The sequence below is a fragment of the Eschrichtius robustus genome, chromosome 3, assembly GCF_028021215.1.
Source record: "Eschrichtius robustus isolate mEscRob2 chromosome 3, mEscRob2.pri, whole genome shotgun sequence".
Classification (NCBI taxonomy): Eukaryota; Metazoa; Chordata; class Mammalia; order Artiodactyla; family Eschrichtiidae; genus Eschrichtius; species Eschrichtius robustus.
This window is the reverse complement of record NC_090826.1, coordinates 105,366,908-105,511,086: the sequence shown is the minus strand read 5'-3', so window position 1 is coordinate 105,511,086 and position 144,179 is coordinate 105,366,908. Positions and strand designations below refer to the sequence as shown.

At 43.4% G+C, this 144,179-nt stretch overlaps 1 protein-coding gene across 1 annotated transcript; it reads left to right on the top strand.

Moving 5' to 3' along the window:
• Positions 1 to 25,696: 25,696 nt before the first annotated feature.
• Positions 25,697 to 130,126, top strand: TBX15 (T-box transcription factor 15). The gene is made up of 8 exons (XM_068540592.1): positions 25,697 to 26,402; positions 82,511 to 82,724; positions 87,738 to 87,839; positions 89,400 to 89,571; positions 90,647 to 90,814; positions 99,713 to 99,777; positions 113,513 to 113,610; positions 127,610 to 130,126. Exons 1-8 carry the CDS (start codon positions 26,198 to 26,200, stop codon positions 128,392 to 128,394), a joined length of 1,809 nt encoding a protein of 602 aa, XP_068396693.1. The 5' UTR covers positions 25,697 to 26,197; the 3' UTR covers positions 128,395 to 130,126.
• The last annotated feature ends 14,053 nt before the right edge of the window (positions 130,127 to 144,179 follow it).

Here is a 144,179-nt window from a genome sequence, read left to right as displayed (position 1 = left end):
CCACTCCTCTAGGTGGTCACAAAGCACCGAGCTGATCTCCCTGTGCTATGTGGCTGCTTCCCACTAGCTATCTGTTTTACATTTGGTAGTGTATATATGTCAACGCTACTCTCTCACTTCGTCCCAGCTTACCCTCCCCCAACCCTGACCCATGTCCTCAAGTCCATTCTCTACGTCTGCGTCTTTATTCCTGTCCTGCCCCTAGGTTCTTCAGAACCTTTTTTCTTAAATATATATTCCATATATATGTGTTAGCATACGGTATTTGTTTTTCTCTTTCTGACTTACTTCACTCTGTATGACAAACTCTAGGTCCATCCACCTCACTACAAATAACTCAATTTCATTTCTTTTTATGGCTGAGTAATATTCCATTGTATATCTATGCTACATCTTCTTTATCCATTCATCTGTCGATGGACACTTAGGTTGCTTCCATGTCCTGGCTACTGTAAATAGAGCTGCAATGAACATTGTGGTATATGACTCTTTTTGAATTATGGTTTTCTCAGTGTATATGCCCAGTAGTGGGATTGCTGGGTTGTATGGTAGTTCTATTTTTAGTTTTTTAAGGAACCTCCATACTGTTCTCCATAGTGGCTCTATCAATTTACATTCCCACCAACAGTGCAAGAGGGTTCCCTTTTCTCCACACCCTCACCAGCGTTTATTGTTTATAGATTTTTTGATGATGGCCATTCTGACTGGTGTGAGGTGATACCTCATTGTAGTTTTGATTTGCATTTCTCTAATGATTAGTGATGTTGAGCATCCTTTCATGTGTTTGTTGGCAATCTGTGTATCTTCCTTGGAGAAATGTCTATTTAGGTCTTCTGCCCATTTTTGGATTGGGTTGTTTGTTTTTTGATATTGAGCTGCTTGTAAATTTTGGAGATTAATCCTTTGTCAGTTGCTTCATTTGCAAATATTTTCTCCCATTCTGAGGGTTGTCTTTTCATCTTGTTTATGTTTTCCTTTGCTGTGCAAAAGCTTTTAAGTTTCATTAGGTCTCATTTGTTTATTTTTGTTTTTAGTTCCATTTCTCTAGGAGCTGGGTCAAAAAGGATCTTGCTGTGATTTATGTCATAGAGTGTTCTGCCTATGTTTTCCTCTAAGAGTTTTATAGTGTCTGGCCTTACATTTAGGCCTTTAATCCATTTTGAGTTTATTTTTGTGTATGGTGTTAGGGAGTGTTCTAATTTCATTCCTTTACAGGTAGCTGTTCAGTTTTCCCAGCACCACTTATTGAAGAGGCTATCTTTTCTCCATTGTATATTCTTGCCTCCTTTATCAAAAATAAGGTGACTGTATGTGTGTGGGTTTATCTCTGGGCTTTCTATCCTGTTCCATTGATCTATATTTCTGTTTTTGTGCCAGTACCATACTGTCTTGATTACTGTAGCATAGTCTGAAGTTCGGGAGCCCAATTCCTCCAGCTCTGTTTTTCTTTCTCAAGATTGCTTTGGCTATTTGGGGTCTTTTGTGTTTCCATACAAATTGTGAAATTTTTTGTTCTAGTTCTGTGAAAAATGCCATTGGTAGTTTGATAGGGATTGCATTGAATCTGTAGATTGCTTTGGTTAGTATAGTCATTTTCACAATGTTGATTCTTCCAATCCAAGAACATGGTATATCTCTCCATCTGTTTGTATCATCTTGAATTTATTCATCAGTGTCTTAGAGTTTACTGCATACAGGTCTTTTGTCTCCTTAGGTAGGTTTATTCCTAGATATTTTTTTCCTTTTGTTGCAGTGGTAAATGGGAGTGTGTCCTTAATTTCTCTTTCAGATTTTTCATCATTAGTGTATAGGAATGCAAGAGATTTCTGTGCATTAATTTTGTATCCTGCTACTTTACCAAATTCATTGATTAGCTCTAGTAGTTTTCTGGTAGCATCTTGAGGATTCTCTATGTATAGTATCATGTCATCTGCAAACAGTGACAGCTTTACTTCTTTTCCAATTTGGATTCCTTTTATTTCTTTTTCTTCTCTGATTGCTGTGGCTAAAACTTCCAAAACTATGTTGAATAATAGCGGTGAGAGTGGGCAACCTTGTCTTGTTCCTGATCTTAGAGGAAATGATTTCAGTTTTTCACCATTGAGAACGATGTTGGCTGTGGGTTTGTCATATATGGCCTTTATTATGTTAAGTTCCCTGTATGCCTACTTTCTGGAGGGTTTTTATCATAAATGGGTATTGAATTTTGTTGAAAGCTTTTTCTGCATCTATTGAGATGATCATATGGTTTTTCTCCTTCAATTTGTTAATATGGTTTATCACATTGATTGATTTGCATATATTGAAGAATCCTTGCATTCCTGGGATAAACCCCGCTTGATCATGGTGTATGATCCTTTTAATGTGCTGTTGGATTCTGTTTGCTAGTATTCTGTTGAGGATCTTTGCATCTATGTTCATCAGTGATATTGGCCTGTAGTTCTCTTTCTTTATGACATCTTTGTCTGGTTTTGATATCAGGGTGATGGTGGCCTTGTAGAATGAGTTTGGGAGTGTTCCTCCCTCTGCTATATTTTGGAAGAGTTTGAGAAGGATAGGTGTTAGCTCTTCTCTAAATGTTTGATAGAATTCGCCTGTGAAGCCGTCTGGTCCTGGGCTTTTGTTTGTTGGAAGATTTTTAATCACAGTCTCAATTTCAGTGCTTGTGATTGGTCTGTTTATATTTTCTATTTCTTCCTGGTTCAGTCTCAGAAGGTTGTGCTTTTCTAAGAATTTGTCCATTTCTTCCAGGTTGTCCATTTTATTGGCATATAGTTGCTTGTAGTAATCTCTCATGATCCTTTGTATTTCTGCAGTGTCAGTTGTTACTTCTCCTTTTTCATTTCTAATTCTATTGATTTGAGTCTTCTCCCTTTTTTTCTTGATAAGTCTGGCTAATGGTTTATCAATTTTGTTTATCTTCTCAAAGAACCAGCTTTTGGTTTTATTGATCTTTGCTATTGTTTCCTTCATTCCTCTTTCATTTATTTCTGATCTGATCTTTATGATTTCTTTCCTTCTGCTAATTTTGGGGGTTTTTTGTTCTTCTTTCTCTAATTGCTTTAGGTGTAAGGTTAGGTTGTTTATTTGAGATGTTTCTTGTTTCTTGAGGTAGGATTGTATTGCTATAAACTTCCCTCTTAGAACTGCTTTTGCTGCAGCCCATAGGTTTTGGTTCATCGTGTTTTCATTGTCATTTGTTTCTAGGTATTTTTTGATTTCCTCTTTGATTTCTGCAGTGATCTCTTGGTTATTTAGTAGTGTGTTGTTTAGCCTCCATGTGTTTGTATTTTTTACAGATTTTTTTTCGTGTAATTGATATCCAGTCTCATAGCGTTGTGGTTGGAAAAGATACTTGATATGATTTTGATTTTCTTAAATTTACCACGGCTTGATTTGTGACCCAAGATATGATCTATCCTGGAGAATGTTCCATGAGCACTTGAGAAGAAAGTGTATTCTGTTGTTTTTGTATGGAAAGTCCTATAAATATCAATTAAGTCCATCTTGTTTAAGTATCATTTAAAGCTTGTGTTTCCTTATTTATTTTCATTTTGGATGATCTGTCCATTGGTGAAAGTGGGGTGTTAAAGTCCCCTACTATGACTCTGTTACTGTCGATTTCCCCTTTTATGGCTGTTAGCATGTGTCTTATGTACTGAGGTGCTCCTGTGTTGGGTGCATAAATATTTATAATTGTTATATCTGCTTCTTGGGTTGATCCCTTGATCATTATGTAGTGTCCTTTGTCTCTTGTAATAGTCTTTATTTTAAAGTCTATTTTGTCTGATATGAGAATTGCTACTCCAGCTTTCTTTTCATTTCCATTTGCAAGGAATTATCTTTTTCCACCCCCTCACTTTCAGGCTGTATGTGTCCCTAGGTCTGAAGTGGGTCTCTTGTAGATAGCATATATATGGGTCTTGTTTTTGTGTCCATTCAGTCAGTCTATGTCTTTTGGTTGGAGCATTTAATACATTTACATTTAAGGTAGTTATCAATATGTATGTTCCTATTATCATTTTCTTAATTGTTTTGGGTTTGTTATTGTAGGTCTTTTCCTTCTCCTGTGTTTCCTGCCTAGAGAAGTTCCTTTAGCATTTGTTGTAAAGCTGGTTTGGTGGTGCTGAATTCTCTTAGCTTTTGTTTCTCTGTAAAGGTTTAGATTTCTCCTTTGAATCTGAATGAGATCCTTGCTCGGTAGAGTAACCTTGGTTGTAGGTCTTTCCCTTTCATCACTTTAAATATGTCCTGCCACTCCCTTCTGGCTTGCAGAGTTTCCACTGAAAGATCAGCTGTTAACCTTATGGGGATTCCCTTGTATGTTATTTGTCATTTTTCCCTTGTTGCTTTTAATATTTTCTCTTTGTATTTAATTTCTGATAGTTTAATTAATATGTGTCTTGGTGTGTTTCTCCTTGGATTTATCCTGTATGGGACTCTCTGAGCTTCCTGGACTTGATTGACTATTTCCTTTCCCATATGAGGGAAGTTTTCAACTATAATCTCTTCAAATATTTTCTCATTCCCTTTCTTTTTCTCTTTCTTCTGGGACCCCTATAATTTGAATGTTGGTGCATTTAATACTGTCCCAGAGGTCTCTGAGACTGTCCTCAATTGTTTACATTTTTTCTTTATTCTGCTCTGTGGTAGTTATTTCCACTATTTTATCTTCCAGGTCACTTATCCATTCTTCTTCTGCCTCAGTTATTCTGCTATTGATTCCTTCTAGAGAATTTTTGATTTCATTGATTGTGTCGTTCATCATTGTTTGTTTGCTCTTTAGTTCTTCTAGGTCCTTGTTAAATGTTTCTTGTATTTTCTCCATTCTATTTCCAAGATTTTGGATCATCTTTACTAACATTACTCTGAACTCTTTTTCAGGTAGACTGCCTATTTCCTCTTCATTTGTTTGTTGTGGTGGGTTTTTACCTTGCTCCTTCATCTGCTGTGTGTTTCTCTGTCTTCTCATTTTGCTTAATTTACTGTGTTTAGGGTCTCCTTTTCACAGGCTGAAGGTTTGTAGTTCCTGTTGTTTTTGGTGTCTGCCCCCAGTGGGTAAGTTTGGTTCAGTGGGTTGTGTAGGCTTCCTGGTGGAGGGGACTGGTGCCTGTGTTCTGGTGGATGAGGCTGGATCTTGTCGTTCTGGTGGGCAGGATCGCGTCCGGTGGTGTGTTTTGGGGTGTCTGTGACCTTATTATGATTTTAGGAAGCCTCTCTGCTAATGGGTGGGGTTGTGTTCCTGTCTTGCTAGTTGTTTGGCATGGGGTGTCCAGCACTGTAGCTTGCTGGTCGTTGAGTGGAGCTGGGTCTTAGCATTGAGATGGAGATCTCTGGGAGAGCTTTTGCCATTTGATATTACATGGAGCCAGGAGGTCTCTGGTGGACCAAGTCCTGAACTCGGCTCTCCCACTGAGGTGACTTTTCAATCCTACTATAAAAGTACTGAAAGTATTTTGGTAGAGTGAAGTACAAAAAAACCCAAGTTTGTGATGTAAAGGAATAAATGAAATCGGAATTCTCTTCTGCTCCTAGAAATATGAGGACTCTCCGCCTGTTCTGGGGGTTCCTGTTCTTTTGGAAGCCCTCAGCTGGTCTTTAGCAGCAATGATGACATAAAGGAAAATTACATTCTGATGCAGAATTCAGCCCCTTCATCTTTCTCCTGTCTCTACAGCATGAAGCTAGGGGCCCATAGAGGATCTAATATCAAAAGGAAGAGGGTAATACCACTACATGGAGAAAAAAAATAATTACCAAATTTCCTGAATAGTACACAGCTTTTAAAAAAAGAAGAAGCTGAGCGCTTTGATAGCTTGGCCCTTGGTCTGCCCGTGAATGCCTTAAGGATTATATCATCAGACTGACTCCAGCAGCCCGTGCTATTGTTTCAGAAGGAGGAAACAGCGAAGAAGGGGTGGGGGGAAGAAAAGGGGATGGCTGGGAGCAGGGCTGCACCTTGGGGAGGGGAGAGTTCGATTTTGAAAGTGCAGTTATCAGATGTTAATGGTAGTGAGGCTAGAAAGACAAATTGAACAATTTCTCAGCGTCTGTGGGAAAGAGGTTTCTCGAGGCCATTTCTCCTTTTCTTGGGGGATTAACGTAAACGTTTGGATTCAATAACTTTTCTACCACAGATGACATTAGCTCAGCAGAGAGAGAAAGCGACCTGAAGTTGCCCAGAAATGCTGTTGCTGAAAACCATCACCTGGTGGCAGTCTTGTGACTTAAATTTCCTCTGCCTCACTCTAGTACGGATTTTACTAATTTTTCCCCTCGACGTGCTCAGATTCTTTATCCGAGGTTGAGGAGTGAGAAAAAAAGGGCAATGAGGGAGACAGCTTAGGAACTGAGCATTCCACCCTCCTCAGACAGGAGGTAATTCCACGAGAATGTGCAGAAGAGTCACAACAGTTTTCCTTTGGTTCCTTGAAATGGAAAGGCCTCAGAAGCTGAGGACACGGCGGGGCGGGGGCGCAGACAGCGGGTCCTGGGATGCTAACGACCTCAGCGCGGACGGACGGCGAGGGCGAAAGACCCGGGATTCGGGGCATTTCCCGAGACCCCCCCACCCCAGAGCCTGCACCTGCGCCCCTGCCCCGCCTCGCCGGACTATCCCCTCGGGTTCCGAGACCCCCGGCTCCCGCCCACAACTGCGCGGGGACTCGTTAGCAAAGGGAGGAGCGGGGCGCGGACTCTGCGAGGTGCTCGCGGACTCCAACCGTGGAAACACCGGCTCCGGCCCCCAGGCCTGTCCTGAATTTGAGCTGCGGCCATAGAAGTCAGAAGTTACCGTTCACAAGCGAGTGCGCTCCTGGGTTCGCTCCGGTGGCGTTTCTCGGCCCGAACTGGCCATCCGCAGCCGGCCCCCCGGGACGCAGAGCCGGCCCAGGTCGCCCGCCTCCCGCCAGGGCCGGGCCGGGGGCCGCAGGCGGCGGGGCGAGATCCAGGCTCACCGGCCGCACCCTTCGCAGTCGGGGCACAAAACTGCAACCTTCGTGCTGTGCGCTACGCAAGGGGGTTAATGTCTTAGCATCAAGAGCCCCTAAGACCTTCCTGCGCCAGAGGGTAAAGCCCGTGAAAGGGAAGCGGAGCGCGGCCTCCCGCGGGCCGCGGGCCAGCGCCTGGGCCTGGGGGGCTTGTCCCTCTGTGTGCAGGGGCTGGGGCGGCCCGAGAGTCGGCTGAGCACGAGCGCAGTCGGCCGTGCGGGCCGCGAGAGTGTGAAATAAAAGCCCAGGGCAACGAGCCCGAAACAAAGCCAGACTCCCGCTCCACAAAACCGCGGCGGGGATTCGGGGTTTATGAGCGAGGACTTCCTCCAGGCTTTACCTCCTTCCCCCGCGGGCCCACCGTGCAGTAGAAGGGGGCACGTTTCCTGAGGGACAAAATGTCAGGCCGGGAACTCGGAGCAAATGGGCTCCGGGAGCGCTGGGGCCTCGGCTTTCACCACGAGCCCGCTCCGAGGCCCCCTCCGGCCCAGGCCCCATGCCGGGCCTCGCGGCGCCAACTGGCCGGTCGGGGCCCCCCCCCCGCCGGCTCCATGGAATTCACCGCGTGGGCCCATTTCTCTGGAAGTTGTGCCCTGCGGGGCAGACCCTTGTTGGGAAAGAGGGAGAGGCAGTCTCTTTTCAAAATCGGGGGTGGGGGTGGGGTGAAAGCTCCAAACGGCATTTTTTTTTTCTCCTGATGAAGACGGAGAAGAGGGCAATGCCTGGTTAAGGTAGATTAGGAGCTGCAGCCCTCCCCATCTCTAGCTCCTAGAAATAAGGCGGGGGTGCCTTTTTGCCCCCTCGCGAACTGCCGTACACGCCCTCGCTGCCCGCTCGCTTGGGGGGGGGGGAGGGGATCGGTGCGCGGCGGGGCTGGGTGGGGGGCGCTAGGAAACCTCCCGAGGGGTCACAGGGCGCCGGGGAGCCCGGATCCAAGTTCCTCGAGGTCCCTGCGCGTGTGAAACCCGGGGTAGCGTCCGGTACAAGTGGCCCGCGGGACCGAGAGGCTCAGTGGGATGCAGAGCAGGCTTCCTAGAGGGTCCTGGTCGGGAGCTCGGTGCGGCCGCTCCCCCTCCCCTTTTTCCTTTTTTTTTTCCCCCGAGCTCCGCGCTGCGGCTTCCCTCCTGGAACAAAGGCAGGCGCAGCAGCCTGGCCTGCGTCTGAATATCGCAGATACGCCGGAGTCGAGGAAGCCTCCACTCTCCCCCGCGACGGGGAGAAAGCGCAGAGCAGCTAAGGGCACCGCCCGCTTCCTGCGCCGAGCGGCCGGGGCTGGACTCTTCCCGCCTGGCTCCGGCGCCGGTGGAAGTCCGGGCCCGCAGGCAGCCTCGCTGCCTCTCCCAACCGGCCCGCACCACTGCCCCTGAACCCGGGCCGGGGAGGGAAGCTCGTGGCCAGGACTCCTTCTGGGTGGTAGCCGCCCGGCTCGGTCATTTAGCGATCCGACGTCGCAGGGGTGTGCGCGTGTCTCACCTGTACAGGTGCAGTGGAAGTGATTGTGCGCGTTTAATTCCGAGTCTACATTTCCAAAATCTAGATGGCAAAATAAGAGCGATGTTCAGAAAAGGAAAAGCCGTTTATTTCACTTGTTTAGGGTGAAAGTGAAAATGTTTTCAGCTTGATGGGGCTGGATGTTTTTCTCCGTTGTCTACTTCACTAGACATAGGTAAGGCCAATGGACATTTAGGGAGGTCGTGTGCAGTTTACACTGTCCTCCGAATCCGTAAAAGGAAAAGCTCGGTTCACAGTACCTTCACCTCCCTACCTTCGCTTTGGGGGAATTGTACCCGCCTCGGCCGTTGGTGCGGCGTATGCTTGAACGCAGCAGCATGTGGACTAGTTCCCGTGGCGTACGGTTCCCACCCCCGCCTTTGACCCCAGTCCCTCCAGCAGCATTATTTTCTACTGCGGCTTGTGGCCAGCTTTTCTATTTTGGGTTCATCTTACCTTCCTCTCCACCCCTTTGTCACACTCTTCCCCAGTGGGACCCCCACCCCCGAAAAAAGGCACTTGTAGACAGAATCCGTACACTGGTATCTCTCTGCTTGGCTTGGATCATAGAATTCAAAGTCACAGCCTAGGAATATGCTTGTACGTGCAAATACCTACGCCAAGGCTGCTGAGCCTCATTCACCAGCTCCGTTAGATATGCTCAGAGGGTCTGAGCATTGATACCAAGGAGTGTAAATCTGATTTTTACCGACTATGCCATGAAGTCACGAGCCACTGGCCCATTTATTGCTGCCCTTTCAGGATAGTGTTTGCTGGGCTGGTCACACACCGATAAAGCAGATAAGGTGATAAGAACTTATGGAAAAGATTGTTAAAAAGCTAAGTGATATTTTGAGCCTACTTGTAGAGTTTCTGAATTTGGGAAGTAGGGAAAACTGAAGGCACTCTTCTCCCATTTTGCTTTTTTTGTAGGTATGATTATACGCTGTGTAAATGAATTTGTATAGTAATGTGTGTATTTGTGTATACATGTGTTTGGGTGTGTGAGCGTGCTATTGAAGTGTGCACCTGTGGAAATTACCCTAAATCAGTCTCTCCTTCTTTTCAATGGCATATGCATTGAGAAGAATTTCTTTGGTTGCAGGGTTTGTGATTCCCAAGCCCCTTAGACCGCTCCTCGCTCCTCGAGGGAGAACAGGCTTTAGGAATGGAAAGCATTATTTAAAAGGTGTTTAGCATACTCTGCTTCTCAGCATTTCCCCCCAAGGTAGTAGGACTGGAAGTTGGAGCTCCCCCGCTTCCACAGCTGCACAGGAGGGAAAGTGTGAACTCCGAGGGTGCCAGCAGACTGGTTACCACCTCTGGCATTGACCCAAAGTGTGTGTGTCCTGGAGTCTGAGCCCCATCACTCTGATTGTTGAGCTGAAACTCTCACAAACCTTCTGTGAAGCCAGATCAGAGTTTGCTGGATGAATTTGTACTCAGACACACACGCATTTTTACAAAGGAGAGCATAGTAAAATGCCCTGCACACTGTAGACATTCAGTGATATTTTTGCTGAGTGAATGAATGAACTCGTGAATAATTATTCTTTTCAAGTTAAGGTTTTGCTTTTTTTTTAACTAAATGAGCTTGTATATGTGTATGTAGTACATATGTGACAAAGAATTGTGTCACATATCCCAGAATGTAGGATAACTTTTTTTGGTATTTGCCTCTTTTCCCTTCCAGTTCTCCTGAGCAGTCCCCTTCCCCGTGTCCCTGCCTGAGGCGCAGGTCTCTGCAACCAGTTGGTAAACTTATCCGACCCCCACCAAAGCCTGTCAGTCAACCAGTAAAATCAAATGCATTACTTTGGTCACATCCTTACTTCCCTTACAGGTCACACTCATGTTTCTATAAAGGTTCTTTGACTGATTTCACCCCGCACACACCCACATTCCTTTATACCCTCTCTAGGTGGTATACTGCTTGGGTTTCACAGGCCTGCAGACAGACCGGTCGTCCCTGTTAACCCACCCAGGCTCAGTCAGCATTTTCACAGACTGGCTGAAGTTCTCAGGAAAGCTTGGGGTCTTCATTTGGGAGAGGATTGTCAGTTCCAGTAAGGGTAGAAAAAAGCCACTGTTCCCAATCTGGCTGGGGCTAGTCTAATGTTCTGGGTTTGTTTTACAAAAACATGTATTTCATCACAATGGTGTGTGACTCCAGCTATTACAAACCTGGTACCTCGGAGAAGAGAGTCCAGTGGGTCACACCCTTGCCCTCTGGTAGACCCCGAGTCCTCATCCCTCTGAGGGAGTCAGAGGATCCTCTTCTGTGCCCCAGCCAGCCTGCTACCACCTAGAGGGTGTGGATACCCTCTTCTTCCCACTGCCCCCAGACCTCTTCAGAGGGATAGCAGGCTGGAAGGAGCAGCCAACCAGTGCCCTAGTCACCACAGGGGAGGCAAGGAGCTAATTTCTGACCCCGCTGAGCAGAAATAGTCTGCCCCAGCCTGAAAGACCCAGGAAAACAAGGACAAAGACTCTTCCCATTCCCTTTCCCCTTCCTCATCTCCCACCTCTCTCCTCATACTCCCCCTAGCCTTTGGGAGTCCAGGAGGTCCTTGAAGGGAGCTGTTTCTAAAGGCTTTGCCCCCAGGGCAGCTGCCTGCTTCTTCAGGAAGGAGTGGGGGACAGGGGCAGGAAAGGAGTAATTTTAAAGCTCCTCTAAAGCTGAACTGCCAGAGAAACTGTGGCAGCTCTTTGGGACAACCTGGAATGTTTCAGACCCACTCCCAGCCCCTCAGGAGCGACAGTATCCCTTCTTTAAATGAGATGACAGCAATCAGGGCTCAGCGGAGTGGAGGAAGAGGGGCGCTATAGAAGTGGAGGGGAGTCTAACTTGTTTCTATCCTGAACAGCTAGAAAAATGTCAGACTGAGGTTGCATCTGGAGCAGCTCTGTGGTGAATAGGTTCCAGGAACAGGCCTGACCCAGAGCACTGTTCTCCCAGTGAGGCCTTGGATTTGGGGCAGGACACTTGTGATCTCCCCTTTCCTCACGTGTCTGCCCCACCCACATCAGAGACTAAGGCCCAAGGGGAGTTTGCTATTTGCTAGCACTTTACAGTTTATAAAGAATGAGAGTGGTGACAACCCAAAGGCTAGTCAGGGACCTCTGCAGCCTGCTGCCTGCCGCCTTCGTGAAGTTCTCCAGGGGCTGCTTTCTGAACCGCCTTTAAAAATCGAAACCCAACCCCAACTCAACAGTGTTGAATCAGCTGCTCACTCTACCTGACCTGCCCCCATGTGATCTACAGCCGTGATCGCTAACGGTCACCTAGGGACAAATTAAGGAATTGAAAATGCTGAGCTTGAGAAGCCAAATTCCTTACACTATCTGGGGTCGTTAATCACCCAGCAGAAACCAGCCCCGGCAAGCAGGAAAAGTAGCTAGAGGGACAGAAAGACAGTGTGGGTCTGGGCGCTGGTGTTCAGGGGGCTCAGGTGGCGGGATTCAAACGTAGACGTGCACGCGTGTCGGATGTGCTGGGAATGGGCGCCCCAGTTGACGCGTCTCGGGAAAACCGTAACGCTCTTTTAGGCTGCCCCAATCATCCTAATTTTACAAATGGGAAATGTGGACTTGGTAATCTAGAGACTTGTGCAAGGTTATGTCACGATTCATCGGCCCAATGAGCCGGGTCTGCGCCCACACGCGGCTGTTTCCTGAGAGAAGGCTGACGATGTTTTCCCCGGTGTGGTGAGAAGAGTAGAAGATTTGCGTTTGGAGAGTCCCTCTTAGGAATCCACCTCCAAAGGTGGGGTGGGGTTAAGGGTAGTGCACGCTGAGGGAAGGCGTGTGCCAGGAAAAGTGGGACTCGAGACTGGAAGAGATAGGAGAGCATGTGTTCTGATGGTGGAGAGTGTAACTTCTCTGCAGGAAAGGAAGGGGAAGCTTCACCACCCGCCACCCTCCGGGGTGGGAGTGGTTACAAGTTCAATATCTGGAAAGCCTGGCGCTCGAAATCGGCTATTGGGCACCGTGTCTTGCAAGCAACAAGTGCCCTGGCTCTCCCAGAAGCCCGGCGCTGCCTGACTCTGGCCCCTTGCCCACCCGGAGCCCAGGAGGCCAAGCCTGGACGCCCCGTTCTCCCGGGGCCTCGACGCCAGGTGTTCAGCTCCCCGACTGCAGCGTGGGGAAGCACTGAGGTGCTGCGGGCTTCCCTCCTCGCGGGGCCCGGGGTGGTGGAGGGCTCGTGTCACACAGCCCAGCAGGCAGGCTCCGGGCACTGGGCTCCTCCAGGGCCAGCCCAGGCCCGCTCTCCTCCTTAACCTCTCAGTTATCCACTCTCCTGTGTGGCCCCATAATTATAGGGACAATGTGTTTAGTAAAGCTCTTCAAACAATGGAAAGTTCCGAGGTTTCCTGGGCGTTGTGTTCCGGAGGCGGGGCCGGGGCCCGCTGACGGCGGTTTCCCCAGCCCTGTCCCCCCCCCTTCTCTGCCCCCCTTAGACACGGGGCAGCAGAAAGAGGCGGCCAGCCTACTCCTGCCCTTCGGCCGGACGAGCCACGGCTGCCGCGCCACCACCTCTGCACCTGCCTGGCTGAGGTGAGATGCCCGGCGCGAGGTCAGGGCGGTGCGCACAGGCCCGCGCAGAGCTGCTCAAGTCGCCGGGGGCGATGACTTCGAGTGACGGGCGGGAGAAGGGAGTGCAAGGCGGGTGGAATCACCCCCAAGGGAGCGAGAAGAACAAGAATTTTTATGTGACCTGGTAACGGGTCCTAACTTTGCCACTCAGGAGCCTAGAAAAAGTCAACGAAGTTTTAGGGACCTTGGTTTTCTCAGCGAGAAATGAGAATAACACCGTGTTGCCCACCCACCCGGGGCGGGGGGGATGACGGTTCTCTTTTCTGAGATGCGGTCCCTCGGGCGGCTGGGGAGACACGGAACCCAGAGCTGGAGAGAGCAGGCGCGCTCTCGGCTGTTTGAACCCTTCCTGCCCTGGCACGAAAATCTGAAATTTAAAACATCAGAAATGGCCGTGCAGGAACAACTGAAGTCAAGTGCAATCGAGGTGATATTGCACTCTTGGTCTTTCCAGGAAAGGAGAGACTTTGGCGGTTTGGGAGAAGCCGAGTCTCCCGGCCTGCCCCCAGGGCGCGCCCCAAAGGGCGCAGGGAGCCCCGTGAGCACGTGGCTGTGCCCCTACGCTTCTTGCTTGGGAACCAGGTCCCGCAGACGCGAGAGAATAAACCCTCTGCCGCTTGGCTGCACAATAACCGTGCAGCAAAAGCGGAGAGACGGTCGGCCCCTCCCCGGGACTCAGCCCAACCCGGATTCAGCTTCCTCGGCCGCCCAAACTCCCAAGCCCTGGGGACCCGCGGTGCACCCCGCGCGCCTTGCGGCGCGGGCACCCGGGCCACACTTCCGAGCCGTCCGCGTAGCGGGCGCCAGCCCCACGCTTCGCTTAGGGAAAGCGTTTGAGGGCCCGAGGGAGCTCCAGTCGAATCGACCAGGCCTGCGTAGTCTCCCAGTTGGTCTGTCACAAAGAAACAAATCCACAGTCAAGATCCTCGCTACTCTCTGCCCGGAGAGCCTGGGATTGACCCGGGTACCCCGAATAATCCGAATCCTATCCTAGTTCACGCCAGTCCTTCCGGCAGAGCAGAGGCGACCTGCAGCCAGAGCGCAGAGGAGGTAGCTACTTGAGTAGGGACAAGGCGATTTGGTGGTGTCTCCGCGGTTTACTCGGATATTTGGTGACCCGACGTCCTGTCGGTGATTAGCCACCCTCGCCCTCCCGCTCATCACACCCCCTCGTGCTGTTCGGAGTCAGTGTCTTGGCAGGAGCCTCAGGGCTCTGATTCTAGCGCGGGCGTGGAGATGGTCAAGGAGGGGTTTCTCCGCGTGCCCAGGACCAGCTTACCCGATACCCCGCTGGGCACCCCTCAAAGTTGAAGGGGCAGAGAATTTCAAGTACACTGGTCAAAATTCACTGTTGAGAACACTTTGAAGTTGGGTATCTGTGACTGCGCCACTCTCCCTCCCCTAACTCCCCGCTCGGCCAGATGCACCAGAAAGCGGTGCTTTGATCTTGCAAAGCAGCAATTTATATTTCTTTAAATTTTTTTTCTGTTAAAAGATGATTGGACCCGGGAGAAAATAATGTAATTCCGCGGGCGCAGGGCTGAGGAGAGTCTTTCTGGGCCGGGCCAGGGCTGGGCCCGAGGCGCCAGGCACACATCTGTTCGCTCGGCTTTGCAGCGCATTCCTCTCCGCCAGAGTTTCTTCTTCCCCTCCTCGGCGGACCGGTCCCTGTGACTCACCCCAGGCGGGCAGCTGGGCTTTATTTGTCTTCGACCTAGAGATGCTGAGAGAGAAGCTGCGTGTGGGGGGGGGGGAGGTGCTGTCGGAAAAGCTAAGACGGAGGCTCCACTTAGGTGACTTGAATTGGGAGGGAGGGGAGGAGGAGCTCAGAGAAAAAAAAGCACCTCCTGCCTTCCAGGGGAGAAGTCGGTGCCCGCTGCCCTCCACCCTCTTCCCTGCCAGGAAAGGAGTGGGGGCAGCTGCAGACTCAGTGGGTGGAGGGCCAATACCGATCCATTCCCATAGGTCTTTCCCGCCATGGGGATTTACTGAAATAAAACCGACACGCTACCTTTCCCGGCATTTTGCCTAATAACTTCAAACTGGATTAAGATTTGGGAGAATATTCAACTACTGAAAGCGCCAATCAAACGCCGCAGCGGGCTTCCCACCAACTCCCCCCATCCTCACACGCAGCTGGAGAGCCCTCCCTCCTCTGGGCAGACCTGGCCAAACTCCCGAAGCTCTAGTGTCTGCCTGGGGTCTCTGATTGCATGGGGTCCTCAGCCCTTTCTCCCCATAACTGCGCTCTCTGTACTCTACCTGAAATCTCTTCTCTTCCCTCTCTCTGGTCCCAGGAGACTCTCTATCCAGTACTTGAGGAAGAGGTGTGTGTGTGTTTTTTTTGGGGGGGGGGGTCACCCTGCCCTTCAATCTGCAAGCTGGTCCTGCTAGCTTCCCTCTCTCTGGTCCAGGTTCGCTGCAGGAGTCTGGTTTAAGAACCCTTACCTGTGGGCTTCAAAACCTAGGCCACCAGGGCTCTGCAGTGCATGGTGTGCTTGCTGGAAAGACTGATTTTCCAGGCCCCTTCCCTAATTCTCTGCCCCAACTCACCCCAAATCCTACCTTGTGAAGATGGGTCAGGGTGCAGGACCCTGATTTTATGCCCAGACCACTATTGGGGCTAGGTTTTCAGAAGCTGAAGCAGTCCTAGCCTCTTTCTTTCCGTTTTTTCTTTCCCTTTGCTTTCTTTTTCCTTTTCTTGCCTTTTGTTATTTTTCCTTTCCTTTCTCTTTTTCTTAAGTTTTATCTTTTCCTTCTATCCTTCCTTTCCCTCTCATGTTTCTCTGGCTTTTACTTTATCCAGCCTCTCTGTCTTAAAAGCCCCAGTCCATGTTTTTCAGGCTCTAAGGAGGCCAACAGCCCACTGGGACTGCTACACCCAGATAGAGCCTGCAGGGGGTTGGCATGAGAAACTGGGAGCACGACAGAAGCTAACCATCTGGAGGGCTCAGGAGAGGGGCCTGCTGGGTCCTCCTTGTACACACCTTTCCTCTCACTTGCTTGACCAACACTCCCACTCACCCACCTTTCTGCCCACAGTCTTCCCCACAAGATACATGGGAGCTCAGCTTCCAGTTATCATGTAAAAGTTCAGGGAAAATAGATGGAAAGACGGCTAGGAGTTTTCCCAGGCAGGTAGGAGAGTGGCCAGGCCAGCTTGTTGGGTGGAAAAATGCTTCTGTGGCATCGAGGGAAACTCCCTGCTGGGTGGGACATGGGTAAAGATTACTGGTGAGGGCAGGAGGGAGGTTAAGGAACAGTGAGAGCTCAAGCCTCGTGTCATACGCACACCAAGGAAACCAGCAGAACACTCCATTGCCTGCACAGGAGTTTTAAAGCAGTGTTTGCTCAGAGCAAGTTCGCCAGCGAGACTGGATTTGCCATCAGGGGGAGAGTAAAAAAAATAGCCCAAGAAGAGAGGCCGCCAACATTCCACCGAGAAACTGAAATCGGGAAAAGGGGAGAAGGAGGAGGGAAGGTCTTCTTGCGTTTCACCCACTTCCCTCTCTCTGGGTCCCGCAGGAAATGGCCGGCTGGGTCTTCCTAGGGACTGTCTTCCCCCACAGCTCCCTTAGCACCTGCAGCCCCAGTTCCCCAGGCCAGCCTTATGCTGGGAGTGGGAGGGAGGACCTAGGCCTGCAGCCTGAACGAGGGGAGGTGGCTGAAGCCACAGGCACTGAAAAATATGACCCAACTCAGTTAGAGCCGCCTGGGAGCTCAAAGGTCACAAGGGACTTCCGGGGCACCACTGCTGATGTGAGGACTCATGGGGAGTTGGTGTCTCCTGCCCAGCACGGGCAGCCCTCCTTGGGCACCGAAGACCTCTGCTTTACTCCCCTGTCTCGCCAAATTAAGCCAAAAGCTTTCTCTCCCAAACTGAGGTTTTTCTTGGGAACTCTGGAGTTCTGGCCCCAAGAGCCTAGGAGGTTTCCCTCTCTGTCCCCGCTTCCCTGACAAATCTGATTTCTGAGTCCTCAGTTATTCTGAGGAATAAATGACTGATACCAATCAGCGCTCAAGCCACAAGACCTGTTCCTTATCTGCATTTCATCTGGATCTGAGCCTTAGAAATAACGACTACAATATACGGAGGACCTCGATCACCTCGGAGTTGAGCCCTGTGAATGTGTGTATGGCAGACGGCAGGACAGAGGGAAATTCAGTTTGGAGACATTTGAGGGACCACCATAGGGAGCAGAATTTCTCTAGTGACCATGGAGTTATGGAGATGGCTCCCACGCTGTATTAACACACCCTGTGCTCACCCAGTCTGAGGGCACAGCCCGTCTGCATGGCACTGGCTACCGTCCACGATGGATGGCGTGGACAGGTTCCACTGGAGAAAGACAGACGCTTGGAACTGAGTTGGGGGCTCCAAGATTGCCTCCTAATCGCTCAGTTACCAGCCCAGAAGTGGGTGGAGGATCGGCAGTCTAGAGACTACTTGGGCGGGCGGGCGGGCGGGAGGAGGGCGGCAGCGCAGGCAGGAAACCATTAAGGAGTAGGTGGTTGGGGGCTTGTACCAAAAAAGGGTTGGAGCCAGGAAAACCAACACTTTAGTAAAGCAGCCCAGACTGATTTGGGAGGCGCCGGGAGAGCTGGCCCGGGGCTGGCAAGTCTGCCCCGGCAAAGGCCGGCTTGAGGCTGGTACCGCGGAGCCACCGGAGCCTAACCTGAGTTTGGCAGCTTGACCTTAGTTGACTGAGCCCTGCTAGGGGTGACAGCTTTCCTGTTCTGCTCAGCACCAGGCGCGCCTCCTGCCCTTTTATCTCCTTGCTGGAAAGGATGCTACTCTCTAGTCAGGAAGGCCTCCTATTTGTATTTTAAATGAGACTATATATATATTTTTTGACCAGTAGAAGACAATTCCATCAAAGTCCCTTTCTTGAACCTACCCCCACCCCCGAGTCGCAGGAAGAGGGAACCTAGGTGCACAAGTTGTATTTATGTGTGTTTGCACCTAGAAAGGCTTGGGGGTATAGGGATTAAGAATTCTAGCTCTAGAGTTAGATTACCTGCACTAAAAGCTGTGAAACCCCTGCCAAGTTGCATAACCCCTCCATACCTCAGTTTTCTGATCTGTAAAATGGGACTGATAACACTATTCTTGGTTCATAGAGCTTGAAATGGGTAGAATGAGTTAGTGCATGTAAAACACTTAGCACAGGGCCTGGCACAGAGTGAAAGGGTCAATAAATATTAGCTCTTCATAAGCGGTGCAGACCAGAAAGAGAGGACATACAGAATGAGACATGGTGGCAAGAGAGGAAGGCTACAACACTTCTTATTTTTTCTCTCTGCTTTTCCTGGGAGCAGGGGCCTATGGATGGTATTGCCTTCTGCTGTTTTATTGAGCTGGGTCAAAAGTTCTCTTTTCCAGTGATGGCAGCCAAGGAGAGCAATACTGGGAGCAGGTGTCAGTGGTGCAGTTCCAGCCCACCTTAGTGCCTCTGGCCTTTGTCCCTTAGAAACCTCAAACCTCCTGCGCCCCTGGTGCTGCAGACACCATTGAGAATTAGGAGAATGTGGATTCATGGATTGTTCTGTCCTGGGAATGCTTTCATTTACCTGAATTTGTTGACTGTCCTATGAGGTCCTTGGAAAGCATGTGAGGTTAAGTGAATATTTTTCCTCATTAGGGGTAGACAACTTTCCTCACCCCTGGCTCTCTGCAGTAGGCGGCTGTGGGACAGAATACAATGCCTCCTGCAGTTGTTTGAATGCAGCCAGCAGTGGGACTGCCCCCGCCCCGCCCCACCTCTTCCCCAGCGGCAGGCCCTGGAACTCTGGCCATGTCTGGCTCTCTACAGAAACCCAAAGTGTGTCTTTGTTCCCAAAGACCTTTCGAGTTATTTAAAAAAGTATATAGTTTGTTTAGTTATAAAACAATATACATAATTGGTTTTATAGTATAAGTATGTATTATATGGTTTTGTATTATATATAATATGATGCATATAATATATACCATATGTATAATATGGCATATAATATATGCATGTCAAATGGGTTTTTAAAATATATAAAAAACAATTTTGAAGGCTCATTTGTCCAAACAATAGGGTTTTCCTCATTGGTAATCTCCCTACCCCTGCAAGTTTTGGGGTCACCAGGGACTCAATGCATATAACCTAGGAGTTCCAGATTCTCTTCTACCCCCTGTGGTTTGGTTTTGTCCAAGAAGGGTCAATGAGGTGGCCTATGAATTATGGACCAAAACTAAGGAAAAGCCTCTCATGATCTAGCTAATGCCTTTCACCAGCTCCTCCTTCTGCACTCTGAGGACAGAGGCAAGCACCCCTCTGGACACCCCAGCTACCCCGACCTCCATACACCCGAGAATCTAATTCCCCAGCCCCTCCTCGTAGCTTCGCAGTCAGATAACTGTTTTCCATTCTTCCTTGTATGATGGACAATTCGTTCTCCCCTTGTGGAGAGGGAGAAATTGATCTGTAAGGAGGCTGAAAAATCTACTTTTCTGCATTTTTGGGTGATGGCTCAGGGCCCCCCAGCTGGCTCACGAAGTTCTATCGAGGACATTTTGCTCCTGGGTGGCCGATTTTTATTAGTAAAACGTGAAATCCAAACAATTCTGGCAAAAAAAGCCATCACATCAAGCCCCTAATGCCTCAAATCGTTTGCTTTTAGCTGCTGGTCCTCATGGGCGGCCCCATTTCGGTGTTCTAGGCGCCCCTCTCCCCTGCTTCACTATTGACAGCCTCAGCTCCCCCCCACCCAGGAATCCCAGGTAACCTCTCTAGATTCCAGGGTCCCTGCCGGCAGTGATAGACTGTAGGGCTTAGCACTTCTCCCCTCTTTGCCCCCACAAGCTTTAGATAATCCTCCCTCTCAGTGGAAAGACCAAAGAGAACGCTTAACCTTGCTTAGTCAAGCACCTGCAAACTCAGCAGGAAGGGGGAGATGGAGTCACGGTCAGGGGGCAGACCTGGAAGACCTGGGAGACGGCAGGTCGGAAAGAACCCTGAAGAATGCTCTGCCTAGGAAGCATCTGGCTTCCCGGGTTTGGGGAGACTGGCTGGAGGCCGGCTGGCTGAAAGGTGTAAGGGACTGCGCACAATTAAAACCAAACAGGACAAAACCCTATTGCTCCTGCTTGGTCCCACTGCTTCTTGCTGCCCAGTCTCTCAGTCCCTGCTGGGGCTCCTGCGCTTTGGAGAGTGCCCTGGTCTCACCCAGGCATTCCGTGGCTCTCTCAGGGGTTGACACTGGGTACTCCTCATTTTTCCAACTTCTTTCCTTGCCTGAGAGACCTTGACCACGAAGGTATCTCTGGGCAGATGAAAAAGAGGGGGTCGGGGAACAGCCACCTGAATTAAACTTCAGGAGGCAAGGGAGAGCCCCAGGGAGCTGTGGAGTCGGGAACTGCTATGGGGAGAACTGCCCAAGGGCCAAAGGGCTTGTAGATTTTTGCAGCCTTTGGGGTCAGTTTCGTGTGTGGGTAAGACGTTTCCCCGTATGCCCGTGTGTGACCTGCGTACCCAAGCACGTGTTGTTCCTACATGCATGTTTGATTCTAGAAAGGCATGTGGCTACACACGTGTCACTGTACACCGTGTGTACGGGCATGTGCGTGCTGCCAGACAGCTGTAACCATGGCTTTGTGTTGTCACGCAACATAATGCATGAACCTTGTATTTACTAGCTTCCTATAAAAGTATGAAGCAGTTACTGATGTGCCTGCATTTATTTCGGGGTGCAAGAAATTTCGCTGGCCTCAAAATCCGCTTTGGTTTGGGTTACCTAGGGTGGCCAAACAACCCTGAGCTCCTGAGGGTGCAGATCGTCACCCTCGAGGCCAAACCAAGCAAGGCGAAGGATAGAGGCTGGAGGGCCTTCCAGGAAGCCCCCTTCCCTGGAGCCCCAGGCCCGCCTTCAGTAGGGCCTCGGTACCGAGGCTGGCTCATCCCTCGCGCTCAGGGGGCTCAGCGCAGGCTCGAGGTTTCGCTTCTTGCGAAGTCTGTCAGGGCCGAAGCCGGCGCTCGGCGCGGCGGGCGCACACCGAAGGCCGAGGGCCGGCTGCGGCTCGCACGGGACGCCCCGGGGAGACAGGAGCCGGGCCTGGGGGAACAAGATTTCCTCGCCTCCTGGGCGCGGCTGCTCGGCCCCGCCGCACAAGGACCCCTTTGTGGAGGGGCCCGGCTCCGGCGCGGACAGAAGGCGGCGAACAATAGCGCAATGTTGCCGCCCGCCGGGCCAGGCTCTCCCGGCTACACCACGGCCGCCGAAGGCGAGGAAACCGGGTGGCGCTTTTTTTATAGTCGCCAATATAAAATCGGGGTTTTCTCCCCTTACGCTCACCCCCTACCTCAAGGCCGATATAAAGCAGATAAATTTATGAAGGGCGAGCTAAGAGAATAATTACAGGGTGAAGGCCGTTAAATTTTATTTCCAGTCCCAAAGGCAAAACCTGCGATTTTATTGCAAACATCTGGAAGGACCGAGAGGTGGGCACGCTGCTGGTTGAAAATAAAAACAAAAGATTTTATTTCGCGCAAACAAAAAAACATCATGAAAGACCCTTTCGCCCCCACGGACTTTTATGTTTTAAAAGTGAGAGGGGTTGGTTGAGTAGTCAAAGACGCACGACGGACCCACAGCTCCCAGCAACTTGGACGGAGCCGAACGACTGGAGATGCGGCCCACAGGAGTGGGCCCGCGCTGGTTCGCGAGACCGGCACTGGGCAGGCCTTTCCAGAAACCAATTCTCAGCCCACGCTCACGCGAGGGCTCCAGGCCAGTTGTGCCACGCCATAACTGGGCGCCAATTTAGGAAAAGAAGTGAAAAGTGGGTCCATTGGCCTCACATTCCCGGAAGATTCTATCACAGCAATAACAAAACCTCAGGTGTGTCCAGTCTCCCACCGATTATCTTGCCTGCTTTGCTTAGTTGTAAAGTATTTAGGACCCCTTCACTCTGCGGACAGGGAAAGTGAGGCTCGGGGCCATTCATCGATTTGCCTGAGCTCCCATAGTTTAGAGCTGAATGGGACCTGGTCGCTAGGCTCCACCTGCCTTGGAGTCCTGATGATTTCCTCGCACCCCACCGCCGCCTTATAATGTGTCATACCCGCCTAGAGAGGCCGAATTCATTGTAATTTTCCCACCTCTATAGGGTGTCCTCCTAGGCGTGTAAGGGCAGCCTAACACGTCCTGCTGGCCACCTGTTTTTTTTAATTTTGTTTTCAGTTACTTACTCAAAACTGCAAAGTCACAGCATGTGGTGGATCACCTTGGTATTGAGGCATTAGCAGTGGTGGTATTTAGGGGTATTTAGTGTGGAGAAACAAAAGGAAAGGACAGGTATGTGGAGGATGCAGGGCTCCATTTCTAGGATTCGTGTCCCTATCCTGCAGAACTCTGATGTTCCTTTGGAAAATCAAATTATCTGGACACAGTCAGTTTTAGGTGAGCAGTCACTATGCTGCCCTTCTCTTCTTGGCTTTCCTCTGGTCAGGGCTAGGCCTGGACATCCACTTCCCATATATGAGGGGGTTAGTGAGTTCCCCTTCCCCTCCCCCACCCCTCTGACATCTCAGGTGCTTAACAACCTTTTCATCCTTTTGGGGGCCCTGCAGGGTGTAGAGTAGGGTTTCCAGCTTGGTCCTTGTCAGTCATCTTCAAGCCTGAAATAGACCTGAACTGGACTCACCACCTGTAGATTCCACCCAAGACCCAAGGGTGGAGACTGCGGCAGGGAAACCTGGGGATTGCCTCAGGAACTGGCCACAGACATTGGAGACCCCACTCTCATTCCTGAAGGTTAAAGGAGAGAGAAACTGTGGTAATGAGAGGAAATTTTGAAAGCCCCTTGATGTAATGAGTAGAAGGAAAATGCATATCGTACTCCCAGGTAATCACATTTAATCCCCCTAACCCTCTTTTTCTTCTTCTCTCCAGTTGCATAAAATTATGTACCTAAGTCATGGACGTTAAACCATCTTGATGAATCTTTCTCCAGACCTTCTTGCCTGTCAGCACAAGGTCACACACCGAAAAACTTAAATTGATCCCTATAGTCACAGAAAGAAAATTTCCCTGCCCCTCCATTTACCTAGAGGAAAACTCCTATTTTCATGACTATTCTAAACCAGTCTGGCTTCGTTATCATCTGATTTGTTTTAATGGCCTAACCCACAATTCTAGGATATATGTGTATGTGAGATGGGGATGGGAGCAACCTATGTGCAACCTGAAGGAAGGGTGTAGGAGCTCCTCTGAGAACTCTGTGCAGAGCATATGTTTTGTGGTGGGGTGCAGATGCAGGATGTTGAAGGCACTGCTCAGGATGTTGAAGGCACTGCTCATTTTTCTACGTACGACTCATGGACACATGTACAGACACTTACATCAGGCAGGCCTTCAGGACCTGCATCTAGGTGGTGGGTAACCAAAATGTCTTCTTTCTGAGAAACTTTCATGACCTCAGGGAGGGTGTGTGGCCTATGGTGCATTTACTTCTCAAACCCAACAAGGTCTGTGAGAGAAAGGAAGGCAAGAAGCTACCAGAGGGAGATGGGACATACAGGCGCTGGGGGAGGAGGGAAATGCTGGGAAAGAATAGAGGCCTGCCCCATTGTTACCCCATCGGGCCTGGTCCTGGCAGGCTCCGGCCAAGGGTGGTAACATCAGAATTGGGAGCCAAAAGAGAGGTCTGAGCCAGGGACGAAGGTAACTGCGTGTTCCTGACCTGCCTTGTCTCCAGCTGAAGCCTTTGCTGAAGCCTGGCAGTGGGGAATGCGCCGTCACTTTCAGCAAGGTCGCCTGAAAGCAACCCTGAGTGGTGACTGAGGTGGAAGACCCTGCACCTTGCCACCCAGACTTTTGCCCGGCGGCACGGTGGGAGAGGCTGAAGGGCTCAGTGCCCGATCCCAGGGTTCTTGGAGTGCTGCTGGGGGACCCCCAAGCCTGAGACTCAGGCTCCTGGAATGCCTGGGAGGCCAAGCCTAGCTGAATCATACTCATCCGGCAGCTTTTCATTATTCTTTCTGCATTTGCTGCGTGGATAGCTTCCTCTCCTCCAGGCTGGAGGCCCATTTGAGGGGGCTCCAAAACTGGTCTTTTTTGCTCTCCTCCAAAGAGGCCCAAGGTACATTCAGGACACTCTGCGGTTGTCTCCAGCACCAGAGCACATCCAACCGTAATAGCAAGAACTATAGTAGATTTCCCGGCCCCTCGGTGGTCAGGAGGGGAATGTGGCCTTTCAGAGGTTCAACAGGCCCTCCCTTCTCACCCCAAGGTGGAAAGACCAATGAGTGTTCGTTCTTGGGGGGTCTGTGACACACCGTGTGCTCCTCTGCCCTAGGCTTTCGGGTTTAGACCCTGCTCGGAGCCTGGGTGTCGGCAAGACTTGTCTGCAGGGGCCTGTCGGTCTGTCGTTGGCATCTGGGAGTTGGCTCTTTCCTGCCTCTTTGCGCTGGGATAGAAGCGTCTGGACCAGGGCGTTGGGGCGATAGGGCTGTGGCTCGGCCGTCGTCCGCGAAATCCGAGACTTTTTTTTCCAGCTTGGCAGGATCAACTTCTTGGCCCCTGTGAACTTGCTCTGTGCTGGGCTGCGCTCAGGGTCTCCAGCGGCCCGAAACCAGTAGCGGGTGTGGGGAATCAGAATGTCCAGAAGTGTTGGGTTTAAGTTCCTTAGAAATCCCTGACGACCACACTGTCCTGAAAGATTTTTTTTTTTTAAAGGGTGGAGGGAGGATCAGTGGGGCGGGGAGAGCCGGGCTCCCGAGGTGATCGGATTTAAAGGGAATTTTGAAAAAGCTCCTTCTCCACTGTCAAAGTTCCTGGCTGCCCTCTCCCAGCCCCTCTCGGCGGGTTCTCCAGAGCAAGCGCCCCAAGCAGGCGAAGCCGGGCTTAGCATCCACGCCGAACAGCAGGAGAGCATTTGCTGCGTGCGGGCCCAGTCGGGATCCGCCTGAGGAGCGCGCGGTAAGCCGGGTGTCCCACCGCAGCCCTCTGGCTTTGAGGGCGCCTAGTCTCCTTCTCTACCAGGTAGAGCTAGAAGGAGGAAGCGATTTTTATATTTTCAATTACAAGACCTCGGATAGTAACGAGGCTTTCTTGTTGTTTCTTTCGTTTTGCCTTAACCAGAGTCGCTTAGAAATCGTTCAACAGGAAAATAAGAACCTGTGTAGCGAAATCCCGGCGGAACTAGCAGATCTAAAAGCATCTGGGGGGCAAGCGCGAGATCGTCAGAATCTTTTTCTGGCGTATTTGGACAGGTTGACCTTTTGTCAGAGCCTCCCAATTCCAAATCCGTAATTTAAATGACTCTGCGCTTGCAGCGTCTATGAGACCTAGCAGATTTGGGAGGAAAAGGTATGGATGTGGGACTTGCAGGAGTTTGTAACGGCACAGATCAGACCTCGACTTTCAGCTCCCCTCCCTCCCCCGCCCCCGCCCCACGAGGAACCGTGGGGGACTGGGAAGCGAGGAGTTAAAGTCGGCCCAGGAGCATCTCCGGGACGATCCGCGCGGAGCCTTGGCCCGAGCCTCAGTCTCTCCCCTCCTCTCATTGGCCGGCGCTCTCAGGGTTTCTCCTGTTCCCTCTTCGCCATTGGTCGGGGGCTTTTTTTTCCCCTCAGTCTTTCTCTTCCTCCCCCCTCCCTCTCCCTCGCCCCTCGGACAGGAGCGCACCGCCTGCCCCCAGCTCCTCGAGAAGGGAGGAATTTAGGAAAAAAAAGTTTCCCAGAAGTTTGGATCAGAGGAAGGACGGGAAGACCACGGGAGGAAGAGGGAGAGGGAGGAGAGAAAGGGAGAGGGAGGAGGGAGAGAGAATTAAAAAAAGATGAAGTCCAGTCTGCACAGCCTGTGAGTGCCTGCCCGGGTGGGTGGGAAGCAGGACTCGGGCGCTCATGCAGCGAGCGGGTAGCGCTCGGGGCGCTCGTTCCTAGGGGCTGGGGCAGCCAGGGACGTCGGTCCGAGCCGGCGGCGGAGGGCGCAGGGGGAGGGTGCCGAGGACCCGCAAAGCCGCCGCCTCAGTCTCGGCCGCCTCGCCGCCGCCTCTCCCGGGCCCGGCCCGGCGGGCGCTCGGAGCGTGAGGGCTCGGGCTACTCCCTCTGTAGCGGGGGCGAGCGGGGGCCGGGGTGCGGGCGGCTAAGATGAGTGAAAGGAGAAGATCTGCAGTCGCCCTGAGCTCGCGAGCACATGCCTTCTCCGTTGAAGCCTTGATCGGCTCAAATAAAAAGCGGAAGCTGCGAGACTGGGAGGAGAAGGGGCTGGACCTGTCCATGGAGGCGCTGAGCCCGGCGGGCCCACTCGGAGACACGGAGGACGCGGCCGCGCACGGCCTGGATCCTCACCCGGGTGAGTGCGTAGGGCCAGAACACGGGAGGCGGGCGGAGAAGGGGCGCCGGGCGGCCAGCGGGCGGGGAGAGTGGCGAGGAGGAAGGCCCTGGCGGTGACGACGTCTTGCTCCAACCCGGGTTTCTTTTTCTTTGCGCAAATGCCTTGAGCCTTCCCCAAATTCGCCGGAACCAATTTGGGGGAACTGGCCTGAGCCTTGCAGTTTCGTCGCCAGCCTCAAGCCAGGAGGCCTTCTTGCTCGCATCCCCTTCTCTTTCTGGGAGCAGAGTGCAGTGTTCACGGTGCCCGCAGCTGCGGGGGCTGCAGGCCCCTGGGGTTAAGAGGGGCGCCGATGCAAGGCAACGGCGGGAGCGGAGAGGAGCTGGGACTCGCTTCTGAGAGGTCCGAGGACTGGCACGGAGTTCTCCGTCCGACACCCATGTGGGACTTGCCCAGTTTGTCCCATTTAGCCTTCAACCTCGGTCCTTTCCCTTTCCCCACCAACTTTTCTGGGACTCAAGTTGTGTTTCTCCTAATGCCCGTGACGAGGGAGCATAATTATATTTCTACTAAGTTGGCATTTGTGGAAAGAGGAATGGATTTTAGCCCGCTTACCCTGCGCCCTGGGCCACCCTTCAGGGCCCACATCTCTGCGTATTTGTGGGGATCAGTGCAGCAACGTGTCTTGGATCTGTGCGCATTCTATGCACGTTATATACACACAACACGTAAAACAGCGGGCGGATGTCTACATCAGTACTTTAACAGAACCCTAGGAAGGGGGGGAAACAACGTTTTGTATTAAGTGCCAAGATTTCAACTGTGCAAAACACAGGGGGAACAGCTGTTGTCGGAAGAATTTTGCCCGCGCGCGCGCGCGCGCGAGCGCGCGAGCGCGCACACACTCAACGCTCGCAGCGGCTTGGTTTAGCGCTTCAGAAACTTTCCAGCCAGGATTTCTAAAACTTTTCTGGAGGTGCTCCTGCCGACCAGCTAGGGCTGGGGAGTAGATTTGGGTCAGAGCGCCGGCAAGTCGGAAGGGGAGGGCTGCCCGCAAAGGGATGGGGCTGGCCACAGGCCCAGGAGCTTGGGGACCCAGCTTGGGGCCCAGGAGCTTGGGGGCTGGAAAGCTGGCCGACCCAAGGAGAGACAGCTGTCGCTTACATTTTCTCTTTCGGCAGTGACAGTTCAATTTCCATGCTCCTGAGGCTAATAATAACGCGATTAGCGGGTGACCTGCAGAGACAGAGTTTTATGAATTCTCCGTGTTCTTGCGGCCGGTTACGGTATTTGGGTTTCGTGCTGGGGAATTATTTTTATTAGTCGATGAAAAGAAAATTAAAAGGAGATTTATTTCGTCTTCTCAAGCCTTTCCCTGTATTTGGATGCGGGTGCCTGTCCACGCGGACCCCTGTGTGGGCAATCCAGAAAGGAACGCATGGCTAATGTGTGTTTCTCATCTGTGGCCAGACCCTATTTCCTCACCGTACTTATTTGTTGTCAGAATCTCGTTTGGGCCTTCACACAGTTTAGTGGAAGTTTTCTCAGGCCTTATGACAACTCATGATTGGGGATGTAGTTTATTTTATTTTCCTGATGGTGGAAAAGGCAGAAGTTATTTAACTGAGTATGGCAGACGCCCTGTCCTGTCCACGGGTACTTTTCTCTGGGAGGGGTGTACAGGTCGTAGGGAGCCCTTGTAGGGTCTTGTGTTCAAAAGGACCAACATGTGGGATCATAATGAGACTCAACTGGCAGTTTTCTTTCCGCCGTCCTTCTCAGAAAATAATGGGGAGAAAAAAATGAGGATTTGAGACAAGGAGAGACCAGTCCAGGGATGTGACCACGAGAGCCTGGTGTCCAGAATGCTGTTTCCTGGCTCCCGCGGGATGGGGGTAGGGGGTGAGGACCTAACATAGAACTTTACATAATAGAGAGGTCAGTTGACCAGTTCTCATTACCTTTGTCACTTTTTTTTTTTAAAGGAAAAGATGGGCGTTTGGGTTAGAGAAAACGAAATATGTTTGTGGGGCAAAGGTCTGGTAGGAGGAAGAAGCCGGAAGTCAAAAGCACTCGCGGGCCCTCTGCGGAGCCAGGCTGCGTGCAGCTGGGCCGGTCCCGTCGTGTGCCGAGGGGATCTCCAAGTTGGAGTTCCCGTAGTGGCCAAGACTTTCTTTTGAACAGGACGAACAGGATGTAGGATGAAAAAATATCTTTCAGAAAAAGCGTGCTCTGATGTGGAGACTTGGCAGTCAGGAGAGTGGAGCAGGCAGAGCTTTGGGCTTTGAGCGGGGTAGTAGAAGGCACGCCAGGGCTTGGAGTTCCCTACAGGCCTTTCTTTTTGTCTTTAATTCAGCGCCCTAACAAATACAAAGGCAGAGCCACATTTAATGGTGTGTGTATGGTGGTGGAGGCGGGAAAGGGGGCGCGGGCGACTCCATTATGCCCAGGGCCGAGTCTCTAGCCGGCTGGGCCTCGCAATTATCGTTAAACTTTCTTCTCCCGATTAGGAGAAGAGGGGGCTGGACCCACTGCGTGACTCGCCGGCCCTAGGCCGAAAAGAAGTCAGGAACAGAAAAAAACCCACAGCGACAAAAAGAATATTGCCAAGGGTCTGGGGAAGGATTAAACAAACATGCACACATACACAGGCCACCTGCCTTAGAGCAGACTATTTATCGTTCTCACCATACCCTCCCTGACTGGTACCATCGTTTTCAGCCCTCCCTCATAATTCCGGGATCCTCAGACAACCGAAGCGTCCGATTTTAATGCTTAAGTTTTTTTCAAAGACGTGGCTTTTTGCTTTTTCACAGCCCGTTTTTCTTTCGACGTCCGGACAGAGCTGGCTTTAGTTGGCGCCGAGCGCCCGCAGCCTGGGGCACCAACCTGCATAAGCGGGGAGACCAGCCCGGCCTGCTCGCTGTAGGCCCTCACACATCAGAGGACACACAGTATGTATTTCAAAGATTTCCACCGAGCCTGGTGGTCCCAAAAAACCCTGAGGCCCTCAGGGCCTTGGAGAAGGGCCTGTGAGGTACCCTCATTTTTACACCCAGGCCAGCGCTCCAGTCTTTTGGAGAAGCCGCCAGCACTCAGCCTCTGCGGGCTGGGGACGGTCTCAAAACCGGTCTCTGAAAAGTCTGGCTCTCGGGTCGGCTTGCCCCCGCCTCTCACACAGCAGCAACGGAGGAAACTTTCGAGCCAGGATCGCCGGGAACAGCTGCTCCGGCTGCGGCCTTGGAAGTATATTTCAGGCACGCGGCGGCGCCATCTGCGCTCGGACCGCAGCCCCGGCTCCACCCGGCTTCCCCAGCTCGGGTTTTGGTCTTTCCCGCCCAAACCCACAGCCGAGTGCGGCCGAGGCCCGATCCCCCGCGGAGAAAAATAATTTAAACCTTCTGCGATGGGATTTCCCCCTCCGGAGCCCGCGGGCCTGAGCTTCGCAGCCAAGGCGCTCGGCGGCCTAAGGAGGTGGCGACGCACGCGGGTGGGCACACAAAGCAGGCACACACAATAACGCGAGGGAGATCCGCACTCCGCGCACACGTGCACACAAGTGAGGCGCTCGCCTTCTCCCAGGCACCCGGCTGCGCAACCCCTAGTGAAATGAGACAAGAAAATTCCTCGCAGTGCCCCAGGCACTTGCTTCCTTCGAGTTAGCGAGACAAACTGGTCACGGGAATTAATCTGCCGGTTTGCGGCTTGTTTGCTCAGAGTAGAACTCCAAGATTTTGATCCTGACATCACCCCTCTACCCACTCCCAACCTCCTAATACGGGAACATTAGGGTCACAACGGAAGAAGTGACTCTTTACTGATGTTTAAGTAATGGAGAAAAGGCGATGAGTTTGAAGCCAGTGGGGAGAACGTACTTGTGCGAGGCAAGCACCAGCCAGGGCGCAGGCCGGGGCTTGGACGGCAGTGTATGGGTATGCGGCGCTCTGGGTAAGACGCCAAGGGTCTTTCTCGGGTAGAACTCCGGTTCCTCGGCGGTGCGTGCGTCCCGGCACCGGCGCAGGCCTCGAAGTGCCGGGTCTGCGCCCTGCGAACAAGCTAAGTGTAGGACCTGATGAACGTGCCCAAAGCTCCCGGCTGCCAGGTCAAAACGGCCTTCCGCGGTGGCTGCCTCTTTGGTCAGTGACCTTGTGCCACGATTCTGAAAGGGAGTGAAGGGGTAGGCAAGATCTGAATTCGTTGTAGGCCGGTTAAGGATGGTGGTTTGCTGGGGCATGACTGCCAAATGCCTTTTTCGCGCTCTGCTCGGACAGTGGCTAAATGAGTGCCTTCTGGATGTACAGGGCTGGGAGAGCGCGCCACAATGACCTCCGCGCGGTGGGGAGGGTTATGGAGACGTTCTGCGTAAAGCTCCGGTCCTGGAGTGGTGGCACGATAGAAGGCACTCGGAAAAAGGAGATAATTCCAACCCATGCTGTCCCATAGATGGAGCAAACTGATCGAGGGCAGTGGGGAGGACAGGGAATGCGGAAAACCCTGGTGCCCAGAGTTTGGACTGTGTTGGAAGAAATGGAGTGGGCTGTGGTTTGCACCTCCGCAGGTCACCCCCATACCCCGCCTCCACCTCCTCCGGGGGGTTCAGAAACCCACGTGAAGAGTGTGGAAGGCGCGCGCGCGCGGGTGGGACGGGTTGCCCTCGTTTCTTCGCTACTCGGTGCAGGGCAGCCCCTGTGCCCGGCTGGCTTCACAGCCACCTCTACCCCTCGGAGACCGTTCCGAAGAGCACAAGCCTAACGGGCGGCGAAGGCTTTCCTGGACAGATCAGCTTCCAGCCTCCGTGCGCAGTGATTCTGAATTCGCGTCTTCTACGCCCCACCCAACGCTCTTTCTTATTGAACGCTTTATTTGGATTCAGAGCTAGCCACTTCAGGTTTCCTGATTTTATAGGTAAAACTTCCAGAAAGAAAAGTTCACGAGGTGACGTTCATGCAGGGGGAAGGGGGAATTAAATTTCTTACGGTGGGGTTCGGATTGAAATTATATTCACGCATACCCGCTGCCGTTTTCCTGTGCACCTCCACCCCATTCCTTCAAATGGTATCATGAACATCTTTTAATTATTAAAGAAAATTTGTTTAACATATTTAGTTAATATACCCGGCACGTGAGGAGTAAGTGAAGAATGGTATGAAATGCCTAACCTGGGAGCCAAAACTAAAATGATAGGGTATTGGTGGTTTGTGTTCCCCCGTTTATTTGTATAATTTCCTTGTGTGGACGAGAGTTTAATGGAAGCAAGTCCCTCATCATTAATCCTTCATATTGGGCCACAAAGAGGGAGGGACAAATACATTTTGGCTCAGAAGACTGAACTATTTTGTTCGTCTAAGCCTCTCCAAGGGCATTGCTAGTATTAAGGAGTGAAATATTCCAGGTCTGTGACAGTCCTTTTCTCTATTGCCAAAATTATAATATTAATGAGAGCACTTTTTTTTTTGAGATTCTTATTATGGACTCTAGAAGAAGTTTATTTCTCACACCTGGGAGAAAAATGATTACTTCTTAAATCTGGGAGTTTCTTCTCTAGGTGACTGTAGATTAAAAAAAAAAAAAAAAAAAAAAAGCCAGGCTAAACTGTGCAAACTCCACAGGGATAAAGAGCAGATTGGCATTTCACTTTCCTTTTTGGAAATGCAGAGATCTGTCCAATGATTATTCTGGGGGTGTAGCTGGTTATTGCTTTCTTACTCCCAAAAGATAAAATAGTTAAGCATGGGGAGAATATTTAAGTGGTTTTCTAGTTCTAACCTTTTGGGATATTTTTCCACAGCGAAACGTAGGGAGCTGGTGGAACGTGGAATCTTTCCCCCTTCTTTCTCTCGTCCATATGGTTTATTTTTGCTTTGCCTTTTCTGGTTTCTAGTGAGCTTTGAATTTTATATGTGCATGACTGAGATACTCAGGGGTCTGTACTGGGAACAGCAATTAGCAAATTTTGAAATTAGGGTCTGTTTACACTTCTTTGGGCAAGGATAATTATTAGTTAATTTAAGTGAGGCCCTCACTCAAAGTGTCAGGGTGGAAAATGAGACTCAGTAGGGAGGACCGGGGGTGAAATGGGAAGAGGTGGGGAATTAAAGCAACTGGTGACGACAAATCAACATTTATTCCCTGCCATTAATGGCTTCACTTTGAGGCAGGGCAGGACGTTTTTTGCTGACTACAAACTGATGATGAGCTTTTGATACCGGAGGTGAAAATAGTCCTTGAAATCACTACTTTTTATTCTGTACTTTTTTTATCAGCCAATGTCTAGTTCTGCCCTTTATACATAAGTATATACAGGATATTTTAAAAGTATTTACACAAGTGTATGTGTTTTATGCACACATTTATGTGTGAACTTTAAGTTTTGAATGGGACATAGATAAAATTGCAGAGAAAAGAAACTGCTTTTGTGTGTGTGTGTGTGTGTGTGTGTGGAGCCAGTTTAACAAATTGGGAACACCTAATATCTAGGGGTGAGAAATTTTGTCATCTCTAAGTATCCTTTGACAATTCAAGAGTATCCCCAGACCTGGAACTTCTAGATATTGGTGTTTTTATTTAATTCTCAAATTAATTGATGATTTTGACTAAAGCCTAAGAGAAAACAGCAGAAAATGAGACTGTGCCGATGCAATTTAAAAGAACGAGGAGAGTGGAAATTTTTCTAAATTTGGCTTTTAATTTTGTGAATAATGCCATCTTCATTTTGGATGGACAGAAGCTGCCTTGTATTCTGAAGAGTAACTTCATGTTCTTCCACGCAGAGGAGCTAACGGAACCACTAAGAGGAATCTGGATAATAATAATGGTTAATAGAAATAGTGAGAGAAACAGTGTGATTTGGGGGAAATAATTTAAGAATATAGGAAATATATTCAACATCTTGTCCCTGTTTGTCCTCTTATATTTTCTACAATATAGTTGCTGAGGTTCAAATTAGCTGTTTCCAAATTGCCACACACTTTAGAGGATTACAGCAACAACAAAACACCAGCCCTTGATTGTGGATTGCAGAACTAATCTCCTAATACAGCCTTCGTTTAGAAACCAAAATGCTACAGATAACAGTAGAGTTCCCTTTACAAGGATCACTGGAGGTCATTACACACCTAGACGGATCCTTAGAGTTTCAACGCCTAGTTCTCAACCCGGTGAACAGAAATTCTGACCCCGAACACCCCCTGCCTTTCCTTTACTGTCCCACAGCCCAGAACGTGCTGTCAAAGCCCCAGACAAGGGCCCGGAGTGCAGTTCGCCCCCCTGTATTTCCCCTCCCTCCTCACTTCCCCTCACCCCGACCTGGTCCCCTCCTCCAACCTCCTACACACACGTTGGTAGCACATTTTTTCACCCCCTCAAAAAAATTTCAGATGACGTTTCACCGAGGAAGGCATTGGGATTGCATCTCTTTTCGTGAAACCATCCCTGGGAAACCAGGGCCGCTCGGGTGACCTTCACGAGTCGGCCAATTGGGCCGCGGCTGCGGCTGCCCGCTCTCCGCCCCTCGCTCGGGTCTCGGCGGCCTCGCGGGGCGGGAGCGGCGGCCGGGCCTCGGGGAGCGCGGCCCGCGTTCCTGCTCCGGCGCTCGGGGTTCCGCCTGGCCGATCCGCAGGGCCGCGTGGGCCCGGGGTTGCCTCGGGGCCTTTGAAACCAGTGCCGGCATCCTGAGGGATGGTGGGTGCTTTTCTCAGCTCTGCTTACGTCCTGGAGAAATGCGGGGACTATGGGGGAAATCAGAAAGGCTTTGGTGAAAGATTGCCGTCCCCACTCCCCCCAAAAAAATCAGGGGAAAAAACCCCCAAACCAACCTCAAATCAGACAGCACCCAAGGATCTTACACCTCGCGCCCTGAGGGGAGTTTGAGCTTTTGCTTTCATCAGACTGAAGAAATTTTTGAGGAATCAAACTCACTTCAAAGATCAGCAATTAGAAACCAAGAATCCCTCGGCTTGTAGGATTTTTAATCTCTAACCATTTCCAAATGGGTAATTCTAGGGTCAGTCAATATCACAGCCAGTCCATTAAAAAGGAAGGTCATTTTGTCAGTTCGAGACACACATGATCCCCGAGTGCATAGGACTCATAACCGCAGAGATGTCCCCCTCCCAGAAACCCGGCATTGCCCACCGAGACGGGACAAAGGGACAGCAGGCAATTGTTCTTTTCATTGTTCTTGGAGATTTAAAACAATGAAATAATTCTTTTCTTAAAAAAAAAAAAACAAAGAAACCACCCATCTTTACCAAACCGATTGAGAAATGACTATATTCTGTAAGAAGCCAGACAGACGGCTTCCCTTCAAGAGCTCAGCGTTAGCTGAGAGGGAAGTCCCGCCTCGAGGCATCCTGGCTCCAAAGCATCAATCACACCAGGCCCCAAGGGCCCAGAATTTTAACCTAAGGGTAAGGTGACTTGGGTGGTTCAGGCCTTATGTTTTTGCTTCTGAAAAATAAATACTTGCTTTTCACAGTGGGGAGAGGCAAGCATTTGGGCCAATAAATGATTGTGAACGCAGCAATGCTTTCCCTGGATATGACAAATCTTCCTTAATTCAGAAGTCTAATACTTTGATTTCTTTATCTGTTTGCAGCAAAGCTGGGGAGGGGCTATGTGTATATATATCTATATACCTATGTGCTATATAGGAAAAAAAGGGCTTAGAAAATTAATCGTATATGCAAGATTGCAGAGGAATACTGAATTGTAAAACGTTTCAGAAGCCTTAATTGCTTATGTGGATATCTCTGAGTCTTCACTGTACTACAAATCTTTTGACACAGGCCCTCGTGTTCTAGATTATATCCATGTATTAAAGTAGGAAGAGGGCTATACTAGCTTAAATTAGACCTAGATTCTAGTGCTAGTTTTGTCATTAATGTTGGAACCAGGGATATTTGTTTTAAAGGAGGACATATAAATGTTTAAAAAAATGTTTTAAAGTTGTTTTATAGTAACTGATGAAGCCTTAGTTCCTGGTTTGTGAGATGCAAGAGAGGCTTAAATAACACCTGAAGCCCCATTAGCTATAAGATTCTGTGATCTTGTTATTGTAAAAAAAAAAAATTTTTTTTTTTCTCCTGATGCACTTTGGCTATCACTTGACTCATCCCTTACTTTGTTTGAATGAGGGAAGTTTTACTGCAGTTGTAGAAAGTAACAGTAATAGCAACACAAGGCCAAAAAAAAAAAAAAAAAAGATTTTTACAGCTAGAATTAAGAGCTTCCATAAAGCTCTTGAAAAGTTTTTAGATTAATATCACATGTTCAGAAGTCCTGGATCAGTGATTTCTAGTCTTTTGTGTTTGATGTAATCTATTGTTTGTGTGAATGCCCAGGACCCTCCTACTAAAAGAGTTCTATGGCATTAGTGAATTTCAAGGAAATATAAGTTATTTATGCTTTGAACATTTTTTTGTGCCATTCTCAGAAATAGCTGGAAAAACTCTATGGATTTGACAAATGAAGAATGAGAAAAACAACTTCATCACTGGTAAACTGAATTGGTAGACCACCCTTCCCACCTGCCTCCATCCCCCCAAAATCAGTTGCCCCTCATTTCTATTTGAGCCTAATGGAAAGCACTAGTAACTATTTTCCATGTCCAGTCTGCTAAGCCGAGATCTTGATCTGGCAGAGTTGTGAGAATGCTAAAAGGATGACTTAGTAACAGGCAAAACGCTTGTCAACAAGATAGATCAGAAGACAGCTTAGTGTTCAAGATCTCTCTATTCATAGCTGCTGAACTTGAGGGCAGGGTCAGACAAAAAACTGGGCCCAGGACACACCTAAGAGGGTTTCTCATGTTTCTGTCTTGTGGGACTTTATTTCCTTACAGACTGGTACAGCTGGGCTTCAAACCCCAGTGACAGTTCCCCACCCTCAGTTGATGCCCCATTCTCTGCAGCCCCAGCCCCTGTGCAGACCTCTGTCGTCATGGAGCTTGTAGATTTACTGGTCATCCTCTCTCACTACTGCCCTATAAACTGCTGTGGGGCAGGGATGTTGTCTTCATTGCTTTTGTATCTCCAGAGCCTGGCACAAGTGGCTGGCACAGAGCAAATACTTAGGAAATGATAAAAGTATAATGATGATGATAACACAACAAGAACAATGATAACAAATTTATTGAACACTATGTGCCAGCCACTGTGCTAAGTTTTATATATATACATATATTCCAAATGCAATATGTAACAATTATATATATATGCCAAATAATAATATATAACAATTATATATATATGTATGATTTTCCAAAACACTCTAATGAGATAATTACTCCTATTATCATTACTATTTGTTACAATGAATGGATTGTAGGATGGTTAAAAACTCAGGTTTCTGGAGTTAAACGGCTTGTGTCTGAGCCCTACTTCCAACACTTGCTAGTTGTATGACCTTGGGCAAGTAACTTAATCTCTCTCAACCCCAGTTTCTGCATTGGTAATAATAAATGTATTCATCAAAAGGTGTTTGTGAGGATTAAATGAGATAGTGCACATTGAAGGAACAAAGGATTTAGCACGGTGCCTGTTATTCCTATCAATTGAGTTGACAGTGATTACTTACCTTAGTGACCAGTTTAAATAAGAAATTGTTGCAAATCATAATCTATTGTAGCCACCACCCCCTCCCCCAGACTTTTGCTTTAAATGGGATGTTTGGGACTTGGAGTGGGATCCGTACTTGGTGTATAGCGTGTGGCTGGAAACAGAGTACAGGATTTTAAGCAGGCATGGCTTAATCAAATCAAATTAAACTTTGAGAGCCATTGCTATTTAGGGTTCCACTGAGGCAAAAAGCCAGCACCTGAGTGAGCACTGAAGGGAGGGAGAGAGGGCTTACAAGGGTGGGGATCAGCCCCCTGGCATACGGTAGGAAGAGGGGGTGGGCAGAGGGTGGGGCTGGGGAGCCTCAGCTTTACCAGCTCTTCAGGAACTCAGCTCTGGCAGCAGACAGAGGGGCCTTTCTGGATGCAGGAAAGTGGAATAACATGAGCATGTTTCTTTTTGGTTAGTTTTTGGAAACTAGAAATCCCCCCAAATTCAGGTTTTATCGTATAGGAAACAAAGAACATTCACTTTCATAAGGCTTTGTTTGTAAAGCCTGTATTCTGATGGACCCCCAGGATTCTGGGCCAGTTGCACCGATTAGCTGAGGCTGCAGTGAAGGAGTTTTAGGTGCCCTTGGTTGAGTTAAAAGAAGGGGGGGGGGTGGAGGGGAAGGGACTAAATGAAAGGAAAACCTATAACTAAGCTGACTGTTCGGGAAGAAGACACTGGGAAGTCTTTCTCCAGGGAAACAGCAGAAGCTGCAGCCATTCTGTTAGAACTCACATCTGGCTGCACAGTTTTGCACCGTTTTCTTCCTTCCAGAAAACAGAAGGCTGGATTTGATCATTTACTTTTTTTTTTTTTTTAAATAGTTACACCCCAGACTTTGTTTATATTGATTCTCCGCCGCAGAGGAAGAAGGTGCATTCCCGGGGAAGAGGAACAGAGAAAGGATCTCTCCCAAGGCCTCCCTCCTTCAAGGGGCCCGGGGCCCTTCACCAGCAGCACTCAGGTCCTGCCTGGCCATTCAGAGGAGGGAGCTGCTCTGCCCTGGCTGGAAGGCAGGTCTCGGTCTTCAAAATAGACTCTCTGCTCCACATTTTATCAGATGTTTCCATACTTCCAACCTTACAAGCATCATATTATCTCAGTGTCCCCACAGCGCTAACCATAAGAGCTTTCATGGCTAGAGGGTACCAGGCACTGTGCTGATGGTCTTACTCACATTCTCTCACTGTATGCACCCAATAGTCCTTCAAGGGAGGTAATTGTTTCCCCATTTACACATGAGGATATTGAGACTCAAATAACTTGCCCACAGACACACAACTCCACTTCACTTTAGCTGGTGTGGCCAGAATTTAAACCCAGCTCCATGTGGCTCCAGAGTCAATGTCTTAACCACTAGACTGTATTGCTCCCCCCTGCGGATGACTCTTCAGTGCTGTGGAGAGAACTTTGAACTTGTGTAGATGGAAATTTATGCTTGCTGTCCATACTGTCCCCCCAAACCAATTCTTAAATCATAAATGAGAGAGAGCTCATTTATAGTTTCTGGGTCTCTATCTTCCTTTCCTATGGTTGTTAGTCCCTCTAGCCCTAAGGTGCCTTCTTCATACCTGCTGTTAGAAGCCGATGTGACAGCGATCACAGGGTTGAGTTTCTGCACCATGGTTTTTGGAACGGGGCGAGTGCAGCCTTCCCAGCGTGACTTGCTTTTCTTTGAGTTTAATGCACAGAAATCTTAGTGTCTGAAATGCGGTGGCTACATATTGATTTTGATCTAAAGCCTCCTCATCCTAAATCCCCTCATGCAGTGAAATTAAGGGGAAACTTTAACTGCTCTGTTTTACCCATTCCCTTCTCCATTCACAATGGGATGGATGGCATCTTACTGGTAATTGATTCAAAATGGAACAGCTTAGGAACGTATCAGTTGCAGTGACGAGCAATTCGTGCACTTCTAAGTACTGTTGATTTTTTCGAACTCAGCAATCACAGCTGAAATCCCTTTGCCGTGGATTGAATTTACAAAGGAGGAGATTCTGATTTCCACAGTGGCTTCTTTCTAATGCCTAAGGATTAGGAAACTGCCTTGAGGACCCACAGCAAGTACACTCACTCTCAGAGTCATGGCTTTAACTTTAACCTCTGAGTGACTGCTCTGATTCATTTATTTTGTAACAGCTCTATTAGAGCAGCCTAGTTCCGTGTGGGATCAGTGATTTGCAGAAATCTCTCATTCCGATAAACACTTACACTCTGAGCTCCTTTACTCTTCTGACCCACTGTAAGTGGTTGTGATTTCAGCAGTGAGTTTCAGGGAAATTCACAATGGGTTTCAAGTTTTTGGTCGACCTGTTCACTGTCTTTGCATCATTTCCCACCCTCTCCTCCACTCTGAGTAACCTTCCTCACTTAGGAAGTCTCATGCCTCCAACAGGGATTTGTAGAAAAACTACCCCCACCCCGACCTCCGATTTCAGTGTGTGGACTTTAGCATTAATGTATTTCCTTGCTGTTTAACTGTAAGGACTATCATATTCCTGTCTGTTGTGCACAGTGATAGAAAAATGGCTTTTAGAAGCTAAAAAGAGGAAGACGTAAAGTCAATCTCTGTTTTAAAGCTTTACTTTCTCCTATTGCCCACCTCACTCTGGGCAGGCAGCGACTGATGGGATTTGATATGTTCTTGCAGCAACAGAAGCATATGAATCTCTGGGTCCATTTCCTTTCTCGAGGAACCCATCTGGCACCAAACTCTTGAAGTATAGAGTGTGGCAGAGGATGAGATGAATGCTGCAATCTTGGGTGATTTACTGGATCTCATCCATGAGATCTGTCCATTTAGAACTGCTGCAAGATATGAAACCAGCCAGGCCTTGGCCAGTTCAATGTTCCTTCCGTGTTCAGAGCACTGGTTGTATGACCAGCATTAGTCCTGGGAACATTAGATCCCATCTGCTGCAACTGTGCATTACCCAGATTAGACTGTGACATCACAGAGATTTAAGGCATCTCTGTGATATCCTGACTGGGTGGTAGGTACGGCAGAAGGCACTTCCTGCAGACACAGGACAATCTGACTGCTGTGCGGGTGAGCAAATAGTAAACCAAGCCCTGGTGAGTGTGTGTGTGCATGTGTGAGTGTGCGCGCGTGTGTGTAGGGAGGGCTGGGCGGGGCGGTGCCTGGGGCATGTTATGGAGAGCTCAGTGTAACGGTTCCCCAGCCTGTGTGGGTGAATTTGTTCCGGATGTTAACATTTTTTCCTTGGAGCTTGACTACATTCTTCTCTTTCTTTGCCTGTCTGTTTTCCTGCCTGTCTGTTAGGCCTCCACAGCTGTGTGGCTCATTGCTGGTGAGTGTTGAGAATGACAGATCTGGCTTTAACACAAGGGCAGTTTGGGGGCATGTGTATAGGTAGATTTTGAGGCGTTCTCATCCAGCGTCTTTCCTAAATTTTGAGGATACTTTTTGGTCCATCATCTTGCCAGCTGGGTACCAACCCTGTGTTGCATTGGATGGCCTCTGTTGGGGAATGAGTATGAAATTCTAAAGAAAGCAGACGGTCCTTCATATCCTAGAAGCAGAAGAAACTGGCTGGTGTGGGAGACTAAGACAACAGGTGGAGGCCAAAGATGCAGGCTTGCGCAACAGTGAAGAGCATGGGGGGCGGGTCAGGGAGACCAGACCCCTGCACATGGTGCTGGCTGTGTGACCTCGGGCAAGTGACTGACTTCTGTGCCTCCGGTGTATCCATGTAAAATGAGGGTAAGAATACCTGCTGCAAAGCTGTTGTGAGAATTAAGTGAGATAACAAATGCAAAGTGGTTGACACAGTGCCAGGCCCATGGAAAGTGCTCAGTATTTCCATGCTCATAATGATATTTTTGGTAAATTGGGAACTCAGAAACTCTTCAGTGTTCTTATGAGAAACCTTTTGGTGAGTGTCAGATAGGGTTGTCCCAAACTACCCTTCTTAGCTTATCTCCACTGCTTGTCCAATTCCCTTTACACAGGCTGACTTAAAAAAAAAAAATTGACATACACATTGTGTAAGTTTAAGGTATACAGTGTGTTGATTTGATACATTCATATACTGAAATATGATTACCACCTTTTGTGGTCTCAGCAACTTTAAGGTATATAGTACAGTTTGTTGACTATAATCACAATGCTGTGCTTTAGATCTCCAGAACTCATTTATCTTCTAACTGCAAGTTTGTACCCTTTGACTAACATCTCTTTAATTCCCCCACCTCACACCCTAGTAACTACCATTCTACTCTGTTCCTATGAGTTCAGCTTTTAGAAATACAACATATAGGTAAGATCATACAGTATTTGTCTTTCTCTGACTTATTTCTCTCAGCATAATGCCGGCAAGGTCCATTCACATTGTGGCAAATGGTAGGATTTCTTTCTTTCTCCTGGCTGAATAATATTCACACACATACATACACACACTTATATATATATACATATATATGTATGTATATATATTTATATTTATATATCCATTTCTTTATCCACCCATTGATGGTCACTTTATTTTATTTTTTATTTTTATTTTATAATTTATTTTATTGAAGTATAGTTGATTTACAATGTTGTGTTAATTTCTACTGTACAGCAAAGTGATTTAGTTATACATATATGTACATTCTTTTTCATGTTCTTTTCCATTATGGTTTATCACAGGATATTGAATATAGTTCCCTGTGCACTTAGTGTGTTTTATATCTTAGCTGTTGTGAATAATACTGCAACAAACATGGAGTGCAGATCTCTTTTTGGGATACTGCATTTCCTTTGGACAGAGGCTAACTTTTATTGTCCCCCATGCAGTTGCTCCTGTCTCGAGTACTTTTCTCCTTCTCCTTCCCTAAAATTTCTTTTGAAGAAAGTTTATCCTACTTTCAAGACTCATCTTAAGCACCTAATATAACAGAATTATTCCAAGATGAAAAAGAATAATTTGATATAAACGTTAATTGGCATGATGTACAGATTCAAACATAGGATGACCTCAGAAGAAAACCGCATATATCCATGCAGAGCTCAAATCCAATTTGGATATTGCCATAGGGAAGAATGTTCTCAAACGTCACCAACATTTTCTTCACTTGGAGTCCGCTATAGGGAACTCCTCTTTTTTTTGGATTCTGTGTTCATTTTATTTTATTTTATTTTATTTATTTATTTTTAATTAATTAATTAATTTATTTTTTGGCTGTGTTGGGTCTTCATTTCTGTGCTAGGGCTTTCTCTAGTTGCGGCAAGCGGGGGCCACTCTTCATCGCGGTGCGCAGGCCTCTCACTGTCGTGGCCTCTCCCGTTGCGGAGCACAGGCTCCAGACGCACAGGCTCAGTAGTTGTGGCTCACGGGCCTAGCTGCTCCGCGGCATGTGGGATCTTCCCGGACCAGGGCTTGAACCCGTGTCCCCTGCATTGGCAGGCAGATTCTTAACCACTGCGCCACCAGGGAAGCCCCTTATTTTATTTCTTTTAACATCTTTATTGGGGTATAATTGCTTTACAATGGTGTGTTAGTTTCTGCTTTATAATAAAGTGAATCAGCTATACATATACATATATCCCCATATCTCCTCCCTCTTGCATCTCCCTCCCACCCTCCCTATCCCACCCCTCTAGGTGGTCACAAAGCACCGAGCTGATCTCTCTGTGCTATGTGGCTGCTTCCCACTTGGGAACTCCCTTTTAGGGGCCTCTCTGTAATTTCCTCTCAAAATGGTGCCAGTGTGCATCTGTGACTTTATAGTAATAAGGCAGTCTCAGCTAGGTAAACTGCAACTATCAAATGTGTAGCCAAGATGGTAAAAATACAGAGGTTCCCCACTGGCCATCATCATCATAAAGCTCCTCTTGAGGGGAGGTCTTCATTGAGGAATCTGATTAGACCATTTATGAGCAAGGCTCCTGTCCTGCCTCTGGCTTCACAGAATCCCTGCAGACTTTGCATTGCCAGCAGGAGGGTAATTTGAATTTAGTTCTTTCTTTTCTTGGCAGCATATACACCTGTTATCCTCTTGTTGTCCTATTAGACTGGCATTAACCTGTAGACTCTCGGGTAATTGATGCCTATAGCCAAGGAGGCAGTGACTTTGGCTGTCTCTCTTGGTTCTGTGGCCATCTCTGTGCACATGCACACACATACGCTCTCACAGTGCTTTTGATTGATCTTCTCTATGTTTTAAAATAGGTCACAGAAGAAGGGATAAAGTAGAAGCCTGTAAAAGTCAACCCTTTGTACCTTTCTTATGACACTTAACACATTTTGCCTTGAGTGTTAACTTTTTGGAGGGCATATTTGTTTTGTAAGACTGGAAAACCCTGCAGAGCACTGTGACTTTCTCATCTTCGAATCCCTGTTAACTCTCCATGAACATTTGCTAAACTGAATCGGTAGTTGTCAAACTTTAGTGAGGGGTATGGTAACCACTACAGCCACAAATCTGGATTTGGCTTCCAGATGGTCCTGGAGGCCCAGCATGAGGTGTTTGCTGGTTGCCTCTAGATGTGATCTTGCACGTGTGAGTTGATATCTCTATACTCTGAAGTCTTTATCTCTAATGGAGATAAGACCACTGGATTTTAAGAAGGAAAGAATCTCTAATTGTCCCATTAACAAGACATTTTTGTAGCTGGGATTTGCCGAATGCTGTCTGCATGGAGTCTATTTCAGAGCTCTCTCCTGACCAGGCGTTAGCATTTGGAAGCACAATTAGTTTGTGGGAGTTACTCTGCCTCATCTTACCCTATTTGTTTCAGGCCTTATGTCCATGGCAGCCTCTGTTTTCTGCCCAGCAAGGGAGAAAATGAAATAGAATAAAAGGCAATCCGAAAATCCCCAGTGTTAAACAGAAGTACAAAAATATCTCTAAATGAAAGACAGATTGCACAAGTTTGCCTGAGAAAGTAGAGTTGGGTTAAGCTGAAGCAGAATGATAGAAATTCTTCTGGCTGTTTCTTCCTATGAGCAGTAGGAATATGTGAGTGAACTGGCAGGAGGCCCCAGCTCAGGGCTCAGCCCCATGATGGGAAAGAAGGTGAGTTGTCAGGAGGAAAAAAAGAGAAAACCTTCTGAAACACAAGGTAATCTTTGAGGAAGACGGAGGGCTGAGGAATGTGTGGCAGCTCTGAGAATGCTTTTCAGAACCAGCACAGTCATAAAGAAGAGTCAGGGACTGAGATACACTAAGTGCCAGGTACTTTTTGGTACCTGTCAAATTACATATAAAATCCTTAGTACTGTCCGCGGTCTGATTCAGATTGTCAAGAAGAAAAACAGCCTTACTTTGCTATTTCCTTTCGTTCTTTATGCTCTGCCTTACTGCTGTGTGTAGCTGGAACTTACTTTAGAGGAAAAGGCTCTTCAAGCTTGTCTTTGTTTGGGCTCTTGGTTACCATGCCCACGATGATGGCTGACTGCTGGGACCAACACAGTATCACTGTGGGTTCCGCAGGACTGGAGGCTTTCAAGCCATCGCTCAATTCTAAACACAGCAGAAGGGAGACAAAATTACATGAAGGCTGACAGACCTGGGATGAGTTGATGCCTTGAGCTCCAAGTTGTGGGAAAAGAGAGCTTCTCCACAGTTTATATGTAAACAGCAGGATGACTCTGAGTCTGTCTTTCTCTCATTGAATATCTTTGATCCTGAATTGTGAGGATACTTCAAGATGAGCTTGTGGGTCCCTAAATGTTAATAGCCAACAGATTATAGGAAGTGTTGACTGTCCTGGTGTCTTTTGGGAGTCCACCATTCCAACGTAAGGCTTATTCTGAATCCTCTTTAGAAAGGGAATGTGATCCAGGAACTCAAACTTAGGAGGGGTGCACATGACAGCTCACCAAGATCTAGTTGTCAGTCATGAACTATCCAGTCTCTGAAGGACAGCTGGGGTCTTCAGATGCTGAAGTGCAAAATATTATCAGCATCAACTTTTCTAATATCTGAGTAGTCTCTGTAAATAAATTTATGTTTAATTTTAACCAGTGGGACTTATTGCTAGGTCCTGCTATACCTCACTTTTCACCAAATGTGTACATAGAATCTTTGGATGATAAACTTACTTTTCAATATGCAAAGAATGTTTGTTATTTTTGGTGATAGAGAGTGAAATGCTATGAGGGCAAAAAAAAAAAAAATCCATTGATAAGATGAAGACAAATTCCTAACACTTTGGTAATACCAGATTTTCATATTCCTAATTTGCTAAAAGTAAGTAAGTCATATCTTCCTGTAACAGATTCTGTACTTTTTGTTGGGCCTTGAAAATAGACCCATTTTGTATACTTGATGACTTGGATTTTACCTTCTGCATTGCCAAGCTCACAGATTCAGTGTATTTCTTTTTGTTTTTTTTTCATGATTTTTTTTTAAACATGCAGTACTGCTTTCTTATTTTTATTTTATTTTATTTATTTATTTTTGTTTGTGCTGAGTCTTAGTTGCGGCAGGCGGGCTCCTTAGTTGTGGCTCACTGGCTCCTTAGTTGCAGCACATGTGCTCCTTAGTTGTGGCCGGCAGGCTCCTTAGTTGTGGTATGCAAACTCTTAGTTGCGGCATGCACGTGGGATCTAGTTCCCTGACCAGGGATTGAACCCACGTCCCCTGCACTGGGAGGTGGATTCTTAACCACTGTGCCACCAGGGAAGTCCCAATGTATTTCTAACTGAAAATAGAAGTGTCTATTTTCAGGGAATTTCTTAAAGAAAAATTCAAAATACTTTACAAAGGTCAACTTCTAAACATTGCTTAAGTTATGACTAGGGAGAGGCCCTAATTCCATTTGCAGAGTAGCATATTGAATGGAAAGTCTCCTATAAGGGAAAAATGTCAGACATCTACTACTAGTAACCGGCAACTGGCAATATAGGTAAATCATTTACCCCTTCTGCATCCTTATTCCTCCACAGAGAATGGGGGAGAATGCAGCATGCCAACCAGCTATCTTTCAGAGGTTGGAAAATAGCCTTGTATGGTGGAGATGGGCTCTGGTTATTATTATTCTCTTTCAGATAATTAAAAAGCATGTTATTATGAAAATTTCTCAACCTGAAAGTACCATGAACCTTCATGAACCCACCATTCATCTTCAATGCCACCAATATTTTTGCTTGTCTCCGTCTCTCTTTTTACTTTTTTGCTGGAGCATTCTAAAGCAAACCTCAGACTTTATGTGATTTCACCACAAAGTGCTTCAGTGCTTGAGCAGACCTCAAAGAAGGGTTATTTTTCTGACCTAAATACAATGCCATCATCACATATGATTAATACTAATTCTTGATATCATCTTAGTTAGTCCATACTCAACTTTCTTTGATTTATCCAGAAACTGTTAAGCCCTCATTGCCATCAGCTTTTCTCCTCTGATTGCCTACTTGGTTCTTTTAATGACACCACACACTAAACAAGGTTCCGCACTAGGGCTGACTGCCCAATGTACCTGAAGGGTACTTTACTGGGATAGATTCTAGGGCCCCAATCCAAATACTCCTTTCAGAAGATCTGGACGGGGAGGAGGGTGTGAAGTCTGTGTTTTAGAAAAGGATGATTTTGGTGGGCAACAGGTATGGAAACTAGTGTCCTCTGCCACTATCTTTTCATTGGTAATGCCTAGGAGACAAGGGACTGGTTAGTGCATGTTTGGCTTCTTAAATGAGTGCTCTGGACCCTGTATTTTAAAAGCAATTGTAATAGTTCTGCCAGCACCCAAATAAATGTCATAACCGAGAACATTCGTTATTGTAGCAAGGACAGAAAATTACTTTTTGTTTTAATAGGAATGACTTGTGGCTATTGAAATAACGTGGGGCAGTAAGCAAGATCTGATTACAGGCTCCCTAGGCAAATGAGGCTCAGGATGTTTTTCTGGTTGTGGCAACTACGACTTGTTATTTTATAGAGGTCATGGAAAAGGAAACTCCTTCAGGGTTTTAACATTGGCAACAGAATACCATTCTGGAAGTGAATTAAATTAGAATTAAATTTAATTTTATGCAGGTTAACTCAGGGAGCTCTGCCCAACAGTTGCAACTCTTAGAATGATATTTAGACCTGAATGAAACACCAAGTTGAGTATAACACATGTTTGAAAGTGAAACATTTGGTTAACCATTTCTTTTGTCTACATAGCTTTAAACAACTGCTTTGTCTATTTTATCTTCTATTTGTCCCTCTCCTTCACTTAACTGATGGATAGGATCCACTGAATTGGTGGGTGAACTGCTGTTTTGATGGAATACAGCTATGTCTGTCAGGCATCTGGAGAACATAGCCCTGAGCGCGATGGTGGTAAAGATATTATTTGAAGTTATCTTGATTGAAACATTGCCTAATAATGCTGCTACTTACAGGTCATTTCTTTAATTTTTAGCCAATGTTCCTACCACTGTGAAATCTGAAATGGCTACCAATTATGGGGTCATTTTTTTTGGTCCTTTAGTTTTGAAATTATTCAATGAGAGGCTTGACTAAATCCAAACAATATTAAACAAATATGTTGATTAACATTCTGATACCAAAAATTAATCCTAATCACTTGCAGATTCCTTAACAAATAAATGTGTGGTTTGGTGAGCAATTGTTACTGGCCTGTATACCTTGGTATTTGGTGAGTCAGTATTTGGAGGTTGATTCTGTAAGTATCACAGGGTCAATCCTTTTGTTTTTCTCCAGTGGCACCTCTCCTGTACCTCTAACAGAATAGGGTAGTGACGATATTGGAGTACAGTTGTTTGTTCACATATCCCCTTGACTAGACCTGGCATTTCCTATAGGTCAGGAATCTGTCTTTATCTCTGTGTCTCCAGTCCTCACACCACCCCTGCCTTGCAATAATACATAATGATATAATAATAATAGAATAATATATTTGCATGGCAATTAATGAACTAATCTTAACTTTGGGTTTTGTTTGTCTGACTGACTGTTTTGACTAAACCAAATGGCTGGACAATTCAGTCAAGTTGCTGGCTTTTCACGAAACAGATCACCAGGGTAATATTGCTAATATTTTACATTAGTATGGCAGTTTGTTTTCTCAGAGCAGGAAAATCATGATAATCTCATTTGATTCTCTCAAAACCACACAAAATGGATCCACTAGTCATCTTATTTTGGAGGTGAGGAAACGAAGGAAGACAAATTGCCCAAGATCACAGCCAGGTATGAGCAGAGCCCTGGGATGGAGCCGTTGATTTCCCATTAACATCCTCCCCTCAGACTCAGTACCCCCCACTTCCCTTACCCTGGGAAATGGGGTGGGGGGTTGGAAGATGAGCTGGAGGCAGGTAGAATACTGTTTTACTGTCTGAGGGCCTTTGAATGTGCAGTGGGTTTTCCTCTGGTTCTACAGGGGTCTGTCTGTGGGCTGGGCCTGTAGGCACATGGTAGCGATGTAGAGGGTTTCCTTCACTCTTCTTGAGGAGTCAGGGTTTCTGGGCCCAGAATGTCTACCTGTACATTTCCTCAGCTGCTTCCCAGTAGGCCCAGGAGCACCTGCTCTGTACTATTTGTTAAATTCCTGCTGAGTGACAGTGATCATTAGGTACCTCCTTCTGGGGATGGGCCTCTGGTTACCTGTATACCTGTTAAATCAATGTCTGCTTGGCAAGTGTGTTTGTAGGTTTTCCTTGACAGACTGAATCAAGGCCTCAAAATCACAAGGTAGGTTTTGTACTTTTCCTCTTAAAGTACCAGGCCCACCTCTGTGTCTTAGATGATCATAAGTGTCCTGCAAGATTCCGTTCCTTAATAGTCTGTGACAGTTGTTACTTATTCTTCTCTTTTGCTTACAAATTTTAAAAACCCAAATAATTTGTACACATATTAAAAAAATTCAGATAGGATAGAAAGTAATCACTGAAAAACATAAAGTGAAAATTAATCCCCCATCCCTAGTCTCCTAGGTTATCATTCCAGGATCAGTCACTGTTACCACGTTGTTTTGCATCATATAGTTATGATGTATATGAGTAATTATATGAATGATGTATATGAATCATTATATGTACACATATAATTGTGTATATATACAAACCTTTAAAATTAAAACATAGAATGTGGCATAATACACACAGTACTTTGGACTTTATGAAGTTAGTTTCAAACTGTTATACTGGAGATTGTTAAATAGACATACTTACAGGTTCCCCCCTTCCCACTGTTTTAAAAGTCCCATAGTATTCCATTGTGTGGATCTATCATAACTTTTTTTTTTTAAAGACACCAATTGTACTTGAACATGTTATTATTTTTTAAATTAATTTATTTATTTTTGGCTGTGTTGGGTCTTCGTTTCTGTGCGAGGGCTTCTTCTAGCTGCGGCGAGCGGGGGCCACTCTTCATCGCGGTGCGCGGGCCTCTCACTGTCGCGGCCTCTCTTGTTGCGGAGCACAGGCTCCAGACGCGCAGGCTCAGTAGTTGTGGCTCACGGGCCTAGTTGCTCCGCGGCATGTGGGATCTTCCCAGACCAGGGCTCGAACCCGTGTCCCCTGCATTGGCAGGCAGAGTCTCAACCACTGTGCCACCAGGGAAGCCCTATCATAACTTTTATCCAAACTATTTTAATGGACCTTTAGGTTGTTTTCAGTTTTCTGCTTCTATAAATAAAGCTCCTTGATTACTTTGGGGGCACTCTTGTGATAGCATTTATAGAATAAATTCCAGAAGTAGAGTTGTATAGTTGAAGTTATGTCATTTAAAACTTTGATGGATGTTCCAAAAAAGTTTGTGCAATTTACACTTCCACCCACAGGACATGACAGCCTATTTTCCCACTCACTTGCCAACAATGTATTAGAAAATGTTTCCATATTTGCTAACTAATATCCTTGTCTTTAAAAAATGTTTGCAAATGGATCTTGTCATAAATTCTTTTCAGCTCTCCTCGCAACTTCCCTATTTTTTCAAGGTACAGAACTTAAGTTTATGGGGCTGTAGGGCAATTCCTTCTTCCCTTTAAACAGGCATAGGGTTTTGTTTAATCGCTCAGGCTTCCGTGCTCCTCCATTTATTACCAGTCGTTACTTTAATTTATTCTTTTAGGATCCTGGGGTGCAAGCCATCAGTGCCGGAGGCTTTCAAGGTGTTGAGTCAATAAGAAATGGCAGCAAACATTTCTTGTTAGTGAGGGAGAGAATAAAAGGCATGTCACTCAGGGTTTCTGGGTGCAACTTTGGTTCAATTATCTTCAGATGTTTAAAATCAAGGCTGTTTCCAGACCATTTCAAAGAACAGCAGGGCAACCTGCTGAGAACTGTGTGAAATGAACACCCTGTTACAACTAATTAGTGTTACTGTTTTCCTTGCAGTTGGGGGTGAGAGGAAATACATGAAGGGTGTTTATCCCTTCCTGTAGTAGAAAGACTTGGAACCACTGCAAAAGCCTGGAGGGGGACCCAGAGTATGCTTCCTATATGACTATTCCCACCTTCCTCCAAAGAATGGCTGTGAGCCCTCATGATCCATGTTGCTTGTTCAGTCCCAGTGCTTCTGCCTTCTCTGACCCATGCACAAGCTCTTCAGGTTGTTTTTACAAGAGACCTAAGACAAATGGTGCATTCAATTAAATTCAACAACTATTTATTGAACACTTACAGCATGTAGGTGAGTGAGGAATAGTCTCTGCCCTAAGGACTTTAAAATCTAGACAAAAAGGATAAATGAGTAGGTTATTTAGAGCCCCTGCAAGATTTTGAGGATAGCGGTTATAAGTTTCAGGTGGGTTTGAATTGTGAGTGTTGTCCCTTACTGGCTCTGAAAACTTGACTGCTCGTTTTACTTGCTTGCTCAAGTCAAGCTTACTTAACTCCTCTTGACTTCAATTTCCTTTTCTGTTTAGGGCTGTTATAAGATGTACATAAAGGCATTCCATAGCTAGTGATCAATTAATGTTAGCAGATGTTTTGTCATCAGGGCTATGCCTTAGGAAGAGCTGTGTGACAGTAGGAAATAAGATGATAAAGTGTGGAATGGGGAGAGGTAAGAATGGGGAGGTCAGAGTTTAGTCAGGATAGGTGAGGTCACATGACAGTGACGAGTAAGCCCCAACTGATGCTCCTTTGCCCTAGCCGAGATGGCTGCCTTATCCCAGCTAGTGCCTTGGACACGTAGAGACGGCTCTATAACACAGCAGCACCCCCACAGTTTCAGTAGAGGGAACGAGTCACACTTTAATCATAGCAGTAGTTCATTCACTCGTTCACCAAGCATTAACCTAGGCAGATGGGCTTCTAGGTGCTGGAAGGCAGAAAGATGGATACATACTGTCCCTGCTCCCAAGAGACAGACATGTAAACAGACAAATGTAATGCAGGGTGATGAGCTCTCCGACAGGCTATGTGCTGTGTACAGAGCACAGAGCAGGGATGCCTGACCTAGCCTGGGTTGGGAAGGAGCCAGGAAGCAATTTTTAGTTTCCTGGTTCCCACCAGGTTTCCCAGAAGCAGGGCCTGGATGAAGGAAGACTTTGCATGAATTCCCAGTCCCTGTGTGGTCACCCCTCTCCCGCTGAACCCACAGTCCAGTACCACGGCCACCCCACTTCGTCTGTTCTCAGCCTCTCCTCCTCCTGCTTCCTGTGGGTCTCTGACTATGGCTGCCCAGTGTCCATGACAGCAGCAGTAACAAATCTTTCCTCCCTCACACCAAGAGGATGGGTTGGGTCAAGCCCAGGATGATTAAATTACACTTCAGCCACTTCTGTGTCGACCAGATCTTGGTTTCTGCCTTCCCTCCTCCCTTCCAAGCAATGAGTAGCAAAAATTTGGTATGACTGAGTCAGAGTGGCCACTTGTCCCTACTTCCTCACACCCGCTCAGCTTTGGAACACGAAGGCCTGATCTTGAGGGAAACTCAACCGGTTCACACACTAGCCTGCTTGGGAGGCTGTGTCATGTCCTATAAATTACAACCCTGTGCCTCCTGCCCTGGCATGTATGCCTGCAGCCCTTCCTTTCAACCTCCAATCTGGCCTTCTGGTCACCCTACCTTGTGTAAACTTTGGTGCTTTGAGGGACCGGCTCCTTCTTCTGGGGTCCTGGGAAGTTGGCAGCTGTGGACACAAATGCCTTGAGAAGGTTGGGCATTGAATCAGGCCACCGAGTCAGTTACCCCGAAGATGGGGGAGCTGGTGGCAAGGACGAAGTTGCCAGTGCAGTGAAGAGCTGCAGGTGTTCTCTGGGTCTGATTTGCATCACTGTTTCCATCCAGTTGCAAAAACACGCATCGGGCTTTTGAAACTAGAGCTTGCTGGTATGAATCAGATGAAACCTGAGCTGTGTGGAAGGTGGCAAGTTTTCCAGTGCAAGCCTAGCAAGTGTGCTTGGGTGGAAAGTCACGTCAGGCCCATAAACACGGCAAGCAGGAGAGGCCGCCAAAAGCAGAGGCAAAAATAGCTCAGGGGTCCCCATCTTGCCTCACTCAAACCCACCAGCTCCTGCCAGACATTCCTCTCTCTTGCTTTGCCTTCCTCTTTCTCTTCTTGGTTTTTCTTTCTCTTTTCAAGTTTTGATTTGCCTCAGGGTCTCTTCAGCTAGCCTACAGGACTATGGTTGTCTTGCCAGTCTCTGAGTTGCTGGGTCTTTTCTTGGTGTGCAGGAGGGATGCAGAGAATCTGGTCTTCCCCAAGGGCTTCCTCTCTGGGAAGCCATAGGAAACATGCCTCTCTGCTCAGCCAAAGGCAATATATTCCAGGTGTCTGAACAAGGAGGAGAACTTGACTCCTAACTCAAGTTTTAATCAGAGTGTTTTTGGATGTGTTGAATTTATGGCAGATATTTATGCTCACTCTGGTTTGGAAGTCAGATTTCATCTCTTTCTCATTTGGTCTGTGGGTAGCTCTCTATTTGGTAGTAATGAATTAGGAGACTGAAGTAGGACTGGCACTGAAGAACAAATCTCTATATTTTGCTAGTGCTCAGAGCGTTAAGGTGATCTGGGGAGATGGGTAAAAGATAATAGTAATGAAACAGGTGCTGTAGCAGCGGTAATGCCAGGGAGGGCTCAGCACAGCTTGGCAGACTGTGCTCCACAGACTGGAGCCCCTGCAGTGCTGACAGGGGTCAGGTACTGGCAATAACCAGGACCATCATCTCTCAGGCACCAGCCCGAGACACCTCGTACATTTCACATTCAGATACAGAAGCCTTGCACACCTGGCAGACCACAGCTTTCTGCCTTCCAACAGGGAGAGATGATGGTCTCTTTCGCAGATGTCTATAAATACATACTCTTACTTGCCTGAAAGCTTTCTGGCATAGGGGCAGAGTGTATCCCTCACAGCCCAGCATTCAGAATTGGGAGGATTCAGTGAGGTAATTGGGAAGCACCTAGAACAGACCCTAGTGCAGATCAGGCACTTAATGGTTTTTTAATTTTATTTTATTGAAGTATAGTTGATTTACAATGTTGTGTTAATTTCTGCTGTACAGCAAAATGACTCATTTATACATATATATATTCTTTTTCATGTTCTTTTCCATTATGGTTTATCACAGGATATTGAATATAGTTCCCTGTGCCTACAGTAGAACCTTATTGTTTATCCATCCAATATGTAATAGTTTGCACCTGCTAATCTCAAACTTCCAATACTTCACTCCCCCACCCCACACCCCCTTGTCAACCACAAGTCTGTTCTCTATGTCCCTGAGTCTGTTTCTGTTTCGTAGATATGTTCATTTGTGTCGTATTTTAGATTCCACATGTAAGTGATATTATACGGTATTTGGCTTTCTCTAGGCACTTAATTGTTGACGTTCCTTCCTCTATTCCACCTCCCTTTTCTGCTTTCTTCCTACCTTCTCCCTCAAGGAAAGTTACCAGAATTTGCATTTAATTTCCCATTATATGTATACACATAATGGAAGATGTTATACTCTTTGACGATTGGTAACGCTTCTTTTCTCTGAGTTTGACTCTCTGTTAAATAGTATTTATAATACTGGAACACTAAACATGGTCTTCTACTGATCCTTTGCCATCTCACTTACTGTCCTAATCTCTGTCTTTGCCTTTCCTAAGGTGAGACATCTGTTTAATATTTTCCTTGTTTGGAACTATGTCATTGGAAAACAGAAGAGGCAGGGCTGGCCAAGTGGAGTTGTTAGGGAATTGATGAGCACCTCAACATTGCCTAAGAAGGCAAGATATTGGTAAAATATGGGCTGGAACCATGGGTATTTGCTACTTTGCTGTGGGAGGGTGGGCTGGTGACGATATGTGAGGATATTGTGGGAGCAGAGTCAAGTCCTAGACTGTGTTTCCTATGGTGGGGCTAGGACTAGGGAGAGAAAAAGCTTACTACACTAATCAAGATAATACTTTAGTGCAATATTTAAAAAATCAAAGTTAAGGTGAAAAAAATCCATAGTGAACTAAATGTCAAAATATTAGAGTGATATTGGAGCCTGAGGCAAGAGGAAAATTTGGTAGTACTGATCTTATTTGCATTAGTTTGCTTGGGCTGCTATAACCAAATATCATAGACTGGGTGGTTAAACCAGGGGTCCCCAAACCCCAGGATGCAGACCAGTACTGATCCACTGCCTGTTAAGAACCAGGCCCCACAGCAGGAGGTGAGTGGCGGGCGAGTGAGCAAAGCTTCATCTGCTGCTCCCCATCACTCACATTACTGCCTGAACCACCACCACCACCCCACCACCCCCGCCCCGTCCATGGAAAAATTCTCTTCCACAAAACTGGTGCCAAAAGGTTGGGGACCGCTGGCTTAAATGACAGAAATTTACTTCTTACAGTTCTGGAGGCTGAGAAGTGCTAGATCAAGGTCCAGCAGAGTTGGTTTCTGGTGAGAGCTCTTTTCCTGGCTTACAGATGACTGCCTTCTCACTGTGTTTTCACGTGGAAGAGAGAGAGAGAGAGCGGTCTAGTGTCTCTTCTTATAAGGGCACTAATCCCATTATGAGGGCCCCATTCTCATGACCTCATGTAACACTAATTACCTCCCAAAGACCTCATTTCCAAATACCATCACATTGGGGTTAGAGCTTTAACATACGAATTTTGGCAGGGACACAAACATTCAGTTCATACCACTGTCTCTATTTAATATTTTGATATTTTGTTCATTCCCTGGTTGTCCAGTGGTTAAGACTTCGCCTTCCAACGCACGGGGTGCGGGTTCAATCCCTGGTTGGAGAGCTAAGATCCCATGTGCCTTGTGGCCAAAAAACCAAAACATAAAAGATGTATGTTACAATATTGTAACAAATTCAATAAAGACTTTAAAAATGGTCCACATCAAAAAAAAATTGCATGAAAATATCGTTTATCTTGATTGCTGAATTTTTTGGTGCTTCCTTAAAATTTGCAATCCTGGCCCTGCCTTAGGGAAACCCTTACTCTTGGTTCTGGGGTGGGGGCATTGGGCCAAGGCATCACCCTGAGCCAAAGGGTTAGGGTCTGACCACTCATTGGATTGTCCAACGCTGACCAAATTCTTCATTTCCTGTTTCTTCCTTGATTATTGTCAAGTGTATGGTTGCATTTTCAACATTTAATTATTTTCATTGTTTCACAGTACTTTGCTTTCCATCCAACACTGCAATTAGTTAAATATAGTATTCCATAATCAAGTCTAATTTTTACATTTCTCCTATAAATGGAGGTAGGCGGGAACCAGAGAACCCATTCTGAATGTTCAGCTTTGTTAGGCAAACTTTTGTGGTGACTTCTGCAGTTTTGGTGTGTCAGCAGATTTAATCTAATTTTAAAGACTACAAATGTCTCTTCAGATCTGACATTATGGTGACTTTTTTCAAAAAATTTTTGAAATTTTCCTAAAATTAAGCATTTTTTAAACTTTTCATTTTGATATAATATTAAATTTACAGAAAAGTTATAGGAACTGTGCAAGGAACTTCTGTCTGTATACTTTTTATTCAGTTTCACTGATTGCATATTTTGTTTCATTTGCTTCTGTCTGTGTGTGTATGCATACACACACATTTATATAATTGTTTTCTGAACCATTTGTTAATAAATTGGAGACCTCGTTCACTGATACAATCTGTTATATAATCAAGTCTTTTAATTTTTGTTATTTGTCCTAATGTTCATTACAGATATTCTTTTTTGCCAACTCAAGATCTAATCCAAGATCATGCATTGCATTTGACTGTCCAGTTCCTTTAATCTCATTTAATCTGCAACACAGTTCCTCAGCCTTTCTCTATCTGTCTTGACCTTGTTATTTTTTGAAATGCACAGGCCAGTTATTTTATAGGCCAGCTATTTTGGGCTTGTCTGATGTTTCCTCATGTTTAGATTCAGGTTATACATTTTTTGGCAGGAACACCACCGAAGTGTGTCCTCAGTACACCATATCAAGAGCACATGATATTGGTTTCTTCCGATTTTAGTGATGTTAACTTTTTTTTTTTAAGAAGACATCACCTAGCTGCATTTCCCCCCAGTCTTTTTGTGACCAGTATTATTAAGATATAATCAATATATAACATTGTGTAAGTTTAAGGTGTACAATCTGATGATTTGATATATGCATTTAATGTGAAATGATTACCACAATAAGTCCATCTTGGTGATGTTAACTTTGATCACTTGGTTAAGATGGTGTCAACCATTTCTCTCCACTGTAAAGTTAGTTTGTTCTACTTTGAAATCAATAAATAATTTATGGAGAGATATTTTGAGACTATGTATCTTGTTCCTAATCAAACTTTCACCCACTTGTTTTAGCATACATTGATGATTTTGTTCCACTTTACTTCGTTCAAAATATTTTAAAATTTCTCTTGATATTTCTTCTTTGACCTATGCATTATTTATAAGTGTGTTGCTTAATCTCCAAGTATTTTGGGATTTTTCCAGCTATCATTCTGTTATTGATTTCTAGTTTAATTCCACTGTGGTCTGAAAGCAGACATTGTATTATTTCTGTTCTTTTAAACTCATCAAGGTGTGTTTTATGGCCCAGAATGTGGTCTATCTTGGTGACTGTTCCATGTGAACTTGAGGAAAATGTGTATTCTGCTGTTGTTAGATGAAGTAGTCTATAGATGTCAATTATATCAAGTTGATTGATGGTGTTGTTGAGTTCAACTATGTCCTTACTGACTTTTCTACCTGCTGGATCTGTCTGTTTCTGACAGAGTGGTATTTGAAGTCTCCAACCATAATAGTAGATTCATCTATTTCTCCTTGTAGTTCTGTCAGTTTTTGCCTCATGTAGTTTGATGCTCTGTTGTTAGGCACATGCACATGAAATAGTGTTATGATTTCTTGGAGTATTGACCCCTTTATTATTATGTAATTACCCTCTTTATCGCTGATAATTTTCCTGCTCTGAAATCTGCTGTGTTTGAACTTAATAGCTACTTCTGCTTTCTTTTGACTTTTCTGCCTTTTGTGGTTTTAATTGAGCATTTTATATGATTCCACTTTCTCTCTTTTCTTAGAATATCAATTATACTTTTTTTTTTTTTTACTTCTTTTAGTGGTTGCTCTAGAGTTTGTAATATACATTTACAACTAATCCAAGTGTATTTTCATGAGTAGTGTGAGTAATAATTTCTTTCTTTTTTTTTTTTTTTTAATTTGACCACAGTGCGTGGCATGCGGGATCTTAGTTCCCCAGCCAGGGATTGAACCTGGGCCCTTGCAGTGAAAGCGCCGAGTCCTAACCACTGGACCACCAGGGAATTCCCTGATAATTTCCTATAATAACCAAATATTCCTAATTCTTCCCTTCCATTCTTTGTTTTTAAATTGAAGTACAGTTGATTTACAATGTCATGTTAGTTTCAGGTGTACAGCACAGTGATTCATATATATATATATATGAATATATATATATGAACATATATATATGAATATATATTCATATATATGAACATATAGGAATATATATATGAATATATATATGAATATATATTCATATATATGAACATATATGAATATATATATATGAATATATATATTCTTTTTCAGATTCTTTTCCCATATAGGTTATTCCTTCCCATTCTTGAATCATTGCTGTCATTCATTTCACTTATACATAAGTGTATTATTTGTATGTCTGCATATATGTATATACACATAAGCATACATAAATAAGCATATACATGTAAATATATATATACACACATAAGCATTATTCTGTTATATCAATTAATAAGAAAAATAAAAGTTTTTATTTTACCTTCACTTATTCTTTGATGCTCTTCCTTTCTTTATGTAGATTCGAGTTTCTGACCTGTATCATTTTTCTTCTCTATGAAGAACTTTTTTCAACATTTCTTACAAGGCAGGTCTACTGGCAGTAAGTTCCCTCAACTTTTATCTGAGAAAGTCTTTATCTTTCCTTCACTTTTGAAGGAGAATTTTGGACAGTTCAAACTTCTAGGTTGGTTGTTTTTTTCTCTCAACTCTTTAAATATTTCACTCCACTCTCCACTTGCTTGCATGGTTTCTGAGGAAAGGTCAGAAGTAATTCTTATTTTTGTTCTTCTATAGGTAATGTGTTTTTTTCCCCTCTGGCTTCTTTCAAGATTTTTTTCTTTATCTTAGATTTTTTGAAGTTGGAATATGATGTGCCCAGGTATAGTTTTTTGTTTGTTTGTTTGTTCTTTTGTTTATCTTCTTTGGTGTTCTCTCAGCTTCCTGGATCTGTAGCTTGGTGTCTGACATTAATTTGGGGAAATTCTCAGTTATTATTGCTTCATATATTGCTTCCATTCCTATCACCCTTTTTGTTTTTTTTTTTGGTATTTTCATTATGTGTATGTTACACCTTTCATAGTTGTCCCACAGTTCTTGGTTATTCTGTTCTGGTTTTTTTCAGTCTTTTTCTCTTTAACTTTTAGTTTTGGAAGTTACTATTTTTATATCTCCAATCTCAGAGATTCTTTCCCCAGCCTTCTCCAGTATACCAATGAGCTCATTACAACCATTTTCCATTTTTGTTACAATATTTTTAATCTGTAGCATTTCTTTTTGACTCTTTCTTAGAATTTCCATCTCTCTGTTTACATTATCCATCTATTATTGCATGTTGTCTACTTTTTCCATTGCTAATCATAGTTGTTTTAAATTCCATTAGTAACCATAGTTGTTTTAAATTCCTGGTCTGATAATTCCAACATCCCTGCCATCTGACTCTGATTCTGCTGCTGTTCAGTCTCTTCAAACTATATTTTTTGCCTTGTAATTTTTGGTTGAAATCTGGACATGTTGTACTGTGTGAAAGGAACTGTAGTAAATAGGCTTTTAGTGGTGTGGTGGTAAGGTGTGGGAGAGAAAGTGTTCTATAGTTCTATAATTAGTGCACAGGTGAGCCTGTGTCCTGGACTGTAAACTTCACCAGTGATTCTCAGTTTCCTCCTTCCTTCCCCTTGAGTGGTACAGGATGGATAGAGGGGTGCTGAAGTTGGGTAATTTCCTTCCCCCAGGTATGTTATGCTCTGGCAAATAGTTTCTTAGGGGAGGCCTTGTTGAGAAGAGAATGCTCTGGTGTATTTCTAAAATGGTTCCCTTTTCCCTCTCCATGATGGAAGTATGAAGGGATTTTTCTCTGATATTCACTAAAAAGAGCTCCTAGAGGTAAAACTCACAAAAGTGTGGAATTCCCCCTATAACTGGGTCTCCCTGGAGTTGCCTCCAGCAATTGGTCAATTACAGTTTAGGTTTTCCTACCCTGGCACCAGTTCCTGCAGAGGTTTGTGCTCATGGGTTTCTGCTACAGTAAGTTGTGATTCTAAGTATCCCCCTCTCTGTCTCTTTGATTTGGGGGAGGGACTTGCCTCATGACCTCATATCTCTGACATATCTAAGAAGAGTAGTTGATTTTTCAGTTTGTTCAGGTTTTTACCTGTTGTTAAAGTGGAGTGATGACTTCTAAGCTCCTTACATGCTGGCATGGGAACTGGAAGTCTATTGATAATGACGTTTTTGTCTCCATCATTCCTTCTATATTTATTAGTTGACCTTTTACTCTAAGGAAGAGCTTTTCTTTTATATTAGTTAGTTGGTTAATTAATTAATTAACTTTATTTAAATGAACTTCTGGGCTCTTTAGTTCCTATTTTATTTAATGGTTATAATCTGTTATTATTATTCATTTTGATACTCCAATCACTCCTGCCCTGGCCAGAGGAAGTCCCTTCCAATTAGCTCCTGTGTGCTTTGACATGTTCGCAGTATTCTTTGAGCACTTTCTTACTTTCTGCTGAAACAAGATGTTCTGGGCTTGACTTGTACGTTTTCTGCCCAAGCCCTAGAATAATATGATTGAATTTTAGTTCATTAACTATTTTCCTTTTTGAAGAGGTTACTCTAATTGAGGAGGGAGTTTTGATTCCATGTGGAAAGTCAACTTGATGTTATTTGTTGTGTTCACTGTGCTATGTAGCATATTCTTTATGTGACGTCATCAGTATTTCCTGTGAAAAGGTGTCATCAGTTAGTCTTCTTTGAATCTGCTTTGGTTCAACATTTCAAGCCTGGGTGTGATTCACACAGGTGCACTGATGTATAATTTTTGTTTAGGTAATTGATTTATTTGAGAACTGCAATAAACCCCTCAGTTAACTAATATGCTTTTGTCTAGGGGTGGTTGGTTCTTTGCTAGTCCTTATAGATGCTGTAGTGCATAAAACTTGGTTCCTCCTCCCAAGAAGTTTATGTTCTTAAAGGGAAGACAAGAAGAGCATATACTAAGCCATGGTCAGTACTGCATTAAGGTATATAAATCATCACTGTGTTATACGGGTACCAACAGTAAGTCTGTACCAATTCTGAGGAGGAGGTTATGGATGAGGATGGAGAAGACAGACAAGATTCTACAACTCATAGCCATCAGGACAGGAGGTCTTTACAGACCTAGGATGGACTCTGCACATTTACCTTGCTTGGAAAGATGAGCTCTTTTATAGGTGACCTTTTGCACAGGGGTTATAAATCTCAATAGGACATACATAGGGAAGAGTGGGCTGCTGTCACTAAGCCTTGGGTCTCACTAAATTTCCATACACAAGCATTCCTTGGAGCCTAGAACAGGATCATGGAGTTGAAGCAGGAGAGCATGACCTATGTGATTCTCTGCCTTTTTTTCACTCCATGATTGTCCTAGAGCAGGAAGCTCTTCCTTTCTGTGAACTTGTTCTGTGAGCTGTGTTTCCAGACCCTCACAGAAAGAATATTACCTAGCAGAAAAGCATGACAGGGTTTTTTTTTTCTGACCCAACAATTTTATATTTCTATACTGTCTACACTCTGGTTGTAAATGCTTTGGGGGCAGGGCCCTGCATTATACTTTTTGGCATCCCCCATTGCCTGTGCCCCCATTGCATGAATTATTCATTGATTGATTGGTTTTCTGAAAAACCCTGACTGCTTTGGGATATGTGTGATAGGAGACAGAATGATGAAATTTGTTGACTCTTGTAAATATAAAGCCTTTGCTGTGTTAGCTTAACATTGTGGCCCTGGAGTGGCTCTAAATTTTCCCTTGCAGAAGCAAAATTACTATAGCAGTTCCAGACCTCACTTTTCCTAAGGAAAAAATATATGTATATATATACGTATATATATATATATATATATATACACACACACACATACACATATATCTATATATAGATATATGTGTATATATATATATTTTTATATACATACATATATATATTTTAACATATTCTTCCTTATTTAAAATGCAGATGGCCTTTTAAAAGAAGGAGGCTCCTATATACTGAAAAGTTTCTTTTAAATAAAAATAAAACCATGGCCTAGATGATCTCCAGTGTTGAGCTATAGGCAAACTTAGAGCAAGAGAGGCCTTCCTGGCAACCCTAAAATGAACACTGTGTAGGTGACTTCTACATTGCCTGTGAAGATGGCTTCTGGAAAGATGGCTTACATTCTTCATACTCCCTTCTTGGGCCTTACTCTTGAGCCTGATGAAGCCTGAAGCTTGGTATCCTGTAATTCCTCCAACCTAGGAGGTACTTAGGATTCTTCCTTCTTACTGGTATGGGTAGGTCTGGCGGAACCTGAAGGCTGTGCTGAGTAAGAACCTATTAAATCATGCAGTGCTCCCAGCTAGGATGCCTGCGTATATCAATTGTGGAAACCAGCAGTTGGATTAAGGAAATCCCCCAACTTGAAATGAATATCGGCTTGAGTTATTAAGCCCAGAAATATTTCCTGTCTTTGAGATTTGGTGATAGGCTATGCTTGCCTTAAGTTAAAGGGTCAGATTTTCCTGTAAGCACTTGAGCTCTCTTGCTATTTCGGGTAGTCACCTCTCCACACACATATGCTTCATCAGGAGTCGGAGCAGAGTGAATTTTGTTGGTTGTGTCCTGTGCTGCGTTAGGATCTCTTCCTTGGTCAAGTGAACGCTCTTGATGAGTTTGCCCCCTTCTGTGATCATGTTGTAGGGCTTTTGATTACACGTTATTGTATGTAATCCATCCCCATGTTAACAGACATTCTTCCAAGTGAGGACAAGACCTGGCCTGTGGTAGATGACGGCTCTCCCTTGGGATCTCCTGGGGACAGGCTGGTGCTTTTAGAACTGCCGTGTGCCTTGATCTTAATTTATCTGTTGTATTCAATATCATTGGAAGCCAGGGAAAGGCCAAATACCTGACCTCCGTTCCAGGGCTGTGTTATTGCACCCACTCCAAGCTTCCTTTGATCCTTGCTTTGGCAAGCCAAGTAGGGGAACTCCTTAGCTTTCCTTGGTCCCCCAAAATTCATCTGACTTTGAGAATTTGTGACATTTAGTCTTCAAATTACAGATTGACTTGATTGCTGGTTGGAGAAAAAAAAGCTGTGACAGTCTACTGGAAAGTAGCTGATCAGACTGATGCTTTTCCAAGCGTCCGTGTGAAGATTAGTATTCCTCCCAGCCATCACCTGGCTGTCATGGGACAATTCTTGAGGAATAGGACATTGGGCTTTATTTGGTCTTCCCGGTTATGAGAACCTAGAAAGGTAGGCAAGGGCCACTATAGACAGCTTACAATATTCATGTTAAGTCCACTCCCACTCCAAATAAAGACAACTGCTTGGCCCAGTTAATTTTAGAGTGTTTATTTAGAATAAATTCAGATCTGCTGAAATAATGTCTACCTTTGTATGGGGCAAGAAAATATTCACCAAAATTCATTAAAATTTTTCATTTAGGAAAGAGGAGAATTGTTGACTTTCTTGAGTGTGAAGGTCAGTAAACTTAAAAAGGAAGGGAGGAAGGGAGGGAGGGAGAGAGCAAGGGAGGGAGGAAAAGAAAACTGAAACAACCCTGTGTGTAAAACATTAGTGCTGGGTTAGGAGGACATTGGTTTCAGATAATTCCCATATGTGTAACATCATACATATTATAAGCACACGGCATTTCTCGTGTGTCATCCATTCCCATCTGAAATCTTCTGGTGTGAACTGTGAAATAATGAAACTGAATTTTAAAATGTGTTTTATAATTAGAATCAGTGGCTTTAATTCATTTTTTAAAATAAAATCCACTTTTAAAGAGTATAATCTCAGCTGTCCACAGGCCAGAACCCAGTCCTTTGTAATATGGAAAAAATGTCAGTATTGGGTCTAAATTTTTTTTTAAATGAAATGCCCCCCTTTTCTCCAGCCTTCTTTTGTGGCTGCTTTCTCTATTTCATACTGCTCAGAGGCCTGAGCTGAGGGCAGATCTAAGTATGAGATGTACCGTTGCTTCAAGTGCTAACAGCCTTTTCCTGGTGGTTTCCTGCTCTTGGTTTTCTGAGACAGCAGAATTTCAAGTAGAAGAAGTACTCAATTTCTGTCTTTTGTGGGCTCTAGTGCAGGTTCTTAGCCAAGGAAAAAGTCCTTGTCAGCTTTCTGGGAGCCAAAGTGTAGCTGTGATTCTATTTGCTGAGCTTCTTAGGGCTAGTCCACTTGCGAAATTCAGCCATACTTCATGTGGGTGCCCAGTCTGGGCATTTGTGGGTGTTTAAGGCTATGTTAGGGCAGGCTTACCAGGAGACAGAGGGATTAAACACCTGGAACTGATGGTTGGCTCCAGGGTTGTAAAAGGTCTTATAAAAAGAGTGGGCCTAAGACTGTTGCCTCTCAGAGCCCTGGATGAGAGGGGAACTCGCACATAAAATAATTAAGAATTGAGTCTTGGTTTCAATCTGTGAAGGCATGGTTAGTTTTTGTTTTTGTTGGTCTGTTTTTTGTTTTTGTTTTGGTTTTGGTTTGAAGGCATGGTTGGTTTTAAGCATGGAATATCACTTAAAAAAATTGCACTCCTTGTTTAGACTTGTATCATTTTCCACCCCAGGCCTACGTTCCTGCCAGCTGAATGCATTGCTGGAGAGTCACATTCAGATTTCTAACACTGGTGGGGACAGGGCCTTCTCACACTTGCAGCAGCAGGGGCGGCACAGGGAAGAGAGAGGACCTTGTAGAGGCTGTAAGTCTGGAGAAGCAGCAAGGCCCATGTTGGGACAGGGGGCACTGACATCGGGCTGGTGACCTTTGGAGTGTGTGGTACAGATTGGCAGGGGTGGGAGCAGGAAGCAATTTTGGCTGAGGTCAGTGGTGACCTTCAGTTTTCAGCACACAGGATCAGGGACAATGGGGTGTTGCAACAAAGGCCATGAGGCTGAGCAGAAAATGGCACCTGCGGTTGCAGCAGGTGAACTGTGATGACTGCCAAGGAGAAGCTCAAGAGCCATTTGGAGACCCTGCCAGCCAGAAGGGGAGGACCAGGGCCTGGGATTCCACAGATCTGCTGCCCCAGACTCAGGGCCAATGACTGTTGTTACAGTTACCCCAAAACTCCTCCAGTGGCCCTTCTCCAGCTGGGAGAAGTAGGAGGACACAGGCTACTCCTATTCCTTAGCAGAGAGACGTCCTGCTTCTTATTCTGGGGAATTTCACGTTAGCAGTTGCCTGTGTGTGGAACTCCACAGAACTCAATGTGGGATTCTGCTAAGAACTTAGGATACCAAGCCAACTGGGGCCAGTATCTCCTACTGTTGGGAGAAGAACTTTTCCCTCATTATTTTGTTATCCTCTGACAGCTGCAATTTGGACATTGTTAGTCTCTGGTTAAGGAGAACCTTTGCTGTCAAGGAAATTTATTCCAATGTTTTGTGACATTACTGACGAAATTTACTTCTAGTCATTTGTTTTCTGGAGTAATCTGCCCTTACTGCATATAGCTGGATGGCATCTGAATTAATGATTCTATCTGCTCTTAAACTTAAATTTTAAATTTAAATTTTAAATTGTTGCATATCAAAATTTGTTGCATATCAAAATTGCTCGTGTGTGCTGCTTCCTGGGGTCATAAACAGCAGCACCTATTCAGAGTGCCACATGACATGCTCAGACTTCCTGTCTTCACTGCCTCATTTGGCAAAGAACCAAGGTCACATGCTGAGGTTGAGATTGACCCACCTGCTCCTCCAATGAGAAACATGAAGCACGTTGTGCTTTCATACCAGCAAGCTTTGAGAAACTGAAGCTGTCTTTTCTTATTTTTCTTGGTAATGCTGTTTGAGCTCTGTTTGGTGTTCTGATGAAAGCTTACCTTTGGTAGAATGGTGAGGGGTAGTCTCACAGTTATCAAGGTATAAATATTGGATATTCATTTACAAAAACAAAACAGTAACAGCAAAGCCACATCAGAGGTCACGCAGCTCAGGCTTCTCCGGAAGGCCTCAGCTCTGCCTTCTATTTGGAGTGTGCTCTGAGGGAAGGTGCTTATATATTTACTTCTGCTGCTATTGACAGATACTTCAGTGGTCCTCATTTAAACTATGTTTATGGCCAAAAATGAGACCACATCATGAGGGCTTCTGCCCCAAGGATGCGTGAAGAGAGAGGTCCTCTTTATGCCACTGGGTCTTGGCTCTGCATTAGCCAGCTTCATCCTGGGTCTTTCATCCTCAGCCCCTCATGTCCCCTCCCTGTGGAGAAAAGTCAGACATGGCCCTGCCCCAATGAAGCTTCAGACCTCAGCAGAGCAATCTCTTCTCCACAAGCCACGTATGCACAGCCCCCAGGGCTGTGTGACTGTTGCCCTAGAGGGATACTTTCTGTTTCTGTTCCATAGGAGCCATCCTTTACAAATTTTTTGAAATCATGACACTTCTTTCTTCACCCTCCCTATTCACTCCTCCCAGCTGTGCCTTGTGGCCAGAATGTACTAAATCAAAGGTAAAGTATTTATTGTGTACTCATGCTAAGGGATGGTTTTTCAAGCAAGATATTAGGATGTTATCTCCTGTCTTTAAATTTTAAATGCAAATGTATTTCAAGGACCACAGAATGAACTATTTGAAATTAGGACTATTTTAGAGAAATCTGGGTCGGATGATTGCGGGAACTATAGGACGTAGAAAAGAAGTTTAAGACCATTCTTACCTTGAGAGTGTTTGGAGATTTTGTGAAACTCATTGAGAGCTCTGGAAACAGCTTGAATTGTGGATCACAATTTCAAAGCATCCGTGTTCTTTCCATCTGCTCCCAGTTCTCTGGTTCTGATGATCTGGACCACCTTGAGTCCCTGTGCTGACTGAGAGGCAGAACAGCTAGCAGCTGCTTCTGTTACCCTCAGACTCGAAGGCCTCAGCTAAGGGCCTCACTGTCAGATCCCTGCCAAGGCCTTTGGCTTTCTTGAATGACTTGATCACACGCTGATGTTTCAAGGCTGGGTGCTCCCCAGCTGGAGCCCTGAATATGCTTGCATGGCATCCCTAGAGAAGGAAACTAACTTGAAAGAAACTCCCACAAAGTAAATCACCAGGACCGGATGGTTTGCATCCAAGAGTTAGGGACGGAAATGAAGTGTGAAATAGCACAGATACTGATGAAGACATTAGTTCTCCATTAAAACCAAAACTGTGTCAGAGCAGAGGACGTTTACTAACATGATGACCTTGCTGGTAAAGGAGAAAGATTAGTGGCCTATCTGCTGCCTCTGGAAAACCTGGTCCACTTGGAGAGAATGACACAAAATACGAACAATGATACAATAGCCTTTATTCCCTTAAAGCAGATAAGAGGGACAGCATTGCAGTTCATGCATGGCAGCATTTCAGTAGAAACCTTGGAAAGAATATGATAGTGAATATGTAACATGTGGGCTGCTATGCCCTACTCCTGTGCCCATGGCAGACACAACTAATCGATCTCTTCTTCTAAGCTTGGATTGGGCCTCATACTCCTCAATTTTGTGATCTCCCATCAAATGACCAGAGTTGACATAGGTTAGTTAAAACTCATTTGTCCTCTTTGTCTAAGGGGATGTATTTTATCATGGACCATCTTGGCTCATCATTAAATTGTAAATAATGACAAGAAGGAAGTCTTTCACAGGTAGTTTAGTAAAGGAGCTGACACGAAACATGTCATCTTCTTTCTTCTAAAGACTAAGTTAGCAGAACATCTAACGCCAGAGATAAACAGTTTTGTGAGAACTGAATCCAGATGTGTAATCCTAACCCAAACCACAGTAGGATCTTTCTGGAGGGGAGGGAAGTCAGTTCCTCTGAACAAGGTGCTTTTAAGAAATGAGAATCAAGGCAGCATCCCTCATTAAGTATTTCCTTGCAGAGTTTAAAGAAGGTTGTAGACATTGTTGAGTCCTGCCACAACAGTGACTCTGTGGGGCAAAGAAGTGAGGCAGGCTTTGAGGGAAGAGCTACTCTGAGACTTGGAGAGAAAAGAGACAGGAATGATGGACCCTGGAGAAGCTGAGTAACTTTATGGAAAACCTGAGGTTTCATTGGGACTGGCCTTCATTTCACACGAAGGGAGAAGAAGGCCAGCTTTGATGCAGGTCTGGGAATTCCGTGGGCCTATGGACAAGACATTTTGCCATTTGATTGAGCAAAACCTCCTGTCACTGGTAATGATTAAAGCAGTATGGCTATAATAACTATCCTACAGCTTCGTGATCTCCATATAAAGGGGTATGTGATAGAGCTGATCTCCTGGAATGGAGTATAAATGATCATTTAAAGCAGGAATCTGCTTGCCTCACTAGAGGGTGGGCTATTTTGCTTGATCGGTGAAAAGATGCAACATACTTTGATTAACAGCGAATCAGACTATAGTAAGATGTACTTAGCATCTAACTGTACTGTGATTTCTCGTTGATAATTCGGGATCTTGTCATATTGCAGGGTCATCACTTGGGAGATGAGCAGGTGCTATGGTTCAGAGGGCATGGCAGCAAGGATATGATGGGGTCCATGGGTCAGCAGACCTGGGTGCTCGTTCCCACTCTACCACTAGGCACCCTTTGACTTTGGTCACATCCAGTGGAATCATAGGTCATGGAATGAGATGCTGGGAGGTCATTTTGTCTACATCTTTGCCTCACAGGAGCTAGGGATTATCATCTACATTTTAAAGACAAGGCAGTAGTTGCTCAGTAAGAGTACATTAAGGGTGCAACATGGGGGGAGGTGTAGATGAATGAGAGGAGGGAATCCAGGTCTTCTCATGTCACTGCTCTGCTTCTGAGTCTCAGTTTCCTATCTTTAATGGGCTCTATAAGATAAGTGAGGAGTTAGCATGTGTTTAACGCACAGGGAGAAATCTCTGTGAATGAGATGATTGATTAAATGTAGTGCTGATCACTTCCATTTCTAAGTCACTTTGTAGTTTACAAAGTGCTTTCATCTGCATTATTTTATCCTGCTGAGGACTCACGGAGTTGGGTAAGCCGTAGGATTCCTTAACCACTTTCCACAGATGCTTCAACTGAGACTCAGCAGGGTTAAATGGCGTCCTCAAGGCCACATCAAGATCAGAACCAGGACTCAAGCTCCTGCCTTCTGATTCTGAATCCAGAGTTTCTTTCACCATAGAACAATAGATAAGGGAAGTTTACTCTATTTATCATTCACTTTAATGACAGCAGAGTCTTCAGCGTCACAACATGGTAAAAATAGACTGTGAGGGCAAGGAGTTTCTCGGTAGCAAACAAACTGAGCTCATCAAAATGTTCTCGCGGGCAGGCTTGGTTGCCGTGGCCTTTAGGAAAGCCTCGGCAGTCCTGCTGAGGACAGCGTCACCTACTCACCTCGTCCAGCTTTCCCTGAGGAGCTGCCTCTTGGCTCCAGGGCCAGACGCAGGTGCTGCCCTAAAGGACACGGCAGGGGTGGGGGATGTGGAGTGGGAGGAGGGTTTCTTCTGAGGTTTGGAGACCATGGATTGAGAGCACATCCCTGGTGTGGGGACTGAACCGTGTGTCCCGCAGCAGCAAGCTTGCTTGGTTTTGGCACACAGAAGGAGAAACAGCCTGGGGACCCCAGGATTCCTGCGCCACTGAGGTTTTTCTGAGGGGCAGGGGGAAGGACACTGAGAGAGTATGAAAGAATAAAAGTAGCCAGGCTAAAGGAAAGGCCCCATTTTCGTTCACTTAAAGATAACTTCTAATCCCCCTACTTCCCAAAATGATGTGATATGAATTACAGTAAAAAAATTATACATGCATGTATTTGTGGCTAAAATAAAGACAGATAGGAAATAAGGGCCCATACAGAGAAAGTTGGGGTGGTCCCATATGACCATTTAACAGTCCCAGAAAATGCAACCACTTTGTCTTCATAAGGCAGACAAAGAATATATTTCTATTAGGATGCACCACTAGTATTCTGTGTCGTATTCTTTTGAATATTTCTCCCATTGGAAATATCCAGCTAAGGGGAAATGCTTTACATTACAGCAGAAGAGAGCTTGGAAAATAAACAATTTTCCCACTTGAAGGAATCCTATTAAACCAGTGGTCCTTGTCCTTTTAAAGTCATAGATTCCTTTGAGAATTCCATGAATACCATACATCCTCTTCCCAGAAAAATGAAAGCTCCTACAAATTTAGCTTATAATTTTAGGTCACCTATAAACCCCCAAAACCCATCCATTGACTTCAGGTTAATAATCTCTTCATTTAAAAAATTAGAAATGTATCCCTAATTTCAGAAATGCTGTCATAATGTTTTTTAACACCTTTTATTCTTCTTACTGGTGCTACTTTGTAGAATAAGAAACAATGCTGAGAGGTTTTGTGGGAGTTTTACACACTTAAAAAGAATCTCAGACTTCTATTTTTGTTTTAACATTTTCATACATATATATATATATTTGTAACTGGAGCCATGTAGCAAGTATGGGGAAAAATTGTGCCTTGTTTCAACAATTTTGCTAATTTTTAGGTTGAAAGATGACAGGTGACTAGAACTTACCTTATGTTGAATTAAAATCAATATTTCTCTTAAAAAGTAAAAAAATTAAAAATTAGAAATTAACATTTTATGAAATAATTTTTCCTTTACAAACAGATTCACTGCATGCAATTGAGATGATTGTAATGAAAATGTAGGTCTATGGCCAGTGTCACACAAAATATTCTGATTTCTATGAAATTCCCTAGCCTATGACATTTGTATTTTACATGTGTAATCATTGCACATTCACTTATAATTTTATCTGTCTTTTATTGGTTTCTTTTAAAGATGCTATATAGCGTGCATTCCATTGTAATTTATATCTGATAATGTGTAATATTTGGTATAATAAGGAAAATCTGCCTTCACTGTAAATCAATTTTGATTACATGTAGAATATGGTATATAAAGTAATACTTTAATATCTACAACAGCCCACACACCATCAATAAGATCTCATCCTCCAAACTTGTGAATTCTTGGAAAAAATTACTTCCACATGTTCCTAAAACTACTTAAGATTTTTGACTGGTTGGTGGTCTATTGATTCTAAATATCTGACCTGTCAAAACGCCATCTTTAAACTTTAGTGATGCATAGATGCTTGGAATTAGCCAGGGCTGAATTTATTACAGAACAAAGGGAGGTGATGATTAACACACCCATTTGAGCAGTAGGGGGGAAAAATAATCCTTGAATGGATTAGATGCCCTGATCCTAAAACCACATTCTCTGAATGTTGGGTCCTTGCCCAGAAATGAAGAGAGGCCACAAACACTGATGCCTTTTAAATGACAGGGTATCTCCATGGGACTCTGGTCAGGGACACTGGGGCAGAGAGTTGAGGGTCAATTAGGAAAAAGCCTTTCTCTCTCCTGTGGTCTAGCAGAGTTGAGGACCCACACCCACTCTGTGTGTAGCAACCCTCAAAGCCCACCCGATTACTGTTATTTAATAATCAGTCTTCCTGCCTGGCAGAGATTATGTTAAACTGTAAATAAATTAAATTTTATTTTGTTAACCACTAACCAGGGATCACTTATACATTTTTTTGGACTCCAGTAGGCTACTTTCAAGACCGGCATAGAGCCTGTCAAGAAGATGATGTGAATTATTATGCACTGTCCCTAGAAGCCGAGTCATAGGCTAGCTCTTTCTATTCACTGGCAGTATCTGCTAGATTCTGAGCACTCCCGGGACGTAATTCCAGGGAAATTTATCTTTGTAAGAGTAGTCTGTGAACAGAGCCCTAAACCCATTTTCTGACTGGTTTTCTCTTTTTCCTCTGCCATGTCTTACAAGCTTTATAAAAAGTATGTCTTTTTAAAAAAATAACATTGTATAATAATATTGATGGAGATCGACTCTCTAAGAGATTCCTCCAACAGATGGGTCCCCTCCCGAGGAGGAAACAGACCGTTAGGAAAGTCCTTCTGACCCCCATTCCCTGGGAGGAGGAGCCCTTGAATCACAGGCCCAGGTGCTCAGGAAATCTCCTGTCACTCTGAGATGGGCCAGGACATGGTGCCATGTCCAAAACTTCTAAATACAGTTCAGGCTGGGTCATCATGACAGATGCCGAACTGGCACCGCTATGAGGGCTGAAGTGGGAACTCTGACAGTGCTTAAATGCTGCGGCCCCTGGGCTTGAAGCCTTCATGGGCTGGGATTGGGAGAGGCAGTGCAGAGCCTCATGGGGAACAGGGTGGGAGCAACTTTGGCAAGGAAATCCTGCTGCCTCTGCGACACCACCACTCCTTCAGAAGGCAACCAACACCCAATAACATACCAGCTATTTTAGAAGCTGTCAGTTTCTGAACTGCTGGCACACTTGGAGGACACTCTTTCTTCAAAGATCATTGGGACCGTTCAAGGTAGGTAGGCCTGGGGAGAAACAGAGGCATGCTATGGCCAAGGAATGAATGGAATTAAGTGACCTGGTCAAGTTGGTTCGAGGAGTCAGGAATGGAGGTAGGAATATTGACTCCAGGATTCCCAAATCAGCTTTTACATAGAGGACAGTGTTAGGCTATGTTTTACCCTGCTCCACCCTCTTGGCTATCACCAAAAATCCCACCAGGTTAGGCTCCTTTGACAACTCACTCTCCTCTGGGGAGGGCTTTGGAGGAAAAAAAGAAGGCAGGAGAGACACCTGGCAGGTGGACTTTTCCTGGGGGAGTCTGGGAACTTGGGATGTGAGGGTAAGATTCTGAGGTTGGCAAGCATCTTAAGCAGGGGATGGTGAATTGTAAGTACGCAGACACTGCTATGAATACAATTAATCCAGAGTGTTTGTTTCACTCTTAATGCTTGCCCCGTGCCCCAAAAGTAGATTCATTTCTGTTGTGAAAGCATTTTATTTTAGGGTTTCTGAAGGTGGAGTGGGTGGTGGATGATTCAAGCTTTGGGGTAAGAAAGACCTGGGTCCTTTTCTTCTGTCTGATGCTTCTGGGTGAGTGGCACTGGGCATGTTACCTTGACTAAGTCTCAGTAATCTCACCTGTCAAATAGGTTATAATGCACAACTCTCAGGTCTCACCTTGGGGCTCTTGGAAGACTCCCTTAAGCACTAGATCTTTTCTGTCTCCTCAATGTATATTTTCCTTAGCCTGAGCCAGAGGGTGAGATCTTTTGACAAGGTTGTCAATTTGGAGTCAGGGGACCCTGCAGCCCCCCAGCTCTTTTCTGTCTTTCCCACTTCTTGTGGAGCAGTGCCCTTGGGCTGCTTCTTCAGCCGAGGTTGATCTCTCTGCTTCTCTGCTGAAGGCTAGAATTTGCTCTTGGGGCCCCATTTCCTAACTGAAGATCCAGCCTACATCTTTTCTCAGTGGTCTGCCCTGTTTTCTCTTCTTTCAGATTCTAGTCATTTTCCTTCTCAACTAGTATGGCAGCCATCACGAACCTGGAGTAGACCTACACAAAAACAGGCTTTCTTAGCTGGTATTTTTACTATTCCTTTGCTTTCCCTCCTTCTGCCTCTCCACAATTTCTCCTTCTAACATATTCAATTCTGATAACTTTTGCTTTACAATGGTGTGTTAGCTTCTGGTTTATAACAAAGTGGTTGGGGAGATTTTTTTTTTTTTTTTAATTATTTTTGGCTGTGTTGGGTCTTCGTTTCTGTGCAAGGGCTTTCTCTAGTTGCGGTGAGCGGGGGCCACTCTTCATCGCAGTGCGCGGGCCTCTCACTATCGCGGCCTCTCTTGTTGTGGAGCACAGGCTCCAGACACGCAGGCTCAGTAGTTGTGGCTCACGGGCCCAGTTGCCCCGCGGCATGTGGGATCTTCCCAGACCAGGGCTCGAACCCATGTCCCCTGCATTGGCAGGCAGATTCTCAACCACTGCGCCACCAAGGAAGCCCGGTTGGGGAGATTTTAAACTTAGTGTAGCTGGTGGTGTCCTGAGCATAATTTGAAGGGTATTGCATGTTCCTGTCTATATACTCGAATGTCTATCCTACTTACATGTTTGACATTGCCACCTCCAAGGGCACTGTCTCCTGAAGTCATAGTTAAATTACACTTGTTGCTTGGAAACTGGCTGCTTAGTTCTTCCCCTTTAGCATATTAGCATGGGTTTATTTATTTATTGGTGCTCAGTGAGAATATCCTAACAAGGTATAAGGCAAGTTCTTCCAGGGCCTTTGGGGGAAGGCCTCCTTTTCACATCATGGAAATTAAAAGACCACTGTGGCAGACATCTGATGGTGTTAATGGTAGTAGCTGCTGTGGTGATGGGGGTGCGGGTGGGAGGTTGGGAGTAGCTGTGGTTGCAAAGAGCAAATAAGCACTGGCTTAGGAATGAACTAATGTGTCAATTCACTCAGAAAAAATGCCAAGAGCCTTGTGAAGGGGCTTGTGTTGACAGCTACTGGCCTAAAATTGACTGGTAAATCTTGAAGACCACCCAGTCCATCAGGATGAACTTTTGGAGGACCTCTGGGGCAAGAGGTATTTAGATTAGAATATTGCCACGTGGCTTCTGACCAATTTTTGATTATTCCATTTATGCATTTTCTGTGCTTTCATCAAGAATGTTTTCTGAACCGAAAGTTGGTCTCAAAACTTTTAATTTTATGGGGAGGATGAAATAAAATATTTGAAATTAGGATTGTTCTAGAAAATCCAGGACCCATAGTTGTCCTTATTTTTTTCTTGGTCTTCCCGACTACCTTGATCATTGGCATATAATCTTATCTGTTAATTTGATACTTTACTGTTTATAAAGTGCTTTCATATATATAATTATCAGTTGATTTCTCCTCAAGTACAGATACATATTTAATACTGTCAAACACTTCTGTGCCCTGAACTCTGACTTAAGCCTATGTAAACCAAATTACGCACAAGTAGGAACTACTTCAGCTGCCTTTTCTTGTCTCTCAATGCTGTCATTACACACTTCTCAAAGTCCAGACATCTTCCAACTACCTTCTAATATTATTTTGCTTATGTTCTAGGCTAAACCAAAAGAGTGATTTGACACTGACAGTGATCTTCAGTGATCTCTCTGTCACATTTGTATCTTTTACATGGGGGTGCTGGGAACAGGAAGTGAAATACAACAAAAGAGGGCCTTTTACATTTGTTCTTACTTGTTAAATAATGTTAAGTTAGTGAAGAGACCTAAAATATTCCTGAACGTAACTGCCCTGCTACTGCGAAAGGTAAATTCCCATCTGACCTGGCTTTGAATTTTCTGTTTTCCCCAAAGAACTGATAATGTTCTAGTTTCCATAGAGCTATCTTCTGACCGAGCAGCCTGAACGTTAGCTCTGCATTTCCAAGTTCAGAGTGGGAAGCACAGAACTGTGCAGGTCTAGTTCTAAAAACTGGGCAACAGTTGATGGTGGAAAGAGCATCACCTCTAGTGTCAGACTAAGTCAAATCCCACTGTGACACCTCCTAGTAATATAATGTGAGAAAAGCTTTTTCATCTGCCGGACCTCAGCTTTCTCACTTATAAAGTGGCAGCAATAATGCCTACTTCATAGAGTTTTCTGTGAAAATTGCATGAGGCTTAAATATAAATGTATATAAACTATTTAGTGTAGTGCCTGTTATTTCTCTTCTTTTGTTTACTTCCACCTGCAAAGCATGCTGGAGCACTAGAGGCTGAACCTTTAATGACAATGAGCCTTCGTTTGATCAACAAGAAATAGATGTAAAAATGACTGCCGCCACTTCTTTGCAAAGCCTCTTTAAAAGGCTTAGATCTCAGGGATGACGTTGGGTCCTTGCCTGTGGTCTGCACGTCAGTGAGAGAGGTGCTGGTTGTCAGGTGGAGAGTGCTTTAGGCAGCTGAAGGATATGTGCTCTCAGTCTCCCTAATTGGATTATTGGCATGGGAATTGCAGGCTTCAGGTTACCGTCCCCCTTTTTCCCAAATAGAACTTGGAGGGCATGGAGGGCTCAGAGACTTCATTCCATTACTAAAGTCATCTAACAGGCTCATTTGAGTGTTTGCTATCATCATAATTTTAGTTTAATCCAACCTGGGTTATAGTTCATTCCCTTGAAGCTCTGGACTGGGTATCAAATTTGGGCTCAGTCTGTACTCAGGTCAGTGCCAAATGCTCTCCTTCTGCCGTATTTAGAATTACTCTATGAAAAGTTTCATCACCAGATTTTGCTAAGCTACCTGATAAAATCTGATGTCCCAGAACCAATTTCCACTGCAGAGGTCCTCTGGGAATAGGAATTTACTTGAGCCTGGTACAGAGAGTGCTACCTGGGTTATAGCTTCTGATGTCTCCTATGGTGTGAATGGGAGCCCTGAGATGACTGTGGGTGGGTCTTGGTTGTAGAGGCTTTGGGAGTTAAGAAGTAGGCCAAGGAGTGGTTGCCCTGCCAGTATCAGATAGGGGGTACCACTCAATGTAGTCATGTCCCAGTTATTGGCAGAAACAAAAACAAGAACGATTGTTTGATTATCATCTGGTTTGGGTCTTTCATTTTTTAATTGTTTCAAGCTATTTTCTCCCTTGGGTAAAATATGACAGCTGAGGTCCAGTCTCATGGAAGTGGCTTGTGCGTCTAATCTCAGAAAATTCAACGTCTCTTATCTGACTCTGCAGTAGTCTTCTACCACCCATCTTCCACATTGAAACCAGGCTATCATGTATCATTCATTCAGGAGATGTGGCAAAGCATGAAACTCAGTTTATGGAATTCATAGTCTAGAAGGGAAGACCGAACCATCATCACCTACATTTAAAAGAAAACTTTGGTATAAAGAAAATAAAGTCTAAACTCCATATTATGACACACACATTTCTCCTAAAATATAAACTCCATGTGGCCAGGGATTTTTGTTTTTTCCCTGATGATGTCTCAAGAATCTAGAAAAGTGATTGGCACATACTCAATGTTAAATAAGTTGTTGTTTAATTGCATTGAACCTGATTTTCCAACTTATCTCTTATCTCACCTCCCCTCTTCCCTTATGTATTTTTAAGCTCTGGCCATATCTGTGTGCTTGTAATTTTCTAAAAATGACAAGTTCTTACTTATGCTATTCCCACTACCTGAGATTCTGTCCCCATACTTTCTTTGCTTGCTCATATTGAACTCATATAAAGCGCATATAGATTTCAAGCCCACTCTCAAATGTCACCTCGTGACGTCTTCTTGATCCTCTTGCCCATTGGCTTGTTTGCTCTTCAAAGCTCCTGGTAGCGCTTTGCTCCTCTACATCTGCCAGAGCACCTATCACAGTCCATCTTCTTTAACAGTTTCTGTATCCTTCCTACCCGATTGTGAGCTCCTTCAGAGCAAGAACCTGTTTTGCCTGTCTTCGTACATGAATACACACCCTGGTCTATACAAAGCAGAAATGTTTGGTGGAATAAAAATGGAATTAAATATAATTTCATATGCCTGCAATCCTTAGGAGGTAGAACCGATGCAATTTGGATTTGGCTGTCCATAATATTTGAAATGGAGATAATAATAATAACTCTTAGAGTTGTTCTATTAAATGATGGTATGTATGTAAGGTCTTAGCAGAGTGCCAGTAAGTGCTCAATAGGTGTTGACTATTAACTCTTTGGTTGGGATAGTTGTTGTGAGCTTATATTCGTCTCACTGTCCAAAGTCACTAACATTGTTATCAGCAGAACCGTTAGATTCTGTCTTTATCATACAGATATAAATGTAATTTTTGAGAAGGAAGGTATCTTTTCCTTGACCTTGATAGGAAAATAAGGAAATAGTAAAGATAAGGAAACTGAGGCTTGGTGAAATGAGGTGACTTTCCAAGACCCCACTCTTGGTGAGTAGCAGAGCCCTAAAAGTAAATGTGCCTTGCTACCTGTAGTAAGAAATGATTCCTTAAAATTATTAGTTAAGTGGAGATGAAAATCACCTGGCAGACTATGAAATATGTTCTAATAATGTCTAATTTTTAAAAAAAAAATTATTTATTTTGGCTGCGCCGGGTCTTAGTTGCGGCAGGCAGGATCCTTTAGTGGCGGCATGTGGGATCTTTTAGTTGTGGCATGCGCACTCTTAGTTGAGGCATGCATGAGGGATCTAGTTCCCCGACCAGGGATCGAACCCAGACCCCCTGCATTGTGAGCGTGGAGTCCTACCCACTGGACCACTGGGGAAGTCCCCTAATTTTGAAATGAAGTCAAAGAACACATAACTCAGGCTTTTTCTATACATGTCAACCAAATCAGCTTATCGTGGTTGGGTTGCTGCTGTTAGACTTGGTGGTCTTTAAGCTGTACTACGAATCCATCCATTAAGCATTAAACTTAAAAGGGACTTTATAGCAGCCCTAATTAAATGTGCATGTGCTGTGCTATAAAGATCAAGGAAAATAGGGACCAGAATAGTTATGTGACTTGGCCAAGATCAAACATGTTAAGCTATTTCAGTTGTAAGGATGGCCAAAACAGTTGAAGGGTCTTATAGAATTGCTGACTGCTTTGGCCAGGGATGAATGTAGTATGATCTTGGGGAGACCTGATCGTTGATTCAGGAGGCAGAAGACCTACTTTGTAGACCATGTTGTTTTCAATTTTTCTTAGTCTCAATTTCCTCATCCATAAAATGGACATAAAAATATAGGCCATATCTAGTTCATCACATGGAAGGATATATTAGATTATGTGTAAAATATAAATTAAGAAACTATTTTATTATTGCTACTATTTTGTATGAGTTGAGAACTGGAGTTCTCTCTAAGCTAAACTCAACTTTCTCTGGGAACTTAACGTTAACAGTATCCATTTTCTCAATATGAAATAGATCAGAGATAGAAAATGAGTGACACAATGAACGGACGGTTAGATTCTCTTTTTTAGAGATTTTTTTTTTTTTTGGATGGTAATAGATATGTTAGTTTGACCCTATGAGTCAGTCACATGATATTCTCCAGTGACTTGTAACTGGCTTAGCGCAGGTTCCCAAAGTTTTCTTCTTTAACTTCCTTAGTTATGTATAACTTTATCATTTATGTTCTGACTTACTAAAACTTTCCTTGTTAAAATACTACTCACAAGAGACGTCTGATGGCCAAGAAATCTTTCCAGGTCATTCAAATGAGTTCCTAGTGGTTATTTTTTGAAGGCAGGAAGTCACAAGTTGCCAAGAATGAAAAAACCTTGAAAACACAGAGGTGTTTTCTGATCTTCAAAAGACTGATTATATTTCTGAATGGATGACCTGATTTGATTGAAATAACCCACCCGCTATGTATACATTTCTTACATTCATGACTTAGGTAACTTGATTATACATTCTGATTAATAGCTGAAATAATTGATCTGGTTAGCCTAAATGTTTTATATAACTATGATTTAGAAATATATTTTACAAAGGATTAAACTTTATTTTTACCTAGGCTGTTGATGTGGACTCTGAGATTACTATTTTAAGGGTATTGTAGAGTAGTTTATGTCACAGGTAGCCCTCATTACTCTAGGGGTTAAAAACAAACTATATAAAATATAATACTAATTTTGTTTCCAACCTATGGCAGTTAAGAAACAACCAAGAATGGAAAATTCCATGGTACATTCATGTGACTGAAAATGTGGGCTGGTGCCTGCATTCTGTATATAAAAGTCACTTGGACTCTATTTTGTGAGGGAGTGAGAGTTCAGGAGCACAGAGTATTTCCAGGGAAACAAATAACTGTCTCTGAAAATCCTCTTCATGGGAAAATACTGCCTATGCCTCCACATCTTGTCCATTTCTTTATTAGTAACCATGGGTTCCCCAGGAATGTTCCAGCCCTCTCAGATCCCTCTGTTTTCTGAATTCCTATGAGACATACAGGAAAATATGTAATAGTGTGGAAAACTGCATGGTAGTATTCATCTTGGTCTCTGATTATTTGCGAATGCTCCCAGTGTCCACTTGTACTGTAAATACCTTTAAGAGGAGCCCCATTGTGTACTTTGATATTTCCCAGAATCTAGCACAGTACTGGGCACATAGTAAGCACTCAGTAGACGCATAATTAATCAACACTAACTGGGAAATTTCCCAAGGTCTGGATTCTGTTTCAAATTATCTGCATGGTATCTCATATAGGGCCACATGCTGATAGGTGCTTATTGATGGGTTTGATTGAAACTATAAACAGAATACTAACTCAATTCTTTAACTCCTATGATAATGTGAATTTGAGCTCCCAGTCTTTTTTCTCATTTAACTTGTCTTTCCCAGACAGTTTTAAATTTGATGCTTCTACAGTTTTTTAAACTCCAACTTATCAATTTCTTCTTTCACAAATCATGGTTTTGGTGTTTTACCTAAAAAAAAAAAACATGAACAACTAACAATCTATATTACAAATGATTGGCCATTGAGTTACTTAGAACTAAAGTCCCAATTAAGCAATTTGTATAATGATCTTTGAAAAGGATTATCTCTTTTGACTTATTTACATGTATTTTGGACTTTTTCCTAAATAAAAGTTTTTAAGTAGAAGAAAAAAATTTTTGATGCTTCTAATTGAGGTCACCTGGGTTATCACTGAAAGTTGCATTAGGATGGAGTCTTACATTCTTTAAGCCATTAGAGGTGGAAGAGATTATAAGAGATTTCAGTTCAGTCCTTTTAATTGTACTATGAAGAAATAGGTCCATTGTGGCTAAGTGACTTGTCCAAGGTTATTCATCAATCCATTTAATGTTACATTTTGAGTACCTGTTTTATTCCAGATGACATATAGAGTTAAGAGCAGTCTCTTACTTCCTAAATCTCCAGCCACAGTTCCCATTCCAATCCTAACCTCAAGTTGGCTGCCTTAAAAATATTATCACTTAGTGCAGTGATATCTTTCCTTTCCTTTCCTCCTTCCTAAACACCCATTGGAGAAATTATACGTCCAAAATTTTTGCTGGGCCCTGCCTCTTTCCAACTGTTTCATAACCGTAGCACTTATGGTAAGGAGATTTCATAACACTTTGCTTCCAAAGGTAGGACAAGACTATATTTTAAAAATCTTGCTTCAAGAAGTTCTTGAAAAATTCACAATTTTAGTGATAAGTGAGGAGCTCTTGGCATATCGCAGAAACAAAATGGGATTTGGGAATCCATGTCTCAAGGGATCAGATTACCGTGTTTGGAGAGTGTGTGAGGATATCATGGCTCTGCTACTGAAAAGCAGATAGCATCAGGCTGGGATAGAGCCTGATTGTCACTCAACAGCTCTCACCTTAGAAAAGTAGCTCCACTTTTCTGTACTTGAAGGAGACAAATATTAGCTCCTGTTTAGTCCAAGATATAAAATGATATGCTTAGACATGTAGTATCTAGTCATATAGCTTTGTAATGTTTTTGATGAAGATGGTGACTGGACCAGTGATTGTGGATAAACTAAAGATTTTGGGCAGAGACTTCCCTGTTATTTAGGAGCTTGGTTCAGTTCAGCAGTGTGCTGAATATCTTCAGCAGTGATGCTGCCCGGGTTTGAGAGAGGAACACATTAGGGCTAGAAGAAAAGAAAATTAAAGGTGTCATGAGAGGGGTTGTTCACAGGCCCAGAAACCTGCTCCAGTTAGTGAGGATGGCAGCAAGATGATATGGCTTTCTGTCCCAGCCTCCTTCCATCCTGCTAGTGTCAAGGACTGGTACCCAAGAGGTCCTGACCTTTGACAGCAGTGAAAAGCCAGTTGTCAGAGTAAGACATCATTGTTTTCAACCTTTATGTATGTATGTATTTAATTATGGGGGAAGCAATCGGAATCCTAGATGTTAAGGGTGAGTTAGAGAAACAGGTTCTTAGGCTTGGCTTGCAGTATCGTTTGACATAAGGAAACTGTACTAGCTAATCCAAGTTTGGAAAATATTAGGAGATAAAGTTCTTGGCATAGGGCCTTAAAAGTAAAAAATCTGAAAAATTACAGAAAATTCTCTAGTAGATCTGACTCTAGGCTTCTCCATCGGTCTACATCCCCCCTCTCTCCACCCCCCCCACCCCACTGCCAGCCCCCTCTTCATGAGAACAGAAGACGAAAGAGGAAAGGACCATCTGGCCCAGCATGCCAGCTTTTTATTTGGTTGCTCTCAATCCTACCTTCCTGTTTGGATCAGCCCTCCCCTCTGCCCATACTTCAGAAACCAATCAAGGTGTCTCCTAAACTCATTTATTCCCTTTGTTTCAACCGCCTTCTTGGGTAACTTTTTCCATATGCTTACATCCTTGCCTCACAACAGACTTTTTTTTTTTCATCCAAAATGGCCTGATTAGACTTAGGAAAAGCCATTTACTCAAGTATACAGCAAAGTGTTTCTAAATATCCCAAATAACTTTTCATTACTTTTGATGACCAGGATATATAAATGGAGGAAAACTCACTGTGTTTAAAAATAACTGACTGAAGGAGAGTGATGCTGAGTGGTATGGAATTAAATAACACATTGTTGTTAGCATTGAATCTTTTCCCCCAAGTTAAATGGTCTAATCTAGACTTGCAGCTGTAGTCTGTGATTATTATTATTTTTAAAATTTGGCATTTGTCTATTTTGTTGCTCCAGTTTGGCTTCATTCCCTTCAACATGGTGACATTAGTACTCTTTATGTTGCCTATTGTGGACCAATTTTCTTCAGCTGTTGCTAAAACTTACTAAAATGCCAGATGTCATGTTGGAAACACGAAACCTGAAAGAAGGTCATAAATCACAAAAACAAACCATAAAAAAAAAAATAATAAAATACGCTGAGTGCTGTGCTCTGGAGCTTCCCAGCTTTAAGTCTCCTTTTGTTCACCCCTCTCCCCACCCCATCGTGCTCCCTACCCTGCCTCCATCTTTTAGGGCCAGGGGTGTGGAGGGAGCTCAGCAGTTTCTCACCTAAGTCTTGACTGTTTATTTTGCAGATTCCGAGCAGAGCACTGGTTCAGACTCTGAGGTGATCACTGAGCGGTCTTCCTGCTCCTTTGACACTCACACTGACCTGGGCCCTGGTGCTGCAGGCCCTGTGCCTGCTGCCATGTCTTCCATGGAGGAGATTCAGGTGGAGCTGCAGTGTGCTGACCTCTGGAAGAGGTTCCATGACATTGGAACCGAGATGATCATCACCAAAGCAGGCAGGTAAGGACAAGTTCCTTTGAATAGCCACATTCGAAGAAGAGGAAATCAAATGTAGGAGCTGTTACATTTTTCTTTTCACTTATTTGTGGTAGTAGCATTGGTGCAGCCAAAGCAACTCACACTCACTTTTCAGCATCTGGATGTCTTGATAAAGCGCTTTTCTTGTGTTTACTGTGATTTTGGTACTTTCCTCCAAGGACCACTCAAACCTAAATCACCTCTACCCTCACAAACATTTTCTGCCTGCAAATGTATTCCAGCTAATACTGGAGATCCATGGTGCATAACAGTCAAACAATAAATTTCCAAAGCAAGTGTTACTTCACCAACCAATGTTTTCAAGAGAAAAAGCTTGCATCTTCTAAGGCATTTAAATCAGCCAGGTATTTTTGTAAGAATTTTGTTTTTGGTAAAATTTGGGCTTGGTGCATTTTTGGAGCCCTGCTGATCGATCCATTGTGTTTTATAGTTGGCTTGAAATGTGATTACTTTAATGGGACCTGGTGGAAACTCTTGCAAAATGATTTATGTAGGATGATAAAAGTTTTAAAAACACAGCGAATCTTGAAATAAACACTGTTAATTAAGCTACTCTTTATTGGTATCTTTAAATTTTTCATGGTTAGGTATCTGTTTTGTGCTGGATATTCAACATGTATTTCATTATTTAAACTTCACGGGAATCCTATGAGGTAGGATGTGATAATCCCATATATGGATGAGGATGCAAAAGCTGGAAGAGGTTAATTAACTTGACTAAGGCCACACAGGTAGTAAAGGGCAGCTCCAGAATTCTGCACAAATCTGTTTGGCTCCAAAACAATTGTCTCAACTATTTGTAAGTCTGCACTGTTAAGAAATGGTTATAGATTTTGCCCCTTGGATTTAAAATGAAAATGATTTAAATCAAAATAAATTTGGACTGAGTTTATTAGTATATAGGAATAGTTCACTGAAATTAAAATAATTATAGTGCTTTCATATTTACAAAGTCAATCCACTGTCTCACATCACAGAGACCAAAAAGACTTACCTCATTGATCATAAGCTGTCTTCATACACATAGACATTTAAAGTAAAAGCATAGTTTGATTGGGTCTAGTTCACTTGAATGCATATAGAGAAACCTCTCAATACAATAATATATCACAAAAAGGTGAGCTTAAAATGAACCTGAAGTCTTATTCATTTTCATCCTCCTCTGTAAACCCTCTTCCTTCTTTAAGTTTTAGTAGAGAATAAAACCATTAAAAAGCTTCTTAGGAGGAGCAATTTTGAAGGAGAATTACTTTCAAAATTACTTTCCAGAATTACTTGTTTTTAAAATTGAAGTATAGTTGATTTACAATGTTGTGTTAATCTCTGCTGTACAGCAAAGTAATTCAGTTATACACACACACACCACACACACACACACACACATACACATTATTTTTTATATTCTTTTTCATTATGGTTTATCAGAGGATAGTGAGTATAGTTCCCTGTGCTATACAGTAGGACCTTGTTGTTTATCCAGAATTACTTTCAAAAACCATCTCTTTTTTGTTGCTTGGGTTTCAGTCTACATCTTGAGTCTACATTTTGAGATATGACTTGGAAGGAAACAGCAATTCAAGGAAAAAGTTTTTACTCTTTTTCTTAGTTTTTGGCAAGGGCATTGGTTTGATGAAAGGGGAAATATTACTTTTTTTGTCTGTAAGATTTTCCAGTTCTTATTTTGGGTCTTTACTTACTACTATTATGTCTGTGTATTTTAGTCACTTGTGTTCCTGATATCATTCCCTCGTTCCCTGCACTTCAGTGAATTCAGTTTACCTGAGCACCTCCTTGACAATTCTCCTGTGACCTCACTTCATGATTTTCTGCAATGTTTACTTTTCCATATCTCTGCCTTCACAAATTCACGTTGACACCTGAATATATCCAGAGATTCCCAGCACAGACATACAGTTTGTTCTTTAATCATATCCCTTTATTTAGGTTTAGAAACTACATTCATTGCTTCCATATTGGAGTGCCTCAGCTGTTGCTGTTGCTACCAGTAACTCTGCTCAAGTAATTCCAGAACCACTCAGAAACATGCAAAGAAGTTTTTATCTTCTGTGAATTTTTGTCATTCCCTCCCCATCCCCCAAGTTGATTCTTTCCTTTTCACTTCATTTTTCTTCCTATGTAGTGTCTTTTTCATTTTTAACTCCAATTTCCATTTTCTTAGTTACTGTTAGTTATGTATGACTCTCTGTTCTTTTCCCCTCTTAGAAGATCTTAGTCACCACCTACTTCTTCTCACATCCCAAACTATAATCCCGTTGATTCAGAACTACTGTAGTCTACAGAGCCCTCAATCTTTGAATGCACCAACAAAACCGGCATGATCAGCACCATGGACAGAGGTGTTTGTAGGGATAAACGGGTTTGGAAGTCAAAAGAATTGGCCTAAATTTAGGCATAAAATTAAAACCAAACACATCTCATTTTATGAATATGAAAGATTAATTTTTCTCTAGGATGTTATGACATTACTTGATATTCTGTGCTAAAATACTGACAAAAAGAAAAAGCAACTTTGGTCAGATTTTAAGAATTGTCATAGAATTTTAAAGCAAAAGGTCACCTTAAGGATTATTTAGTTCCTTTCCTCTGTTTTATAGATGATGAGGTTAAATGGCTTATCCAGAGCCACACAGCTCATTCATTTTAGAACCTGAGTTCTGAAAAGAGACAGGTAGCTTCTCCACTCAAGGTCATATAAGTGTTCCAGACAAAACAGGTATTGAATTTAAAGACATCTTAACCCCTTTTTTAAAAGTCATCAAGAAAATAAATTTATCTCTTTCAATGTAATGCAGCCTCTTTAGATGGCTGAGAGGAACCACATTTTCTTATCTCAGATAGCAAGGGAGAGGACTTTCCATCCCTGGCAAGATGCTCTCCAAATATTTATGTATACAGGGCAATCATAAATCATTGCTATTAAGTCGGGAATTAATGATCTATATATACATGTATAGACCGAGGTTCCCAAAGTTTTGGAAAGAGTTAATGTGAGTCAAAGTGCCTCACCTATAGTGAATGTTAGATTTAGTCATTATGAGCAACCCACCATCAAATTTCATTAGCCAACCATAAGACTAAAATATAAGGCTTTGGGGACTTCCCTGGTGGCACAGTGGTTAAAAATCCGCCTGCCAATGCAGGGGACACAGGTTCAATCCCTGGTCCGGGAAGATCCCACATGCAGCAGAGCAACTAAGCCCATGTGCCACAACTACTGAGCCTGCACTCTGGAGCCGGCGAGCCACAATTACTGAGCCCATATGCCACAACTACTGAAGCCTGTGTGCCCTAGAGCCCGTGCTCTGCAACTGCAGCAAGAGAAGACACCGCAATGAGAAGCTCGCGCACCGCAAATGAGGCGTAGCCCCCGCTCGCGCCAACTAGAGAAAGCCTGCGCCCAGCAACAAAGACCCAACACAGTCAAAAATAAATAAATACATTTAAAATAAAATAAAATATAAGGCTTTCTAATTAAGCTTGTGAGGGTAGAGAAAGAAAATCTAAAATGATATACCAATAGAAGCTTCTGAAAAGTTATAAAGTGGGAAAGAATTGGTAATAGATTATTCTTTGCAAATGTTTAAGAATTAGCCATCATCCCTGTTGAAGGTCTGTGGTCCCTCTGTGCTTTCCCCCCAAATATGATTTTGATGTCACCAACCTATTACCAGAGGATATTTGCTTTTTGAGTTGTTTTTGTTGAGTAGTAGAGTGTGTGACTAGCACAGAAAGCCTGTCATGTAAACAACCAATGCACACTTGCAAGATGGCTGTCTGGGGTCAGGGTATGGTCTATGGCCATGAAATGGAGCAAAGCCAATTAGGCCATATGTGAATCAAGCCTGTGACCTTGACCTCATTAGCACCGTGCTCTGCCCAGCTCAACTAACTGGCCCCAGATGGTTAAGTTTAATGCAACATTTTGTGTACAAGTACTCTAGAGCACATTCAGGGCAATCCAAATTTTTGAACCAAGCACTTCTTATGTCTGGTTCCTAAATGGATGACATGCACAAGAGCTTGATGTTTTTCTTCTTTCTTATGATTAAAGAAGAATGGTGAATTTTATTTTAGTCTCCTTGAAACTCAGTACCTCTTTTGGGCTGTTCCCTCTCCTCCTCTTCAATTATGAGAGTAGTTGTAAAGTGTCATATCCTGACCTCGCTTGCTTTGGCAAGTTTAACAAGCCATTGTGGTAGAAACAAGGTATTGCCCAGAGGCCACTAGAATTCATTTGGTATTTGCTCCCTATTCTGCAGTGTCCTTCCTCTGACACACACGTTGACAGCCTGAGAACTTGCAGAAATTTTTCTACAGTTTTATGCATAAAAAACAAAGACTTTGGTGGTCCTTCATTTGGGAACTGGTAGCACATTCCTTTTTTTCTTCTTTTCTTGAGATATTATTTTTAGAGTGGTCATTTTCAAATAGACTCAATCAGAAAATATTTCATGATTACTACAATCAACTGTGACAAGCTACTTGGGGAATAAGAAGAATATAAGTTATTCAAGTATATTAAGTATAAGAGTATAAGTATATTTAACACTGTTATAGTCTAATAGGAAATGTATATACACACATTCTATCTATCTATCTATCTATCTATCTATCTATCTATCTATCTATCTATCTATCTCTTGTCTATCCATCTATCTCACATTGAAGATTAACTAATACTATAAAACAAGTTATGGTATGAGGTCTTTGAGTGTATGAATAATCAAACAGTTCAATTTAAGTTAAGAAGAGGTGCTATTTCAACAATGTAAATCCTCAGCATATTTGATAGTGATAATTTCCAAAGTGAAAAAAAACAGCCAACTTTGAGAATTAGAGGATATTGGACTTTGTGTGCTTAGCATTCCTATTAAGAAGAGACTCATCAAGCTTTTACTCTTGCTACTTCTCCCCCTCTGACTGCTGAGCTTCCTACATTATTCCCATCCACAGGAGGATGTTTCCTGCCATGAGAGTGAAAATCACTGGCCTGGATCCACACCAGCAGTACTACATAGCAATGGACATTGTACCTGTGGACAATAAAAGATACAGGTAAGGATGACTCTGAGATGTGGAACTGTGGGCATCACCAGTATCCCAGGATGGTTCTATAAACTCATTAGATGAAGCATTTTAACAGTGCACTGTACAATGTATTGGATAGGGAACAAGGATGGAGGACATGCCAATGGCCTGTGGCAGAACACCAGACAGGAAGTAGTCACTAGAGGTAGGAAGTCAGAACCAGTAATGGTTTGGTCTGGAATCCTCCTTACATCTATCTAAAGAGTGGGATTGTATAATGTCTGCCAGAGTAGCAAAAATCAAATGGATCTTAAGTCTAAAACTAGTTCACTTAACATTGAAAATGATTAACACATTGAATGATTTGGTTTATGAAATACTAAGTGAGTTGAGATGATTTATTTTGGAAAATGGGAGGAGAAGTGGATTAGTACAGTACCTTCAATCATATACCTGCTGGATTATCCTGTGGATGATGGAGGGGAAGAATGGGAGAATTGGGTAAGACCTCAAGAAGAACATCTAGTTAAGGGGAATTATTGTTCATTAAAACGGGTTGTGAACAAGTTTGCTAAATAACTTTCCTTCAAAGCCATTAAAAGCCAACATAGTCTCCATGTGTCTTACACATAGTTCTTGTTTGAAACAAGTTGTGGCTTAATTGATCTCCTGAGCTCTCAGTCACATCAGTGAGTCATGGCTCATTTTTGAGATATTTCAGAACTTGGCCTTGAGCCCATGAATTTGGAGGTGAGAGGTGAATAGAGAAGACCATTACTTGTATTTTAGAGGGAGAGCTGGCTAAGAAAGAAGTGGTCTTGATGTAGGACTTAGGAGGGGAGATGCTCTTTTCTTTAAAAACCTCCTCCATTTCAATGAAAATGGAGGTCTCTGCCTCAGTGCAGCCATTCCCAGAAACACCGCTAAGTCTTCCCAGTTAGTGGGAAGACTTTGATTAACCTAGTCTCATTTGCAGTGACTTTGTGGGAAAATAAAGTGGAAGATGAAGATGTTCAAAACTAGGTTTTCATTGAAATGCTTCTAAATTCAGACTCTTAGCTAGGAAATGGTTAACAAGTGAGGGGCTTGGAGGGTCTCTGCACATGGCTGCGTTTTATAGGACAATATGGAAGATGTTTTTAATAAGGAACCAAATCCTGAACAAGTGGCCAATGGATTATATGGTTTGCATTTGAAAGGTGAAAGGTTGCAGTAAAATACCTTTTCCATAGCTAAACACGTGGGTTCAGGATGCCTGTGTGCACACAGGGGTGCAAGGCAAGGAGAGGAAGAAGAAAGAAAAAGGACTGTGAGAATGTTTTCCTTGTGAGAGCTGCAGCTTTGATCATTAACTACAACACTTTTCTGCCCTCCCCCACCCATCTTGTTTTCCATTTCCATCTCTATTTCATTTTCCCTGGTTATCCACCCTTCTCTCTTTCTCCTCTGTATTCTCTGTTTAATCCGTCCTACTCCATTCTTCTCATCTCTTTGTGTCTCCTCCCCTCCTGTCCCTAATTGTGTCCTGGGCCTCTATTCCCTCCCTGCATCTGTCTCTGAGTTCTCCTCTCTCCCTCTCTGTCTCAGATATGTGTATCACAGCTCCAAGTGGATGGTGGCTGGCAACGCTGATTCCCCTGTGCCCCCAAGAGTTTATATACACCCTGATTCTCTAGCTTCTGGAGATACTTGGATGAGACAGGTGGTCAGTTTCGACAAACTCAAGCTGACCAACAATGAATTGGATGATCAAGGACATGTGAGTCAAATAATCCCATCTTCCTCTTCCTCCCTCTTCCCCCTTTTTTGCTCTAGAACTGACTAGCCCCAGGCTTTTTTCAAACAGGTAAAATAAGAATCTTTTTGAGATTCTCAAATTCATTTGCGATTTTGAGAATCTCAAATGAATCTTTGAGTCATTTTAAGTAAGTAAGCATAAAAATTTTTTTTCCTTTTGTGAAATTACGTTTATTACAAATCTAACATTTAGCAAACGTCTGCTGTAAGTCACGATCAAGTCAGGAGAATGCAGCGACAGAAACAGAGGACACATTTTAAAATGATGAAGAAATCACAGTATTTAATAGAACACCTCACAGGGCAGTAAACTCAGGGAAACTGTTGTGGGGACAGTTCTGGCTGATTGGTCAAGAAATGTATGAATTTATAAGAGAAGAATAGGTTGTTAGGCTTGCCAGGTATAATTGGTGCAACTGATGTTATTAATTTATTTTTGGCAGTAAAACACATACTGAATTTTCACTGAATGCCAGGATCCATACTGGGTTCTATGGGGAGATGAAAGAAGCTAAAACCAAGGCTCCTATCTTTAGGGAAATGATAATTTTCTAAGGAAGAGAGAAGACACATATACCCTTAACTCTGACATGACATAAGCGAATGTCCGTAAAATCAATAACAAAGTGCAAATAACAGCTTGTAGAATTTAAAGACAGATGAACCCGTGCTGAAAATTTGAAGCAGGAGGGAACAACTGTCACATAGCAGAGGTTCTGAGACCTTTTAGTGGAGTGATGTCTGCTGGTACTGGAACCAATTCATTCAGTATTTATCCAATTAAAGCAAACATATTGCACTCACCACCTATGATTGGGATATTTGCTACATGGTTCCATGGGATGTGATGCTATCCAATTACTTAGTCCTTCCAGCCATGGGAAAGTACACTGATTTCCAGTTTCCCATACATCCCACCTCTAAACTGTGCTCTTCCTGTAACGCTTTTATCCTGTAATTTTGTCTGCATGAGAGCTGGAAAAGATGTAGGGACCTTAGAGACAACGCTGGAGTAATGTTTCCCCTTCTCATTTTAGATCATTCTTCACTCTATGCACAAATACCAGCCTCGGGTTCATGTGATTCGCAAGGATTTCAGCAGCGACCTTTCACCCACCAAACCCGTCCCTGTTGGGGATGGAGTGAAAACATTCAGCTTTCCTGAGACCGTGTTTACCACAGTCACGGCCTATCAGAACCAGCAGGTAAGAGGCTGCCTTGGAGAGTCTCCTGCTGCAGCCGCTTTTAAAGGAGTTTACTCATCCTTTTGTAAGAAGTGCTTAGTCCTTCTGCATGGCACTGAAATGCTGGAATGAGAGACACCAGGCTGGCGGTGCACACGCGGCACTGGTGATGACAAGGCGGTAATGCCTAGTAGCAGCTGTCAGAGTCTACATTTAGATCAGAGGCAAGATCTTTGACCAGGAGGACCAAACCTCCTAAGTCATTTTCATGTCTCTCTGTACTTGTACCCATGTTTCATGATCTCTACTACATCCTGGCAAATGTTCCTTATCACTTGAAATTCTTGAGGTTTGATTCATTCCTTCCCTCTTATCCTCTCCGTGGAGCCGTCCATCAGGCTACATCAAAGTCATCAAGCCTCTCAAACTCTATGTCAGACCCACTGCTTCCATTTACACTTTCAGACTAAATTGGCCTCCGTGTGCTCACCACCACACCCTAAGATGTGTATGTTTTTATGTTAATAATATATTCATTCATTCCATTAATATTTCTTGAGAATTTACGATATTCTAAGCTTAGCAGATTAAGACGTTTCTCCCTAAGAAAGGAAGAGTTTTAGTTGAGTGAAAGACACATAAACACATAATGATAATACAGTGGAATAACTTAACGACAGAGATGTGGAAATGGTTTTTTGTTTGTTTGTTTGTTTTGGTTTGGGGAATGAGGGAAGTTTTTGTGGAAGAACTGATGCTTTTTCTGACATTGAGACACATCAGCATTAGCCAGTGGGCTAATTAGCCAGTGAGTGGGTGAGGGGAAGAGAGAGGCCAAGTCTGGAATTACTGTGGGCATTTCTAAACAATGTTCTTTTTTTTGAGGAGGGTGAATGGATGGATTTACAAGTGATCTCACTTTATGCAGTTCTCTGAAAGTTGTATGTGAATCTCATTTTTGTAAGTTAGATGGTATTTCATATTTTGGTAAATTGTCTAATTAGTAGGATCCTGCAGTGAATCTTTTTCTAAAACAGAGTTTTTGCTTGTTTATTTTGCTTGAAATTCTGCTTACTTTTCTTTTGGGCCTGCTTGGAGCAAAATGGACGTATACTATAGTACTTAATACCTTTTATACTGGATACTGTGCTCTGACAAAGAAAGCAATGAGGAAAAACATTCATTTACTAAATATTTATCAAGGGCTTAGTATGTAACAGGCAGGTGAAGGTGAGTTATACAATCTTTAGTTCATATAGAGTAGAAAGAATTTTTCTATCTTTCATGGCACATCCTGATAAAATTCCTTAGATGCTTTTTACCTTCAGGGGAATTTGATATACAACAACCCTTTAGTCCAATAAATGTTAAGTGCTATATGGTTGTTGGGCTTTCTCAGCAGCTGTAAAGTGTTCCCAACTTTGGACTTTCCTTTTAGATGCCGCATTTGATCTAAAGTAGAAGAAGAGCTTTAGTTTGCCATGGATGCTATTTTAAAATTATTAAGCTCTCTCGAACTCTTCAGACAGTAAAATTGCAGAGACCATGGAGAGTCCTTACAGAAAACTTTAATAATCAAGATTTTTTAAGCTCTGGTGCTAGATAGAGCAGCAATATAGACATGGCTTTTGAGCAACTGGAACTTTGGGATTAACTGTGTTACAGAAAAGGGGGAATATAAGTCTAAGTTCTTTGAAAAATTGTTTGGATTTTTTCCAAGACTACCCCAGCCGCCATTTTAATCATTACTTTCTCATGAAGACAGAGAGATGTGGCAATAAACATGACTCTAGAACGTAGTTTGTAGAGCAAACTAGAACACCGATAAATGACCATTCTACTGCCTCACTGAGATCGGTTCTAGAGGCCAAGAAGGGTCAATATAACCCAAGCTAAAACTAAAAACCTACAGTTCACTGTGAAGACCAAACATGGGTACCTGAAATCCCTTTCACTTCCTCTGCATTATTTCACAGTGTTCCTGCACCTGAGTACATTCTATTCATATAAATATTTTGTCTATATTTGGACTTGAGTGGGGCAGTCGTGGTTTGGTGGGGGTAGGATGCCATGACTAAGATCATGGGACTTGGTAGTAGACATGTCTAGTTTGGTTTCTGACCTTTTCACTGGTGAATTGTGTGACCTTGAGCAAGTTTCTTAACCCCTTTCAACTTGTGTTTCCTGGTCTGAAAATGTCCTGGCCTCATAGAATTATAAGGACTAGACGAGGGAACCTGCATTAAGTCACTGACACAAACCTGGCATCAAATTGTCAGTAGTCAGCCTACATTGCTAAATACCTGCATCTGCACAGGCATGAAGGATAGTGGGGAATAGAGGCAATTTTAAAGAATAAATTGCTCATTAAGGAGAAAGTGGATTCTTGGGAATTGGAGGAGCTACATGGGCTCTCGAAGGTATTGTATTCAATAGGTAACTACTTTGATCTCTCTGTTCTCATGTCACGTTAGTGAATTCATGATGTGCTGACATTCAAAATAGATGAGTCATTCTCAATTCTGCCCATTTTAAAATCTAGATAACAGCTTTTGCCTGTTTAACAAGCCTCCAGTCCCTGGGTAAATCAAGTGTGATTGTTTAACATTCCCTTTGGCTGTGTAGATATGATTTAATATGATACAGTGCCTTCTAATAAAGCAAACTAACCTCAGGTCTCTCCCCCAGGAATCTTGAGGTCTGCATCCTGTAAGTCAGATCTGTTACCTAACCATAATTTTCAGACTTGTCATGAAGATGCTGGGTAGCATAAACTGTTCTCTTTTGTGAGCTATATTCAGTGATTACTGTGTTTTTATTTCCTTCAACCTTCTAGACTGACAACAAATAATATTTTAAAGCAAAGTTGTTTACTTCATTTTTTTTTTTAAAGGGAAGGGTTAGGAAAGCTATGAGAAAGGAAAGAGAGAAGAGTCAGTGATAGGTCCTCATTGTTCTTAGGGACTTGTTCGGCGGAACACAAGGCAGGAAGGACAATAGAGGGAACGGAACTGAAATGAACTGTTGCCCAGGCTTCCTAAGGAAAGGCAGTGTCCTGTTCCATAGATAGCAAGGGGTTAGGCATTTGGAGACCTGGGTTTTAGTCCTAAATTCTCCACTAGCTACCTGTGTCACTCTGAGCAAGCTATTTTGTCTTTCTGGGCTTCAGTTTGTTACTAAAATGTCATTTATTTTATGGAATAATGATGGCAGGCGATAATAGAGAACTGTTAATTCTCTTTATTTGGTAGAATAAAAAATTGTAATGCCAATGTTGATCCTTCACATGTTGGAAGGGGAGGGGATTAGAATTGGCCTATGACATTTTGAAGCCCAGAAATCACTAATTAGGAGGAAGGACCCTTCCATTTCCATAATTCTAAGATATTTATAGTCTATCCATAGTACTGACTACATGCTTGGAAAATGACTGAATAATTAGCCAGCATACCTCTACTACCAGTTTCCTTATGTATCCATGGTTCTGCTTCCTTGGATATAAGTAGGAGTGAAGTGTGAAGAAAGAGTTTCTATTTTCATGAAATAGTTTATGCTTTTCTTTCCCCCTTTCCCATTCCTTCTCACCCTTGCTGACTGATGCATAGACTCCCAGGGCCGCTAGCATACTGAAGTTATTATTACTATTATTTGCTCTTGGAGTGCCAACTTGGCAGGCTTATCGCAGAGAGGAAAGTACACCATGCCCAGACTCTCATCATGGAGAAAAAGGTGGTAGAAGTTGGAATAAAGGTGATTCTACACTTAATGCTTTTTCTTGGAAGAAGCTGACGCCAATATGTCCTCATGGAATTAGCAGGAAATTTCCATTGCAGAGTCTTTGTCCTCTCTAAGGGAAAAAGACTGCTGAACCTTGATTTTTTTTTTTTTTTTTCCAAACAGGAAACTAGATTTCAAAATGACACAGCCCTGTTCTCCTCAGGTAATACAGTCTTATTTCTTGATGAGAATTGGCTACATGAACTAGATAGGAAGTCTGAAACCACAGCCAGGGTTGTATAAGCAAATTCAATAGGATTTCTGAGCCACTCATTATATCCTGAACTATTGAGCCAGTTTTGCTCTAATTTTCCAATCAAATTAGTGCAGAATTTTTTTTTTATGTTGGCTTAAAATTTTTTTTTATCCTGATGGAACACTTTTCAAGCAATATGGTAAAAAAAAAAAAAAAGAATAAGAGAGTGTTAATAAGGGAAGTCCCTTTGAGCCTTGGTCCTGTAAAATTATACTGAGGATATTCAGGTTTCATTTTCTTTGTAGGTTGTGCTATTTATGTCTGCACTGTGCATGGTGAGGTATACCTCATTTATTAACTGCCTCTATGTTACTAGGCAAAATAGTGAGGGAAAATGATTAAAATGAATGGTGGCAAGCCAGTAATCACCCCCTTATGTGCCATAGTCTTCAATAACTCAGACTACATACATCAGTATAAGGTTATGGAAAGAAAATCAGGGAAGGAAAGTGCTTCCACAACCTCTGTATTTTCCATGTTGCCTCATTATCATCAGACCAAGTTTGAGCATGACTGCTGTAGCATAGCTTTAGCTACAATGGAAGTTACTAATAGACCTTGTTCTGACTAGAAAGACATTCAAGACTTTTGCCTGTAATGCCTACAGTGAAAGCAAATGGGATTGGGGGAGTTGTTTGGTCTGTATTCTCTAAGGCTTGTGATGGCTTTGGGACTGGTGATTTCTGTTTCCCACATCCTCATTCATTCATTTACTCCCTCACTCCATTCATTCACTGAACAAATATTCATTGAGTATGAATAGCATGTCATATTCGGTTCTGCTTCATAAAATGGTATATCAAATAGACAGGGTTCCTAGTTGTAGTCTAGGGGGAGAGACACATAGTAAATATGTAAACAACAAAATAAATGTATAATTACCAACTGGGTTAAGAGTAAAGATGGAATTAAAGAGGGTGTAGTTAAAGAGAGTGGCAGAAATATCCTATTTTAGAGGGATGGATCAAGGAAGACCCCTCTCAGGAGATAACATTTAGATTCAGACTTAAGATGAGGAGTCAGCTATATGAAGAGTACAGAAGAGAGCATTTCAGTCTGGAGGTAGAGTGCACGTGAGGCGTCTGAGCAGGAAAAGAGCTTGGCACATTCCAACACTGAGAGCAGCTCAGGTTGCCGGGAGCCTGTGGACCAGAGTCAGGGGAGGGTGGGTGGGGGTGGAGAGATAGGCAGGGGTCAGGGCATGCTGGCCCCGCAAGGCCAGGCAAGGAGTTTGGATTGAATTCTGAGCATAGTGGTAGGCACTGAAGGAATGACATGGTCCAACTATGGTGTGTTAACCAAGATCGCTTTTGTTGCTGAATGAAGAGAAGAGATTGGACAGGGACAAGAGTGGAAGAAGGGAGATCAGTTTGAAGAGTATTTAGAGTACTTTAGTCAGAATGCGACACTGACCTGGTCTAAGGTGACGAGGTGGAGATCGACCGCCATATTTGAGTCTAGTTAATAAATATAATTGAGGGCAGGGTTGAAAATTAACTATTCAAATGAGCCTCGCCTCCTGCTCCAGATGGCCTCTAGATGTACGGTGCATGGGCAGGGGTGGAGGCAATGGGGTTTATGAGCCCTCATTGTGGTTGCTTGTGGACCCCTGTGCTGTTCTCTGGGCCTCACTGGCCTCTGCTGGGGTGGGGTCTGGTCTGGGCTGGTCCTGGGGTTCCTTGTGTTGATTTGTTTTACTGGCAGGAGACTGCTGACCTTGTGCTTTTGTGTTCTTGCCTCAGTTGGACCTCCTGGGCCTCCCTGAATGACTCAGCCTCACCTCAGTTCTCATCCAGGGCCTCTGTTTGACTCCTGTCTGGACTATAGCACCTCTATGTCGGGGTCACCCTGCCTTCCCTGTCATGGCATGTGAGGACCTCTGAGTCCCTGACCCACTGCCGAAGGGCCATGGAAGGCTTGGGGATCCTAACTCAGGCCTCTTCCTACAGCACTTATACTGGCGCAGCCACCCCCATGTGTGTATGGAGGTGACCCTGCCAGTGTTCCTCTGAGTCTCCCCCACCCCACCCTTGGATTTTGGTTTGAGTAGAAAGCTAAGGCACTTGTAAGTCTAACTGATTGCTTCTCTTCTGCCTCTCTCCTCTCTTCTCATGTTCCACTGGAGTGGAAGGGGAGGACTTTTACTTCTTTTTCTACCTGATGAGAATTCACCTTATGCAACATCCTTGTCTCCTGTAGGACAGCAAGCTGTCATTTGCATCCCTTTCTATACTGAGTCTACCAGGAGTTTCTTGATATGGGAACCATGGGACTATTAGAAACTAAGGATTATTGAGGTTGTGAATACATTGATTTATTCCTCCAAAATACTGTCATTGTTACCCTTGGTATTTGTAGATATAGCCTAAGTTGTCAGCACAGCATTAACTGGGATCATAATTTGGTTTGGATAGCTAGAATTGCTCTCTTCTACCTATAGCGTATCTAAATGTCTGCAGGGTAATAAAGGCTTTTCATGATGTGGCCTCAGGCCAGCATCTCAGCTTTCTTTCTCACTGCTTCTCTTCCTGTACCCTGTGCTCTGGTCAAATTGGACTCTTCAGTGGTTCTCAAAAATGCTTCATTCCTTCCCACTTCAATTCTATGGCTTACATAGGACCTTTCTTCGGAAATGCTTCCCTTGTTCCTTTCTCCCCTTTTTGCGGTTTTCGTTAAAATCCTATGCATCCTTCCCAGCTTGGCTCACGTGCTTCCTCTAAGGTGAAACCGCAGAGCCCTTCAGGTCGGAGCGATTACTGCTTCCTCTAAGCTCTTGGGGCACTTTGCCTTTATTTCAAACCGTATCACTTTCTGTTTTACACTGTAACTATTAATATGTATGTCTTCTTTTTTCTCCTCAATTATAAATTTCTTGGGGGGGATGGTACACAGCTGTATACTGACTGTCTGCCACGCTGTCACCTGTGCTACCTGTCACATTGCTTTGCACACAAAAGGCACTTGATAATAAATGAATAATGAGTAGCACAATCACACTCTTCATAAAGCAGTCCAAATCCCACAATAAAAGCTTTGAAACAAGTATAGAGGTGTTGTGTTTCCTAACATTTGGTGTCATTTGTCTATTAAGTCTCCGTGCAGACTCCTTGGCCTGAGATACAGGGAGCTGTGGGGAACTGGTTTTCAACCATTTCTCCCAGGACCATGAAATAGAAGGTCGTTATATTTACAGGGGTCTGTGCCCCCAAAACATAGCAGCACAATCTTATATCAGAAACCCCTATCATAAATGAGTCAGACAGGATAAGCCAACTTGAAGGAGAAAATAAAATATTATAACCCCAACTTGAAAAGAAAATATGGTGTGTGTTTTATTGCTGTGGATTATGGAGGAAGAAAGAACTGATTTTAAGTCAACAACAGAAAAGCGGTGACAATCTTTAAACTCAATACAATATTCACAGGGCAGACGCTAAACTTTAGAAAGCCAAAGCTTCAGGCTCCTGCTCTGGTCTATAAAATAGATGTAAAATTGCTTTTGCTTCATTATGAGTGCTACATTATTAGTGTGCCACTCTAGAGGCAAAGGACGTTTAAGGGGAAAAAAATAACTTTGGTACTTTCAAGTCAGAGCCTGTTTGTCAGACTCTCACATTGCGTTTTAAAGACCTTTAGAATGTGGCTTTGGGAAATTCCACTCTGATGAAGTGAGACAGAAGAGGGACTTGGAAAGATTTGCAACACAAGAAACAACTTCAGCCGTCCTAGTGATAAGTTCTACAGTGATCAGAAATGGGAAGATGGTCTTAAAAATGAGATCCCCTTCTTTCCAGAATTACCTTCTATTGAGAATGACTTTCCTGCTTTCCTGAGCTCCTTAACCCCCACCTCTAAGTCTCTATCCCTTGAATGTAGCGAGTCATTAACATCTGGTTCAGACAGAAGGTATCCAAATGCCTCCCATGACAAAGGCTAAAGGCGGAAACACAAGAGCGCAGATGGAATTCGTTGGTCAGGCCATTCTAGTCTGGAGGCTGAGAGGGTAATATATACAGTTGCAGAGTGGGAGGGGACTAAGATAGGATGCAATAGAGAGGGACTCTTGCACTGAGTGGAGGTCAAACCAGATGACTACTAAGGACCCATCCAACCCGGGTCACACAACTGTTTGCACTGGATTTGCTCAGCCTTATGAAGCTGCTTTTTTGTTTCTTCTGATTGGCTTGTGGGACTTGGAGACTGGGTGAGTTGCACTGCGTCCTGCCCCATCCCGTCCCACATTTGTAGATTTTTCTTTGGATGCAACCTTGACAAAAGTCCAGCTACTTTTTTGTGTCTTTTACAAGACCATTTTAGGTCATCAAATGAACAACCCCTAGCGGCAAGAAAGGCACAACTTAAGTGAAATGGGAAACGCAGTCAACTATTTGGTTCTTTCAGGCTGAGGCAGGTTGTCTGGTGACCTGATTGCACCTGATTGGATTGACTGAACCCATTCATTCGTTCTTCACTCACTTGCTCACTCATTCATTTACTCATTCATTCAACAAGCATGTTTCAACTGTCTCCTGTGTGTCATGCACTATGGATCTGACCATTGTCCAATTTTCCATCTTGATACCTTTGTTTGTCTGGGCAAGTGATTTATCACCATTTTGGGGCAAGGATGGTGAGCAGAAGAGAGCTTACAGAGTCGCATACTGGGAAAACCTTGGTTTTTAGGGAGATGTGGGTCAGATGGGTCAGACATCTGTGTGCCAGGACCAAGTCCTGTATCAACTTCAATCTAAATCTCAAACTAAGCGGAAACTAAATAAAAACAACAGCTGTTGTTAACAGAGTGATTTTTGTTAACTTTCTAGGAGCAACCAAAAAAGAAGTCAGCTAATATAAATACATTTCATGCTTTTTTTGTTTGTTTCCAGATCACCAGATTAAAAATTGACCGAAACCCTTTTGCTAAAGGATTCAGAGATTCTGGAAGAAACAGGTGAGCAAACTGGGCAAGAGACTCACTGACCTTTCTTTTCTATATGACATTCTTTTCCCCAAGCCCCATTGGTGGCTTCTGGCTCTGGCTTTTTGGAGAACATTTGCATGCTAGGTAACTGTGCTGCCGCAGGCAAAGAGAAATGGGTAGTTGATCCAAGAATCAAAAAGCTGCCCCCCAAAGGTTGAATCATCCAAAATCTCTGTTAACACACTGTAAATCGTCACATTGAATCCCTCATGGTGTTTTTCTCCCTGCATCGTACTTGGTAATTTAGTCACTTAAAACAAATTTGACAGTGATTTATTGTCATTAAAAGATTGCAACTTTTTCTGATAAGTGTCTATAGGTGGCTACAGCACCTATAGTAATATCTCCTTTATTTTTCATTATCAGGAAAAAAGGAATTGTGGACAAATAAAATTTTTCAGAAAAGTATTCCCTATAAGAGCTAAAACTTTGTTTAAAAATTGACCATTTTTCTCCTAGGAAATATTTCCAAACTCTACTGGATGTTTTCTGCTTTAGTAAAGAGAGTTTATAGAACACTACCTTTCTTGATGACCCAGCATCATCATTGTGATTAGGTTGTTAGACTGTGGAACGCTTAGGAATTGATGACGTTTGTAGGACTATTTGCTCCTGTTGTAAATAGCCTTAGGGACTGTGCTATTTTTCTGGTTAACTCTGCTTCTGTCTAAATCCTTCCTGTGTCATTCTTCATATATAATATTAAAATCTGTTATTCACAGAGAGTTAGGAGAGAGCTGAAATTGGCAGGGAAAGCAGATACATCGAAGATTATTCAATCAGAAAATTTCATTTTATATAAACTATACTGAAACAGCAAATATGACACGTGTGTCCTGTAAGTGTGTAGACCTTGCAATAACTATTTACTTGAATGTTCAGACATTTTCCTAATTTGGGGGCCTTTTTTTTACATCTGAATGACACAGTTTGTCAGGACTTTGCTATTTTCTCTTCAAGAGTTTTCAGATAAACTATCTAATATTATATTTAGAATCACTTTGTGAACTGTGTAGCACATTATATTAGAACCTAGTTTATGCTAAAAATCAGATGTGTGTAGTGATCATTTTCTTTACAGAATGATTTATGAAAGCACTTCTTATGAAACTTTTTATCATGTTTAAAATACACTTAGATTTCTTTAAAATTTTATTTTCCTCAGAATTTTTTAAGGTCACATCTATTGGGTAAGTAAAATTCACTTGAACTTCTGGTTTGAAGATGACAAAATTGAGTAATATTTTCTAGGTCAAGCAACTGGTTAGTTGTATAGCCTCAGGCATATGGACTCCAGGCCGAATGCTTTCCAGTTAATGACTCTTTGTTTAAAATAAGAGGCCTTTGTTTTCAAAATTTAACCAGTGAAGAAGCCAATACTTATTCCTTCCATTTCAGATAGACAGTCCTCTTCCTCCCAATTAGTTTCTATTCTATGTCCAGGTCACAAAACATGCCTGTGAGCCATTTCCTGTTGCCTCCTTTTCAGGGCTCTGCCTTCTGGGCTTATTGAGGAACTTGTTAGTGATAAGGAGCTCAAATAGAAGCTGGCCTTTCATAAAGAAGCCTCTAGGGTGTTTAAGATCTTTAGCTTGGGGTCCATGCATGCATTTCAGGCGTTCTGTGAGTTCCCAGATATTGAAAGGAAACGTGTGTGTGGATGAGCCGTGTGCATTTTTCTGGGGAGAGGTCTACAGCTTTCTTCAAATTTTCAAAAATGTCTATGACCAAAAGTTAAGAATTTCCACTCTAGACAACACCATCTGTCTCCAGAGACCAACCCTACTGACTTCAGTTATCCAACTACTTTCTTTTTCTTTCCTTCTGCATCTCCAGTGGCATTTAGTATTTGTTTATTTTATTCTTGGCACTCCAAAGACTGCTTTCTTTTTGTCTCTTTTTTCTTTGCTTTGTCATCCCATTGGATTCCTTGTTTTTCAGAGGCATGACTTAGAACAGAAAATTGGAATAGAGTGGCTGTATTGACCAGCATTAGAGCTTGCGCTGGGAATTGGAGCCACGCTTTAATCTTGAGATTAAGACCTTGTGTCTTGAAGCATTTGTCTCTGGTTAGGAAATTGTGATGACAGCTCAGTTAAAGTCCCAAGATTCTTCTGTCCTCTCACTGGGCTAGAAAGGACCTTGACACATCATTTGGCCCTGGCCTGTGTCTGCCTTAAGGCTGGTGAATATCTTACTGCTCAGGACAGACAGTTACTTGTCTGTCCTGCCTGGTGGGCTGCTCTTCTTTGTAAGAACTCCAGGAAAGCAAAACTATGGCTCTTCATTAGCCCATGTCAGTGCCTTATTTATTTATTTCTGATCGCATGGAAATTCTTCATTATGTCCTATTAAATCTGCAGGCTGTTTTAAGTAATATCAGTAATTATAGAAGTTATTTGTGATTGAACACTTACCGTGTTCCAGACCTTTTACTTACATTCTTTCTAATCTTTAAAGCAACCTGTATTTTACAAATGAGGAAACAGGCTCCGAGAGTTTAAGCAGCTTTCCTAGTGTCACACAGTAAACTGAAGAAGGGATGAAAACCCAAGTCCATCTGACATCAAAGTCTGTGCACTTTGTGCTCTATCATGCTAACAGTTTAAACTTGACTTATTTTATCTTCAACAGATATCGAGAATAGAGCTCTTTCTCTAAACCCCCTTCATCCACTTAAAGATCCTACTCAAGTAGCCAGAACCTTCTCTTTTCCACATAAATCAACCTATATTCTCTGTCTGTGTAGACTCTTCCCCATGACTTTGTCATTTACTTCCTATATCCCAATAAAGCGTTCCATAGTCAAGGACAGGAAGTCAGGCTGAACGTCCCTAGCAGGTGAAACTGTGATATGATAAGACTGAAGTCACCTGTGTCATGAGGGGACAAGGATGAATTAGGGAAGGTAGAAGCCATTTTCATCCTCCAGCGCTCTGGGAAGCTAGACTAAAATCAACTTGTTGGGACAAGTATTGAAGCCCTTATATTTTCTCTTTAAAAAGCTCAAAATTACCTGATAATCAGACTTTAACTCTCACTAGCTGCCTGCAGGATGAGGGCAAGAATTATTAATGCCATTTTGCAGATGGGAAAATTGATAGATGAGGATATAGAGGATTATTTATAAATCTTTGGGAAGAGGTGGCCTGTGCCAAAACCAGAATCCAGTTGGTTCATCACCTTCCCACCAGTGCCCACCAGTGCCTCATCACTGGCCCTGCTTGTGCTAACACAGTTCTTCTTATAAATCTGTGATTTTCCCCATGCATTTTAGACATCAAATGACTCGTACAGACGAGTATGGTTTGATGAGTTGCATAGAAATGTACCCCAAACATACGGATTACATTTCCTTGAAAAACACATGAGCTTAAAAATTAGGGGGGAAAGTGCTTGGCCAATGTTTTTTGGTTTTGTAGAACACAAAACATTTGTGGAATACTTTGGAGTTACAGAAATTGCCAAACCTCAAACCAAAACACGTTCAGGTTTGTCGATCTCAATCCATGCCAGTGCGATCCCGAGGCTCCAGAAGGGAGTGTGAGAGGAAAGCTGGGGAGGACACAGCCACCCACTGCACTCTTTGAAATGCCTCTCATGAGTATCTCTCATCCTGCAAGCCTCTCACTGCAGTGCAGTCAGAGGCTGGCTGGGGTCACAACAGTGCCCTCTGAGTGTCGAGAAGAACTTGAGGCAGCTGTGGCGAGGACACTTAGTCCCCATTCTTATTTGAATGAAAAGAGATATCCATGAGAAGTATTCCTGGCTTCTAGCCCCATCACTTTCTCCTTCCCCTCAGTGGGAACCAAGGTGACTGATGTGATTGCTGAGTCTGGAACTCTTTAGGACCTGCTTGTCTGCAGAAAGTGTACCATCTGGACTCTTCCCACTGTGTGGTAAGCCCAGCAGAGGAGGCCTGCAGTTCTGGGAAGTCAGCTTATTTCAGGGAGTTCTAGCTCACTCCTTCAGCCTTCACATCTATGTTATAGTCTCCAGACACTTTTTATCAATAATAAAACTGGTATTTTGGTCTCTACTACATCAGCCTCCTAGGTCTTTCTTGGAAGTTGATGCTGAGTTCAAATGAGGACAAGGGATGATATCCATTGGGCCATCCAGAACCCCAACAGGAGTCCTAGTGAGTTCACTGTGTCAGCTCTGTGATATCACCATCATCAGAGCCCATCATAGTTCCTCCTGCCTCTTTAAGAAGTGTCATTCACACGCTGCAGTGTAAGAAGGTCACCACCCTTCAGCCTTTACTTATGAAGCTGCTACTTTTCATTCCTATGTAATTATGTCCCTGATTAGAAGTCTCCACTAAAGTGTGTGTGTGTGTGTGTGTGTGTGTGTGTGTGTTCACGTTATGGAGAAGAGTAGTAGACATATGGTTCTTTTGGAGTGGAAACACTGACAGATTTTGCTTCCAGGCATTGTCTCTGCAATGGGAAGGAAATTGTTTATGTCTAAATTGTTCTTCCTTCTAGACTTCTCAGAAATTATGTGGCCCAAATATAGTTTTGGGTGAAAGGGTCAATATATATTTACCTTTAACAGGCCTAGCCCCATGGTGCAATATCCAGCATTACCTGTGGGAGATTCCTCCTATAAGGAGGAGACAGTAACACCTTCTTGTTCCTGGGGGAAAATAGATTCCCTCAGCCTAACAGTAAGTTTTGTCTTGTGGTCTGTGTTCCTGGGTTCTGTCTGGCCCCTGCTAGAATGAAGCCCTTTGAAGACAGAACTCTACCTTTTTCAGCTTCCTGTTCTTAGATTTCTTTTCCTGTAGTGCCAGGTATACAAAGTAAAATAATAATCATTCATTTAGTTACAAAACATTGAACAGAGTTGACGAGTGGCAGAGAAGTTAAAAACCAGGACCTTGGGAGTGAGAAAGCCTTACCCCAACCAAGGATGAATCAGGTAGAGCAAGAGTGGGGAGCTAGTTTTAGATACTAACTAAGAAAGGAAGAAAGAGTGAATCTATAGATAGTCTTTGTTTGAAAGATTAAGGGCAATTTTTTTTTTTATATGAATGGCTGGATTTTATTTATTTATTTAATTTTTATTTTTGGCTGTGTTGGGTCTTCGCTTCTATGCGAGGGCCCTCTCCAGTTGCGGCAAGCGGGGCCACTCTTCATCGTGGTGCGCGGGCCTCTCACTGTCGCGGCCTCTCCCGTTGCGGAGCACAGGCTCCAGACGCGCAGGCTCAGTAGTTGTGGCTCACGGGCCTAGTTGCTCCGCGGCATGTGGGATCTTCCCAGACCAGGGCTCGAACCCATGTCCCCTGCATTGGCAGAGGCAGACTCTCAACCACTATGCCACCAGGGAAGCCCCTAAGGGCAATTTTGATTCAAATCTGAGATGGACTGCTGCTGGAAGACACTGGTTTAGCTTAACTGTAGATTAGACATGCACACCCTTCAGGCCATCCGAGCTGGCTCTGCACAGTGGGTGCATGTCTGTGCTTCCTGGCTCCCTGGAGAAGGAAGACACCCAGCAAGTTCCAGAGGCATGAGCCTCAGGAAGGAAGGGCTCCCAGATGATGAGCCCAAACAGAGTGAGGCTTGGTTGAGAAAGGTCACTCAGTAGCAAAATGAGAGGTCAAAGTACATCTTTGGTGGTGGCCACCCCAGTGGTTCAGTTCTTTCCAAAGAGAAGACAAAGGGCATGAGGCTGAAGAGAAGCAGTAGTCTTTGCACTGAGTCTCATGGTTGAGAAGCAGCCTCGGGATGTCTATCTGTCCACGTGCCTGGGGAGCCCACTGTGCTCAGCTAGAGGGAGAATTGCCACTGCAGAGACCTTGCACTTGAAAGGGGGTAGACAGATGAGCATAAGGAAAGAAGACTCTGTGGGTCTCAGCCCACATCTAAAGTGAAAACCCTGTCCCTGTGAGAAGTGGCTGCCAAGATTTTACAGAAAGCCCGAGTAAGCTTGGGAACTTTTATATAATTCCCAGCGACTTCCTCCGAAGCAAACACATACATGAAGAGGGGAGGATTAAAATTATGACCTATCAACTGGAGTGAAGGTTCTATGAACTTGTTTTAGAGGTGCCATGGACTCTGTGATCCTGGGTTCTCCTCTGTCAGCAACCTTCATCCTGTCTTGACCTTGGGATTTACCTGTACTTCCAGCTTCCGTAGTATCTAAAACAACTGCAAGGGGGATTGTCCCAGGTGACATGGTTTCCTCCAGATGCTACTTACTGGCCTGGTGCTCCAGGAGCTACTGCTATGGCTGCATGACAGGTCCCCCTTGGAGTGGCCCTTCTGTAGTCCAGGGAGTTGCTGCAGCTTTTTGGGAGGGTGTCTTTGTCTCTGTGGAATTCGCCCCTGGAGGCTTGAACAAGGACACTCAAGTTCCACAAGGCAGGGACTGTCAGAAAGGGCCAGTGGCAGGCCCTGTATCATGGGGAGGTTGGTTTACATGGGAAAGTAGTTTTAATAGGTTGCCCCTCACTAAAAAAACAATAGGGCCTGCAGCTTGAAGTGTAGGAGGCACTGAGTCTGAGCTAATTCTCAGAGTGTTTCCAGCAAGCACTGCTGTTTGCTGGGAATGTGGCTGGTGACAGTCTTTCCAGTGCCTAGTGTCCCTTACATGTGTCGGGGGATGGTGATCTAAAAATGGAGCCATTCGGTGCATCACGGGAATGGATGTATTTACTTGCTGGAAGAGGATGCTTAACGAGGCTAAGACTTAACCCAAAGGAAGGAATCTCTACTGGTTGTGGGGAAAGTATTTGGCAGTAAAGATCTGTTTGTGACGCCCCCTCTGAAGCAGCTGCTGTCCCAAGGCCATGTTCACAGAGCGAAGAGCCACCTCCTTGGCACAGATGGGAACTCCTGTCACGGTCCAGCCCCTCCTCACAACACCCAACAAAGACAAGTATGCAGCCAGAAAGAGGACTGTGAGATGAGGAATTAGAGTGCTGAAAGTTAACAGGAAGGAAGAGGAAAAAAGATTAGCCCCAGGGCCAGATCATCCTTGCTTAGATCCAAAAGAAACAACTTTTCTTTGGGAGTCAAGGTACAGGGTGGGTCTGTAGTATAAATCTGTTGGTCGATTTCTCTAGTATAACTAAGTATCTCAAATCTTGTCTACACCCTTATCTAGCTATTAAGCTGAACATACAAAATTTACTTAGTTGTAGGTCAAAAATAGGAAGATATTAGCAATTTCATATAGTTCAACCTTGTAAATGTATTTCTAGGCATCAAATCATCAGTATACAAATAATAGTAAGAATCGTTTCATTTAGTATCTGTGGTCCAAGTTTTCTATTTTTACCTCTGAGTTGATTGGTATCGGTACAGCGTTTCCCATTTACTGATGGTAAAACTGAGTACAGTGAGGTATTAGCTTTTAGAATTCGCAAAGCCAGCCAGCGACAACATCCAGAGAACGAGGTCTCACTCCTCTGATAGGCATAGCTTGCCAGTCAGCAGACGACCTTGCCCTTGTCCACCTCCGTTTCCCTGTCACTCCTGAAGGCAAGCTTAGAGCCAAGGAGCTGACCACTCGCTTTCCTTCAACCAGCACAGCTTTCCAAGTGTCTCCCTCACTTTCGATTTCTATATTTTCATTTGTTCTCCCTAGAGCCGTTGGCTGTATTTTTCCAGCCAATCTCATCCTGCTCATTCCCGGCAGTCTCACTAACCCCTGTAGATTGTGTATACTCTTGTTATCCCTGGCATGAGTGCCATTCAGCAGATCTATGGAAGTAATCAGTGCTGGACTCCCCTGCAGGCATTGCCGCATCTGCAGTTCAAGGTAGCTGGCTCCATACTGGACTCTGGCAGCAGGATCCTGCCAGACTCCTCCTAGTCATCCAGGCATTAGTTGTTTTTCATGTCCCCTGGCTTACGGGCTTTCAACCAGTATTTAACATTTTTCTCTGCCTTGTTATTTGTTCTCCCTCCTCTGTCATGAATCTTTTCCACCATTGTCCTCTTGGCCATGTGGGTTTGCCAGAGAAAGTTGGCAGTTGTTTTATTATCTATGGCTCTTGCCCAGGGATGGTGTCATCTAACAGATAGACGTCTGTTTAATGGCTAACATATTGGAATCTGAAATATCTGCAAGATAATGAGGCCTAAAGAGGCTTGAGGGACACGTTTTTTTGTTCTTAGAGGAGAGAATGAGAAATGAAATTAGGTAACATAGAGGTCCTTCCACATTCAATCCAGAGCCAGAGGGCTGACAAAGCTTTGAATCCCAGTGACGGAAAAGTGTTTTCTCGTGTTACAGATCACAATCTGAGCAGATGGTGGGATTTCTTTTACTTGAGTTAGACCAATGGTCCTCACGTCTTCATTGTATTTTCTCTCTTGTTTTGAAATATTTTGTCTTTAATCAATATGCATTTATTAAGTTACAATTAGGAGGGAATAATATCATTATCTCCATTTTACAGGTAGGGAGACTTTAGGCATGAAAAGGTTATATAACTAGGCAACGTTGCCCTAGTAAGCGGCAGGGTTGCAATTGGAACCCAGGCAGTCTGGCTCCTGACCTTGTGCTCTTAACCACTATGCTAATCTGCCCCTTGTGTGATTTAGTATTACTAAGTTAAAGTGAGACCATGCCAGTCAGATGCAAAGAAACTTAATGTTTTAGGCAGCCTGCTTTGTGTTATCAAGGATTTTTATTGTACTTCTTGAGGCAGCGAAAACTCCTTATGGACCACCATGTCTACCTATTCAGACTCCAAGTGGGGAAAAGGTTCCCAAGTTGGGAGTCACTGGGTAAGGAACAATTTTAACTCAACTCCAATCATCTATCCATTGGACACGTGTTCGTCCAAACCATTGTAAAGCACGTCAATGACATCCGGTTCATCAGGTAGATATATTTATTGTACATCTAAAGCCAAGTTTTGAATGATGGCTGTTTTGCCAATTTGCAGACCTCCACTGGGAGGTCTTTAAGAATATCTCTGGACAATAAATACCCTGAGGAATCTAAAGGTAGGAGTGAATTCCAGATCCAGTGAAGGAGAGGGATGTGTGGAAGGTTTGACCTAACCTCAGTGGACCAAGGACAGTCTAAGGAAAAGGATTAGAAAGTTGACACATGGTGATTAGATTTGAAAGAACAGTATATTCTGGTTTTGTGTCTTTTCAAATGTTGGAAGAGGAGGAGAAAGAAAAGGAGTTCAGGGGCATAGTATCGCCCATGGGATAAAATCCAAGCGCCTCACATGGAATAAATACCCATGGTGTCCGCCTGCCTCCCCCCCCGGCCCCCACCTTGCACCCGGAGCTCCAGTCACCCTGAACTATTTTCAGTTCCTAGAACATGGCTTCTCTTCCATACTTCCAAGTCTTTGCATATACTATTAACTCTACTAAGAAAGCTCTTTCTGCCTCTTGTCTGTGTGGAAAACTACTGAGTGCCCTGTAACATTAACCTTAAATAACTGGCCTTTTATGGAATCCCCCTTGAGTTTTCCAGGTGTATTCAGTACATCTTGCTCAGTGCCTCATGGCATTGTCTACATATCTCCAGTGTAGCATCTATCACACAGTTCAGAAATTAGTCACTTACATGTTGTTATCTTTTTTGTTAAGCAGGATTCTCCTTAAGGGTAAAGACCCTGTGTCTTTTTTGCCTTTATATCTCTTGAACCTAGCACATAATTGTTTTCCTGATTGGATAACCCCGTTTTGACTTCAAGACCCCATCTCAGTAGACTTCCCTTAGTCCTTGACTGTCTTCTATTGAGAGATAACCAGTGATCTTATCAATCCCTAGCATAGGTTCCTGTTGTTAACGGTATCACCAGCAAAGAGAGTCAGATGTCAGAATTAAAAAGAAAATAAATGAAAGGAACATAAAAAATAATTTTCAATCTCAAGAGAAATAAAAAGCAGAAACTATGCATCCAGTGCAGAAACTATGCATTGGTGTGTTACCTAACAGGTTCATGAATGTACTTGTAATTGTTATAATTATCATATATTTGCTGAACTTCAAAGGGATGGTCCCAGCTTTTTTTTTTTTTTTGAATGATGAGGTTGGAAGAATATTTCTTTGCACTTTGGCTATTATTCCAAATCAGTTGATCTCGAGGCATCATCAATTTGCAAAAGAGCTCTTTGGCTTGTTTCCTCTCCTTCCTTTTCTCCCTCCTCTTCAGTACATTCTGTTGGTTTGGCCAGTGAGCAGACTGAAAAGTCTAAAGAGAAGAGGCCTGGAAAACAGAGAGGTGGTTACAGCCAAATGACTTAACAAAGGGGGTTTGGATATGGTCTCTGTTGTCACTGGAGCAAACAGGGAAAAGTAAGCAAGAGGGGGACACTTGCCAATTTGATCATCTTTGATTGGAAACTTAAGAGATGACATCAGGTCTCTGGTGTTCAGCAGACCCAGAGAGGCCCACCATGTGGAACATGTTAATGACATGTGGTTACCTAACACCACTTTTTTTATCTGTTAGACAATGAATTCACTTTTAAGAACCTTGAGATAAAGTTTTATAAAACTGGGATACAATGATGATGAATAAGTAAACAACGTGTTGCTCAGTATAAACTTTGAATAGACATCCAAGTGGCTGAAGACGTTAACGGGTGGTTGGCAAGGATTCTTATAAGAGAAGATGAGAGTATAAATGACTGGCCTCTGCTAGGGAACTCAGAGTCTGTTGAAGGTCAGAAATTCCATGACCAGAAAAGAAGAAACCAAAGGAAAACTGAAACCTCTCTGGGACCTGAGTCAAGAAAGGCACAAACAGCTATATGTAGAAACAATTCCCAAGTCACCAGTAATAGAGGATTCTCTCTGTCTTCAGATTCTTGATTTGATATCAAGTTGTTTTCTTAAGTTTTAGGCTTAGAAAAAATGATTGCTGGTTAAAGTTCAGGAAATTGTGTCTCAGTAATAAAAATAATTCCTTTACTTATTAATTTAATGCATATCATTTGAAGTCTTGTCAGGTAATAGGCATTGTGCTAAGTACTGGGAGGTGGAAAACCTGGTGGAGAGTGAATTAGCTAATACTTGTCCTGCTGTGGCACTTCACCAAATCCTGATAAATAGAATTAGTACTACTGAACAATTAGATCTATCCAAGGAAGCTTAATGGAGTTTGAGGACAAATAAGATGTGGCATATAGTAAACAAATAGGATTAATTTTTTTAAAAAAGAGATCCACCCTGAATATATAAATAGATTCAGTAAGGTCCAGGATGAATCTATGAGAGAGAGATCCACAACAGATTAGTAAAGCATGGTTAGGAATGTGTAGACTTAGCCATTAGATTTTGGTAGTCATACCCCTCACCCAACTTCATCACCAAAAAGACCCTTCTTGTGAAGACACCTAGACTGGATGGACCATGGGTGTGTCCACATGTGGTGTGTCATACATTATGTTCTTAACAGTTAAGGAAGGTCTTCCTGATGAGGATGTGGAAAGTGTCTGGCACTCTTACCATTTACCCATTGGTAATGGAACCAGTGGGTAAAAGTTACCTCAGATACTTCAGTACAAGCTCAAAAAAACTTTCTAACAGATCTGTCCCAAAACTAAATATTTTCCTTGGGAAATACTCAAACAGAGGCTGGATAACTCTCCATCGAAGATGGTATCATTAGATTTGGATAAATGGATAAATGGTCGCGATCCTATACAGAGTTGACTACTTAAATAAAATTATTAATACCTTTGCTGTAGTCTTTTTGCCTGTTATGAAAATAAAATCAACATTGATTTTTTATTCTTTTAATAAATATAACATTGGCAGTATATCAGTGTATTATAGCCACCTCATAGTCTTCTATCACTTTATTATGAAATGAGAAGGGACTGTTCTTTGTCCTTGAGCTAATATTTTGTCCTCATCATTGGTACATGTTGCTGGGAAGAATGGAATAGGAGGTGGAACAATAGAGACCTTGCCATTTGCAGTGAGCCTCCCGTGACATTAAAGGGAATCCTAAGATGTTCTGGTGAGCCCCCAACATTTCAAAACAGGACAGTAAGATCTAAGCCTGGACTATCTATTTTTTATATCCATCAAGGCTCAGCATGGCTTTATCTGCCTATCCCCTTATTATTCTGAGCTCCCTAATTGCCTGGACTCTTTCTTTCCACAAGTAGTTTCATGTACTGTATTCAGCATTAATGTAGGGTGACTATGTGGAGATGTCTTCTATTCCTACTTTTAACAGATTAACAGCTAATAAACACCATGCAACACCCTCTCCTCTCAACCTCTTCTAAAAATACAGAGTTTAATTTGCCAACATTGGTGTATTTAAAGCCTCCAAGATTCCAGGGAAGACTTTAGAAAGTTAACTGTGCAAGGAAGGCCAGTTCAGAGAGGAAATTTGCCAACACAAAGAGCCAATCAGTGTATCAGCAGCTCATCACAGACGAACCTCAGGGGACCTTATAGTCATTTATAAGGAAGGGCTATTTGTTCTCACTTAAGTAAAGCTTCTCACTTTATTCTTGCTGTGCCAGACTGAAGAGAATCCTGGAAATGTATTACCTAGGGAGAAGAACAGGCAGCATAAGTTTCATCTCAAGAGGGAAAGCTTGTCTTTTCCAGGAAGGGACACCGTGTTACTTTCCAGCAACTTTGCAATGAAAGGACTTATGCCACCTACTCTTCTCCACCCTCCTTCTCCTACCTTCCTCTACCCTAACTTCCCCTCTTTCCACTTAGCTAGAAGTGAAGCAGTTAGTTTTAAAGAGGAGTCAATAATCAGAAGCTGTGTTCAAAGCTTCAAACAAGGCACCAACCAATATTCTGTTTTGAGGATTCAGCAAGAATATGTCTAAGATAATCCAGATAGCCTGGATAATTATGTTCAAACAATGTTCATCAACATCTCATATACATATACATATATATGATAGAATTTATTGAAGGATAAATTAGGCAGTGTGCACATAGTTCAATTAATGGAATTTCTAGTGTCAATGAAACAGAAACCTTAAAGTAATACATTGGTAAAATATTGGATGTTTCCTGAAGTCCCAAGTACATGACTCTCAATGACCAGTTTGGTTATCATATTACAAAATACAGATAAACATTTGCAGAAATGTATTGGTCTTTTTGTTTGAGGTATAATTTCTGGGACCAAACCCTCTTTGCGCCTTCAGGTAGGTATTTCTTGTTGCAGCAGAAACTCAAGTATATTTGAGTGCTTACCTCTCCTATTTCTATTATGGTGCTTGTCTCTGTTTAAGAAGATTTAAGAAGCCTTTCAAGGCGCAACAATATGACAGTTTCATTGACCCCACATACCCGGTGGTGGAGTTGACTCTGGGACAGGCTGTGTCAGTGTGTTGTGGTAATGATGATCACATCATCCTGTGCTAGAGAAGTGGTCAGTGCTACTCTCTGCTCAACTCTATTCATGATATCAGTGACCTTGACCTTTAACACACAACATTTTTTTTTATGCAGACCAAACCTTCTCTGAAGAAAGGTCGGAGTGAAATTCCATCATAGCTCTGACTTGCTTGCAGATAATCTGAATTGGGTTAATTTCTTCTTTTTCCTGCAATCCAGCGACATCTGTACCTGTGCTCTTCCAGACTAATTTACCCTGGTGGTGGTATCTCTCAGTGCCTATGCATATACCGCTTCTCAGACAAACCACTTCAGGATTTTTTTTTTTAAAGTCCATGCATTTCTTGGGATTATTTACAACTTCCTTTGCTGGCTTTTCTCTGTGTAGAACCGGACTGGAAGCCATCATGGAGACTTATGCATTCTGGAGACCCCCTGTGCGCACACTCACCTTTGAAGATTTTACCACCATGCAAAAGCAGCAAGGTAAAGCCCTGGGCAAGGCCTCTGCTTTAGAGACAGCGCTGGGGAGGGAGTGGGAGCTGAACTGAATATAGCACATCTGGCCCCAAGCCAAGCCACGAGTTACACCGACTCGCCTGGAATGAAGAGAACTAGGTAGCTCCGTAAATAACCAAAGCATCACCACTTGCGCAAATAAGCAGGTTTCTGAGGCAGTGTTTCACCTGACACCCCAAATTCTCTCTCCCTTCCCAAAAGCAAGGTTACGTAATGGTGGTGAAATGATTATTTCTATCACTAAGCATTCATGTAGCCCTTGGGATTTGGAGATCTTCATAATGATTTCATTTATTACTCACGGCAGCCTCATCGGTTTTCTTATTCTAGATTGTAGATGAGAAACAACTTAGCTCCTGACAATGGGAATAAATCGCTCAGGTCTGACAGTGCGGAGGGAGCTGCCACAAGCCCCTCTGAATCTTGTAACTTGTGCTCTCTCCTTTTTTGCTAATGTGGAGCCACAGCCATCTCAAGTGCATGGGCGCAGTGGACTTTTTCCTTCCATTGCTGTGTGCTTTTCATCCAGTTTCTAATCTCCCTTCTCTTGCAGCTCAGGTTGGGAAGCCTGTGGCCATGTGTACAGATGGCTCATGGGCGGATTTCAACTCCTTTTCTCAGTTTAACCACTGGCTCTCCCAAGGCGCAGCACCCAAGCCCCTGGGTACCCAAGTGAAAGCTTCCCAAAATGTCAGACACTTTGTGAGTTTTCCTCTCCACCCTCCTCTTGCCCCAAAGTGACAATGATCAAAATTACAGATGGAGCTCCTTCTGTTCTGTCAAATGATTGCCATTAATAGAGTCCTAGTTTTTGAATTTGGGGCTTTGTGATGTAGGAGCCCCTTCTGGGACTTGATAACACATTATATTATACTCCCTTCTCAGGGAGGTTCTAGCAGTTTGCACACTAAATTAGGTTTTGTAACCTGAATTACTGAACTCTCTCAGGTTTTAAGATGGAGATGGTGATTAAAAGCAGCGGCTCTGGAGTGAGGCAACTTGGGTTAGGCTCTTATCACTGTTCTTGCCTAGCTTGGTGACCTTGGCCAAGTCCCTCATCCTTTCTGACATTTAGTTTTCTCATCTGCATAGTGGGAGAATGTAATAGAATTGTTGTGAGGATTAAATGAGATAATGCATTTAAAAACACAGGAAGCCCTCAGTACACGCTAACTGTCATTATCATCACCATCATCATCACTGTCTTCATTCCCCGTACGTAACTGAGAAGAAAATGCACCAGGGACAGGAAATATTGCCGTTCTGATTAATAATTATTCACAACATGATTAGACCGTACATCTTCACAGGGATCCGGGGAGGCAAGTGATCCAGAATTTCCATCTCTTTTTTTAATAAGTGGAGGAGAAATGGAAGCCCTTCGTATGAAGCGACTTGCTCCTCATAATGCTGTGATAGAAGCAGGGTCGATATGTATTCAGGGTGTCACTGCGGCTTTGACGCCCGCGTGGCCCTTAAGAGGCAGAGGTTTATGGAAGTCAGGAAATCTGGGCCTTCATCTTTGATGGCCACTAACTCTCTCTATACCCTTGGCAAGTTACTTCTACTCTGAGTCCGTTTCCTCACCCCAAAGAGGGATAATTCTTTTTTGTGAAGAATTTAATATATAACATGCTTTACTTAATATATGCATCTATAAATGCATTCAATATATTTAATATATAAACATGCTTTATAAATGAAAACATGTCATGCAAAGACACTTACTTGAACCTATTTATTTCTGAGGTGGCTTCTTGCTCATCTGCCTTTGCTTTATGTGTTGACTTTCCAAGCTCTAGCTAAGCAGGAGTTTGTATCACAGAGGCTGGTATGAGATGGTGGGCAGGGATATTGCCAGTTCCTGAGAGCAAGCATTGGTGGCGACATTGTGTTCACTGCTGTGTCCCCAGAATCTACTCCAGGGCCTGGAACCCAGGAAGTACTTAATGAACAATGAATGAGGTCACTTGGTGGCACTGTGGCTCAGGTAGGCAGGGTCACTCTCTGATTAAATCTTGGAGCACAGCCACCTGAAATGTGTGTGGATACAGATGTGGAGTGATAGTTGTGGATGGCTACCTGCATTTCACCAGCGTGTGGACCCACTGGGCAGGTGCATGCATGGGGTAGCTGCAGGGGAGCCTGCATTGCTAAGGTGTGCAGCATAGCAGGTTTCATGGTGCTTCTATTGAAAATTTATTGATCTGAAGACTTATTACTGACATGTGGGAAACAATGGTTGAAGAGAAACTGAACTTTCAGACCAAAATGTCACACTTATTCACTGAGTCCCTTTTTATGCTGATGGGGGGAAATGAGTGTGGAATTATTGGATACATATGGTGGTGAAATGGGCCTAGAGGAAAAGCCAAGACTCTATTAAATAGTTTAATTGGAATACATTTTTGAACTATACACTGAACTTGATCCAGATTCTCATTATTAAAAAATGTGAGGCTTGGTTTCTTGACGTTAGCAAAGGATGTAAAAGTAACAACGCCCATTCCCTCTTCCTTTAAAAACTGAGAGTTCCATTAACTCTGGACAGTATCAGTCATAAAATGAAGAAAAGAGACATAGCTATCGGTGTCGAACTGTTTTGTGTCTTAGAAGACGTAAAGAGTGGTGAGCGTCTAGTGGAAGCCTCAGTGGCAGACTGATTTTGTAGTAACTGCCTTTTGGTGAAGAGAGTATTGGCAGTGTTGGCACCAAACCAAAGACCCAAAGTGACCAACCCACCCAGGTGTCCACATTACCTCATTGCTTCAAGCACATGAATATCTGGATGTCAAATACGTGGCCCTGGGACAGTTTTGTGTTGTTGCTGCTACTGGACACTGGATCAGCCATTCTGCTTGAGTGAAGTTCAGGGTGCTTTTTCCCTCTTGCCCTTGCTGTCATTGTAATTTCTCTTTCATTGAGACCCATCTGTTGATAAAATTTCAAGGAATGTGCTTAGGTGAATTAGCCATGGTTTTAAAACAATCCAAATCCTTCTATTTTCAAAAACATATTGAATGGATGCTCTATATAGTTGTTTTCTCTGATGGAGAAGAATGCGTGGGATTCATTATCCTCTGCCTTTAACACAAAAATGAACTGAGGCACAGAGCAGCCTAGTAACATATCTGCAGTTAAGTGGTGGCAGAACTAAGTTGAGAACTCCAAAGAGGATCTCCTGCCTTACTGGGCAGTTTCCTTTCCACCACACCTTCTTCCTTTTTACTTAACACACACACACACACAAAATTAGCTTACTCGTCCAATTGATGGCTTAGTGTCAGCAACTTGACTGTTAACTCTAAATAGTAGGTCCATATTTCATTTTTATGAAGTCAAGTGTATGGTTTTATTTTCAGACATCTTCATTTAGAATCAGCAAGGAGTTTATACTGTTGGAGAGTCTGGAGATAGGAATTACATTTCAGGAATGGCTTTTTCCTGAACACTGCTTGTGGCAGGACAAAATAAACTAAACAAGTAAGTTATGCTGGCAGAAGTGGAGTGAGGTGACACAGAGGAAGACGTAAAAAGAAATAAGAGCCAAGTTCAATCCTATTGTTCTGATGATGTCCTGATGTTGCTATGAGGTTGTTCTGATGATATATATACACAATGGAGCTATTTGTATGACCAAAACTGAGAGAGTGTTTGTGAGTGGCGTCTCCAAGTGATCTGACAACTGTTGTGAGAAAAGGAACCATCCTGGACCAGAACACCAAAGCTGATCATATGTCTCCATCTGTGGATAGGAGACCTGCCATTTACAGAAGGCCTCCCTTCTCCTCAACTGGTGGTAGACATCACTAGATTTCAACACCTTTGCATCTTTTAATGTTTGTCAGGCAGTTAAAAATTAGGATCATGAAGGTCTCTGTTGGTGTTAGGATTTTCATCAGTTTGATTTGTGTTAATTAGAGGTTGGTCAGTGAAAGACAGCAAATACTGAGCAAATTCATAGTAGTAAAAAGATTGGGAACGGAGTCTTTGAACTACTGTGTGATCATTATAATGTTTCAAAGGTAGCCAACTTATGCTGATCTCATTTATCCCTGAGACAAGGAATAATGCCTGCGAGGAGTTCTTGACAAGGAAGGGAGAGTATCTCAATTCAGTCTATTAAAGCAAATGGTTCATATTCTATTTTGGCCCGAAGTCCCTTATGCTCAATGCGTCCAAAATGGAGTCCATGATTTACCTCACAGACTTGGCGCCCTCTCTTGGGGGAAGGACGCCACTATCCATTAATCACCTTAGACGGTTCCCTCCCTCCTTACCCACCATATCCAACCTTTACCAGGTTCTTGATTCTGCCCACGTCTCTAGTCTCCCTTGCTGCCACCCCACTCCAAGCCATTATCATCTCTCACCTGACTTCATTCTCGGGCTCCGCAGGGTGGTGACATAGCTACCAGCATCCCTGGCACCTGCGTGTTTTTAGGCTTAAATCGGATGGGAAGGGTCATGTGCCTCTCTCTCAAGATTTCCAGCAAAATCTCACTGAGTCTCATTGACTCTAATTGGGATACCACTGAATTAATTACTGTGGCAGGGGGTAGGGATGCTGAGATTGTCCAGGCATGAGTCACATGCCTTCCCTGGAGGCACAGGTGAAGGGGTAAGAGTGGGAAAGGGGGTGTCTCTCAGTGGGAAAATGGTACTGTTGCCAGGAGAGAGGCAGATTAGTTCTAAATGACAATAACAACAGATGTAAACCGCAGCAGGGAAGGCAGTAAAACAAGTAGCAGGGAAAACAAGCAAGTTAATGGAAAGTGAAAAAGTGGGGGGTATTCCACCTAGGGAATGTGATAGGTGTGAAATAGGGCCATTGAAGAAGCAGAGAGACTCAGAACCCAGGGGACCAATGTGAAAAATGAGAATGGGTGAATATATTAAAAGTTATTCTAAAGGGAAGAGGTTTGGATCTATGCATATCTTTAAATTTTATGGAGAAGGATGCACTAGGAATCTTTCTAGGATTGAAAGCACGCAATTCCCATTAGCACTATAATGTTTCACATTTGCCTTTTGAGAAGGGTACTTATTTCAACTAAGGAGAATTCCTTAGTTGGGATGAACTGGGCTCTGATCATTAAACTTTATGGCCTCTGGGTTTATTCCCTGGGATCAGTCCATAGGGTGCTGACATTTTACCTCTTACCTGTTTGAAAGCCTTGAAGAAGGCTACTCAAGGACACACAGTGAATCAGCACTCCTCAGGGACAGATGCCATCAAGTTATATGACAGAAGAGTCTGGTTCGTGGCACCAAGTAATTACATGGAAATTTATTCTTCACTAGCCCAGATGGGGTTTTGTTTCACTGTTTTTCGATTTTTTTTTTTTTTTTTTTTTTTGGTGAGGGGGCGGAAAGCACAACAAAATAAACCCAAAAGGGAACTGTATGTGAAAGCCTCCATGTTACAGTCTGGAAGTGATCAATCTAAAGATGCAAAAGTCAGCAGGTTTGGTATTCAGAATTTTCATGGTCACATTTAATTTGTCTTCATGGTACACAAGTATATTCTAGGTTATTGTCTTCGTATGGAATCACTGCTAAACATGTATTCTTTTTGGTCATTTTGACTGTTAGCTTTGAATATTGGAGCAAGTTAATGTTGAATATTAATTTCGGGTACCTTCTCACTTTGGGCCATGGGTAAAATAGGATGCAGGGAAGTGGGGTGGTGGAGGATTGGTCCTGAAACGCTGGAGAGTTTTCAGCTACTTAGAGCATTACATTTTAGTCACCTCTCAGATGTGGATTAAGACCTCTGAGGATAGTGGGAAAGACACCAACCTACCTGTTTGTGTTCAATTCCACTTTGCTTGATCTGATCTGAGAAGAAATGGAGACATGGGACATCTCATTTCCATCCCAGGTGGGGAGTGAAGGGGAAGGGGCCGATCGTTTGGAGAGGAAACAGAGTTGGTTTAGCCTTGGGGATATGGGCCCGGTGGGTGTCCAGTGCTCCATCATTCACAGTTCTGAAGGCTCCTGTAGCCTGTTACATCCAGGCAGTTGGCTGTGACATGATGCTCCCGAGTGTGGAGAGGCTGAGATGCTCTTCTCCATGGACAGAGGCCAACACCCCACAGCCATCCCCATTAGGACCCAAATGCCCTAAGATGCCTTTCCCCTTCCTTCACTCCTTCTTCACTGATAGAAAAGAGAAGGAAACACATTTTTATGCCTGTGTGCACTTTGTATTATTTCATCTAATTCTCAATACATACTTACAAGGTCGATATTCAAAATTCCATTTATATGGAGAAGCTCACTTGCTAAGGTTCCATAATCAGTAAGACAGCTGGGATTAGAACTGGGCTTGTCTGACTCTGTAGTCCACATTCATCCATCTAATGAAGTTTAAATCAAGACTCCCGGACCCAGTGAGCACAGAGGGGAATAAGGGAAAGAAGAGAAGGCCACGCAGGAAAGGGAGGCCTGCTTTCCTTTGAGAGGCAGCTCTGACCCCTCTGTATCAGAGTGGCCTGGCCTCCCACTCGGCCCTGGCTCTTCTGGGATGAGAGGCCTCTACGCAGCTGTGTTGAAATGCACAGGGAGGGCAGCCTGCCTCCTTCTGCTTATTTAGCACTTGGCCGGCACTCCCAATCTTGTTTAACAGCTGACAAGCTGTTAGATCATAAGAGAGTAAAGACTTCTCAGTATCTCGGTTTGCTTCTCTGCAAAACGAGTGCCATAGTCTTCTCTCTCTGTGTGGACTTTGAAAAATGGCTGTTATCTGTACTGGGTATTTTTACGTGCATAAGAGCATTTCTTCAAAGGGAATGGAAGCCATGTGACCTTCTCTTGGGCAGGCTTGCTCTCCCTCTTCAAACACTAGCTTGTATGGGCACTCTCTCCCCCTGAAGCTCAGCAGGCCACCAAGTCTCATTTCCAGTGAGTGTCATTTGAAAGCCAAAGCAAGCTGACTACAAACTTTTTAACATGTGCCTCTCATCTGCTCAGCAGAAATCCCTGTAACTTGTTAATAGTTCCCGTCTTATTTTTTTCTAGTGAAACCAATTGAGGCCTTAAATCAGTACCATTCGTTCCATCTTGGGCCATCCGAGAAAACCATTTAGGGTTGTAAAAAGTCATCTGCTCCATCTTGCACTTCCTGCTGCAGGGCTAGGGCTCGGGCCTGATGGAGCATACCTATAACGGGACAGTACAGCCTGCTGAACGGGGGGGTCTCCTCCAGGACCACATAAACACCAGATCTGGGAGGGCAAGGACGGACTTTCAAAGGGAGGAGACCAGATACACATCCCATAAAACACAAATCTCTTTACAGCTGGAGTTGAGTTTCTCTATTTGTACCATAGCACTTATTTCACTGAAGTGCCTGGCATTTAGGGTGGAAGAGGGAGAAAATGCGTAGGACGCCTCAAAGAGGAACCCCACGCCGGCAGAAAATGAATCCCTGAGCTTCACGTAAGTCACCGTAGGCTAGGCTGTTCAGTGGTACAAAAACAAGAAGTGTGTTTTTCCTCATCCTTCCTAGCTTTCCCCTTCAAGAACTTCCTCATGCTTAAATGATTCCTTGGAAAGTACTTGTTACTGGCCATTCACACTTTAGCAGACATTTAACCCTCAGACATAAATTCTGAAAAGGACAGAAACTGAAGCCTATCAGTTTGAGCCCTTGTTTCACAGATGAGGAGATTTAAGACGTAGCCTGCCTTGCCTGTGGTCAGGAGCTGTATGGAGGCCAGTGAACCTAGAATCAGGCTTGATGCCCTTCCTTCCATGGTCAGGCTTACTTCTCCAATGGTATTTACAATGTTGGCCTTATCTCAATTTGTGGAATAAAAATCTTTTTACTTCTCTTAAGGGAATTTAAGATATAAACAAGAAACAGAGAAGGAGAATTTCCTGAAATGATTCTAAAATCAGGAGCTGTTTATATCTAAATCCAGTTCTACCTTGGAAGTTCATTGGGGAAATTCTTTTGACCAAGCAAGAGATGATATTGGTTGGGCTTTGTAAAAAAATTTAACTCTGAAAAAAACATTAACAAGAGCTAAATTTGTATTTCTACAGCCAAAATTGCTACAATATCTGTGGAGGTAGGCTAAGTTTTTTTTTTTTTTTTAATCAGTCATCAATTTTATACACATCACTGTATACATGTCAATCCCAATCGCCCAATTCAGCACACCACCATCCCCACCCCACCGTGGTTTTCCCCCCTTGGTGTCCATACGTTTGTTCTCTACATCTGTGTCTCAACTTCTGCCCTGCAACCTGGTTCATCTGTACCATTTTTCCAGGTTCCACATACATGTGTTAATATACGATATTTGTTTTTCTCTTTCTGACTTACTTCACTCTGTATGACAGTCTCTAGATCCATCCACATCTCAACAAAAGACTCAATTTCTTTCCTTTTTATGGCTGAGTAATATTCCGTTGTATATATGTACCACATCTTCTTTATCCATTCGTCTGTCGATGGGCATTTAGGTTGCTTCCATGACCTGGCTATTGTAAATAGTGCTGCAATGAACATTCGGGTGCCTGTGTCTTTTTGAATTATGGTTTTCTCTGGGTATATGCCCAGTAGTGGGATTGCTGGGTCATATGGTAACTCTATTTTTAGTTTTTTAAGGAACCTCCATATTGTTCTGCATAGTGGCTGTATCAATTTACATTCCAACCAACAGTACAAGAGGGTTCCCTTTTCTCCACACCCTCTCCAGCATTTGTTGTTTGTAGATTTTCTGATGATGCCCATTCTAACTGGTGTGAGGTGATACCTCATTGTAGTTTTGATTTGCATTTCTTTAATAATTAGGGATGTTGAGCATCTTTTCATGTGCTTCGTGGCCATCTGTATGTCTTCTTTTGAGAAATGTCTATTTAGGTCTTCTGCCCATTTTTGGGTTGGGTTGTTTGTTTCTTTAATATTGAGCTGAATGAGCTGTTTATATATTTTGGAGGTTAATCCTTTGTCCGTTGATTCGTTTGCAAATATTTTCTCCCATTCTGAGGGTTGTCTTTTCGTCTTGTTTATGGTTTCCTTTGCTGTGCAAAAGCTTTGAAGTTTCCTTAGGTCCCATTTGTTTATTTTTGGTTTTATTTCCATTACTCTAGGAGGTGGATCAAAAAAGATCTTGCTGTGATTTATGTCAAAGAGTGTTCTTCCTATGTTTTCCTCTAAGAGTTTTATAGTGTCCAGTCTTACATGTAGGTCTCTAATCCATTTTGAGTTTATTTTTGTGTATGGTGTTAGGGAGTGTTCTAATTTCATTCTTTTCCATGTAGCTGTCCAGTTTTCCCAGCACCACTTATTGAAGAGACTGTCTTTTCTCCATTGTATATCTTTGCCTCCTTTGTCATAGATTAGTTGACCATAGGTGCATGGGTTTATCTCTGGGCTTTCTGTCTTGTTCCATTGATCTATGTTTCTGTTTTTGTGCCAGTACCATATTGTCTTGATTACTGTAGCTTTGTAGTATAGTCTGAAGTCAGGGAGTCTGATTCCTCCAGCTCCGTTTTTTCCCCTCAAGACTGCCTTTGGCTATTCAGGGTCTTTTGTGTCTCCATACAAATTTTAAGATGATTTGTTCTAGTTCCGTAAAAAATGCCATTGGTAATTTCACAGGGATTGCATTGAATCTGTAGATTGCTTTGGGTAGTATACTCATTTTCACAATATTGATTCTTCCAATCCAAGAACATGGTATATCTCTCCATCTGTTGGTATCATCTTTAATTTCCTTCATCAGTGTCTTATAGTTTTCTGCATACAGGTCTTTTGTCTCCCTAGTTAGGTTTATTCCTAGGTATTTTATTCTTTTTGTTGCAATGGTAAATGGGAGTGTTTCCGTAATTTCTCTTTCAGATTTTTCATCATTAGTGTATAGGAATGCAAGAGATTTCTGTGCATTAATTTTGTATCCTGCAACTTTACCAAGTTCATTAATTAGCTCTAGTAGTTTTCTGGTGGCAGCTTTAGGATTCTCTATGTATAGTATCATGTCATCTGCAAACAGTGACAGTTTTACTTCTTCTTTTCTGATTTGGATTCCTTTTATTTCTTTTTCTTCTCTGATTGCCGTGGCTAGGACTTCCAAAACTATGTTGAATAATAGTGGTGAGAATGGACATCCTTGTCTCGTTCCTGATCTTAGAGGAAATGCTTTCTGTTTTTCACCATTGAGAATGATGTTTGCTGTGGGTTTGTCATATATGGCCTTTATTATGTTGAGGTAGGTTCCCTCTATGCCCACTTTCTGGAGAGTTTTTATCATAAATGGGTGTTGAATTTTGTCAAAAGCTTTTTCTGCATCTATTGAGAGGATCATATGGTTTTTATTCTTCAATTTGTTAATATGGTGTATCACATTGATTGATTTGCGTATACTGAAGAATCCTTGCATCCCTGGGATAAATCCCACTTGATCGTGGTGTATGATCCTTTTAATGTGTTGTTGGATTCTGTTTGCTAGTATTTTGTTGAGGATTTTTGCATCTATGTTCATTAGTGATATTGGTCTGTAATTTTCTTTTTTTGTAGTATCTTTGTCTGGTTTTGGTATCAGGGTCATGGTGGTCTCATAGAATGAGTTTGGGAGTGTTCCTTCCTCTGCAATTTTTTGGAAGACTTTGAGAAGGATGGGTGTTAGCTCTTCTCTAAATGTTTCATAGAATTCCCCTGTGAAGCCATCTGGTCCTGGACTTTTGTTTGCTGGAAGATTTTTAATCACAGTTTCAATTTCATTACTTGTGATTGGTCTGTTCGTATTTTCTGTTTCTTCCTGGTTCAGTCTTGGAAGGTTATACCTTTCTAAGAATTTGTCCATTTCTTCCAGGTTGTCCATTTTATTGGCATAGAGTTGCTTGTAGTAGTCTCTTAGGATGCTTTGTATTTCTGCGGTGTCTGTTGTAACTTCTCCTTTTTCATTTCTGATTTTATTGATTTGAGTCCTCTCTCTCTTTTTCTTGATGAGTCTGGCTAATGGCTTATCAATTTTATTTATCTTCTCAAAGAACCAGCTTTTAGTTTTATTGACCTTTGCTATTGTTTTCTTTGTTTCTATTTCATTTATTTCTGCTCTGATCTTTATGATTTCTTTTCTTCTGCTAACTTTGGGTTTTGTTTGTTCTTCTTTCTCTAGTTTCTTTAGGTGTAAGGTTAGATTGTTTACTTGAGATTTTTCTTGTTTGTTTAGGTAGGCTTGTATAGCTATAAACTTCCCTCTTATATCTGCTTTTGCTGCATCCCATAGGTTTTGGGTTGTCGTGTTTTCATTGTCATTTGTCTCTAGGTATTTTTTGATTTCCTCTTTGATTTCTTCAGTGATCTCTTGGTTATTTAGTAACGTATTGTTTAGCCTCCATGTGTTTGTCTTTTTTACGTTCTTTTCCCTGTAATTCATTTCTAATCTCATAACGTTGTGGTCAGAAAAGATGCTTGATATGATTTCAATTTTCTTAAATTTACTGAGGCTTGATTTGTGACCCAAGATATGATCTATCCTGGAGAATGTTCTGTGCACACTTGAGAAGAAAGTGTAATCTGCTGTTTTTGGATGGAATGTCCTATAAATATCAATTAAATCTATCTGGTCTATTGTGTCACTTAAAGCTTGCATTTCCTTATTTATTTTCATTTTGGATGATCTGTCCATTGGTGTAAGTGAGGTGTTAAAGTCCCCCACTATTATTGTGTTACTGTCGATTTCCTCTTTTACAGCTGTTAGCAGTTGCCTTATGTATTGAGATGCTCCTATGTTGGGTGCATATAAATTTATAATTGTTATATCTTCTTCTTGGATTGATCCCTTGATCATTATGTAGTGTCCTTCCTTGTCTCTTGTAACATTCTTTATTTTAAAGTCTATTTTATCTGATATGAGTATAGCTACTCCAGCTTTCTTTTGATTTCCATTGGCATGGATTATCTTTTTCCATCCCCTCACTTTCAGTCTGTATGTGTCCCTAGGTCTAAAGTGGGTCTCTTGTAGACAGCATATATATGGGTCTTTTTTTTGTATCCATTCAGCAATCCTGTGTCTTTTGGTTGGAGCATTTAATCCATTCACGTTTAAGGTAATTAGAGATATGTATGTTCCTATGACCATTTTCTTAATTGGTTTGGGTTTGTTTTTGTAGGTCCTTTTCTTCTCTTGTGTTTCCCACTTAGAGAAGTTCCTTTAGCATTTGTTGTAGAGCTGGTTTGGTGGTGCTGAATTCTCTTAGCTTTTGCTTGTCTGTAAAGCTTTTGATTTCTCCATCGACTCTAAATGAGATCCTTGCCGGGTAGAGTGATCTTGGTTGTAGGTTCTTCCCTTTCATCACTTTAAGTATATCATGCCACTCCCTTCTGGCTTGTAGAGTTTCTGCTGAGAAATCAGCTGTTAACCTTATGGGAGTTCCTTTGTATGTTATTTGTCGTTTTTCCCTTGCTGCTTTCAATAATTTTTCTTTGTCTTTAATTTTTGACAATTTGATTACTATGTGTCTCGGCGTGTTTCTCCTTGGGTTTATCCTGTATGGGACTCTCTGTGCTTCCTGGACTTGTGTGGCTATTTCCTTTCCCATGTTAGGGAAATTTTCGACTATAATCTCTTCAAATATTTTCTCTGGTCCTTTCTCTCTCTCTTCTCCTTCTGAGACCCCTATAATGCGAATGTTGTTGTGTTTAATGTTATCCCAGAGGTCTCTTAGGCTGTCTTCATTTCTTTTCATTCTTTTTTCTTTAGTCTGTTCCGCAGCAGTGAATTCCACCATTCTGTCTTCCAGGTCACTTATCCGTTCTTCTGCCTCAGTTATTCTGCTATTGATTCCTTCTAGTGTAGTTTTCATTTCAGTTATTGTATTGGTCATCTCTGTTTGTTTGTTCTTTAATTCTTCTAGGTCTTTGTTAATCATTTCTTGCATCTTCTCGATCTTTGCCTCCATTCTTATTCCGAGGTCCTGGATCATCTTCACTATCATTATTCTGAATTCTTTTTCTGGAAGGTTGCCTATCTCCACTTCATTTAATTGTTTTTCTGGGTTTTTTTTCTTGTTCCTTCATCTGGTATATAGCCCTCTGCCTTTTCATCTTGTCTATCTTTCTGTGAATCTGTTTTTTTTTTTTTCTTCCTGTGCTAGAAATTAGGTTTGGGTTTCTCTTTGAGGTATCTGCCTCTCAGCTTGCACATCTGGACCTTCCTCCCTGGTACACTGTGGATGGTTTCTTTGTATCCCTATATTTCTGGAATCCTGCTGATTTTCTTCACATTTTTTCTCACTGTTAAGAACCTTATTCCTGCTCCCTTCTACTTAAAAGGAGCAGCCTTTTACCCTTGTAGAGCAGCTCATGTTCTAGGACCCCCTGCATGAGTTGTGGATGACCTAAAGGATAACATGCTCCTTGAGAATCACAGCTCTCAACAATTCTGGGAAAGTCCCAACCTTGCCCTGATAGAGAAATTCCATCATGAGAGATTCGCTATGGAAGACAAAGTAGCTGCCCATTCTGGAATTCACATGAAAGGTCCAGTAACCCTGACACTCACCACTGCCTTCAACTTCCAGTAGATGAGACAGGAAGTGGGTGCAGCACTGCTGCTCCCCAGCCCAGTAAAGGGGAGGCTTGGAAAGGTCATTTTTGACCTTCTTAAATTACCTGAGAACACATTTGAAGTAGACTGGGTTAAACTGGCCCTCTGTCTGTCGGTGCATCAGCCACCAACCCAGTTCTAATTTCCCCAGGTTATTAGAACAACTCTCTTAAATACAAGTTCAGGTATTTTAGGAGATAAAAGGGACCTGGACATCCTCTAACCAAAGAGTGGTCCCTGGACCAGCTGCCTCAGTATCATCTGAGAACTTGTTGCAAATTCTCGGACCCTGTCCTAGACCTACAGAATTAGAAACTCTGGGGTAGAATCAGCGATCTGTGTTTTAACAAGCCCTTCAGGTGATTCTCATGTCTCAATAGTATTTATGTTTTATTTTTCAGGAGGCAGCACAGGGACTTCCCCAACCACCTCCAGCACTGGGACACCATCCCCTTCAGCTTCTTCTCATCTTTTATCTCCATCCTGTTCTCCTCCAACATTTCATCTGGCCCCCAACACTTTCAACGTGGGCTGCCGAGAGAGCCAGCTGTGTAACCTAAACCTCTCTGATTATCCACCGTGTGCCCGAAGCAACATGGCTGCCTTGCAGAGCTACCCAGGGCTGAGTGACAGTGGCTACAACAGGCTCCAGAGTGGCACTGCTTCAGCCCCTCAGCCCTCGGAAACCTTCATGCCCCAGAGGACTCCATCCCTGATCTCAGGAATACCTACTCCTTCCTCGTTGCCTAGCAACAGCAAGATGGAAGCCTACGGTGGCCAGCTGGGGTCCTTCCCCACTTCCCAGTTTCAGTATGTCATGCAGGCAGGCAATGCAGCCTCCAGCTCCTCATCACCACACATGTTTGGGGGCAGCCACATGCAGCAGAGCTCCTACAATGCCTTCTCTCTCCACAACCCTTATAATCTATATGGATACAATTTCCCCACTTCCCCAAGGCTAGCTGCAAGCCCAGAAAAACTGAGCACCTCTCAAAGCACTTTACTCTGTTCTTCTCCTTCCAATGGGGCCTTTGGAGAGAGGCAGTACCTGCCTACAGGGATGGAGCATGGCATGCACGTGATTAGCCCCTCAGCCAATAATCAGCAGGCGACTAACACCTGTGATGGCCGGCAGTATGGGGCGGTCCCAGGCTCCTCCTCCCAGATGTCCGTTCACATGGTTTAGTGGCCAGTCCTAGCACCACGGAGCCTACAGCAGCCAAGGCCCCAGAGTCTCCATGGGCAGATCCTCCTCTTTGGGAGCCCAACGCCTTTGAAAAACAGGAACTGTGTATTATTATTATTATTTTTTTACTGGAGGAGGAAAGCACATACCCAAGAACAAGAGACATTTAAGCCACTGAAGGATACTTGTGGTGGAATCATCTCTGACTCAGTGGCCATTCTCCTGCCTTCCCAAATCTTAGTTTTATAAAGCATCGTCTCTCCAGAGTGGCCTTTGAAGAAACTGAATAATCATTTTATAATAATGTTAAGGGAGATGCTAGCATGTAGCAGTCATGAAAATTACCCACACACAAATACAGCTCTATACATACATACACACATACATATGTGCATGCATGCATACACACATACATATATATTCATACACAAACTCATCCATACACAAACATACATGCACACTGACTCGAAACTGGGTGAACTCTGTAGAGGGAAGCCCAGCATGGGTGCTTTCACCAAAAATTTGTCTATGTACAACAGTAGATGGACTGGGCCAGCAGTAGCTGCCAACGTTTCTCCTCTGCAGCTTACCCTGTTTCTGGAATGAACCGTGTATCCTGGAACCCCTTCCAGTCAATGACGGTGGAAAGACATCAGTACTACAACTGGACTGGGCTTCCTGAAAATATTGCTTTTGAACATTGGCTGTCTTCCATTGGTGTGCTGTCATTGATGTTCCCAGTGGTGCCCGTGAAAAGAGGGAGTAAGAGCAGATGAAGGAGAGAGAGAGAGAGAGAGAGAGAGAAAGGAGAACGAACAGAGACCAAGAGAGAGGTGGAGAGCAAGACTGAATGATGAAGTGAGAGCAACGATAAGAGTTTTAATTCACCAAGGAAATGTGGTTTGGGTTTGTTTCTCCCCCTCCCCCCCCCCCCATAGGTTATGGAAAGAACCATGAAGTCATTGAGGAGTAAACCTCTCTGGGACACTGTGCATGGTCAGGGCACTGGTGAGAAGCACCGGGGCAAGGAATGCGTCTTCATCCCACAGTTCTGACCATTGTGATCCAGAAGAGAGGGGCGCCACACAGGAAGTGCCGATTCCAGAGCATGCAGCCTGGCAGGGGAAAGGAAATAGAAAGAGTGTGAGGAAGGAAGAGTTTTATCATCCCGACAGATGATACCAAGAACAGAGGTGACAAATGGAGGTCTGGCCTTCCGAATGCCAGGTCCAGACGCCTGACCTGGATCACCTGCCCATCGCCACTGTGGCAGGAGGAGTCCTGTCATGTTCCAGAGAATTGCAGATGGGTCTTCTACATCCTTCCACCTGCCCTTAGATCGCCATTTTTTTTTTTAATCAAATAGTTCATTGCAATTTTGAAGTTTTGGATTTTTTCCTTCATCTTTCCCTTCCCCTTCAAATCCTTTAATGATAAGAAAACAAGTGAAGTTTGGTACAAGCTAAACTTTTTAAGTGGTGTGGAAATGCAAGTAATACCAAGTAAAAGAATACAGATATTATTAAGATTTTTGGTTTTGAGGTGTTGTAGATAAATGTATTTATGTGCCTAGTGGGGAATCCAGCATTATGAATATTAAAAAAGGGGGCAATAAAAAGGGTATGTAAAATATGTATGAAGAAAAGGTGTATAAAAATTTGCCCTTATGCACGGAACTCTGTTTCTAAGTGCCAAGCACAGAAAGCCGCTAAATAAAATCTTTGCAATTGTTTTCTGTGTGTTCGTTCCTATGGAAGAAGCAAGCAGCAGCCGATGCCTTTACGTTGTGCTTTACATTGTGCACTCTCATCTCTACTATGTAACATGATCTTTATTCAGAACACATGAAGTATATATTATTGTCCTCATGTTATGGTTAGTTACTAAGCTCCAGAGGGACTGAGTGAATTATCCAGGTCCACACAGCCAGTCAGAGAGGGAACTAGGACTTGAAACCAGGTGTGACTCTAGTGGGATACACACTTTCATGTTAGCTGCAAAAACCTGTGAGTCTAATAGCAATCCTCATTGTCTCTAAGTGCCAGGTATCATACCATGTGTCTTTCGTGAATCCTCCCACAATTCTGCGGTAGGTATTATTTTTATTATCATTTTATAGATTTGGAAACCAACTTTAAAAAGGTAAAGTAATTGACCAAGGCCCTCAGGTAGCAAGTGATTGAGCTGGCAATTTGACTTTAGGGTCTGTGTTATTAGCATTATGCCTTTCTGCTGGAGCCCCAGCAGTCTCAGGATACCCGTGGACCATCAAGAAAGAATTCTAAGGGGTTGGGGCAAAAGTGTCTCTGAGGCTGGGTTGGGACCTCAGATTAGGATGTTTAATCATAAATATATACTCTCCCCTTTGAATGTGCCACCCAGCGCAGGAGGAGTAATTTTGAGTTGTCATGCATCAAATGACGACTTATAAGAGACTAATAAAGTGCCCAGGGCTATTCCACTTGGTAAGCATTTTCACAGTGGTTGGGCAGGATGTATTGTTTTGCAAATGGGAGACTAGGATTATAAAACCTGGGACCTGTCTATACATAAACGTGGCTGGGAAGCAGCAGAGCCAGGACTTAAAATCTCCTGCTCTTACACCTGCCTCAGGCTGTTTCCCAGTGGACAGTTACACTGCAAGCCCACTGACCCATTTCACCAGGGCTTGATTTGGGGAGGGTGAGGCTGCTGGACCTTCATACTCTTTCACTGGAAATGGAGCTTGGGTTGGGAAAGCAAAAACCTTAACTAGTCATTGCTTTGGTTTTATGAATAACTTCAAAGAGTGGCATGCCAGTTAATTCCATTAGCCATCAGATCGTTGCTAAAATAGCTGGGACAGTAGCTGATTGAGTATCTTCATGTATTGTAAACTCTCTGGGCGACATCTCAAAACTTAAAACGACCCTGCTATTTGAAAACCTTGCAGTCAACACTTCGCTTCATAATGGTAGACTGCGACCAACTACATATGAAGCTTATTGTTATTTCTTACTGATTTAGCAGCATACCAAATATTGTTCACTGGTCTACCAGTGTTTGAGGTTTTAGGTAATAGATAAGCATGATATGTTGAGCAGCAAACTCGACACAGAACCTCCATATTTTCATTTAATAGTAAGAAGAATAATTTCTTATTTTATTTATTATTTCCTATTAAAGAGCAATAATCATTGAAGAGTTTTAAGTATAGATAATTTCTATAATTTGGATGAATTAGAACAATCTAAGTTGGTTACATTTGAATTGTAGCATACATTTTTATCTGCAACTGAGAAAGTAATAAAAATATTTATTTTAACACAAACTGGATAAAGAATTGTCAAGAATATACTCTACCCAATTATCTTTAATGAAATGGTGAAATTTTATTTCATTTGGCACAATGATTGCATACAAAGGACTATTGAAAGATTATTCTTCTTTGAGTTAAGATGCTCATGTTTTTGAGGAAAGGCTGTCTTGTTCCCCTTTGATCCTCAAGGCCCCAATATGAATCCTAATACACAGTCATTCTTACCGTTGAATTTGTCGGCCAAACCCACTTTTCAAGGATAGTGCAAAATGGTTACATGGCCGAATTCACTCCAAATTAATGGGACCCACATTATCAAAGATTTATTGTTCTTCACATAGCGTTCTGTGACAGATTAATGAAAATTTACTTTAGAATCTAGACCTGAAGACATAGAAATGAACAATTAAACTTGATCCTGCTTTCAAAGAGCTCATGGTCTGGTGTGAGTGACATAGCAAACAAATGAAGACTATAATTTCAGACTGCAAAAATCATTTTGAGGAAATTAAAAATAATAGGATGATAGAGAGTGATTGGGGAATGAGGATCAAGGCTCATCTAGACAGGGTTTTCTAAGAGGGCTACTCTGAGTGAGTGACATATGAGTTAGTACAAAGGAAGACCTTATCTTAGAATTTGCTTACTGCAGCTTATGACAAGGGCAGCCATATCCTCACTAGAAGACGTGCTCTGCTAGTTTTGCATTAGCTGAAGCCAGGCATTTTTGTCTTTCCAAAGGCTTTGTAGCACTGATACTTATTTACTAAAGCCCTGCTGCTGACTTTCTGGGACCAGGGCCATTTAGGGACTCTTCAGATCTGAATCTGTCTTCTACATGGTCCCAGTGAAGTTCTGTTTTCATGACTTGGTAGAGAATGAGAGTCATCCCTTCTCTCTGACTTTATTAAAAGGTTACAGCAAGTGATCAAACAACCAATTAATTAATAACAATCATATTCATAAGAAGAAGAAGAAAATACTAAATACGGCTTAGTATTCTACAGTTTTCTCAGAACTATTCTATGTAATAGATATCAAAAATTTCTACCTTCAAAAAGATTTCAGCCTGGTCGAGGAGTCAAGATGTATGTATATGAAATAGTGAACAATAAAAGCATTAAATTGGCGGTAAAGACCATATATGTGGCAGAACTTTAGAACGAAACAAAATATTATTGAGTCTTTATTACATGTTCCACATTATGCAAGGTTATCCTATAATCCTCGTAACTACCCTCTAGGATTTGCATTTCATTCCCTATTTTATAGATAGGGAAACTGAAACTTATAGAGGTTTAGTAAGGTGCGCAAAATTAACACAGCTTTTATGCAGCAAAGAGCTGCAACCAAGGCCTTTCCATTGCTGTGTTTTTCCCAAAATGAGATTTATAAGGTCAGTAATAACGAGAGGTGTTCATGGAGAAGGTTGAATTTGAATTGTCCTTTTCAGAATTCATGGAAACCGCATAAATTGAGGAGAAAGGAGGGCGTCCTGATGCGAGGGTGGGAAGCAGCGTGGCAAAGACAGGTGTTCTCTGTATGGGACAATGAGTTATGGTAGTGGGATTGCGGGAGAGGATGTTCGCTCTCTTAAGTCAAATCTCAAAAATCTTAAATCGTATGTTCTCCCTGCTGCTCCTAGTACCCATGACTCTGGATTCCCCTTTCTCATAGGAGATGTCCTAGCTCTGTGTGTGGTCAGGCCACTCAAGATGGCTGTTCTCTTGCTCTCTGGACACCCTCCTCCTCTCCCACCCCCTCACCAGTACCTGCTTCACCTCCTACATACTAGCCCCAGGCCCCAACTAAGGACTGTTCTAGCTTTAGATCAGAACCCTCCACTATGCTTATCAAAGGGGTGGTAAGGGGCGAGCTCCTCTGCTGGTTTCCCTGGTAACCGATGAGCCCACCTGACATCAATTCCTCCTATAACTGGTACCCTCCCCCTCCCCCGGGGAGCGATGCCTGCCGCCATGACTTGCCAGCCTCTCTACCGCACACAGTGGGGTGTCAACCCAGGACCTTGCTTCAGACATGTAAGCTCCCCCATCCGTTAAACCATTGATGTCTCTGTCGCTGACTCTGGGCTCTTTCTTCGGTCTTAAGGATGGGCAAGCACAGGCCTTGTAAGCCTGTGGGGTGCAGCCCAACACTCTAACTTGGGCAGTTCAGGATTCCATCCAGTGTCTCAGCGGGAACCTTCACTCTGGAAAGGACCAGTGGGGACTAGGGGGTGATTGAGGAGTCAAGTTACATCCCCCCAACACTCCCACCCCACCTGTCTCCCCCAACCCCGCCAGGTCCCCAGGGATAGGTTCAGGTGCCATGCTCCTTGTGTCCAGCTCTGCACAGAGCCCTTTGCTTTCTTCAGCCAGGCAAGCAGTCCCACATGAGATGGTGAAAGGTGAAACTTGCTGCTTAAGGCTGAGAAAACATATATCATGTTTTCCTTCTTAGCTCATTCTACTGTGAAGGGGAGCAGAATATGCCACCCCAAAATATGCCACTTTGGCGTGTGGATTATTTTCAGCTGAAGGCAAGCAAGACCCAGCAGATTGGGGAAAAACTTTTACCTCTCCCTTAATTACCTAAATGAGTTAAATAGGGGGTCTGTAGCAGAAAGAAAAAAAAACAAAAACATTATCAGAGACATCTTCTTATATCTGATTACCTGCATGGCAGGGCAAACTTCTAACTATACCAGACATCAGCTGTTCTTACCTTTCAGTGAGTCACCCTCCTCCCCTTTGAAGCTCCAGGCTCCTAGTACATTCTTTAGCTCAGGAAGTCATGTAAGCCTCAGTTGCCCTACTTGTTCTTTAGTCTCATATCTCTGGGGGCTTCTGTACAGACAGAATTAAATTTGTTTTCCTTCTGTTAATCTGTCTTATGTCAATTTAATTATTAAATCAGCTAAAGAACCCAGAAAGTAAGAGAAAATTTTCCATCCCTACAACTGCTCATAGCGCTCATGTTTTATGGGTCAACCTAACAGCATTTCCTACTTCAGATGCTTCCTACTCATACTTTTTACTTTTATTAAACTTTAATGCAGGCCCAGTATAGGCACAGAAAACCGAAGAGATTTTGAATCTTTTTAGTACTTTTATTCAATAAAGCCAAAACAGATAAAGTGAGCTGCCAAAGGATGGCCAAGTCAACCCTCCTGCAATTCTCATTCTAGGAGAAGTTCCTGGCCATGAAGAGGAATCTTGGAGCTCTCCCTGTCTTGCCACGCTGTACATTCCTCTTCCACCCATGGGCAGGTAAAATCCCCCTTAAGCTGTCTCTAGATGAGGTAACAGATAAACCCCCAAATATTAACAAATTAATGTTTATTTCTCACTCATCCCACAATCTGCGTGGGCTTCCTGGTTAGGTGGCCCTTCTCCAAGCAGTGATTCTGAGAACCAGGCTCCTTCCAAATTCCACTATCTTCAACACATAGCTTGGTACCTTTCCATTCAGGTAGCAGATGCAGGAAGAATGGAAACTTGAACATGGGAAATATTTATATGCCAGGCTTGGAAGTGGTTACATGACTTCCTCCCCATTTTTTGGTTAGAACTCTAACCATAGCTAACTGCAGGAGAACCTGGGAAATATAGTCTAGTTGAGTACCTAGGAAGGAAAGGAAACAGATTTGTTAGGTATGAATTAGAAGTCTCTGCAAGCCCCTGAGCAAGTCTAGGCTTATTTTCTAAGATCTGCTTTTCCTATAAACCCAGCAGGTAAGGGTAAGGCTAGCTTCTGGTCCCAGCTGCTTGAATGTTTTGCAAAACAACCCGGAGCAGTTGACTTTACCCCATTAGGGTTCAGTTCATCATTAAGATATATCTTTCAGTAGGAGTCCCTTCCCATTCTCCTAAAACATCTTGAGGATTTACAAAATGCAGAATGAGATTTTCTCAAGTGGTAATAACTATAAAGCAAGAAACATTTATCAAGTGCTTATTACATGCCAGCTAAGTGCTTCACATACATCCTTATTTAATTCTGAACAATAATCTTACGTGATAGATACTATTATTATTATTCCCATATTGTAGGTAAGAGAAAATATACAGAGAGGCTAAGAACCTTGCCCAAGGGCACACTCAAGCAGTCCCATTCAGAGCCTGCACTATTAATTAATATGTTACTTAATTACAGCAGGCTTTTTCATTTCTTTGTTTTTATATTTATTTACTTGGGCAAAATGCTGAGAATGCTATAGATAAGTCATGTTCTCTGCCCTAGAGAGCTTATAGTATAGAAGGAACAGCCTATTTTTTCTTTTTTAATTGAAGTATGGTTGATTTACAATGTTGTATTTTCTGGTGTACAGCAAAGTGATTCAGTTATATATATATGTGTGTGTGTGTGTATATATATATATATTCTTTTTCAGATTCTTTTCCATTATAGTTTATTATAAGATATTGAATAGAGTTCCCTGTGCTATACAGTAGGACCTTGTTGTTTATCTATTTCATATATAGTAGTTTGCATCTACTAATACCAAACTCCTCATTTATTCCCCCCAACACCGCCTTTCCCCTTTGGTAACCATAAGTTTGTTTTCTATGTCTGCGAGTCTGTTTCTATTTTGTAAATAAGTTCATTTGTGTCATATTTTAGATTCCACATGTAAGTGATATCATATGATATTTGTCACTCTTTCTGACTTACTTCACTTAGTATGGTAATCTCTAGGTCCATCCGTGTTGCTTCAAATGGCAGAATTTCATTCATTTTATGGCTGAATAATATTCCATCATATATATACATATACATATATCTCTGTGTGTGTGTATATATATATATACACACACACACGCACACACACACACATACCACATCTTCTTTATCCATTCATCTGTCGATGGACATTCATTTAGGTTGCTTCCATGTCTTGGCTACTGTAAATAGTCTACTATGAACATTGGGGTGCATGTATCTTTTTCAATTAGAGTTTTTATCTTTTCCGGATACACGTCCAGAAGTGGGATTGCTGGATCATATGGTAGATGGTAGATCTATTTTTACTTTAAGGAACCTCCCTACTGTCCTCCATAGTGGCTGCACCAATTAACATTCCCACCCACAGTGCAGGAGTGTTCCCTTTTCTCCACACCCTCTCCAGTATTTATTATTTGTAGACTTTTTGATGATGGCCATTCTGACTGGTGTAAAGTGATATCTCACTATAGTTTTTACTTGCATTTCTCTAATAATTAGCAATGTTGAGAATCTTTTCATGTGCCTATTGGCCATCTGTATGTCTTCTTTGGAGAAGTGTCTATTTAGGTTTTCTGCCCATTTTTTGATTGGGTTTTTGGTTTTCTTGTTATTGAGTTGTATGAGCTTTTAATATATTTTGGAAATTAAGTGCTTGTTGGTTGCATCATTTGCAAATATTTTCTCCCATTCTGTCAGTTGTCTTTTCATCTTGTTTATGGTTTCCTTTGCTGTGCAAAAGCTTTTAAGTTTGATTTGTTTATTTTTTATTTTCTTTTGCCTTGGGAGACTGACCTAAGAAAACATTTCTACGATTTATGTCAGAGAATGTTTTGCCTATGTTCTCTTCTAGGAATTTTATGGTGTCATGTTTTATATTTAAGTCTTTAAGCCATTTTGAGTTTATTTTTGTGTATGGTGTGAGGGAGTATTCTAACTTCATTGGTTTACAAGCAGCTGTTCAGCTTTCCCAAAACCACTTGCTGAAGAGACTGTCTTTTTCCCATTGTATATTCTTACCTCCTTTGTCAAAGATTAATTGACTATAGGTGTGTGGGTTTATTTCTGGACTCTCTGTCCTGTTCTGTTAATCCATATGTCTGTTTTTGTGCCAATACCATGCTGTTTTGATTACCATAGCTTTGTAGTATTGTCTGAAGTCTTGTTGGGGTGTTATGCCTCCAGCTTTGCTTTTTCTTCTCAGGAGTTCTTTGGCAATTCTGGGTCTTTTATGGTTTCATATACATTTCATATAAATTTTAGGATTACTTGTTCTAGTTCTGTGAAAAATGTCATGGGTAATTTGATAGGGATAACAGTAAATCTGTAGATTGCTTTGGGTAGTATGGCCATTTTAACAATATTAATTCTTCCAATTCAAGAGCATGGGATACCTAGGAATAGACTCTTACTTGGTTTCACCCAGAAAGATGCCACATATGACATTGTAGTGTAAGTACATAAGGATTAGTTTTTTTGATTGTAATGTAAGTGCCTGATATTAAGCTTTTGATTCCCAAGGGATCCACTTCAAAGACATCCATCTTCAATAAACGTATTGTCACCTACACAACCAGATAAAGGCCACCGCATCCATAAATTTCTCCTTTTAGAAAGTCCTCAGTCACCTAGATAACTGAGGGCTTGACTGACTGTGCTTCTCGCTTCCAGTACCTTAATTCCTGCTCTTATGTTTTAAATTCACCAGTAGCTAGTGAACCCACAAAACACTAGGCACCCCACGCTCAATTCCAACAAAGGCAGAACCCCAGGTCCACGCTCTCTCTTTCTATCCATGACCTGGCTGTGTGGCCCTGGGCATGCCATGTACCTTTCAGGACCTGTGAAGAAAACTTGTTTTTTTTCAAAGTTTCCTGATGGTTGTTGCTGAGGTGCATCTTGCAGTCATAATAAGAACCACAAGGGCTGGTCCAGTCGCAACATTGGTTCTGGCTGGGGAAAAGTCTGTGGGGACTAGTCACAGTAGTAGGGCCCAGGTGAGCGCCTCCAGGCATTCCTAGCTGATAACATCACTATTCATAGGCTGAGACCATCTCAAAATGGACACAGACGTGGAAGCCAGCTCTAGAGTATCAGGGTCACTTTCTCTGCAGCCTGTAATTCTGCAGGCCTGGGAAATGACCCTTCCTACCCCTAAGTAGGAGCACAGAGAGCCTTGTCACGTAACATTCTGTGCAATAGCCAAAGACCCAGTAAAATCTTTCTCCATGACTTCCATGACATTCTGTGCAATAGCCAAAGACCCAGTAAAATATTTCTCCATGACTTCCAAGCTGGGTTTCTGGAGCTAGGCTTTGCCTAACCCTGAGACAACACCCAGGCTTTTGGTCTCAGGGTGTTGCTGGTGATGATCCTCAGAGAGCAAGCTCAGAGAGTGAGGCACCCAGTAGAACAAGCCAACCACCATCTTGGTCCAATTAGTCTTCTTTTCCAAGGAGAACTGGTTCAACAATCCCTTCATCCAGAAATGGTTCCCAGAAACATGTAGGCAAACTGCCACAAGATCCATTTCCCCCTTGCAGAGTCTGTTGGCCTGAGCAGGGTTTCATGCTTCATCAGTAGAGCCTTTTTCCTGGAGGATGCAAGACTCCTCCAGACTTAATCACTCAAGGACATTCTCTATTATGTAGCTGAACAGAACTATCCTCAAGCAAGCTGAAGTTGTTGAGATTGGGAAAGAAGATTATCTCTTGGGTTCCCAGTCTGTATCTAATACAGGAACACGAACACACTTGTGGGGTGTGTGGATGGAAATCTGATATAGAGGGTGAGGCATCCATATGTCATACCAGACAGTTGGATTTCGTAATGTGTATGAATCCCAGGAGAGTCTTTTTTTTTTTTTAATCATTAACACATTTAATTATTATTTATTTAGTTTTTTGGCTGTGTTGGGTCTTCGTTTCTGTGCGAGGGCTTCTTCTAGTTACGGCAAGCGGGGGCCACTCTTCATTGCAGTGCGCGGGCCTCTCACTATCGCGGCCTCTCTTGTTGCGGAGCACAGGCTCCAGACGCGCAGGCTCAGTAGTTGTGGCTCACGGGCCCAGTTGCTCCGCAGCATGTAGGATCTTCCCAGACCAGGGCTCGAACCCGTGTCCCCTGCATTAGCAGGCAGATTCTCAATCACTGCGCCACCAGGGAAGCCATTCCTAGGAGAGTCTTTTGGGAGGATTTAAGGAAGATGCGGTCAGAAGATACTGAGTTATAGACCAAACTAAAGGCCAATCCAAAGTGGCTGCTAATTCCTTGTCTCTTACAAGGTGAAAGCATGGGGGGAAGTCAGTCATCTCCCTCCACATGACCTCCACGAGACCTGTTAAATACAGTTACCCTTTGAGTGTTAAACTACTTTGTCTTTCTGTGGTAACAACTTTAGCTGGATGTGTGTCCTTCTATTTGAGTGTCAACAAAAGCCATATGTAACATTTCCTGACAAAGTAATACTGGCAAAAAAGAGTTTCTGGAATAGAATTAATTCACAGGCCTGGAAATAATATTCACCCAAACTCATTCAACTAAACCTTCAACAATGGCTCATCAACATGTACTGAAAATCTATTTTGTGCAGGACATGGTGCTAGATGTCGGTAATACATAGTCCTTACAATTTAGGAGTTCACAGTCTAGTAGGGAGACAGACCATAAACAGAAACAATTAATGTAGTGTATTGTAGAAATGCTATGGTAGAGACGAACGTGGATGCTACAGGAGCACAGAAGAGAAGTAGTTGGCTCAATCCAGAGTTTAGAGAAGACTTCCTGGAGGTGATGATAGATGATTAAAGCAAGACTGCTTCACACAGACATGGGATAAGCTGAGGACCAGTGATTGTAATCAGGGTGGCTGTATCGATGCTCCAAAGAAGTGCAGAAGCCCACTGCTGCACGATGCAGTATACCTGTGGAATTCAGGGAAATCTCATATCAGCAGATGTGAATCTGGAATATTAGGAAATAACAACACTTGGTCGAAGATTTAGTTCCAAGGAACCAGGTGCCATTGGAACCACGTGGAAACTCAGTTTGATTTAAAAAAAAAAGTGCTGGCCATCAGAAGGCGCTACAGGAAGCAACATCATGGAGACACATAAGGCATACATCATCACGCCATATCCTTTTCATCCATATTTATCCCAGGAAAGATTGCAGGAAACCTAGCAGCACTTCAACCCCTCTTGCAGTGTCTGGAGAGCAACAGCATGTATGGCCACGTCATCCTCACACCGGGAAATTGATGACGTAAATGTGTGCAGACACTTAACCCACCACAGAAAAGCCAAGTGCTGAGTGAAAATGTCACTTGTGAGAAGGTGTGAGATGTGTGGGGAAAGCCAAATCACAGGAGAGTTACCCATGCAAGGGCCAAGGCAAGCAAGATTCAACAGGGGCCGTCTTGCCTGTTCAGTTCAGGCATTTCCTAAGCCCACACTTGAGTGCTAGCAGGACCCAGAGATCCAAAATTATGAGTCATTTAACTTGGCCTTTAGCATGACTAGCTCTTTTGTGACTTGGGGATGTCACACCTTAGTTCCACTGGGCTTCACTGAAGAATATTTTTTTAGGTGCATTTTATGCTTTGAATGACATTGTCCTTTCTGTTTCAAGAAATAATTAAAGAAGAACCAGTAGTAGGGGGTAAATTTACTCCAGCTCATTATCTCAGGGAAAATGCTGCTTTGCAAAGAGTTGTACTCCAGGAGCACAGGCTCCAGTGGGACATCCTGCTGCACCCAGAACCATCTTTCTTCTTCCACTGAGTTAAGCAGTAGACCTGATCAGAACCAGGAAACATTAAGAAGGAAGTGGGAGGATGATAGAGTAACCCCTAGACTTAAATGAAGAGCATCTATTTTTGGCTTCCGCTCTCCTGAATGCTCACCTCCAGAAACTCATAGGATGAGATTTATTGAGTTTTGAAGCCTGAGACATATCATCTGTTCCCACGGAGTACAGATTTTACAAACTGTCCAAGCACAGAATGGAGTGCTGCTGTGATTACAGGAGAGCAGGAAGCTGGCCAGAAGACAAGATCCAGAAATCTGGAACAATAAGAAATGAGTAGAGACTCTTGTAGAGCCCGGAGGCAGCAACTCTCCAGGGGTCTGTTCTTCTAACTCACTTTTATAGGTCAGGAGATGACAGAATGAAATTTACCCTTATTTGATTTCAATTGGCTCACCCCTGGAAGCAGAGATTTTTATTAGCACGTTTTGCTTCTAGAGAAGCTACAGTCTTTGGGCCATATCCAGTGCTTTTCCTGCTACACCAGGGAAGGCATCACACAAGGAACATGCCCTAGACATATTTTTAAAAGGCCTGGATTTGAACCTTTGGTTCTGTAAAATGGAAATGATCATCTACCTCTGAGATTATTAAAAGACAGTGCAATCAAAAGTCCTACTCACAGTGAGGGTCATAACATAGGCACTTGATAAATGCTAGTTGTACTGGTGTTCGTCCATCTGTCTTTCTGATAGAAAATAACGTGTTAGCAAAAAACTGTTTCAAAAAAGACATGATTAGAATGGCATGACTGCCTGCTCCATTAGAGTTGATCTGGGTTACTTTGAACCAGAGAGAACCTTGCCAGCTAGTGAGACATCAAAGTAGCATCCCTCGGTACCCCAGTTTACCAGGCAGGTGCTCCCACCAATTGATATCTCACTAGCTGGGTCATTCACGGGGACTAGCATGATGTGAATGGGCTAAAATGGTAGTAGGTTCATGCCTGCCTCCAGTTAGCTGTATTACAGTCCTCAGGCCTTTCTGGGCCTCAGTTTCCTGTCCTTAAAATAGAGGTCACAGAGGTAATTTCTAAGGTGCCTGCCATCTTTGATACTCCATGGAAGATAGCTGGATCTCATCCATGATGTTTTGGTCCATCTTTGGAATAGATTCTACTTAAGGAAATAAGTGAAAAGAAAGATCAACAATAAGCTGAAAAATCTCACTTGTGCAGAAAGGAAAACTTGGGTATCTCATCTCTGCCCAAGCACTTCTAAATGTTCCTTAATTAGTATTTGTTGCAATGTCCTTTCTTCTTAACAGTCACGACACTCCAAGAAATAGGAAACCCCAAAGACATTCACCTTTAATCATTCTATAGTGAAGATGCCTGGATTTAGAACCAGAACCCAGTTACTTCACTTGCTGTCATTCAGCTTCTCTGAACCTCAGTTTCCTTCATCTATAAAGTAGAAATAATGATAACTTTCTTTTATTGATGAAAGGAGAAGGACTCAATTATTTGGGTTTGAGTAGTATTAAATATATATATATATTCTCCTGGTGGATTATAACACTTGAGGATAGGAGTTTTTCTTTTATATTTTTGATGATACGCAGCACCTGTTAGAGTCACAGTAGGTACTAAATTAATAATGAGTTGACTTAAGGATTAAATATTTTCTTTACATATTCACTTTTTTAATTTAAAAAATTACTTCTTGTTTGTTTTAACAAAATAAAATGCCAACATATATTCAATAAAAATAATTTTTTCCTGGCATACTATTGTTGATTCTTTAGTATGTATCTTACCAGAGTCTTTTCCTAAGTCTTTTCAGCCCACATACTCACATATCTACTCACACTTACACATATATTCTCATAGGTTTTTATTTCCTTCCTTTCTTTTTTTAAAAATATTTTTAACCCCAAAGTGATAGTACCATATGTATTATTCTATAGGTAGCTTTTTAAAATTAATTTCATTTATCCCATAGTTGCCTTTATATTACTTTGTAGTATGATTTACTATATTTTTATCTGTTCTCTACAGATAAACCTTTAGGTTGCTTCTATTTTATTTATTTGTTTTGTGAATCCAGACAATGCTTAAATAAACTTTTAAAAATATATATTTTGGCCACTTGTATGCATTAGAAGTTGGATAACTTTAGGCTCTAGCCTTTATGGGTTGAATCTGCTGGAAAATTTGTTGAATATTCCAAAGATAGACTTGACTCACAGTGACTTATCAAGGCTTCTCCAGCTCTCTTATAATCCTCAAATGAGCAAGGCTTACTCAGCAGCTGCCACCAGCCCTGGTTTCCCCAAATGGGTCATCTTGTGGGCTTCAGCAGACCTGACTGTGAGCACATTAGGTGCTGCCTCCAGTAACCTCCCCCTCTCTTCCACAGATGCGCAGGACAGGGGCGGGGTTCTCCCTGCCTCTAACCATACATAGACAATTGTAGCAACAGCTTGTCTGGCAACTGTTTCACCAGGTTCTTAATCTCAGCACCATTAGAAATTGACACCATAGATAAGATCACCGGTGAGTGCCTGGAATCCTGGGATGGGCCAGGAATTTGACCTGGAGATTCTGGAGGATCTGACAAGAGCAGTCTTGTGGTAAATTTATATCTGTGGCAGAAAAAGGGTGTCTCTAGCACATAGCTGAGTGGACACGCAGGTTTCCCAGTCTGGAGGTGCTCCATAAATAAGATAAAGTTTCCTGACCTATCTCTGGGATTATTTGTAGTCATGGTTATAGCATGTGATAGCTACAAGTGCTTTCTATAACTATTGGAGTGGGGTTTCAAACTTCAGGCTTTAGGCCAGAGGTTCAAACTGCTGGTATGTTGTCAGTAAACATGTAAGATGCTAAATATTTAAAAAATAATTTGCCAACATTTAAAAATTAGAAGGTTTTACGGAAGAGTCTGTACTTCTGGTATTCTGGGGGAAAAAGCAAAGATTTGGTACCACTGAGGCCACAGTTTCATGTGGGTGCCAGGTA

Coding starts and splice junctions, on each gene's coding strand:
- TBX15 (XM_068540592.1), top strand. CDS start 26,198: ATGAGTGAAAGGAGAAGATCTGCAGTCGCCCTGAGCTCGCGAGCACAT. Junction 82,725..87,737: donor ATCATCACCAAAGCAGGCAG/GTAAGGACAAGT, acceptor TCCCATCCACAG/GAGGATGTTTCCTGCCATGA. Junction 89,572..90,646: donor AATTGGATGATCAAGGACAT/GTGAGTCAAATA, acceptor TTCTCATTTTAG/ATCATTCTTCACTCTATGCA.